Consider the following 144179-nt stretch of genomic DNA (forward strand, 5'->3'; position numbering starts at 1 on the left):
ATGAAATAATGAGTGCGGGTAAAAGGAAGACCGAGAAAGGTAATGTGGGATACCGGGAAAGTGAGTGAGAGTGGCAAATGACAGACCGGATGGAGAGGGGAAAGACGAAATGATGACTCAAAGTGAGAAACAGCCTACCTACACACTTCAGCCTGCACAACTATCAACCCCTGACTCCCTTGTCCACGTACACCACACCACCACAAGTATCTGTTTCCGAACTGCAGCCAATGGATCCCCAACCAGCCCCAAGAAGCAGTCTCAAGTCTCTGGCTACCAGCATCATTTCAGCTCGAAGATTTATAAGACACATCCTCAATGACAGACTGATACAGTGTATCCCTCTTATAGACATCATTGTATCCCTGTTTGGCAGCCACCTTTCGCAGAGAAAAATAAACAGCGTTTGTCAATGTTCTGAGATTCTGTGAGCACTAGCAACTGTTACTTATGTAATTATTTGTTTACAGAGTTTTGTAAAGTGCTCGTATATCATGTTTGGGCCACTTCAAAGTGCTCGAGCATTGAGCAGTCTCTACCACGTGTTACAAAGTCATCCTATTATGACGTGCGGTGATATATTACCAGGTTACAAGAAATGGGACAACGTTATATAATCAAAAGGAGGGGCAGAATGTGTGGAGTTTTAGTTTGTACTGCAGGTGGCCGATAAGAGTCCAGTTGGAGAGGAGTTTGTTTTACTTCGAACATTTTCCATCTCTGTAGTTAGGACGTCGTGGTGAACCTCACTCCTACTTCGAGTGTTTGTTAGCAGAAGTAATGATAGAAGACTTTCTGTACTTTTTCTGTTGTAACGCTTAGAAGTCATTGCTTGAAGAAGTGAAATTCTTTATAAATTCTCCATATTGTTCTTAAAATTTTTTTCCATTAGGTCGACCCATTAATACTCCTGGAAGGCCTCTACGCAATAATCACTTGCCTTAACAGAGCATGTCTTAACGTTGGTCCTTGGCCTCTTCCAGTTGATCTCTATATAGTAGTTGGTTGCTGAACAGTGCCTCTGAATGGGTGGACCTTATGACACTACTAAGTGTGCTCATTGGACCTCTCGTTTGCAAATCAAAGGCAGTTTCTAGCCCCCTGTTCAACCCCAAACACGGCACATATCTGGTTGCGCGACTATTCTGACAGTCTCCACAAGAACCCTGGATTATACATGGTGACATTTGACACCCATTGGGAACATCACATAATCAGATTCATGCACCTCAGCAGACCTGTTCCGTGTAGGCCAAAGCACAAATAACATCTTTACAAATTAAGCACACCAAAGTGCGCCCTCGAACCTGATGCGAATTATAATGCTCCATGCCTTCGCCAAGACTATAAAACGCTACATATGTAGTACGAGTAAGAAGCGCAATACAAATACCAACACAATGTAATTCTGCCAGTTTACTTCAATATTCGTAATTGTATTTATATAGCGCTTACTACCTCTGACGAGGCGTTGGTTGTATTGCAGCATTTATATAGCACTTTATACTGTTAATGGGGGTTGAAAGTGCTCCTCTTGACATATGTGCTGTTAATTTAGGAGTAGTGAAAGCAGCTTTAATGTATATTTAAATAAGTCCTTGCATTTGAAGTTTTGTCTATATGTTTCAAAACTTAAACCTTCTATTCTCAATTCTGTTTCTGCCTTGATATGCAAATACCGGTCACGCAGGTAAAGCACTTCCAAGTGCCTGTCGTGTGCTAAAAAAACAACGTATATCACAAGCAGCCTAAATGAGATCCAGGAAAAGCCTCTCGTGTAAAACACAAACGTTGTTTTAACGCGGTTTGAAAACACACACAGCTCCATTTCATCGAGCTATGATCTGGAGCGAGCGTTGGTGGGTTTATGGCAGTTTTAAATTAATATTTCACTAGGTGCAATTGCTAAATGTTTGCCCCTGCAAAGGTTAACGTCAGTGCACACAAAGTAGGAAGGAATGGTTCCCCCAGGAGGGTTGGGGGAGGAGGAAAGGCCCGCCCACGGCCCTGGCGCAGCCTGGTGGCTTGATATACACCCGCCCCGAGTACGAGGTCTGCTGACACCGCCTTCCCGCAGAGCAGAAGCAAGTCCCCGGGCCGCTGCTGTGCTCCAGGTGAGAACCGGGCCTCGGGAATTGGACTCCCTTTTCCCCGTCATCCCTGCGGCCCGCGCGCCCCCAAAAATCCCCGGACTTTCCTGATAACCCCGCCGGTGGGGGGCGCGATGTCGCGGCTGCCGTAACATACCGAGGCCGCGCCCATGATTAATCAAAAAATAGAACAAACTTTCTTCAAGTTATGGATGTCGCTTTTAAGTATAAACGATAGGTACGCGGTAAATAGCCGGTCAGCGTTGATGTTATTGCTGTCTTGCTTGTTTTCTCATTTTTTTATTTTCTATAAAAAACAAAAGCTTGCTGGGGGGCGCTGAAACCAGGAAGTCTTTTCAGCGGTCTTCTCCCAGAGCGATGTGTTTAGTTTAAAACAGAATCGAACCAAAACATAATGTGGGATTTTTTTTTTCGATTGTAAGTGTAATTGTTTATTTTTTCCAACATACCTCTAAATCAAAGTAGCATGAGTGAGACCACATTAAATATGGTTGATTGGAAGTTTATCATTCCAAGCGCTCTCGGTGTCCAGGTTCTTGCTTGAGTAGAACATCCAGTCCGGGTTTTGTTTTAGTATTCAGGTGCATGCATTCCTCCGAATCTCATTACAAAATTACGACTTCAAGTCTCACATTGTTAAAAAAAAAAAAAAAAAAAAAAAATCCGAGCTGGCTCAATTGCTCATGCGTTGGCCTGGGAACTTTAGAGTAGTGCATTCATAAAGGCACGAAGTTTGCCGTTTTTGCAAATAGAAGTGATAAAAACAATAATGTGTGCAAGGTTCTTTGTGGGGCTGCCCTTTCCCCCTCCACCCCCCCCCCCCAAAAAAAAGACAGGAAGTTATATTGTGTGCTAAGCTAGATGGTAATATTAGGCGTGTGTACTTTCTGCTTTTGAAGAGTGTTTTTTATTTTTTTATAATTTTTTTTTTTTTTTTGCCTTATAGGTACGTCTTAATCGTTTATATGCGTTGTGTATTTTAATTGTTTTTTTTAGGGGCGTTAATCTGGGTTTTTTCGGGAGGTACAACTGAGATTTTCTTAAAAAAACACCGGAGACGTATTTCTGTATTGCCTGTAAGCCTTTACTTGTCAGCAGCATCCGTGTGATCAGAATCGTTTTACTTTGTATGAGTGCAGTGGTGGCTAACAGGTTTAGGTAACATGAGCGCGTTTGTGTAGTGGAGATTAGCAAAGACACATACTTAGAAAAAGGATGCATTTTATGTCACGTGACACTGACTTTCCAATGCTGTTGTGAATTCTTGTAGAGGGGATCTGATTGAATGTCTGGTGTTCAAGTTTAGGGTGACCAGGGGTCCAGGATTTGCCCGGACAGGTCCGGTTTTTTATTAAGAGGTATGATACTGGCTTTAAAAATGTATGTATTTATGCTCTTAGTGCCTCTTCTGTGGTGATGAGCGCTGTCATTCTGTACGCTCGTTTGAAGTACAATTGTAGTTCTCTCTCCCCCCCACCCCCCTTTTTTGTGTTTGAAACGTCCCTTTTTTTAGCCTTAAAATTCTGGTCACCCTAGTTAAAGTGCGCTGCGCTCAAAAGGTGAAAAGCTAAAGGTGAAAAGCTGTATGTGGGGCGCAGTGGTTTAGGATTTACAGTGCTTTAAATGGAAGAAATAGAAGTGCAGGTACTCTGTGTCAGAGTACCTGCTTGTTTCTGAGAAATGCTGGTACTCTCCAATGAAAGTATTACGTTTTTTCTTGAGAAGTGCAAGTATTCTCTCTCTCAAAATAAAAAGTGCCGGTACTCAGTACCGGAGAGTACCGGCCCATTTAAAGCACTGACTAGAAGCCTGATGTAGTTGAAGTGTATATTACAAGTATGTGTCTCCTGCAGGGGTGTTCGTGGTGTACTTTGATGCACAACCGTTTGCTGCTTTAAAAAGGAATGTCAGAAATATGCATAAGGCCTGTGTTTTTTTTTTTTTTTTTTTTTTGGCAAGAAGCTAGGTTTGCGTTGGTATGCTGTCGTGGTGTGGTATGCGTGGGTGAACTGTAAAGAGTTCTGAAATTAAAGATGTTTGATAGAGCAGTCAGCACAGACAGTTTCTTATTCTGCTGAATACTAATGAATTAATTTGCGTTTTAGCCGCTTAAATGGTGAATGTTTTCAGAGTTTGCGTCTCTTCACTAATTGGAAGTGACTACTGTAGTTGTGTTGATGATTATAATGGCATTACTATGGATAGAAAGAGTCGCACCCTGAATTTCTGGCTGAGGTGGCGCGTTTCAGTTAGTTGGGGTTGGAAGGGGTGGGTAAGGACTGTGACCAGGATGGGTCATGCATTTCGAGGAAAAGCATAAGATACCTAGAATTGCAACCTTTGTAATAACTACCCTTGGCAGTGAAATGTCAGAGTTGGCCATGCATGGATTTGAAGGTCTGACCTGCACGTTAAACTCACCCCGACAAAAAGCACATTGTTAGCCTACTGACATAGTTTTCCAGTTGTTTCAGGACTGTGATTTTCATTCAAGAGTAAGTGGAAACGTATTGTGCACCCAGTGAAACGTTAGTGTTCATTAACACCCAATGTCACAGCAAGGCCTAGAAGCGCAGACTGTGTACACACGTTTACCTATACTTATTTTTTATAGTCCTTACCTGGAGGGTTTTATAACTGCAAACTTGAAATGGCAGACAAAACTTTTAGTGTAGGTTAGGTCTGTTGAGTCAGCATCCCCTACATGCCTCTGTGGGGGCACTTTTCACTATTTTGAATCCTGACAAGGCTGACCTAGCATTTAATTCTTAGGAGGCCCATAAAATGAGTTTCGTTGAATTGGTTAATTAACCCCTTATTTTTGAGGGGCCAGATACTATTTAACTTATGATGAGAACTATGATCGTGGTCAGTATTTAAATTATTATTGTTCATTTTCTATTAACCTACTTCGGACTTTAAGGTAGTCTGCACCTAAGGTATTATTAGATGTTTAGTGGCGTTCACGCAAAAATACGTTACAGGTGAGCTGTACCATAAAGTGCATTCCTGCCTGTGCTGGCAAGGTATGAGGAAACTAAAATCAACTGGTAGAGATGGCAAGTGAAAAAGGGTCCTGAATTTTCTCGTCCAAAGTCAAACGATCTCCATCCGGACAGAGCAGTGTGCTGGGAGATTGAGTGGGTGACCATGGAGACAGCCTGAGATGATGTTGGGGCAACAAGGAGGAGACCAGTGAGAGACCAGGGTTTGCCTGAGTTCACTTGGCTGATGGTCCAGGTGAGCTTAGGCAACCCCTTGGGTGTAAGTTCCTGAACAGTGGGGCTTGAGCCTAAATGGAAGTCCAGAGGACCATAGAGATGACTGAAGAAGACCCTTGTTTGCACTATGAAAGGCATTGTACAACAAACCTAACAGCAGTGGTTCCATACCATTGAGGAGTGGAAACTTGGACTGGAACTGTTCGCCCAACCCTTTTCCCAATATCGTTGGCATACATGTAATAAGTTGGAACATGCCAAAAGATAAGTGTTCAGATTATTTTGTTCACTGAAGGTCTACGATGTGGGATGGGTGTATCTCAGAGATAGGTTAGATAAATGCAGTTTGTCTATGACAGTTAATTTTCTATCGTTTTATTTATGTATTTTTTTGGGTCCTTTTAATGAATGACTCGCAGTTATTAGTGTCAAAAAGAGTGACTGAGAAGTCTCTCGGGCAGCAAGTGTCTAGAGGAGGTGAGGTTGGATATTGTTGGACTCAGTCAGCTACTTGCAAATGGAATTGAAAGCCAGAACTCTAGGTCTACTACCTGCCGCCTGTCCTGAATCGCGTAGAGTAGGAAACATATTCTCATCCCACCCAAAAGTCTTGAGGCCAATAAAGCTTGTCCAGTAGGACCAAAATAACCAGTAGGGGCCAAGGGAAGCCTCAATTTTAGCTTCTCTTTTGAAAAAAAAAAAACTCGCTTTCCACCTCAAAGCTTTTCCCCACCCCCAAACAAACCTGAGTGACAAGTGGAGATGGGTGCACGTCATAGATCGCAGGTTTAAATACTAGAAAGTGTTAATTTATGTTCTGGTTACTTTTGCACTCTGACGTCTGTAGTTATGTTTTTATAACTAGAGCTGCAAGTACCAGAATCCAAAGAAAATCAGGGCAAGATGAGGTACTCCTCTCTCCTGTAGCGTAAAATAACTACAAATGATTCTTTTACTGTAGTGGAGGTTTGACTGTATTTCATGTGTTCAAATAATTGTCTGTTATTTGTAGGCCTCGCTTCCCACACCTTTTTTTTTTTTTTTTTAGCTTCCTGTTTTTGAAAGACCTTCTGTGGACTATATCAAAATGTTAGTGGTCTTGGAGTCTGCCCATGGCCCTATCCATACACTCGCTTGTCCCTGCCATTGTTCATAGCCTCCTTACCATATTTGATTGGCTGCCTTACATCTTTCCACTACTCACGTTTAGGGACTACTTTTATTATTTTTAGTTAAGCACTCTGAGAGTGCATGTATTTTCTTACTCTAGCGTGCTGCTTACCCCTGTTGCTCCTCTACCTCGCATGATCCTCGAAGGAAATTGTTTGTTTTTATCTTACTTTTTAGGAGGGCCTGGCAGCTGTCATACGCTCTCCTATTCGAAAAGCACTTTTGTGCAAATAAAATGACATTTTGTTTTTAATTTAGTGATCTAATGGGTGCCCACCACTTTAGATGGTTGGATTAAAAAAAGTGTTGCCGCATTATTCCGTAAGTATGTGCATAGGTCATCGCAGACTGGTGCCTAGAAAATGGCACAGTTGGTAGAGGCGGCAACGCCCCTTTTTTTTCCTTCTTTTTCTGATGCTGCACAACAGAGGCAAAAGATATTGAAAAAGGTAAACATGAGACCTATTGGGTTTGCCAATACATGTCGCCTATAGTAGCGCTCGTATGCAATCGTGGTCCATTGGGTGTTTCTAGTACAACGGAGCTTGACGGTTGAGGTGAAGGATTTCCCTGAAGCAAGGCTGAGAATCATAATACAGGTGTAACTGGCCTTACCTCCACTGCACCGGCCTGGTGGAGATAAGGCCGCAGGCAGGCTCCTTAGTGAAAGGCGGTGGTGTTGGGAGGAGGTGTGGAAGACATAACTGGGCTCTGGAGAATACCTGGAATTGTCATCTCCCGGAAATAATGGCATTATCTAGATAAGTGAGTAACCTGTAGGAAGGAGAGGAGGCTATCCGATGTCATAATCCTGGCTGATAGAGGTAGTTTGCAGTCATGATGGACTGTGCTATAAGTAGGGTCAGGTTACTGTCATGTTACAGAAGCTGTGAGAGGCCCTGTTTGTAGGCGCGAGTTTCTTTTTTTACTGTGGCTGACCTCCGACAGCCAGAGAGGTATTTATAAAAATGGGATGGTCAGATGGCTGACATTTTAAAGATGTGGCGATGAGTGGTTGGTGTCCTTTCCTATCTATTGTGGTATTTTACTGCACAGACTAGGGAAGGCTACGTTACTTACCGTTCACAGACCTTGGCTATTCATTACTTTAACCACATAGAATATTGATTAAATCGATGGAATTGTGCCCTTGAGAGCACTAAACTAACCCACATAATAACCAACCACTGGTTTAATCACTAACCTTAGATTCAGCAGCAACTTCGCACCCGCCAAAAACACTTGCTTCGGTTGGGATAGTAAGCGCTATATAAATGCCAATTACAACAGAATACAATTGCAGACGGTCGAGCCTTCGTGCTGGTATGTGTGTGCACATTGCGTGAGAGTACAACCTCCCAGCCTTCTGAAGCGAGAGCTCTGCCTCCAGTCTAATCCTGTGTAAACTAAGGGGTGGTTCTGGTGTGTACGCTCTGCATGCTGTCTCTGCACCCCTCGGTTGTGGCCTATCTTCCTCCGCTTTGGTGTTGTGCGCGGCTTGTACTCCTAGCACAGCTGCACTTCAACCTCCAAGGCCCCGTCGCCCACCACGCGGCTGGTTCTCCCGGGCTTTTATTCTACATCCTGCCGTGGGTGGGCCTGGCTTCCGGGGCGCGGTCTCTCCGCTTCGTATGATCGTCGCCTTCCCCCTTGGCTTATTGAATTTGTGTAAAGTTAGTCCGTGGTCACGAGTTCAGGCCAGCATTGTTCAGAGTTTAAATAAATGTTTATGTTCTGTAAAGTATACTAGCCTGTACACAGTTCAGCAACGGAACAATAAAGGGGCCCTGTCAAAAATCACATAGAAACGAAGGCTAGTCTAAGGCCGGAAAAGCAGGTTTCTGCGTTCAGGCGGGCTTGGCCTCCCTGTGAGTTACACGACTTTAATTCTGCAATTCACCGGGCAGGGCGGCTGCTGCAGAGATGGGCGTGTTAACACATAAGCACTGTTTTAAATCGCCTTAAGGCTGACGTCACCTTTTACCTTTAAGTGTTAAAATGAATGACTAATAATCACGTTCACTATTTAAGGAGCCAAGAAACGATAGCCTCTAGTGCAGAAGAATTCAAATATTTTTTCAAGTGCACTATTTCACTACTACTTTAATTCTGGAGCTATGCATATGAATGATAAGTAATATTAAAATTCACCTAGGATCTGCGGGGGAGCAACATTTTAACTGAACATTGGATTGTGCCCAGAAATTGGCAGTGCGGAGATTACAAATGTTTGGCTTTTCACAATTGTGAGAAGATATTTTATTTAAACCCTTGAACAATTAATCTAGCAGTTAAATATAGACCATGAATGAAGCCTCTCAATTGAAGTTAGGGTGGGGGTTGAATCTTTTCTCCACCACTGCTGAAGAATATAGGCATACTGTACTATAGCGACCCCATGTCCTTTCCTACTGCAGCTTCTCTGCTTAGCTTGGCACAAATCTATCAGCAAAACTAGCTTGGAACAGCAGTAAAAGTGATAGCTGGAAATGTTCAAAACAAGTTAAACCAACAGTAATTAATCTCATATCCTATTCCACAAATTTATGGAGCCGTTCCAGGGAAGGAGCACGATAAACAAACCGGTTACTCTCCCTGTGCTGCTGCGCCGGGTCCCTTCAAAATGGCCATCCCACACACATTTCAGGTTAGTTGGGCCTGTTCGATGAAAACCAGTTCCAGTCCTAGTGGCATCGATTGATCCACTTCTGTACAGAATTCCGGAGTCCTTGTCACTCTAGGGTGGGTTTAAACTGGTAACTCAAGTGAATGGTTGTCTAGTCTTGTGCAATCTATGCTCCCCTTTTATTTTAAATAGTTGTGTGTGTGGTGTTGGCTAAGTGAATTTAGGGAAAGTGCCCCCAATTCCTTGGCGAGAGAATACTAACCTTTGACATAGCCTGAGAAGCGGTGTGCTTACTGTACTGTGAATTTCAGTTAAACGGGAGGACCTATCAACACCCCTACAAGGGGAGGGATAGGATAAGCATCAAGTTTAACTGCCTGAATGTTTGTGTAGGATCTGAATTCCATATGAGTAGCTATTCCTGGAGCACATTGTTGCAGTTCTCCAAAGTGTTAGTGTTCCTTCTTCCGCCATAGTGTCCCCATATTCCCTGTACTGTATCAACCAGAGTACAGGGCCAAGCAGTAGAAACCGCCACAGGATGTGGTGCCACGGCTCTCCCCTCCAGAGAGTAACAGTAGCAGGTTTCAAAACAAGTGCATTTCTGTACTGGATACAAATTTCAGGATGGGCCTTCTGTTTGGCTGTACATCTATTATTTTATGGTATATGAAGTCAAGCTTTTCGTTTAGGATGCACATGTGTGGTTCGAACTGCCTTTTTAAGCTCCCTGGGTCCTATGTGGTGTGCTGTAAAAGTCCTTGTGGTAAGTTTCTCTTAATGATGTGTTTTAGTAGTGGTGCAGCTCTTTTTGAGTGTTGGGTTTCTGTGCCATCCACTCCAGCATTTGTGTTGTCTTTGGGAAAGAGATGCTTGATCCATGTCTCTCAGCAGGAAGTGGTCCACGCACTTCTGGAGGTGACCAACATTGTGGATTGGTCAGCAGGTGGCAATTCGTGCCCTTGCTGGTTCAGTGGATGTGGCGGACTAACTTTGGGGAGGAGTGGCATTCAATGTCCATACCTTGGTATAGCAAAGATAATGGTTTCATCTGTTAAGGCGAAAGTCTCCTCAAGTAGCTATCTGAAGCTGTAAACTCCATCATGAGAGCAATGGGAGATGGCAAAAGCCCCAAATGGGGCAGTTAGATTATTTAACGATCTTCCCTCTGGCATCGTGAAGCTCTAAGAGGGAGAAGATGATCAGTTTGGGAATTTCTGTCAGAAAAGTGAGACTTTTTAACACTTACATTTGATCCACAATCAGCTCCCTCTCTCTGACCTTATTTTCTATGTCTAATATGTCATGTCACCTCCTTTTTCCAGTCTCAAAACTCTTGTTATCCTAGCACTCAAATCTGTGGGCTGATAGCTTAACTACAGTCTTCTTTTTACTTCTTTCATTGAACTTTATATTTATTTTATCCAAAGAAAGCCAAATGTTTCTGATCTAGTAGCAGAAATGTTGCTATTTAGTAAGCATGGTTTTGATCCTCTTTACCCAGTATTTTTGGTGTTTTTAGAAGAAAGCTTCTTTCTATGAATTGAGTTGGTCCGTTTTTGTTTTGTGTGTGTGTGTGTAAGGGACCCCGAGTGTGAATCAAATGGTGGAACAGAACTTTTGAACTGAAAAGTAAATTGCTTTGAATCATTTGATTCAAGCGTACATTGGTAAGAATTTTAATTTAACCATTACTTCCAAGGAATCCCAACTGCCCACAGACCTAAGGGTCGATCTGACCCTTGTTGGTCCAACGTGGATATGCTTGTACAGGATTTTTTCTTTTTGTTGCAGAAATGATGACCAATCGGCATCAACTGCGTTTAAAATACTTGATTTACTATGTATTTCTTCCCTGGCTCCCTCTCCCTTTTTCATAAAATGCATGTCGGGTGCTTGCTTTCTTCCCTTCCTTTCTTTTCTTGTTAGTTTTATGTAGCGTGGACTCGACCAAAGGTATCGGAGCCCTTTACATGTGCCCTAGTTACATTCCCTTCCCTTCTCCCATTTTTGGTGCGCCCCTCCTCCCCATCCTTTTACACTTCCACCCTTTATAACCTCTACCTCCAGGGCATCCAGCCCACATGTTCAGGATAAGGCCGCCTTCCTGTGACAGCTTCCATATTGAGGCCTGGAAGAGCCTGAGGTCCGCGGTTCCTCGGTAGTACCTACTCCTGTGGGGGATGCTTTATCACTGCATCTGGAAATATCCGATTATTGTGGTGCCTGCGGTTTTCTCTGGGTTGTGCCATCACCGCTTCTGGGGGCACCTCACCGAACTATATACTGTGGAGTACGATGATTCACTTGAGTTGCAACATCGCTGCTAAAAAGGAAGGCTCAACACATCCTCATTTGTATGAGATGAATACTGCATGAGGCGCTCAATATTCTTCTCACACACCTATAAACTTTGGAACGCATATCAGCAGTACCAGGTTCCATGTGTACTACTGGGAAATGGTCGTAAATTCCCAAAAGTTGTACATTTACAAACATGCAGAGGAGACCATCTGTGGATGTAGGAAATTGTATGCGAATTGGGCGCTGTGTGTTTTGCTTCGTCAATATTTGCGTAAGGCTTGGACTTTTACTATTTTCTTTAATTTTTTTCAGAGCCTCATACCATCTATTTTATGGCCTAAAAGGACACCCTTTTAAGATTTGGACTCTGCAACGCAGGTCATGGCTAGTTATCCTTTTGGGTTTGACCTTGGTCTGTGTGATCAGCTTAGAGTGTTCTGATTCTTTGGAGTGATCCCAAAGGCCTCCACCCTTTTTACACTCACCTGCGTGAGTGATTGTTGGCTTCATGTATGGATTTAGAGTAAGAATGAAAAAAATCTGTTCTCACTAGTAAAATGTTAGGTAATTGTTTAACTGTTAAAAAGTTCACTCTACTCTATATGTAAGTAGAGGAAGCCCTGAAGGGTGAAACACTAAATAAAGTAACAAAGAAAACATGGGTTTGGAAAACAAGTATAGGCACTTAAAAAACAAAAAAAACTACCTCTATTTCCAATCCACCCAAGGAACCATAGTGCATGTAAGAGAGTCAGCAAGAAAAATTACAGGAAATCGGAAAATATTTAACCGACTAAAACAATGACGAGTCCATTGAGGTACAATACACACAAAGTCTGGGGTCGACACTAGAGGTGGGTGACGAATTCTGCTCCGCAGGCAGAGTTCACGGAGTTCCAAATAACTCGGCAAAGTTACACGGAGCAGAGGTTTATTTTATTTTTATTTTTTTTCTCTCACTCGGCAACATTAAGTTGGCAAGCGAGAGAAATCGCTAAGTTGGCAAGCGAGATTTGTGAACGCGAGCGGTCACAGTAAGCCACGACTGCTCGCAATGAGAAGTCTGCCGCTCGCATTGAGGAAGCTGCCGCTCAAGTAGAAAATCTACTCGAGTGGCAAAAATAAGTTAATGCCCTCTGGCGCTCTGCGTGATGCCATTTGCACTGAGTTTGCTGAAAATCAGTGCGAACAGCGCACCTTACCCAAACTCTTCCGCTCGTGGAACTCAGAGTGGAGTTTTTTTTTCAGCACTTCGCAGACTTCCACATAGCAGACTCCGTACAGGCCTTGTCAGTACCTTGTCACTACTTATTCAACCTACTTTGCCCCCAAAAGCCTGTCCCACCTCTTTCGTAGACCACCAAAGGCTTAGGGCCCCTAAAAATACATTTCTGTTTTTAAGCTTTTTCCTGGTTATTTTCAGTAAATGTTAAATGTCCCGAGGTATGGTAAGACGAACCGACCTCTTCAAATGAGGGAAAGTAGGGATGGTCATGCGTGTCCGTTCCTAATGGAGCAGTCTGGTCGGACTGGGCTATAGGATAGTCTGCCGTTCTGGAAGGGCTCATCTGTGTGTGGGCCATTTTTGGCTGTTTTGTAGGGCTACTTTATGGTCATGGTCTGGTGGGCCAATTTCGAATGTTGATTTCTAAGAGACAGTGCCTGCAGCTAGCACAAAATCATGCTGTCTCCTGTAACTTGCAGAATACATATACAGCATCTGTGCACAAGATCAACACCGCACTAAGGCCTTCGCCCAATACTAGCCTCTATTGTTTTTCTTTATAATAACAAAAAAAATCACAATTTGCAATGAAAAATGTAGGAATTGGTGATTTATTTTTTTATTTTATTTTTTTTCTTCTCCATATGGGAGTACAAAATTGAGGTGATGATAGTTATGAAAAGAAGATTTTAACACTGCGAATTTGTTATTTCTTTGTTTCTTATGCTTATATGGCATCCAGAGGTGTTAAAAATAACACTCTCCTGGGGTGAATCATCTTTCGTTGTGCTGCTCTTATACATAGAATTTGTTTCCACAATGCTAAAATCACAATTTTGACAAGAAACCTGATTTTTCAACATGGTTGGAAACTCTATATATAGCAGTAGGGGAAGTAACATGGGGGCACAAGTGGGGTAAAGCAACATAGAGGGCATGGGTGAGGGGAGGAAGCACGGATACTGCGAGTGGAAGAAAAGCTAACTGGTGATAGAAAGCAATGTGGAGCTCTAGAGGGGAAGAACACAGGAGCAAGAGGCACACAAAGTACGAGGGGGTAGAGCAGTACACAAGGGAGACAACTGGAAAACACATGCTCTCTTGTGGAGCGCTTAAAAAGAAAAATGTATTGCTTGGAATGAGACCAGTGGTAGGACACAAGTAATACATCTCTCCTTCTGGGAAGGGGCAAACACAAGAAAAGGAAGAAAAGCCTACCTAAGCTGATGATTAAGAAGCAAACAATTGAGTGACCATAAAGCCAACCAATGGTGGGCCCGCTCTAAGACAACGTAAGCTAACAATACGTCATGCAACAGATAGTGCATGGACTGTCCAGTAGCGAGGCCAAAAAGCATGAGCCTGGATGGAGCACAGAGTAGCATAGCCTTGTGGTGAAGTGGAAGATGGCAGCAAAATTGACAGTGACTAGCTGAGGGGTCAGTGGCACTCCAGCAAACAGGCAAAAGGAGACCCCGAAAAGGCCATTCAAGGCCCTAATCTTTCGCCCTAATTCCTACCATTTATAAGAACATCCACTACATCTAACCGTCGCATCCCAGAAGGGATTGTTTGCTAGTGGCTAAAAGAAATGTCCACAAAAAAAGGGCCAGTGTAAATCTCTGTGTACCCAATGTCGGTGCGCCCAAGAGTCCACCTCTCTATTCGGAACGACCATCCATTCCTCATTCTTTGTTGGGAGTCTTCACCAACCATACACACAGTCTTGGCCTAAAGTGTCTTGTCCTTTTTTTTTTTTTTTTTTTTTTTTTTAGCTTTCTTGATATGGACTTCACTTTACATCGAATCCATTCTCACCATACAGGTTTGATGTAGTTACCATGATTGATGTGTTTAATGCAAAGCAGTGTAATCACTGCCGGTATTTTTTTCCATACAGTCACTCCACCATGGAAAAGAGTGAGTCTCGTTGGCTAACCCTTTCAGTGCCCTGTTGCCTTAAACATAGGTTTACTCAATATATTTGCTAGTATTTCCTCTTCAGATAGACTTCAGATTTTAATATTTTATGGTATGTTGACTGCTTTCTGGCTTTCAGGTCTGTCTTCACAGCGCAGCCATTGATACCTATAACTTATGTATTTCTTTCACCTCGTTTTATTGGTTGATTTTTATCTCAAAAGTACAATTCTTAAGCTCATAAATGCATTATTCGCAGAAAGTGATAGGTGGTGTTTTTAATGTTTTATTTTTTTTCTGCAGGTTTGCGTTTTTTTAATTTATTTTATTTATATATATATATATATATTTCTGACTAAAGAGTAACTTTGGAGGCCCCAGCATTTCTTTTTCCATCATCTGCATATAGATAAAACTATTTGTCCAAGGAAAATTATTTTTACGTACCGTATACAATTTGTGTTTGTCTACTGAACCTTAAGTAAGCATTTGTTTTACTTTAAAAAGCATTTAAAAAACAGATTTTTCAGGAACCTCGTCATTTTGTAAAGATTTACCTACAGGATCCTATCTTTCGTCTCGTTTATTGCACTAGGTAAAGCATGCACAAAGTCTTTTAGTGCATGAACACTATCATCGAAGCTGCAGTGAGACTGTTTACACAGATTCTGTTTTTCCTTGAAGAGTGACTGTGAAATCATGAATTATAACCACAATCTCATCTGCTTAATGCTGTAGGGATCGGAGCCTATGGTGATTCTCCTGATGTTATAATATTGACAGTTTATATTGCGCAAGCTGATTGCCTTGGCCCTTGCATTTTGTTTTGCTTAACTTCTTGGAATGTGTTTTGTCCACCATTTGGATAGATGAAAGGGGGCGAGGACCCTAGTGGAATGTAAGCCATTGAGCTGCAGCTCAGACTCTGATTTCTGCATCAAATGCCTTAACCCACAGAGATTTCCCCCATGGTTCCCTGGGCTGGTGAAATGGTTTTGCTAACTCGATGGGTTTTATGGTAATGTTTGTTTCTGTTGTCTGTATGATGGTTTCATTTGTGTAAATGTGTCTTCCGTGAGTGTAAAAGGTCGCGCTGGCTAATTTCCATCATGGTGGGACAGATGATGCCTAACGCCTGCTCGCTCCAGTTCTGAGATCTCACGCCACCTGTTCCTAATGTTATCCTGAACCCCCTAATGTAATAAAAATGGAGGGCAGTGGAACAGTGCCCGCCGCTGTCTGCTCAGTGGCTCTTGTTTTACTCTAATCAATGACATAAATGATCATTTAAATACGGCCTACCACAAACGCAATTTGCTTCTGTGAGTACATATGTGTTTTTGTAATTCCCAAACTTCCTGGTACTTGTTTAATCGATTTTGAAACTAAGAAAGTAACAGAGTGAGGATTTGCACATGTGAATTGTTAGAGCAATTCTAGAATGTAGGTGCATTAACCAGCCGACCTGCCTTGCGGCCTGCTCCGGCCTTGGTCCTACTTGGGTAAAGCGCCTCCCAACATGGGGGAGCGTGGCCCATTAGGGGACGGGGCCTCCGAGGCCGGACGCTCCCCTTACGCACCGGTGGTTCGGGACTGGCCGACGACTTCCGCCCTCATGCCTCGCGAGACGTGGGAGAGTAAGTCTAAAAAGAGGGATCGTAGCGGCTGCGTTGGCCGCTAGCCGGTTCCAGCAACCGCGTGCCTGTGGGGGGGCTATTTAAGAGCGCCCCCCCCCCAGAAGGTTCGTCCATCTTTTCCCGGACGCAGTGGCTGGAGCATATGGGGGCCCGCAGTTGACCCACACACCCTCTCCTTAATTTAGGTTGCGAAGAAAGGTTGAGCGATAAGTGAGGTATTAAAGTGACCAGAAACAACAGGGGGGTCCCCAAGGTTGGAGCCCAGGGAGGACACCAGGGATAGGATCCAGAATTTCTGAGCCAACTTGCGGATGTACACACCAGATCAAGGGGCAAGGGAGCACAGATCGCTGGGGGGCAATGGGATTCCAGCTCTTGGCCGCCCCGTTACACCCCAAGTATGATTGGTGTTTGGAGGGGGGGGGGGCAAACCCTGAGCGTGAGGACAAGGAATGGTTTAGTCAGGGTAACCACCCTTCCTAAGGATACAGGTGAGATATGGGTCACTTGTATGGTCCAATGGTGGTTCAGGATAGGAAGGGATCCTGTCAGAAAAGATTTATGGTCACAAGTTTAGCATCTCATGACGTGTAAATATTTGTGTAACGTTTTATTGAAAAATGATTTATGACTTTATGCATTGGGAATACTGAAATGTGTTAATAAAAACTTCTTCCAACAAGCAAGATTGTCGGTCAGCATCTAGCTGGTGAGGGGGGTGTGGGCTGTCTGGAAGCTTCCGGATCCTAAAGACTTTGACCTGCGCTTGTGCCTCTGCGTGCGCGTGGCTGTGCTCGTGAATGTTGTTGATCGAATGCTTCTCCATACAGAAGTACTGTATACGTATTGCAATACTTTATACTCCCTTTTTGGAACTTTACCTCTTATCTTTGATTTATATGTTTGGAATGCCAAAAAAGATGGCTGCCTTGTAATAAAAAAGGTCTGCCACTTGTCAGCGAGTGACTGTTGATAATTACTTTTAACCACCATGATGTCCGTCCCGCACTGCTTCTGACCTCCTGAGGAAAGATCCCTGGTTGAACGTAACATGTCATTGCTGCTATGAAGCAGTGTTACTTATATTATAGACCTGTGCGTCTGCTTATGTTATTGATGGACTTATATCAGGAACTTATAACAGGATTTCTAAGCTTTGCACTGATGAGAGGGGAACTGTGGTTAGAAGAGGACACATTGGCCATTCCATTGGGGGGTCTCTAGAGCAGATGGAGTAGGGATTCTAGTCCCTGAGCTGGGAATGGCCTTTTGGATAAGCGCAAGTAACATTGTACCCTACAGAAAAGGAGTTCTGCTAAGTGAACGATTTTCTGAGTGTGATATGCACCAAAGCGCCGGTAACCTGGTAAGACATACAAGGGTGTCATTCTCTGCAGTGGAGTTGGGAAATTGTGCAGATTCGCTCCTGCGATGGAAGGCCGTGTCTGTAGTCTGTCTGTAAGACCATGTACTAAGAGGACTCTTTGTATGTTTTGCAATATATGTTAAACCGTGATTAAAAAATAATTTACTGAGAGACCTTTTGACCTTGTCCCTGGTGTGATGGTGTAACTGTAGGGGATAAAGAATGCAGTCTGAGGTTGGTGGGTGCATCTGTGGAGAATGGGGCTCCCTGAACCTCCAGATGAGCTTGATTTGGCCTGGTGACAGTGGGAGGTTTGTTGACGACCATAGATCCACCTCGTCTGAATATGCAGCACAGAGCTGTCCATTGAGAAAAGGTCATCCTTGGGTGCACTATCCACAAAGGATGTAATTAAGGATGGAGAATAGCACTTTCTATCTCCAGGCAAAAGGTGGGTGATAGTGGTGTCCCTTTCTGACTTGTGGGTGTCAAAGGTGCTAGGCGATGGTGCAGTATGGGCTAGATGGGGCAATCCGAGAGCTGGATCTGGGGATTCCAACCGCTAAACATAGCTCAGGGGTGGTTTATGTCCTGAGCCTTCCTACCCACCCAAGAGAGGGAGAACCTGAAATATTGAGAATGGCATGCTATTTCTCAATGTTTGTGCCCAGAGGTTTCTGGGTCCAGTAATTAACAGAATTAAAAGCGTAGGAATTGGGTTCTTAATTATTCCGCTGCGGTGGGACTCCAGTCAGTGGGCCAGGGAGACTGGCAATGAGCAAGGTTATACCAAAGTGTGAGATTCCCTCCAAAGTAGTGGGACTTATTTTGTCTGTCTTGCTTTGCAGTGGTCTTGTTTGACATCTGTCCATCTCTGTAACAGGAGGGGGATTCTGGTAAAATGCAAAAATACTTATCGTAAAATGCAAATTGTAAAAGCAAAGCAGCAGCTGTTATTACATACACTGTGTTGTTGCCACAGAAAGGTCCTTGTTGTGCTAATGATGCCGGTGTCTAGGTAAATGTGGTGTACTTTGTGTTTATGGCCCCTAACACATGTTTTTTCTTTCCGTTTACATTGCAGATCTATTTGAATAACTCATCCGAAGTTTACCATTAACCCTACACCATGGCAACGGTAAGTCAGGGCGCGCCCCCATGCCAGGGGGATACCGGATCACCGTTGGGTAGTAAATATTGAGAGTCCATGTATTGTTTGCAGATGATAAGAGACTGTTCGATTCAGCACCCTGTAACCTGGCACTTGTCTCTTATGTATTCTGATAACGTGTATCTGAAACTGATCAAAGCATCTAATAAAGTTTAATGACCACCACTTCCTCATAAATGTTGTAAAAAAGGAAAAGGACAAAAAAGTTTCCTCTCAACAAAAAAAGCTGAAGGTGCTCTGTACTAGTAACTAGAAAAAACACCCCCCCCCCCCTCTGGAAACTCCGCAGCTTGAGATGCAACCCAACGAGATAATATTTGGTGAACTCACAGCAGAGTAGGTTAAAATAAAGAACAGGACATACCTCTTTGAATGGCACCACTACCTATTGACATAGTCTTAGATAGTAAACCTTGTATTAAACTTTGGAGTCCCGAAGACTCAAGTACAGTCTCGGAACAGCATGGGGCAAACACAGTGAGAGTTTACTCAGCATCCAAAAGCGTTTTGCTTTTTTTACATGCCTCTGCTTAAACTGATCCTTTGTATATCACTCTTACTACTGGTAATGTGGCCACTTTGTAAGTACTCTCAGTAGTGTGTGAAAAGGGAACTTTAGGATACAGAGGTGTAGTGTAGTCAGGTGGGGACCTTAGCATTGTAATTCCGGTCTCCTTCTTTCACAGCCTATGTAGGCAGCTGCACCATTTTTCCTCCATGTGGTTCGGCCCCTCTCACTTTGGCAAAATCTGGATGCACCAGGAGAATTTGAAGAAAATGTGTTGGGTTTCTAAAAATCTGGTTCCACAGCAGAGATCTAAAAACAATAAGAGTCTAATGTTTCCAGTCAATTCAAGGTGTTCCTGGACCTTGGAATGGTTTTCATAGATTGCGCAAGCTGGGCTTCAACCATTTTTCTAGTTTACGTAGCCATTCATTTATTAATTTGGTTCTTTTTTTTTCAAATAGAGGCAATTAAGACAATTGACCAAGGTTTATCTAAAACACATTTTGCAACAAAGATACAACTTGAAAACTCCCCTACACTTTACTTCTGCCTTCATGCCCCCAAATATGCACAGAATAAATGGAGCCCTAATTTTAATACTGATAGTGAAAAGATTGACCTTTGTACCTAATCGTTTTCAGGAATTAATGCCTGGACTTTCTAGAAGTTCAAAACCTAACCAAGTTGCTGACTGGGATTAATGTGTATTTCTAACCTGCCTCCTGACATTGTGCTTAAAACGTTCTGTAACCTACCCTCTCTGCCCCCTCACAAACTGTCTTCTTCTCCACTCCATTCGTCCCACTCCTTTCCTAATTCTTTGAAATCATAGCATGACCATACTAATTGAATCTGTACCACAAGAGTGGAGGCCTGCTGGCCCTTTAGTTAAAGTTCCAAGATTATCTATGAACCCTGGTGTCATGATCCTAAGTGCATCTATGGATGTTGTGCATGATAAGATTGCTTCACACCAAACGGGTGAGTGAACCTAAGTGGCCCTGGCTTGTGGGCTCCATTTTGGAAGTACCTGACCTTTTCATGTGCACAAAATAATAATGATGTTACTTTCCCAGATGGTGGAAGTGAATTGCTGACTTTTGTGAGTCTGGAGGGATGGGACCCAGACATAGGAGTGGGTAAAAGGAAATGGGCTTCCCTGTAGAAATGTTGTTAGGTCCTTTGATGCAGAGGGTTGCTGATTAGCCTTCCTAAGCTGCCATGAGGTGGATGGTATGGATGAATGAGGACACTGAAGTTTCTGTTATAAGAGTCTAAAAGGCCCTTTAGAAAGTCTTCAGCATTTTGTGTCTTCCTAATTTTGGTCAGCTGTGGCTGTGATACGCATATTCAGGCTGCTTTCACCTCTTTTTGTTCCTCTGTGGGTGCTTCAGCCTGGAGACCACCCTGCTGTGAGGAACAGCACTCTAGCTAAAGGCTAAAACTGGAGGACCCATGAAAGGAGGATCAACTCAAACTGGTTCTGAAAGTGCAGACGGGGAGTACACACTGTCTGTCTGCCATCCCCCTGTATAAAAGTCAGGCTTTAGACCACTTTGTGTACTCTCTGACCAAGGAGAGGGTGTTCCAGAATAAAACCCATAGGACACTTGTGCATCCAGATCTGATGTCTGTCTGACAGCCAGATTCCCAGAGATGAGGGAACATAACTTGGAGTCTGAGCTTAAGGAGGATCTGCCTCGAAGAAGGGCAATGGGGTGAGTGATCATCCCTGCAGGAGGAGCTGGTGTGGGCAAGAACTGCTGACCCTGGTGCTGTGGATCCATCCAGCAGTGACTTGTAAGAAGTATGACCGTTGTGGTTCCAACTCTGTGCTGGTTAGAGGCTGAAGCGGAGGATTCTCTGTACTAGACTAAATTCCCCTTTTGACCCTGCCATTGCAGCTGTGGCATTATCCCTGGTGTGCCCGGGTGGTCTGTGGTGCTGAAAACAGGGATGTAGTTTTAGCTATGGCATTCCTTTAGTGACTGAAGTAGTCTTGGCACTTACCCTTATGCCCTGGAGCACTCTGTGCTGCTGAAGAGGAGACCAGTGAAACTGTGGCATTCGCCCAAGTCTGCCTGATGAATGAGACACTGGCTGGCCTCTGTTTTTGTAAAGTGTGTACCCGGGCATACCTCGCCACTACAAGTGGAATCTTACTTGCCAGTATGTGCAAAAGCAACTGAGTGACTGCCCATGGTACTGTCCTCAGTAGCACCTCAAAGCTACCCAGTCACCAAGCCTGGGCCTGTACCTGGAAGGGGACTGCATCAATGCCTCATCCCAGGGAGGCCCAAGCGACTGACCCCAAGACTTACCCTTCTGGATGGAGGAAGTCAACCGGGGACCAAGGGGCCTGTCTATTACTGACTCCGGCCTCCTAGAAAAGGGCCGCTGTCTGACAGGCGCATACGCCTTCTCTCTCCAAGACAGTGTTGCGTCAGCATGCACCTGCCCACCAGGAGTGTAGTAACCAGCTAACCTGACCATATCTATCTCATTTTCTCCCAACCAAAGGAGGACCTTAGTCTTAAGATTGAGGAGGATGCAAGGACTACCGTAGCCCCAAAACAAGAGTGCAAGACTATTACTATTACAGTGACGAAGAGAACTGCACTTGCACTATTACCCACACCACAGTTCCCTAGGGTAAGGAAGGATGATGGATGGGGGCACAGTGAGATATGGGACAGTTTTACGTGGCGGTACGAGCCTCCCACCTGGATCCAGGCTATTTGATGGAAGACAGCACATTACAGTGTAAAATTCAATGCTATACAAAAGTTTTAAAGAGAAGCACTGGGCTGGACAATCGCATTATTGTGCTTCTGGGTGTCTTTGTGTCTGCACTCTAACCTCCCAGAGAAGTCTACGGCTGCTCACCATTGCTACTACTGAGAATCCAGTGCTGAAAGGATTGTATTTAGCTCAGTTTGCAGGAAGTAGTAGTACGGACCCCAGGACATCTGAGGCAAACGACCCCAGCCCTGATGGCTGCGGCCTAGCAGCTCCATGATAAACGTACTTAATTTTAAATCTCGATCAATACATGTTTGCGTTTTATTCAAGTTTCTGATTTTTAAATGGGACCACTTGTTAGACATTACGTAGTCATGCCATCTAAAGGGTGTCACAAGCTATCCCTGCCACCCAAGTAATGCTGTCCTTCTGTCACCCGAACAGTGTTAAATATTTGGAGTCATTGTAATTATTATGGGAAAGGGAGTCCTAATCTCTGTTTCCTTCTGTTTAAGGCTGGAACCAAAGGCACAATCAAGCCCTATGCTGCCTTCAATGCAGGAGATGATGTGCAGAAGTTGCGGAGCGCCATGAAGGGCGCCGGTAAGTACAGTAGTAGTCACAATTTGGCATGGATAAGTGCCAAATTTGCCTGCAGAGTGAAATTGGTTTACAATAACCACCCAGATTCGTTATGTGGGTGAATAAAGAAAAAAAAAGGTGGATTTTTGAGGTTCTGACAGTTCCTTTCGTTCTGTTTGGCAAAACGAGAGCCAGGGAGAACCACAGAAGTGGTCTGCACTACGCAGGAACTGAGAAGTTGGTGTGGTTCATGTGATTCTCACTAGACCTCATTACTCTCGTGAGAACTGCACGAGCCACGCGAATACACGACACGTGAGTTTCTCGTGTGTCTTGGGGAGGGCATTGGGTTAGCCAGAGCAGGTTTTGAAGAATTCTGTCGGAATTCGCTGCTGCATACCACGGGAGAAATATTTCGTCCAGTTCTTGTGTTGTCATATTTAGTCTTTTATCATCTTCCACAGCCATATCTATAGCACAAATTTTGACCTTTTTTCGTTTTAATAGTTTATTTTTGCATTAAAACGATCTTGTATGAATTTCCATTCTACAAAATTGTTGATTAAGGAGGGAGGGTTTGGATGCAAAGAAAATGGTTTTGTTTAAATGCACTTAATGTGAAAGATTTTTAAGGGCAAAAGCATTCAATTCCATACCTTAACTATGATGAAAAGGTATTCTTTAATTTCTAAATCAGTCCTTACAAAACAACTTAATCTAAATAATCAATTTGTACTAGTTCTTTCTATTTGAATATGCGTTACCTTCAGCACAGGGACGTCGCGAACTCCCCGCTTTAGCAGCTACGGCGGGGGTGGGGTTTTTCATGGGCCTCTTTTGTCTGCACCTCAGCAGAGGATTACAGGGTCAGTACAGAACAAGCAGGAGCAAAGAAACACAACAGCTGGGTAAATAGAACAAAGAAAGAAGGAATATTGGAAGGAAGGGTAAAAAGAAGGAAAGCTTAATGAGTGAGTGGATGAAGGATGTGGCTAATGAGTGGGCGAAAGGAAGAGAGAATGGATAGGTGGTTAGACAGGTGAGAGGGTGGCAGAGTGGATGGATGTACTGCACTGGTGAAAGGATGGCCAAGTAAAGGGATGGGTGGATGGACGTATTGATAGGTCTTTGCACAGGTGAAAGGCTGGCAGAGTAGAGGAATTGATGGATAGTGGAGGATAGGTGAAAGGATGGCAGAATAAAGAGATAGATGGAATGGTGAACGGATCGGTGGGAGTGAATGGATAGGTAGATGCACAGGCGAAATGATGGCAGAGTAAAGGGATGGAGGGATGGATGGATAGGTGAAATTACAGTAAATGGATGAGTGTGAAAAGATGAGTGGGTGGATGATTGGATGGATGGCAGAGCGGGTGAACGGCAGAGTGGGTGGATGGATGGATGATGGCAGAGTGGATGGAAGGAAAATTGATAGATGGCATATTGAATGGGTGTATGAATGAATGGTTGGAATAGGAAAGGGTTGATGGATGAATGGATGGATGATAGAGTGTAAAGGTGAAGCACGTGGATGGAAGGGTGAAAGAATGAAACAATAAATGCATGTATGGAAAAGCAAAGGAAGCTGTTCTACGGAGGGTTAAAAGTGGGGGCTACTTATTTTTCTGGTTGCTGCCTTGCTTCAGCACTTTGAAGACAGTGAGATGAGTTTCTGCTCAAAGTCTGAATGTGGCGAAGAGTGTATGCTGGTGTCCCCTCTTGCTAAATATTGGAATTAGTATAGTCTGCGATTGTTGTGTTTTTTTTTGTTTTGTTTTTTATTATTATTATTATTATTTTTAATTTATAACATCTTTTTATTGGGTACACAATAGTTTGCCAGAAAAAAAACAATACCACATCCATCACTGAGTAATATTAACAAGCCTGTCCTCACTACATATTGAGCACCGTTCCTGACAGATACTATATCAGCGTCACCTTTCTAAGTCCATTCAGCGCACATCCCCTGTAGTGTTACATTGGGTATTAGACTTTGAAGACATTATCAGGGGGCAGAGCATGGACCACCTGTGTAGACCTTCCACTTGCCCCAGGTCTTCCCCCATTTGCTAAGGGAACTTCTGGATTCATAAACCCCCTTCTCCGCCACCATACATCAGTCTGTGTCCCGTTTCCAGTCTTGGAGTAGTGGGGCAGATAGCGCGTCCCAAGTATGGGTTATGCATCGTTTCACAATCCTTAGGCCCAGGGTAACCCAGATCTGGTCCATTCAGCCCAGGTCAGTGGCCTCCCACACATTTAAAAGACACCACCTGAGTGAAGCAGACAAGTCACAACCAGAAATGCTGTTAATGCAACCCACCACCGTCTCCAAAATGCCTGAATCACTGGACGATCCCTTATAATGTGAAAGAAGGAACTCTTGTGTCCACACTGTCGACGACAAGTTGGATTCCTGTCTCCTACCTATTTTGGCCATGATGTGACAGGAGAGGTATGCTCTGTGTAGCATTTAGTGTTGCACTAGTCTGAATCTTGCTCAGATCGCTACCTCCTTATGGGAGACTAGGGCTTTCAGTCAGTCCTCATTTGTCAGTTCGCCCAGGTCTGCCTCCCTACTCTGTGATTGTTTGACTCTCTGAGACACTTTTGCAAATTGCTGCAATTTACTTGGAAGTCAAGCAATATCCTCAAAATGGCTGTCGTCTATATTAAGCTGTGAACAAGCCAGCTTATTAATGCACTAAAAGAGTGCTCTTTCGCATTCTTATATTTTCTGCTGTTCAGTGGGTGGAAGAAACAACTTCCAGAGCAAATCATTCATTTTGGCAAATTATTTTTGTTTTGTTTGTCATAAAACATAATTCCAGTCAAGCATTTTCGACATAAATATGGCGGACATTTTATGTCCGGTTACTTCTGAAAGAAAAATTAGCAAACTCCCTGATGTCGAACCAGGTGGCGGGAATCTTAGTTGGATTTAAGAGTTAAGATGGCGTACACTATGCGTAAAATGTATTCAGGTTTGAGAAGAAGTTAATCCAAAGTCAGGCAAACCTTCATAGTGGAAGGACGGAAATGTTGCCTGCTTAGCATTTTGCTGTTGACTCATATCACAAGTTAGTTTACATAATACCGGAGGATTGAAGATATGGGTTGGGTGGAAGCATAACGGTGCTGGGAAGAAGGGATTTGAGGGGGCGGGAGGGGGTGCAAATGTCTTCTTCCTGAAGTTAAGGTACTGTTGGACAATTGCAAATGTAAAAAGCAGTGAAAATCATTTATTTTGTCTTCCAGTTCTGTTTTTTTTTTTAGACCTTGGGGTTTGTTCTTCCTTGCATAACATCTGTGTTTTTTTTTTTTTTTTTTTTTTTTTTTTTTTTAGGTAATCCTTTAGCTTGTTGCGTTTCAGAAACATCATGTGCCCGAGGCAGCTGTACAGCAGCATGCGGTGCTGAATAAATACAACTGCCTTAACTCTCTAAGCTCTGCCTTGCCACCAGAACATCACAAACCACTATAAAACCTCTTTAGCTGAATTTTCTTTCAGGGCTGTTACTTCCTCTTATTTTTACTTGTGAATAGAATGCTTCTTTCATTCTGTAGCTCGACTGTCAGTACAGAAATGGGAACCATAGGCAAATCTGGCCATCACACCCCAATAGCATCAGTTAGACACAAATCTCTTGGCCATACATCATATTCATATGACAAAAAGCAACCCCAGAGTCCTGTGCATTTTGTGATAGGGGAACCACAGGAATCTGGACACTACTTTAGCAAACTCATGGCCTGATTTAGGTCTTGGCAGAGGTGGGTGACTGCATCACAAACTCCATCATATTACAATACCATTATCTGCTATGGGGATCGTAATACGACAGACAAGATAGCCATCCTTCGTTAAGATCTAAATCAGGCCCAAAGTCGTTTGTACCATTAGACTGGATATTATACACGTTTGTTGGCTATAGCCTCTCCCATATGGATTTGGGTGTTCACATCCTATCTTCTTTAAATTGTTTAGTAGAATATGGAGGTAACTTCACATTCATATACCCCATCCAGTCTCTTAGTTTACTGCAGTAAAATTAACTTTGATGTGAAGCTGCCACCCAACCTGTTCTTCCACTCTGCAGGAATGCCCCAAGGGATCAACTTTAATATATTGGTCTACTTATTTTTCCTGGCTTCTGTGAGGAAGCCTTAGGTTGAAACATGGCACCTGGGATGGTGTGTGAGGGCTTACTTAACATTTTTTGGAATGCTCACCATTTAATGACACACAGGACATACAGTTATTCTTCCCACCCCAAAGACGAAAATGTCCACTGTTGGGTACACCAATGACTAGTTGGGTTTCGCTTTTGTATTTGCGAGACTGTGTTGGCCGCCGCAAATCCCAATACCCTGATCCTTCTAGTCCCCTCCCCCCCAATCTCCGTTCGGAGGGTCTGTTTTCTTGTTATTCTGTGTGCCCAGGATCCACCAAACAGTATGCTCCTTTGAAGCCTAACCTTGGCCATGGGTAAAGCCTGTGGAAGAGGGTAGGAAAGGGCAATGTGTGATTACCAGTCCTGGCCTAAAGGTAAAGGCAGTATCACAACTTTAATTAGAAAAAAGAAGACTTTAAACTTGGAGCATCCAAGTTGGCGTTTTTCCCGTTTAATGAGCGAGCTTGTTCCGTTCTTTGAAGCCCGTATCTGCTGCCATTTCTAATCCTCATACGGGCTGCCCTCGCTCTTCTGTGTGTTAATTGGCAAACCCCTGAACACTGATTTTTGATCGAGCAAATGCCTTCCTTGGGTATGAGATGAGCCCAGAAAGGAACCACCCCTGTTGTTGAACCCCTGACCAAGATCGTGTTTGTTTTCATTTCACATTCTTTTGCGTACACAAAAAATGCACAGGCTTTTATGTATAAAACATGGAGGAAGTGGGGTGGTTCTCTTGGTTCGGATGGTGCATTCTGATTGAAATGATTCTGCATTCTCAGATGCTGGCCTTCAGTGTTTAAAGTTGTTCCATCTTTCCTCCCAGGCACCAATGAAGACGTCATCATCGACATTATTACGAACCGCACGATCGCTCAGCGCCAGGAAATCAAAATAGCCTATAAGACCACTGTTGGCAAGGTAGGTGATATTCAGCACAGTGGCACAACGCAGACTGATTTGGGGGTGGGGGAGCCTCTTCAAAGCTTCAAAGTTTGAGGTGTCCATGAGAATCCAAGTATTTATGTTCAAATACCCCCATTCATCCCTGCTGTCCCTTTTCCTGGTTTTTCTGGGCTTGGGCTGCGTGAAGTGATAAGGAGCCCTTGCACCATGAGTGGTGGGAAGGATCATGTCCCTAACTGAAGCATTTTTGTTGTAGTTTTCAAATACATGGAGGCTTCTGTGCAGCCGGCTTCAACAGATCTCTCACCCTAAATAGGGGCACCCCGTCTAAGTTGTTGTCCACTTTAGTCAGTCTGATAGCACACAATCCACAGACCGCATTCACTGGAGGATCCAGAGGGGTTTCAGTTTGCTGTGCACACTAAGGCAAATATCTCCCTTTCCCTTAGCATTTGCTAACCCTACCAATTACAGCTGCTGTTTAGTTTTTTTCCTTTAAACAAAACCCTGAACTAAGGGCCAGATGTATCATTCTTCACAACAGCAATTACCTAATTGCGATTTTTAGCGAATCGCAATTAGGTAATCGTTATTGGAATGTATGACACTCCAGGAGTTTCATACTGCGATTCGTAAGGGCTCGCAAATGGCCCTACCTCATTAATATTCATGAGGTAGGTCGCAATTTGCAAGCCATTGCAAATGGCTAGAATCGCAGGAATGGTGGTCTGCTGGGCTCAGCAGACCACCAGGTCTGTGATTGCTTTTCAATAAAGGATTTTTTTTTTTTTTTTTTAAAGCTGCCTGCTTTCCTTAAAGGAAAACGGGATGCTTTAAAAAAAAAAAAAGTGTGTGCGTGTGTATGTATATATATATCTATATATATATTTAATTTTTTAAGAGCAGGCAGGACTGTCTGCTCTTAAAAAAACGTTTTTGCATGCATTCACAAAGGGTTACCACCAATTTAAAATTGGTGTTAACTGCAATTTGTTTTGCGACCGCATTCACGGTCACAAAACAATCATACATACCTCTGCGATTCGGTATTAAGAAAGGGACGCCCCTTCCCAATACCGAATCGGTATGTAGTCGCAAATCCAATTTGCGATACAGTACCAGGTAACCAAATTGGACTGGTGACATGCCATAATGCATTTTTGCGATCGCATCGCAAAAATGTTTGATACATCTGGCCCTAAAACTCGAGTCTGTTGATTGAGTAGCCTCCCATGAAACCAGCAGACCATCTCTCACAGTTGTCTCTAACCAAAATAGTAGGGCTCGACATAACTTTGTGGCTTTTCTCGACATAGCGTGGAGTGAAGGTCTTTCAAAGCTAGCATTGTGTTTGTCTGCGTGTTTCTATCTCGTATGTGTTTTCTCAATCTAACAATAAGGACATATTTTTAATTGGCCTCGCATTGAACGAGTGTGCGTTTCTCGACCTAGCAGTAATTAATGTGTTACTGGACCAAGCACAGAGGGCGCGTTTTCTCGACCTAGCAGGGCGAGTTTGTGTTTTTTCTCGACATAAGAGTGAGTATGCGTATTTCCCGACCCCGCATTGTGTCTTCTCGACCTAGCGCCGACTGTTTTTCAGTGTAGCAGCTTGCCTGTTTGTTTCTCGACCTATCATTGCGTGTGTTTTCATATACTTAACAAATGGATTGAAAGCCGGGTTTCGAGGGACTTGCACTGTTCGGTGACTCACTGTGAGTAACCCTTGGGCTGGCTTCCCAGGATGTTGCAATGCTGCACGGTATGAAACATTTAGGGTGTGGCCGCTCTTGGCACTCCAGTCAGCACACACAGCTTTTTTCTGTACGAGGCAGCTTTAGCCGTTAACTTGATGACTGGAGAGAGGGAAGTCGTGAGTTTGCCACGTCCTTAAATAATAATGAGAAAAAAAACACATCCCTGACTCGGGTTTTCTGGTGTTCGAAGGGCTAGTGTTGTGTAAACCCTAAAAGTTTGCTGTGTCGCGTTCACGGCCTGGTAGACCCTGGATTGCGCTACGGTCTGCACGCGCTGCAATTACAGAGTAGATTACAGAGTAGACGCGCGTGCGCATACGTACTATTCAGCAGTGGCCACGACCAGGCGCTCTTTCCTTTGTCTCCTCGTGCCTGAATGGTTCGACGCTGCATGGTAGAGGCCGGGTGGCACTCTACAGGCTTCACAGACCACTCGACATCGAGGCTTTCTGAGCTTTAAACCATTTCAGTATTGCGGCAGCAGTGACTTTTAAAGTACTCAGTCACTTTTTGCTATTTCTTTGCACAGTAAATGTTCAGTGTGTCCAACTTGATGATGCTGGGGTGAATTGGCCTTGACTTAGAAGGCCAAACCAGGTGTTGTCGGTAAGGACTTACCCTACTGCCCCACCGTAACAGGTATGTGGTGGTTGGTAATAGCCCCTCTCACAGTTGGAACTTCAGAATCAAAGAATAAGCTGTGATAGGAACACATTCATTCCGAAAGAATGCTGTCGTTAAATGATTGCAAGTAAATGTAATGTAGTTTCAGCTTTTGTTTTAACCAACCCGATACATTCCCCACTCATATATTTTCAACAATCACGGACTTATTTCGCCCCGTTTGCGTGTGCGTTTTTTTTTTTTTTTTTTATGACGTACAAATCCTGCTTACATAGAAGGTCAGATATTCCTTCTTGGTGTCGAGGACGCTGGTTCAATTGCCCGGAAGCTCTTCTTTGACATCCAGTCTTTGGGTAGGAAATGGAAACTGGTGTCGTCAGGTAATGCCGATCATACCTTCAACTTGACCACGGAAGAACGCAGGAGCGTTTGACCTTGTTGCTTGTCTTTGGTAGTAGTGGAACTGAGGCTATCGCTAAGGAGAGAGAGCAGCCTATCTTAAAAAGGGGGTTACCAAGCAAGAGTCAGGCTAAATAGACAAACGGTATCTCATAGACTCGCTTATTTAGGAGTTCAGTGAGTCTAAAAGATTGTTTGCCATGAATAATTTGACAATTAGTTGTTGACACTTCTCTTGTAGCCCTTCTGGTGCTAACTACATCGTAGATGACAATATTTTAGACAGTAATACAACAGTAATGTATTGCTGTGTTGTTAAACTGATAAAGATGAGTTCATAAACTAAAGACGGACTCTAACTCAACCAGTGTATTGAATTATACGTGGCATCTTATATTTTGGCAAAATTATAACAGTAATGCAAAATAAATATTCTCTATAAATTCTAATTATTTGTTCGTTTTGGGACATCGGTCGCCAGGACCATTGGAATTGTGCAATTCTATGGCTTTCTTTGTATAATTATGGCTTTACCTCGTTTACCAGATAATCCATCACCTGGTGCATAATGTGTAGGTTAAAAAAATATATATTCTAGTTCAACCGGATGAAGAGTTCAGGAAAAAGTGCCACATATGGTGATGTGCTGGTGCCTGCCATGTGTAAAAATTGACTCTAATTAAAACAATTTAGAGGATCGAGACGTAGAATCTAAACTGTCTGAGTCTTCATAAGACTAAGTCCAGTGGCAATAAATGAAACCTCCACAAGGTAACAATTCAAGTAAAAACCATAAAGGTTTGTTCAAAATTAAGGTCATTACAAACGGCAAAAAGTTGTTAGTTAATTTATGGCCAATCGGCAGTCCTAATCAGTCAAAATCAAATTATGCAAGAGAATTAACTTAAGGTCACTCTCTAAAGCCAATATCATCCATAATTAAACTATACTTCATCAAGAGGACTAGTATAAACGTTTTCTAACTTGCTCTTGGATGCAAATTCTAAATATAAATCAAATGACAGACTAGTGCAGTTTGCTCAATTAAAAAGAAAAAGCAAGTGTAAATCAAATAACACACATACGTAGACTCGACACAATTAAGAAAGTAGGAAATGTCAACCACATCTCTCAAACCATCCTCTTTTAGGGTTTTAGGCAGAAAAGCCACACGCTCAGTAGGGTCTGACATGATATAATAGAGCTGGATTAACAAAGACAACATTATGTTACCTAACCACTTTTCCAATACACGACAAACATCCATTAAGGTACATCTAATAAACTCCTACTTTGCTGAATGTTTAAGAGGTGTGTGTAGTGAATGAAGGAGGTTTCACCACATTTATGTAATACAGAATGCAGAGAAACATATGCATGTGGCGAATGCTGGTTCACATAAAATCAAAGCGCGCTTTCTTTTTAAATCCATGTCAGCGCAAGCTAGTTGCGGCCTGGTCATGCTAGGTTAAACAGATCTAAATTAAGCATCAATTTCTAATTATTAAAAACGCTTCTACATAAACTTATTGGTCAACTTTTACTTGTGGACTGCTGTATTGAGGTTTCAAAGTGGCAACATAAGTTAGTGAAGACTGAAAAAGAATGTTTAAAAACAACGCTGAAAAGCTTGCCTTTTATTGCTACTTGCATAATTCAACTGTTCCTGCTAATCACTAATGCTTAATGTACACAATTACATGCAGAACATTACTATTGACTACTATTTTGGCCATCTAACACTATACCCTGTCTTCAAGATAAGATATTTCAACTTTATTAATGTAAATTCCCAGCCTGTGTAAAATTATTGTAGTGTCCGCAGCGAGGTCAGTGTTGTGGCTGAAGGAAGATAAGTAAATCGTGTCATTGATTAGTTCAGCTTTTCCGCCATGTGCAGCAACATCATGGCCAACGGTTGTGCTCTGGTATCTGCACTTAACCTTAAGTCCCCCATCTAGAAAATACGAAATAAACGATGGGGTAGCATTGCAGCTGCCTATGTGGAGTACTGGTAGGGCTTCTTTATGATACAGTAACATCGTCATCTTCCGGGTGTGTTGACCCCAGTCCTATTTCTGCACTCTTTTTTTTTTTTTTTTTTTTTTTTTTTTTACACTTTAACAGGAATTGGAGGATGACATAAAGTCTGAGCTGACCGGAAAGTTTGAGCAGGTGATTGTGGGTTTGCTGATGTCAGTCACGCAATATGACGTCCAGGAACTGAAGGCTGCAATGAAGGTTGGTTGCTGTTTCCTGTTCTACTCCATAATCCTTCTTTCCATGTCTTTCCAGTAGCCCTTTGTCTGCATTGTGAAAGTTGCCCATCTGCAAAGGAAAAGGAATTCTCAGGTTAAGGACATTTGTGTTTTTGGTCTCGTGACATTCATGGATTAGAGATTAGGGACCCCGGGCTTGCCTGTGCCATTTTGCATATTGAATTTTGGTACCCCACATGCTAGCGGCTCTTTTGAACACTTCTAAATCAAGGAAATGCATGTTATCGTTATATTACTTTATTTTATTTTTAACATTTTCCTTTGCATGGAGGCTTTACACTGCAGTGCCCTTAAAGCAGTATTCCCAAATATAACTGTCAACCCATTAGACTGAATGGGGGTCCTCCATGAGCTGCAGAGACTTCAGGGGTTTGTGTTACACCCCAGATATACTATTGAGTAGTAACTGTCCTGCGGCAGTGCACTCTAATATGTCCTTTGAAAATGCATTTCATGTGCCACCTTGGAGTAAAGTTTAGGAATATTTCACAGGCACAGTAGTTTGGAGTGATACTCTGCGTACACTAATCTGTGAAGAATTGTTGTATACTGACTCATTTGTGAGTTGTCTTTCTCTGTTCTGAGCTTTATGCCCAAAAAGAGGTGTGCTGAAGCAATGTGTAGCATGAGAACAGAATTGCACTTGGATGGCATTGCCACTGTCGTCTTTTCCTCTGGTTTCAGAGGCTTTACTAATGAGGGTTCCATGCTGCCAACATTAATGGCATCCACGGAACACAAGACACTTTTGTATTGGATCTCTGGTGCGTTTTCATATGATTTTTGAAGCCCTGTGAAATCAATTTTACTTGTAGGTCCTGGGACGAAAAGTCAGTCTGGACCGCGAGGCTGCTATGAGCATTAAGAAAGGTCCTAGAAAGTAAGCCAGAGCATAGGCAAACTCTGGGTCAGCAGTAACAAGTTTTATTTTGGGTGGTCAGTCCCTTGGCTGAGGAAGGGCCAACAAAGATGTTCTTTATGTGTAGTGGTGCATGACCACATATGCATAGGGTACCATGGAAGCTACTGTGGTGCAACCGTCTAGGGAGAACATGCCTACAGTGCAGGAGGCAGAGGGTCTGGGAAGAATGTGCTACCAGTACGTGGTTGCTTTTGTTTTAGAGGCTAGTTTGCTAGTGTCTAAATAAGTATATTTTTCTATTTACCAGAGCTCCTGATATCTCCTTGTGTTGTGGGATGAATTTCTGGGGAATTAACTTGGGACTCCAGTGTATTTTTCCCTGTGCAAAAGACCTGTCTTGTTAGGAACCCTGGTTTGAGGGAGAGATTGGAAAATCATTACTGATGTCTTATATTGCCCTGTGAAAAGTTCCCATACAACTAAGAGTTCACATCAGAGCTCCTTGCAGATCTTTGTAATGCATCCTGGATGAATCTGCTACACTGGCATCTGTTGAAACTTGTGCTGTAGTGTCCCATGTGGAGGTGGCATACATATATGCAATATTAGCAAGACGACACAAGATGAGACTTGGTAATCACCAAGAGGTTTGGGGGCTGAGGTTTCCTGGAAAGGAGGAACCCTTGTAGAAGGTGTAACTTAGGTGAATCTCTCTTGCCAAGGTTTGGATGGATCGTTGCCTCTAAGTAAGTCTAGGGTGGTAAGCGCCCCCCATTTACCAACTACAATGAACACTGCCATTGTAAAGTGGATACCTAGGTAAGCTCATGGCCTGCAGAGATCTGTGTGAATCCTCCAGGTCTTTAACCCGAGTCCAGAAGGGATCAGCTCAGCTTTTTATAATTTGGCTTCCATAAGCTTCTAGAATTCCAATGTAACCTCTTAGTAACTCCATCGGAAATTACCATGTGCTCGATCTGCAGAAAACAGGAGTTGGTGCTTGCCCTCACACTGAAGGGCTTCTTAGAATAGATCCTGGTACAGCACAATATCTGAAATCACTAGGCTAGGAAAGGGAGACCCCATCCCCCCCTCATCCAGGGCTAGACCGCTCACCCTTTCTGAAGCACTATAATGTTGGGTAATCCAGGGACTGCCTCTGTGGTGCCTTGACGCTCTTCACCTTTCCCTTTCGTTACTGTGCAGGCACCATGCATTGGATGAACAGGATATATATACTCTGTTACAGTAGTTGTTGATAACAATTGCTTCTCATGTTTTTTTCCCCACGCCTTCCCCTTTAGGGTGCCGGGACAGACGAGGGATGCCTGACCGAGATTCTGGCTTCTCGTTCCCCTGAGGAAATCCATCGTATCAACGTGGCTTACAAACACAGTATGTACTGCAGCAGGGATGCATCTTACTCCCTAGTAATCAAAGGATTCTGGGGCCTTGTGATGCTGTTTTCTGCACTGCGCCAGCGCGCAAGGGTCTGTATGCTTGCCTTTTGGTGTCTTGAATGCACACATTAGCTTGCAATGGCAAAATATCTCTATAGCTTTTAGTAAACGCAGATCTCGGAAACACAGGCAATTACTACCCCGCGTTTCCGAGCTCTGCTGTCGGCACAAATGCTCCGAGATACTTCAAGTTAATGTATGTTCTCAAGATTCCAATAAAAGCTCTTAAACCTCCTTCTGCATTGACGCAGCACAGAAAACTGCATCATGATATGGCCTCTGATCTTTAGAAGTAACCGTGCGAGATCCATGCTAGATTTACCAAGATTTTAGAGTTTATCAAATGGAGGAAATTCACTTAGATACAACCTAAGCTACGAGAGTGCAGACAAACACGGGCCAGGGCCTAAATGTAGTGCTTAGAGGGATTGTTGATAGTAGTTCTCTCTTAACAAGATAGCTCAGTCGGTTGAATGCACTCTGCATTGTTACACATACCTCACACCTGCTGATCACTGGCTAATCTTGCACCACTCTCATTCCTTCCCTGGTGGGGCAGACGAGTACTGACCAGTCTCGTCACTGTCGCATGTTCAGCTCCAGCATATGATTTGTTGCTCAAAGATTGCAACGCACTAGGGAAGGTGTTTTTCTGCCTAAATGGCAGTCGTTATGTTAACTTCGCCATGCTGCCCTGCAGCCCTGAGGTGTTAAATCTCTTCCCCATCAGCTCACCACATGCAGTCCTGCACCCCGTGGACGTCAATTCACCAAAATGCCAGGGGTAGCGGAAGTGACATCCAATGCTAACACATACGCACAAATTCACGTACACACACTCACCCGCACGCACACAACGTACATTAAAAACATTTTTACTTACCTTTGTTGCCACGGGAGGACATATTCACATCTTTATTATACAAATAGTGAATACTGTTTTATTATTCACTATTAGTGTAATAAAAAAATGCCAGAAAACAAAGAGCGGAGCCCCAGCTCAGCTGGCACTGAATTTGCCACCTCTGGAGCCAGGGGTCGCAAAGGCAGTGCCATGGGTTGCAAAGGACACGACGGCTGTGACCCCTAAATGACCTCCATGCTGCACCCATCACACTGTCTGTTTCGTTTGTGTAATCTCAAACTCCATACCAGACGGGCCTTTTGCTCCACTGGGCATTTCCCCAGTGGGCTGGAGCCCGGACATTTCCCCAGTGGGATGGAGCCCAGGGCAGCCGGTTTTGAAAGCCCAGGGCCCCTCCTGGAGTCCCTGTCACTTTTTCCAGCTCCTCCAGAGTTAATTGAGGCAGGCACAGGGAGGCTTCAGGAGAAAGATAGGGAGGAAGTGGAAAGGTAGCGACCACAGAGGGAGAGAACAGAAGGACATATAGAATGGATGGAAAGGGAGCAAGAGCACAAGGCGATGAAGGAGATGAAGGAAGCAGGGCTGGTTTGAGCATTTTCGCTCAAGTTTGTATTTTTTGGTTCGCAAGTCTGGCCCTGCTCAAGCTGTTTGATGTCAGAAATTACTAGCAGGGCGGAACTAGCTATTGTATTGTATTGTATTGTAATAGTATTTATATAGCGCTTATTACCCCTATGAGGCGCTGAAGCGCTTTTCAGCGAGTAGCACGCTACTCCGGAACCCAACAAGAATTAGTGGTACTCTGGCTTTTTCCCCGTAAGCCGCAGGCTAGGGGGCTGCATTGAGATCAGGATAGAGGGCCATGGCCCAACCATGCACCCAAGACCACATTTAACTCGTGGCCTCCTGCACCGCGAGGCTGGTTTGCACATTGTTTTGCTTGGGCTGGTTTTAGTTTATTGGTGAATAGTTCAGCCGCTACATATTTATCATTCTGTTTTTCTGCTCGTAGTTTAGTGTTTCACATTATAAATGCATGATCTACATGGCAGAGGAGAAAAACTGGACTGGCTAAGCTGCTTCCATCAAAATGAGGCAGCTCGAGATCTCTGGATCTCGCTTACTCCAGTGTGGCACTATAGCCTGCCCTGGGTCCGCTGCTGTGTTTATTACTGAGCTCAGTTCAAGAGATCGCATATGGACACCAATGCATTCATTTGTATTTCCATTTTCTTTGTAGAATACGGCAAGAGTCTGGAGGATGATATTTGCTCCGACACCTCCCACATGTTCCAAAGGGTTCTGGTGTCCTTGTCAGCAGTAAGTTCATCTACGTCTCCTATGGCTGTTACTTTGTAGATACATGCAGGTAATGGTGGGGGCGGGGGTGCAGTGAGGTGGTCTGCTTTCTTGCTTTAAAAAAAACTGCTGCTACAGAAAGTATAACTTTATTTGAAATAGTTTCATATACAGGGAGTGCAGAATTATTAGGCAAGTTGTATTTTTGAGGATTAATTTTATTATTGAACAACAACCATGTTCTCAATGAACCCAAAAAACTCATTAATATCAAAGCTGAATATTTTTGGAAGTAGTTTTTAGTTTGTTTTTAGTTTTAGCTATGTTAGGGGGATATCTGTGTGTGCAGGTGACTATTACTGTGCATAATTATTAGGCAACTTAACAAAAAAAAATATATACCCAATTCAATTATTTATTATTACCAGTGAAACCAATATAACATCTCAACATTCACAAATATACATTTCTGACATTCAAAAACAAAACAAAAACAAATCAGTGACCAATATAGCCACCTTTCTTTGCAAGGACACTCAAAAGCCTGCCATCCATGGATTCTGTCAGTGTTTTGATCTGTTCACCATCAACATTGCGTGCAGCAGCAACCACAGCCTCCCAGACACTGTTCAGAGAGGTGTACTGTTTTCCCTCCTTGTAAATCTCACATTTGATGATGGACCACAGGTTCTCAATGGGGTTCAGATCAGGTGAACAAGGAGGCCATGTCATTAGATTTCCTTCTTTTATACCCTTTCTTGCCAGCCACGCTGTGGAGTACTTGGACGCGTGTGATGGAGCATTGTCCTGCATTAAAACCATGTTTTTCTTGAAGGATGCAGACTTCTTCCTGTACCACTGCTTGAAGAAGGTGTCTTCCAGGAACTGGCAGTAGGACTGGGAGTTGAGCTTGACTCCATCCTCAACCCGAAAAGGCCCCACAAGCTCATCTTTGATGATACCAGCCCAAACCAGTACTCCACCTTGCTGGCGTCTGAGTCGGACTGGAGCTCTCTGCCCTTTACCAATCCAGCCACGGGCCCATCCATCTGGCCCATCAAGACTCACTCTCATTTCATCAGTCCATAAAACCTTAGAAAAATCAGTCTTGAGATATTTCTTGGCCCAGTCTTGACGTTTCAGCTTGTGTGTCTTGTTCAGTGGTGGTCGTCTTTCAGCCTTTCTTACCTTGGCCATGTCTCTGAGTATTGCACACCTTGTGCTTTTGGGCACTCCAGTGATGTTGCAGCTCTGAAATATGGCCAAACTGGTGGCAAGTGGCATCGTGGCAGCTGCACGCTTGACTTTTCTCAGTTCATGGGCAGTTATTTTGCGCCTTGGTTTTTCCACACGCTTCTTGCGACCCTGTTGACTATTTTGAATGAAACGCTTGATTGTTCGATGATCACGCTTCAGAAGCTTTGCAATTTTAAGAGTGCTGCATCCCTCTGCAAGATATCTCACTATTTTTGACTTTTCTGAGCCTGTCAAGTCCTTCTTTTGACCCATTTTGCCAAAGGAAAGGAAGTTGCCTAATAATTATGCACACCTGATATAGGGTGTTGATGTCATTAGACCACACCCCTTCTCATTACAGAGATGCACATCACCTAATATGCTTAATTGGTAGTAGGCTTTCGAGCCTATACTGCTTGGAGTAAGACAACATGCATAAAGAGGATGATGTGGTCAAAATACTCATTTGCCTAATAATTCTGCACTCCCTGTATTTGTTTTTGGCAGCTGACAGAATTTGCAGGGTTTTTTTTCCAAAACTTTTTTGCTTTCCGCTTTCCATAGTGCTAACGCCGGCCCGTTCACGTCAGTGTGTGTGGTACCCAAGGGGGTGCTCAGATTCCTTGTCTCCCTGGGCAGACCCGTTTGTGTGGGATGTGCCCTGTGCTAATATGGCACTGTAATATTAAAACTGGAAGGGAAAAACACCACTGTGGATCCCAGTCTAGGACCACTTTTTTTATTCATCTTGTTCTGCAGGAGTATTGTAGAGGTGCTGCAGTGTGTGAGGGCTCTGGAGACCCTACTTATGGTATCCAGAGAGTCTAGGAGGAGAGGGCACCTCACTTCTACACAGCACTTATTGGTGCCCATGAATTTAAAGGGCGAGGAGGACGGTATAGTCAGATTTTGTCAGCTAACGGTTTGAACATGCAGTCCCTCCACGCAAGAATTGCCACATGAGGAAACATTTATCATAATGATATCATATAATTTACATTTTCCGTCTAGCATAGTTGAGTTACTCTTCCAATGTTTTTATTTTTTCTTGTCTGTCAAACATGCTGGTTTTTCTATCTACTTCTAACTGCTCAGTGAAGTCCAACGTACCCGAGTAGATGATGACTTTCACTGAACCAGGAACTTGTAATATATACTTACGTGCTATTTAGGAAAACTTTGAGGCAATTGTAAAACTCCACTAGAAATACATTTTGGCCTGCAGAGATGGTGTGCCAACTGTCCTTCCATAACCACAGGATCCTGATCCCACTTTGCCTATATTGTGTAATCCTCTCCTGGAGACCTAATTTTGACGTGCCCCAGTTCTGTTGGCTGTCAAACTGGAGATACTTGGCAAAAGATAAATGATGGGCTGAATCATTAAATCGACAAAGAGCCCCGAGTAGTTGGACTTCGGCCTATGCTATTAACAACGTTGCCACCTGCAATATGTATGCCACTGCTAGCCATGGCACACATTATGTCTAGAAATGGCGTCCTAAACCCCGGTATCCATATTCTCGCCAATGCAGTGGTGCTGATACAAACCATTTAGATCCCTGACTGGTCCCAAGATGGCAAGAACAATGACACTTTAAGGGCAGGACACCACTTGACTTGATAAGCTAGCTCGGTTGATCAGTGCAGGCACTCAATAACTTAGAGTGCCAGGTTGAATTCCTCAAGCAGGACCGAGCCAGCTTTCCAGACGTGAATTCAGTATTTGCATATGGGATGTGAGGATAGAGTTGCGTGGTGAAGGACACTTCACATTACATTTTATGGTTGTATTTTCTCTTTCATCGTGAACGTTGAGTGTGAAGAAGTGTGTTGTGTTGAGGTTTTTTTAAACTGGAAAAAATGTAAGTAGCATACCAGTTAAAGAATAGTAAGATAGTTAAATAATAGTAAGATATTTAAAGTGCATGTAGATTTGGGTGCGGTTTTAGTTCTGTACATGGTTTATAGTTTTATGCTAAAGAAGATGGGAGCTGCCTAATGGGCATTTGTTAGACTGCAAGTGGCTCTAAACTATTCCCCAACTGTGGATTGTTCCTGCAACCCAAGTACAATGTGGTGTTACCCCTTCCCATGGGTTCCTGTTTGGCACACTGGTTGTGGTTATGCCGTGTCCACTCAGTCCTCACACAGGGATCTGGGGTGGAGCCACCCACACACTGCTGATCATATCTGTTTTCCCCACAGGGCGGAAGAGACACCAGCTCCAACGTGGACGACTCGCTGGCCAAGAAGGATGCCCAGGTCTGTATCTCTGAATGGATCCTCTGCCCTGGACATTTCAGCTTCTGTCTTGTGCGCCCCGCCCTCCTTGTACTAGTTCACGTGACAGTCCTGTTTCCGTTGTACAGTCTGTGTCATCAGTTTCCCCTCCCTTTGTGTTCATGCTCTTCAGCAGCAGCTTGTTTGAGCTCATGGCGAGGTTTTGGCTTCCTGCCCGTTGAGTGTGCGCATATCACGCCCTCCCTTGCTGCACCTTTATCTTGGCTGGAAACTATGCTAGAGTTCAGGCAGCACATTGTTCCAAAGAAGACCTCTTTGGTTCAGGCTGTGGCGGGAGGGGGCGGAGGGAAGGGCTTCCCTCCAAGGTTTAAAAAAAAAAAATCGCTCCATATCTTTGTAGTCTTAAGTTATACTTCATATAGGACTTGAAAACGGAGCAGAGTGAGCTGATGCAAAACAGAGATGATTCATCTGAGAGAACTTGAGGGCTGGGGCCTGAGCCGAATAAGGCTGAAATGCATCAGAGGTGGCTTTTGTGTCTCTGCAGACGGGGTATGTCCTAGCTGTTCCTGCAGGATTGCTTCATTGGGGTGGAGTGTCAAGACGGGTTTGCATCTGTCTGTCCATCTGTAATGGCACATTTAAGCTAAAAAGAAATGGAATGGACTCTGCAGTGACTCATATTTGAATAGGTGTGCCATCATGACTCGGATCACTTCCCATGTGTGTGCACATCCCTAATCCATTCCGTGAGGTTGGTAGCTGGTTGCCTAATTTGGAAGAGTTACCTAGTGGGCCACCTTCAATGGGCTTCTTAAAATTACTTAATATGGTATCAGCTGTCTCTCACTTTCTGTCTGCCTGTGCCAAAAATCCAGGTTTAATTTTTGATCTTTTACATAAATTCACTACCTACATTTCCCCTGTCACCCACACTTGCCCCTCTAAGTTTTTTAGTGTTCACATATTTATCCCTTTCTCACTTTTCATTCTCTGCCCTTTCCTGCCTTAGTTACTCTCTCTGCCCTTTCCTTTCCTGCCTTAGTTTACTCTCTTCTTCTTAATAGTGTTCCTGCTTACGCTCTGACTCCCCTACCGTCTTTTTAATTGTGCAGCCCATCTCCCCTTCAAACACCCTTACTGCTCTCATCACCCCTTCAGCTGTGTCACTGTGATGGCTGACGTTTCCTTATTACTCCAAAACCCTGTTTTGTTTTCAGTGCACCGTATTCCGCCATGGAACCTTCGTCCTGTTTCTCAACTACACAACCTTGCTATATCACTGAATTACTTACTACCTTTCATAGGGCTGCTATTGTTTGGGGGCATGTTATTTGTGATTGTGTGTCTCCCCCTATCCTTGCCATGTGAGGTACATCAGATTAGTATCACAGGAATTTTCTTCTTTGAGTCATATGTTTTGTCCTTGGCCATAGTCCACGGCTTCAGATTGGGGAAAAATAGTAAATCCCCTAGGCCTCCTCTCCATTCTTAATTATTCTGCTACAATCACAGATATCATAGGGCCACCATGTGCCTAACGGCAGAAACAAAGCGTCCCTCACATCTAGCATCACTTTATGGATTTCGTTTTAAACAGTTTTTGTCTGTCCCTTCATGTCACCTAGGCCTTTCCCGAGCACTGGAAACTAAATGTATTGACTAGGGATTAACATTGACGTCCAAATGAACTAAGAATCATGAACTGGAAGTCTCCACAAGTCTGGAAATTGAACAAAACTGGGGCCATTTTTCGTTCTAGTTTGTCACGTGGGCTGCATTAAGGACTGAAGTTTAGTCTGGATCTCCCTCAACGGCTACAGGGATGCACTGGAATGAGGACACCTAACCTTTTCTTGTAATGGGCTGCTGTTTCTGCCCGCCTTGCTCGATGTATTTCCCTCTGACATTCTTCACTTCCGCCTGCTACACCTCTTGTTTCAGGGGGTCATGGCAGCCCAGCAGACAACATATAACTCCTTAAAACCTGGGGTTCTGAGCTGACATGCTGTTCACGGACAATGGCTGAAGCCCCTTTCCCTAGTAGTAGAAAAAGGGCTGTATTGAGGGGTTAAGATGGAAAGCAATCCCTGAGATACAGCCAGTGTTCAACTTGTAAAATGAATAAATAAGTGCACAGTCCCAAATGTTTTTCTAGGAGCCGATGATGCTGCATACTAACCTTGTTTAGTCTTGATTCAGTTTTGTGCATTTCTCCCAACCTCTACCCGTCTGACCCTTTTGTCTCACTCTTGCATGTTGTTTTTCATCCTGGCTTTCTCCCTTACGTCACTCTTTCTTGTCTCTTCTTTTCCTCCTTCCTTTTCCACTTTTCTCTCTCTTGCTCAAAGTTTGATGATCAAAAATAAGTCCAGTCACCAAAAATGAGGGTCAATGCTCTTTACCTGCAACCACCGGCAAAAATGTAACACTCTTTAATTCCAAATCTCATTTCCAGCACAGAGGAAATCAGTTCTCCCACGCACCCTAATGCTTCCTAATTGCACTCTTATTGTCCCAAGTAACAAAAGATTTTAACAACCTTTCATTTTCTCAGCATGCACACAGTAGCAAGTCTAAATACTCACACCAGCCACTGCGCATGTTGTCGCTGTTTGCCTAACCCAGCACAATAAGCATCTGGGAAGTGCGGAACGCCCTCACAAAAAAAGGGGGATTCGACTTAAACAATATTAAAAAAAACTACATTTTCAGTGAAAGTGACCCAAAATGTACCATGTTGCGTTTCATCAGCTGCACCACATATTGAGCCCTTAAGTGCACTTGAAAGCTGAGAAAATTGTTATTTTATGCTGGCGTTTCATAGGAGCACAACATGTATAACACTGTGTTATCAGCCGACAATGGCATAAGTGTGTGCTGTTTCCCAGCTGGCTGCTAGGATGGATGCAGTCATTTAGGGCCTAATTTAATTAATCACAATTATCTTGTTCTGTACAATCCTGCTCTTATCCAGGTCATATCTGCCCTCCCGCCCAGGAAGTGGAGCCTAATGCCACTTGGGGCACAAAGCATCTTTGGTCTAGTATTTGATACACTGCCAGAGGAGCCAGCAACCTAAAAACTCTACATATACTGCCAACAGTTCACTCAAGATTTTTATACACACATTAATGGCCTGGGTACCTAACCAGCATATGCTAACAATACCTTCTCTGCCAGCTGTGGAACCCAGGCAACCTATATTAACGCACCCCTGGGCTGCCTATTAGCTGTCGCTGAAATTTGCTTCCTCCATCCCTGTCTCAGTTGACAGTAGTTCCACACAGGAGACCAATCACTTTGCATCCATACTAGCTAGGGCATTCTGTGGGGGTACGTGTACACTACACTTTCTCACCAGCAAAGGGAAGCTAGCACCACTCTTTAATTGCTCCTAAAATGAGGGTGTTCCAGATCCATGCCAAATGGGTCACTTCACTGGCGTAGGAGAACACTAAGGGCCAGATGTATGAAATTTTCTTGCACTCGGAAACTGTGCGAATCGCAAAATTTGGTCGTTTGCGAGTGCAAAAAAGTGGTCTGCGATGCATGAAAGGCATTCGCAGGCCACAAATAAGAAATCGCTAACATTGCGATTTCTTGCGTTGCAACCTGGTTTTGCGAATCGCAATTTGCGATTCGCAAAATCTACATCGCAGGTCAATGCTGCAAAAAATCGCAAATTGCAATTTTTCACAGAATGGCATTTTGCACATGCAAAAAAACATGAAATGAAACCAGGTAGTAACCTGGTGCAAAATTTAAAAATGCATTTTTAAATTGAACATGTAAAGCACACATGCCCTTTTGGCATGGGTGCACCTTGCATGTCCCCCAAAAATTTTTGGGGTACAGCAGAGGGGGCCTTAGGCCCCCAGCACCCTGGGCTTTTGTATTTCCGAAATTGCGATTTCTGGTTCAGAAATTGCAATTTTGGAAATGCAAAAAATTTGCAGATATGGGCCAATAAGCCCATAGCTGCGAATGGGGCCGGTATCGCAATTTGCAATTCGGTAATAGCATTTGCAATTTTTAAGAAATCGCTATTACCGAATCGCAAATGTGATACATGGCACTTTGCGAGTCGGAAATAGCGATTTCTTAAAAATCGCCATTTCTGACTCGCAAAGGGCCGTGATGATACATCTGGCCCCTAATTCTCTTCACGCAACAAACCTAATTTGCATGTTAATGTTAGCATGTAGCACAACCCTGCAAACCTCCGTGCCAGTTCATGACCTCTAAAAACCGAAAAATAATGTTGCTGAGGTTGTGTGGGCACAGCATAGATGGCACCAAACTACCACTATTTTGGGGGGATAACCACTAGAGGTGACTGATTTTCTGATCCTTTTGGCAAGAGAATTCCAGGCTTACCTTATGTGTAGCAGAGTTTTTGTGGCCTAGTGGGTTTGTACTTCCTTGTGCAGAGACTGATTGATGGATATTTCTTTTTTTCCAGGATCTGTACGAAGCAGGCGAGAAGAAGTGGGGGACAGATGAGGTGAAGTTTCTCAGCATCCTCTGCACAAGAAACAGAAAGCACCTGCTGAAGGGTGAGGACTAGATATTGCCATGGGGGCCAGGGACCAGGCATTTTTTTTTTTTTTTTTTTTTTTTTTTTTTACCTGCTTCAATTCGTCACATGAAGTTCGGTAGGGTGCCTCGCAAACAATTGCATGCATGTCTCAATTAGGAGACCCGTGTGCTGCTCCTCCCCTCAAGTAGTTGCCTTCACTACACTTTCACCTGCCCTCCCCTGCTTTGTTGGTCTCTTACCCTCCGTGGGTCTTTAAATTAAATGTTCTCATTTTAATTTGTCTGGGGAGCCTGGTGGGTGCCATTAGCTGTTGGGCTACTCCATATTGCAAAAAGAGGTTTTGTGAGACCTGGTAATCGCCCCTGACCACTCCTGGTTCTTTCCCCATCCATGCACCCATCTTTTCTTGTGTTGCTACCTCACCGCTTGTGGCCTTTAAATAATCTAAGCTTTGTTTATTTATAGCTCCGAGTGGTTTCCTCCATCTTGAATCAGTAATAAAAAAAATAAAAAAAAGTCACCTGCACCATTCCATAGGAACGTACATGTGTGGCATCAAGCATGTGCCCATCTGTGCAATGACACAAAATCCAGCAGCGGTTGCTTCGTGGTTTATTTATTTATTCATTTTGACACATTCACAAAGTCAATAGGTAAAAAATGCAGGATATATTGAATTTGCTAATGCTTGTTTATTTTAGTCATCTTTGTGTATTTAAATTGCGTCTTCGTATCACAGTAATTGAAAGCCACTAGTGCCTTTTATTGCATTAGTAAGAATCATATTTTCCTTTTGATGTGCTTGGAAAGTAGAAAGGTTTCTGTACCTTTTCTGATACCATTAGACGCCAGGGATCACTCAAGCTACTCTATTAAATATATGCCAGGGTTAGGTTTTTTTTTTAATGCATGTGTATGACCATTATGAAAAGACTGCAGCATATTTGCTTTATATTTTTGTGGCATATGCCTGCAATAAAAAAAAGTAATCTGTTGCACCAGCACTCTACGCTTTACCAATGCTTGTTCCCTAAATAAATGGGTCACTGGGTGTATACACAGGGCGTTTTTTCACTTTGCTTTCCAGCTATGAACCAATTAAACACGGGGTTGGAAACGGTCATAGAAGACCCGCATTAAGAAGCAGTCACAAATAACTGGACAGAAGCCGGAGTTAGCATGTACCATACAAAGTTATACATGTGTCTCTGCAACCCGTCCCAGTCTTATTTATAGACAAAATATTCAGCTCCAAGAAAGGTTCATTCATCAGCTATATTGTAACTGATGTGGTCTGGTGCAGCGAGGTGGGGTCTGTCGGCAATCATCTGCTTTGACGTACTTGCCAACCCCACGGATTTCAGGAGTAGGCTACGTTTTTGCGCCGGTCCCACCACCTAGCTTCAAAGCGAGACTTGATTTCACAGACACTTTTTGGGAATTGTGAGAATTTGGAGAACATCTCAAATCCCAAATTTCCAACCTATTTATTGTCTCTAGCATAGACTATAATAAACTGTCGCTCGAAATAGATCTTTAACTTCCGGTGATGACATCTTAAGACCGAAGGTCATATGTATATGCAGTGACTTCATCATTATGCTACTAATTCGTGTTCAGACCTGAAAATTCCTACCTCTAATAATATCTGCTTAGCCTGGTGAGAAATGCACCTCAATAGAGTGTCTTCGGTTTCCTGTCTTCCTTATCTCCGCTTTCACTCGCCCCACACCTTCTGCTTCAGAAATGAAAGCACCATGTGGCATAGCTTTTTTCGTAATAGCTGCCTATTGGTTTCCCCGTTGTGAACCTCGGTGCATTTCATTGTTAGATAATTGGACGCCGAGCCCATGAGCGAACACCAGAGGGCAGTACCTATCCGTGATTCTTTCTTTTTTAGACTGGGTTACCGCTTTAGACCACGGTTGGTTGTGAATATTGCTCCGCACACTATTTTGAACTTGCAGGATAGAGACACCCTTTATTTTGCCGCGGCTTTTACAGGGCGCAGTGTGAATGCTGTAATAGACCGAGCCAGCGTCTGGCCTGGACTCCCGGGGGAGGGGTCCAGAGCTCGAGGTTGTTGTCCATCGCAACATTTGGAATTACATTTTGGGGAGATGAGGTGCCGTAATGACACAGAGCTGCTGACTGAATCGAGTAACCAGGGAGTCTCGGCGTCGGCTCAGCATTCTAGTGTTTGTCTATACCCGTGCCGTTAAAAAAAAAAAATGTAACTTTGTGCAGTGGTGGAACTGGTGTCTATGTAAGGCGAGCCAATAAGTTTGGGTCTAGTTCGCGCTATATAAAATGGCGAAAAAGGGTAAATCTTGCTACAAACGTGAATTAAAAATAGTATAATACTTTTTAAAATGAAAAAAAGTTAAGTAAACGTTCGCTTCTAGTTAATACATTCGAGTATATTAGTGTAGTCAATTAGATGTATTAAACATAATAGTTTAGTGTTAAAAAATAAACTTAAACATTCAAAAAATACCTCTTTGATAGCTTTGTGGCAACGTTATCAGGGTGGTTTGTAATACGCACGGTATTTTCGCCATCCTTCGGTGCTGTTTAACTCGAAGAAACATAGGTTAAAACTTCTGAGCTACCTTTTTTTTTTTTTTTTTTACTCCAAGAGAATTTGCCACACGTTCTACTTAAACTGGTCGCTCAAGGAAATGAAGCAAAAAAAAGTTGCAGAGGATCACATAATTTGGTCAAGTGACGAGGCATAAATTTGAGCCCAGGCTTCCTAGTTACACGTTTGTCCTATAAACAGACGTCTGTCTACATATCACATTGTTAATGGAACATAAAATGAAAGCCAGGACACTTGGATAATATCGCTGACTTCCCTTGTGGGCTGCTTTTGGAATATGTCTCGTTTTTGTCCAACACCTCAGTGACAAGGGTGTCTTCCACTGTGAGCACAAAAGATGAATATTCATATTTCTTCTGATGGAGTACAGTGGTTGTTCTTTATTATCTTAACTTCGCTTGACATTGCAAACATAATCATGAAACACGTGTAGGCTTGTGGTGTCAAGAAATGTTCTTGTCCTGCCAGTATTTTGGCGCAGGTCCGCGCTGGTCAAGGATCGGGGCTTAGCAACATATGTGGGTCGAGCCAAGACTGGCTTTGCCACCTCTAATAATAACCCATGCAAATAGTTTGCTTGAGGAGAGTAGAACACAATCGACGAAATGTCTCCTTTTTGGCCTAATTTGATCAGTGACCGGATGAAGTGGACAACTCGATCTGTCCCCAACCCTCTAAAAATCAGTGTCAAAAGATAAAACCGGTATTCATAAGAATCTACCTGTGGAAACCTGAACTCAGGATAGCACTTTGTGTAAAACTCTGCTCACTTTACCCAACCTGTGTTTATCTTTCCTGTTTCATAGATACTGTAATAGTAACAGGGCAGTTACCTTACCTTTTACCATGCATGTCAGCTGTTTTAGTTTTTGAGCCCCAGAGTTAAATGTTTTGTTGACCAGAAGAAATGTTGCAGTCTGGTTCTTGGGATATGATTCTGGCTTTAGCAAGCATTTTTTTGGGACAAAAAAACTCATAACCTGGTGGCAGAGACACTAGCAATAAACGGGCACATCATTTTAGTAGTCGCAGGTAATGAGAGGAATATATAACCTCATTCAAGAATGTACAAAATCAGGGACATAACAGCACTGCCCCCAAACATGAGACAAAAATAAATATTTGCCTGCTTCAAAGCTATCAAGAGTAGCACTCAGTATATCCGTGAAGTTCTAATCTTGTAAGACCCACACATAAGCATATAGCGAAATTAAGTTTTTAAGAGTTCGCATTGTAATCACACAGGAATCCAATGTGAAGAGAAAAAAAATCTCTATTAATAAATTCCTTCATATTCATAAGAACATTGTCCAATTAGTTTTATAGTAGCCAACCCGTTTCATTTGTGAGAACTTCTCCAGGGTTTTAATTCTTGTGTAATTCACATTTCCCCACAAGTCATCCATTTCTGGGCTGACGGTCAAGTATGTTCCTATGATATGGAATGCAGCACACCAATAAATAATCAGCTTTTACTGAGAATTTTCTTGGCTCAGTGGATGAGACCTACTGCTCCCAAGATGACAGCCTGGTTCAGGAGCCATGCCTCTAGCTAAGACCATTCTTTGAGCTCCAGAAAGCCTCCTGTATCAGAAAAACAAAATCTTTATATTACTCCTTTCTTAAATGCTACTGAAATGGAAAATCCATTAAAAATGTTTTCTAAGTTTAAAAACCAACTCCTCCTCCTCTCCACTTGCAAAACGTCACACTACGGCCTGACTTTAAATAGGTTGCTTGGTAGGAGAAGTAACCAACTTGGCGTGAGCGCAGCCTCCTTGTGAGTTTAGCCATACCTTTTGCCCATATATACTAAAAGAAATGTAATGAAAGTATTGCATTTCACCCTATGCTGTAACCAATATAGATAAAAAGGTATAATCTATATCTATAGATTTAAATCAAACTCACTTTCCGGAAATCCACTCTTCAGTAATGAATTGCACTACGCTAGTGTTTTGAGGTTGGGGCCTGGGCTTGCAAAGTTAATCTGTGACTCCTCATTCACTCCATGGTTTCAACTACTGTCCTGTCTACCTGTACCAGTCTTGTCAATCTCACCCAGGCACACAAGGAATCCTGGTGTTTGTTCATCTAGGACACTCATCTCGTGTCTATTTTATTCAGGGCAGGACTAGACCGCGTTGTCAGGTTAGGTGTAACAGTAGGGGTGAGGAGTCCGCTTTCCAGGTAGCAGGGATGGTTCCCCAGTGCAATATTGAATTATTACGTTGAACTGGGGGTAAATGCTGAAAATTAAGACCAAAGGTAATCCAGGCAGTAACTTTGTGGCAGATCTGGAGTCAACTACGTTGTTGGGAAGACCTTTATAAAGGGGATTGCACTAGGGCAATCTGGAATTCAGATGCTACCAGAGCTGGATGTTCAACCGAGAACAGGCGACCAAGTAAGCAAAATGTATTTGTATGGACCCATCAGATCTTTACTACTCGTAAAACCTGCTAAGACATGGCCATGTCCTAAAAACAGACCTCAATTTTTATTTAATTACTTATTTTGTTCAATTTTGAGGCTGGTTAGAAACAGTCACAAATGACACTTGGGAGAGTGGAAACGTTTGCAACAGAGTTATATTTGGTCTGAAGACAGTGAGCTCAGTTTTTGCTTTAAGTTTGAATCAAGTGGTGTTCAGTCAGCATTTGATGGCCAGCAGGCATTCAACCAGAATCCTGTTATTGTTAATGCTTTTAATAATTTACAGTTAAATGTAAATTTGGGTATAGTCTAGGTGGGGTGTATGTTTCCACATTAATCCTAGACAGCCATGGGGGAGGCGGAGGTTATTTAATATCAAAGAGTTGGGGAGATGAAAGAGCCTTGAGAGAATGTACTGTCAAGTTCGGTGCATTTGCTGAAATAAGAGCCTGATTTTAAATGCTGGCGAAGATGGCTAAGGGAGGCAGCAAACCAGGCAACGGTGCAAGAGGGAACATTTCATACTATTGTCACCCTGTTTTAAAAAGCTAGATGACCCATGGTGCCTATGGGATAAAATACTGCCGGGAGGACTAGAAGGGTTGTGGGGTCTTCATTCACCATGCTTCACAATATAATTTCATAGGCACACGAAAGTGACATCACCCCAAAGTTCAGACAGAAGTTGCACCAAAGTGTTGAAAGCCTCGACTGCTCCTGAAAAAATATTTGTGTTGGACAACTTCAGGTTTCTCCATAATCTTAGCTAGGACCGGTGGTCCTTTAAAGGGCTTTCGATGCCAGCAGACGTTGGGAATCTATTTTGGATTTACTAAGTAAAGACAGAAGTATTCCATCTTTGAGGGGTCTTGGGAAACACGCTGTTCAGTGAATCATGTATTCGTCTGCACCTGGATTAAGAGAGTAAAGTGCTTTACCCGCTTAGAGTAGGCGTGCTAGAAAGTGAGCAATTGGCAAGTTGATGGTTTTAAGCATTCCTAGTACTTTGAAGGCGGAGTTTACTGACACCAGTGATCACTGAATAGCTGCTTGATTAGGTAAGGATATATGTAAATCATCTAGGGGTACACCCAAGGCACCCTAATACGTCTGGGCGTGGGTTCATTTAGTAAAAAAATAGCAGGAAATCAGGAAAAGAAAGGGCCTAACCTTCGGGACAAGTAAGTGAAGCCGCTAAGCCAGTGGAAAAGAGCACAGGGCTACCTCCTGAGAGACCACATCTCATCTACATCATTTAGGCCAGGTTTCGGATGCGTAAACCGCCCAAGGGGTGTGAAGGCAATAAATTCTGTGGGGAGAGCTCAGTCTTCCCATAAGTCTCATGAGACTGCCATACTCTTTGAAGTATGTAGAGCTCCTATTTGGAGAAGTGTCTGTACCCACGTCAGACTGAATTCTTGCAAGTTGCAGCAGACTTATCGTGCTTGTAGATATACCAGGCATATTTTTGTGATTTGGGATTGTCAAAGTCATTGGAAATACACATGTGGAGCTCTGTCAAAACGATGCATGGCGGACCTATGGGTAAAAAGACCCCTCCTCCCGAGGATCACATGGGAACAGATTGCACCAGGGCGGCTATATTTAAATACCATCCACCTGCTAAACACTACGTGTCAAACCACCATTGCTCAAACCTAGCCCTATGAGAACTTTGGAATTGTTCTCACACATAGACAATCGAAGATTTGCCTATGTGTCAAAATTAAGTCTGACAACATGTGGGAATGTCCCTAGAATTGGAATCATTTGAAATAACTTCAGGGACAAAGTAGGCCAGGTGAAAAGTGGCATAGTTTGCTGCTCCATTAGGCAACAACTCTTGAAACTGTTTTCTACGGGCTGGGTGTCTGAAACCACTCTGTGAAAATGTGGGACCTTTCCCGGTTGCGTACTAAGAAAAAAGTCATGTCAGAGCAAGGGGTTTTACATACACATATATGTTGTCTATCGCCACTGTGCACCAATAATTACAAATAGTCATAAAAGGTCCATTCTATAGCATTGGTTACTTCTTATAAAATAAGTTCTTGTTTTAGAGTGACAAAAAACAGCAAAAAACTATACATGACTTCAGTTCGATCGCAGTCCATCAGTGAACAGTATCAGTATATAAGGTCACACATTATCATATTCTCAATAAAAAGCATGCGTGAGTAGATGCGCTTGTACAAAAACTAATCGTTGCGAACTATTGATGTGATCTAATGTTGCTAGATCTATCCCGGGTATTGAGAACACCAGGACACTGTTATTGCGACATCTTGTATGATAATATTTATATCCTGCCAGACTCATTCATGTAATGGTTCATATCATAGTTTAGACAAAACTCCTGTGTGATTCCTTTGTCAGGACCGGGTTAAGCAACAGCCCACTTCATAAAGAATTATTACAGATCAGCCAGATTTGGACATGCCCTTAAACATACTACTCTGTTCACTGTTGGCATTGATTTAAACTTTTGTAAGTGTTTTTTTCGGTAAAAAATAGTTTGTTTAAATCTTTTTCTGGTGGACACACACCTGAAAGAACCATGTCTGTTTGTTAATGGATTGGACATGGGTGTTGATTTAGGGAAAGAGAATCTGGCTGGTTCACCACAATGTTATGTGAATAACTCTTGGAACTGAAATTATAATTCTTTCAATGTACCTTTCTAAAATATGGTTTCTGTGTTTTTTGTTTTTGTTTTTTTGGGCTGCAGTTTTTGAGGAGTACAAAAAGATTTCCAAAAAAGACATCGAGGCCAGTATAAAATCAGAGATGTCTGGAAACCTGGAAGATTCTCTTCTCGCGGTTGGTGAGTCTGCCGAAGATTTCCTATGAAATAGTCTGGGAAGCATTTATGGGTTAGTTTTTGGTGAATTTAGATGACCAGAAGTGAGCAAGTTGTTTCAGGAAAAACTGCAGAAAGTTGGATGGTCAGCCATATAAATATTGTAACGCAAAACAAATCATAAAATCAACTCTGTCCCTCAGTGCCAATTCTATAGACCTGCTTGTGTAACAGATCCACTCAGAACTCTTTCTATCCGAGGTAAATGTATCACTTACTGTAGGGCTCATAGAAATGTGAAGTTTGGTACTTGGTTAAATCGACCACAGAAGGTTGAAACTGAGTCGGCCTAATTGGATTCAAATCTTAAACTTGATTCATTATTCTATTGGCAGACTGATTTCGAGCCAAGTCTCGCTACCATACCAGTGTCTTAAGTACCAGATTGTCTGAGATCCTGGACTACATTGTTCCTTATTTCCACATTGTTTCACTCTAATTTCTACAGGATGAGATTTAGGAATGTGAAGAACAGTTCTGGGAGCAATTATGATTGGCATCCAGTGATTGTTTTTGTTTTTGTTTTTGTTTTTTGTGTTTTGTTGTTGTTGCTGTAGGTAATGTTTAATTTTTTTATGTCTTTTTTTCTCTCTCACAGTGAAGTGCATTAAAAACCGTCCTGCCTATTTTGCTGAGAGGCTGTACAAGTCCATGAAGGTAAAGCTTTTTAGATATCTAATTTTCAGTATTTTTCATGGGTGGGGAAATGAAGGGGGTGGAGCAGTTGCAGTCACTGTTTGCAGTATTTGTTTACTGCAGCATTTCCACCAAAATGCCCTTGATGATGAAAGGCCAGGTGGGCTTGTATTTTGAGAAACTAGACGTTCAGCCAACAGGCCATAGCCTCCACAAGGCCGGCAGGGACCGTTGCATGCCCTGCATTCACCCAAGTTGCAACAAATTCTGACCCAGCTCCACCGGTCTTTCAAAGGTATTCTTAAAATTTGATTCTCCCTGTTGTCCTTTTAGAAGCCGCAGGTGCTTCCAATTCCACATGAGGTCAGTTAGTTCCTGTATTTGTTTCTAAAGTTCCTACATGTCGTATTTTTTTAATGAATGTGTGTGTGTGTTCTAGGTTCACATGCTACGTACTAGTCTGCCATCTAGTGGCCTGGGTAAGAACCACATCTTGAATTTTTTTGGGTGTGTCTACCTCATGTGGACGCTATATGACTCATGATGGCGACCTCAAACCTGCAATGCCCTACCACATATACTATTTTTACAAAGTGGTTCAGAAGCACAGTCACAGTTGAAACCACTGTTCAAAACCTCAAACGATATTAAGTGTGACCATTTTCAGCTCCGAGAAGAAGAAAGAAGCCAGAGAAAATAATGAGGCATGTAGAATCGTGGGACAAACTAGAGTTTTGGCTCTTCTGATACAAGGGACTTCGCACGTAAGGACCCCACATCATACAGAAAGGCATTGGAGATTTTTTATTTTTTTTTGTACAAATTTTTGTTGTCCGGTATCGGTGGTCTGATGCGTTAAATTGTGTTCCTTGAGGCATGTCGCCATTCCTCAGTGTTAGGCTTGGCTAATTTAAGTAAAAAAACGTAAAAGCTGAGAAAGAAAAATGTTGAGTGTTTAATGCTGTGATGTCCGGTACCGGTTTCAGTGATGCTTACGTTTCAGATCCAGCATTGCTGTCCCTGAGGATGGAACCACAGATTTAGAGGTTTCTGAATTGGCAAAAGTGTACACATTTTCATAATCTAATGAGGAAGTGCTAGACCATGAGCCCAAATTTCTGTCACATCTGGAAGTTATTTTAGCTCTAAAAAAACAGAGTCTACAAAGTTGACAATATCTTCAATATAAAAAAAAAAGGGTTCCCTAAAAAAAATAAAGATATAGAAGCGGGACAGGCACTACATACGCAAAAAGGAAAACAACCCACCTTCAAAATAGTTCCACAATAGTGGAATCCCTCCACGTTATAAATAGAAGCAAGTCGAGCATTAGTCATAGTGTTCAAATATTGTCTTTTTGTGTGCTTTTATTCTTGATTGTACTTAACAGTATCACTCACCATAGATTTATTAAACCGTAGGACCTAAATTCCGTTTCGAATGCACACCTGTGAGGTGGTCGGCTTTTAACGTGCCTCTGAAAACTAGAAAAATGTGACGGTTCTGTATTTTTCAAGACCGACCGTGTAAAGGGTGCGGTGGATCGCTGGGGGCAAACAGAAGCGTCAAAAGACCGCATCGGCGAGTGAGAATGGACATCTCATCTCCATGAAAAAAAATATTCGGCGTCCTATTAAAATTGAAGGTCATTCAGAGACCATAGATCATATTATGAGGGCAGGCTAGGTTTATTCGGCACTAGGTTATGTAATTTACCGCAGCTGTTGTCGGGCTGCCGGTCTCTGATTGATTTAAATTCCCTAGTACTCCCTTTTAGCAATTGACTTTCTAAAGGTGGATGAATTGAGCAAACAAGGATAGGTCCAGGAGGCTGATTCACTTGTACCTAGCAGATGCAGTCCACCTCCTTTTATGTAGATAAGTATTTTATCTCTCACATACCCAGAAGAGTGACCCCAGAGGCTGCTAATAGACTCGGAGTAAGTTTGTGAGAAGAGTGGTGACTCCGGATGTCAAATTTCTGGCTCTTCTTTATTTTTCCCACCTGAAACGCTATACATGACACCTGTAGTGGTTTGGGAGACCAGTACTCCTCTACGTTGGTGAAGAAGATTGTCTTGGGTGGATGCATCTTTGAATTTTTGGGTGGCTCTACAGTGCTTGGACGGACGAGGGGGGAAACTATCCAGCCATAAGATCCTCGTATCATGGGAGTGTCGTCCTGCTGCCACTCCTGAGAAGGGTTAGGCTAGCTCGGGTAGAATGTGTAATGGCTCCAGTCTGGAGGGCAATATCACAAGTCAATAACTATGACGAACATGAGAGGGCGAGGGGTGGGTTTTCCTCTGACGTGTAAAGGCTGCTACCTCAAAGGGAATGGACCGACTACATTTCCTCAACCTACCAGGCTCATTTGTTTCAAAGGAGAGGGTACTGGGAATGGTCCTGAAAGCCGGCACCTGGCAGGACTTCACCAGCTTGCTAAATGGAGACGACCATCTGTTTACATCACACAATAAGCATTGGCAAAGCCAATAGCCCTCGCCTATGAGAGCTATTGGCTTTGGCAATGTTCTGTAGCCAACCTGTATGGCAATATGGATGCTTTGCAGTGTAACTAAAAATAATCTTAAAAAGCTCTGAGACATCCAGTGCTAATGCAATTTTTAAAATATGTTCATTAGCAAAGGATGCATCATAGTCCTTTTATTGTATTATTATTTTAAGTGTGCTGCACAGCAGCCAAGCTGCTATACAGCATGGCTACAAGTATTTGCCAAATAACTGCAATGCCCATACTCTAAAACATAAACAGAGGGGCACTGGCAGAGCCAATAGTCTCAAATTCTAGACTTATTGGCTTTGCAAATGCTTATTGGAGTTCAGCACAACACCCTTATGATTCGTGAGCAAATCTGTTAATTGTGTGAAAAAGAAATAGACGTGTGGCAAAAAATCTTATCCCATAAAGGATGCATTTGCCCCCATGCCATAGTGAAAATACATTTGAAAGCAGATAACATCTGCTTCAGAATAAATCTCAATTAAAAAAAAAAAAGACAAGCCCTGGCAAAGCCAGTAGGTCTCTTCTGTGCAAGAGCAATTGGCTATGCCATTGTGTTTTAGCCTTGTTGTACACCTGCATGGCTGATGTTCAGCATGGCTAAAAATTAGTGGCATAGAGGAGAGTGGCATGGAGTGTTGTAGAGTGGCATGGCGAAGAGTGGAGTAGTGTTGTGGAGTGGCAGAGTGTGTCATGTATTGAAGTGGCATAGTGTAGAGTTGCATAGAGTGGCATACACAGGAGTAGCATGGAGTAGAGAGGACTGGTGTACAGTGCCTTGGAATACAATGTTGCAGAGGATAGTGGCATAGAGTGCAGTGGCATTGAATTCTGCGGCATACAGTGCAGTGTTGTAGAATGCAGTGGCATAGATTACACTGGTGTAGAGTGGAGTGACAGAGTGGTGCAGCGTAGAGTTGAGAGATGCAGAGGGCAGTGTAGTCAAGTGGCATAGGGCATAGTGGCATAGAGTGCAATAGCATAGAGTGGTGCAGAGTAGAGTACAGTGCATTGGTGTAGAGTGGAGTAGCATAGAGTGGAGTGGTGTAAAGTGGCAGAGAGTGCAGTATTGCAGAGCAGAGTGGCAGAGTGCAGTGGGGAGGAGTGAAGTAGAGTGGTGCAGATAGCAGGGACGTTGAGATCAGTGATGCAGTGTACAGTGCAGTTGTGGAAAGTGCATTGGCGTAGAGTGCAGTGGAGGGGTGCAGAGCGGAGTAGAGTGCAGTGGCCTAGAGTAGATTGTTTCAGAGTTAGGTGAAGTGGCATAGAGCAGAGCGGTGCAGGGTAGAGTGTGGTTGCGTAGAGTGGCATGGATTGCAATGGCAAAGTGGTGTAGAGTAGATTAGAGTGGCAAATAGTGGATTGGCATAGAGTGTGGGGACGTTGAGTTTTACAGAGTAAAGTGCATTGATGTAGAGCGCAGTGGCGTAGAGTGGAGTTGTGCAGAGAAAATTGGTGTGCACTAGACTGGAGTAGTGTGGAGTGCAGTGACAAAGTACTCTGTGACAACTTACTCTTTGCCTCTCTACACCACTGCAGAGTGGTACAAGGTAGAATTGAGGCGTAGTGTGAAGTGGCATAGAGTGGAGTGGTGCAGAGTGTAGTGCATGGAGTGGTGTATAGTGGAGTGGCATGGAGTGGAGTATTCATAGTGTAATAGCACACTGCCATTACAGAGAACACATTGTCAGTTGAAATGACCATTGCATTTGCAGAGACATACAGTTTTTCTCATAAATCTATACAGTGCACAGACTAAGATGTATGAAAATTGCACCATGTAGGGTAATGATTTGTTTTGATCTGAACAAAGTATTTTTGTTTCCAACACACTTCAGAAATAACAAAATGTGCTTCACTTGTGTTCCTATTTCTGATATATTTTGAAATACTTAACCAGTTCATTTAAATGTTTCCTGTGCTAGAACACACTTTCCTTCTCTCGTTATCCAGCAAGATTGTCACTTAAATCCTCTCTTTGAAGTCAGAGAAAGAAAGATGCCCTCAGAGGAGAGGGCCTGACATTTGACCTTGATCTTTGAATGCACAACCCATAGACAAAAGATCAGAACAACATTTTTTTAGGCATGCTTACAGAAAGGGACCACTCTGAAGGATACTGTAAATATGGTTTTGGCAAGGGAAGGACCAAACTCAAGCAGGACAGCCTTAAACATATAAAGCCAGCAAATGGAAAGCAAGAAAATGTGAGTTACAAACCACAAAGCTAATGGCAAGCAATGGGCATTTGTATGTCAACTTTCAGAAAGTCCCTAAGATGTCTTTAGCAAACCGGACCGCTGCGCCGACTGTTAAACTGTGACCTAAAACATTTTCTTTGAAGTAGATGTGGCAAAGTAAACATAGCTTCAAATGGTAAAAGGTTCAACAAGGACAACGATGAAGACGAAAAAATAAAAGTAGTGCCTCAGTCACTGCATGCTTAGCGTAAGGGCATCAATAAAGCTGTAGCAACCATTATTTGGTCAATGCCCCAGCCAAAAGAAGAGGAAGTTAAGTAAGCATGCGCTAGAAGGCAGCAAATAAAAGTCAAATGGAGCCAGGAAATGTTAAGCAATTTCTTCAAGCTTCAAGCCCATTGTATACAATAGCTCGCACAAGCGAGAGGGCATGCAGCAACTAAAAATGAAGTTCACTAGATTCCAGTGCCCCTCAGCCCCGAGTGGAAACTCATACATATTTGATAATCCATTCAAACAACCTCATGCACGTCCCAGATATGATGAAGGCAAAATACCACAGTTTAGGAGTATGAACACACTTTAAATGGGGAAGCATGTATGTGTTATAACCCTGCCTCTTAAAAGTACAGGTAGGAAGGCCAGAACCCCCGACTAGAGATTATGCTGCCCAACATTATCAGTAGTACATTGCTTGGGTAAAGAGAGAAGTATCCGCTCTGCTCTCAAACCCTGCCGAATGGTAGATGGGGGAGGGGGAGATCCTCACGCACAGGTACCACCTGTGCGATGCTTCATCATCAGATCTTCGCCCGCTACACCTAATGTGAGCAGGCTGTGCTAAAGTTGGTCTCCCTGCCCTGAATGTTCCGGGAGGACCAAGTTTAGGTAATAGCAGGGTGTGGATTCTTGAAGAATGTGTGACTACAGAGCCTGCCCTTCCTCAGAGACCCTATGGAGAATTGATTATTAACAGGGCAGTGTATACGGAACAAAATTAGTGGAATTCCCCCACTGGTTTGTAAAAGCATGCTTAAACAAATGTGATTCTGTACATAAATCTCTCGGTAAATTTTACCAGTAAGTGACAGACATAAGGGAGAAATACCAGTAATCAGAAGGGCACAATATCGGCTGAAGCATGTCTACCTAAGGTTCAGGCATCATAACATACCCCTGGGAGCCACCACTGTAGTTTGTTTTTAACTTCGCTGTAGATACTCTGAATAAAGTTATCACATTGAGGCATCTACAGGCAATTTTAAATATTTTGGATCCCCTGGTACTCAAGTGCTCCGCTTACAAACTATGTTGAGCCTGCCCGCTTACATTAGGTGTAGCACGCGAGGGTCCGATGGTGAAGCATGTCTCGGGTGGTACCTGTGGGTAAGGACCCTTCCAAAATAATTGAAGTGAAGTGATTTTTCAGGGTCCCCCAACTACCATTCGGCAGGGGTTGAGAACAGGGTGGATTTGTCCTTTCATTGTGTTGAGATTTGAGACTGTGAAGCTGAGGGTTTGCAAGAATATTTGCTTCTCTCTCCCTCTTGGTGTATATAAAGAGACAAGTAGCCCCTCAGACAGAAGAGTGCGCTTTGGGTATCCCCTCAAAATCGGAGTCCACCACTGAAGACTCTGCGTTTTCCTCCAGTGAGCTTGACAATCATGTAAGCCCAATGGACCAGAGGGCTGTCCAGAGTACATACAAGGGCAGAGTGACCCAGAGTCACAAAACTATGACCCCGATTTATACTTTTTTTGCACCGCATTAGTGTCATTCTTTGACGCAAAAGCAGCGCAAACTTAAAAAATACAATTGTGTTTTGTAAGTTTGCACTTCTATTGTATAAGGCCCTATATGTCTGACTTTTTTCCATACACCTAATCAACTAGAAAGAAAGTTGTTAAACTTGCTGGTATTGTAACTGTATCATTGTTTGACCTATGCAAGAAAGCTGTCTGGTCATTTTTTCACAAATTAATTAAACACTATTGTGTGAATATTCAAGTAAGCTGCTTTGGTGAGGCATACAATAATAACCTACCTGTTTAATACTACTCTGACTTCAACCAGTGCCATAGGCGAACACTGCCTTGCAATTGATGCGCAACACCCCCTGCATCGCCTTTCGATTGTGCCCAGATGAAAAGTCTAGAAGTGCAAAGCAGTAACAATCAGGTCCTGTGCCTTGAACAAAGTTTATGCTCTTTGAGCAATGGAGGCAAATTCACTGCGCTAGACCTTTTCGGCACTACCAATAGCTGGTTTGTGTTTTTCTAAACTGGGACAGTTTAAGTTCTCTCAATCTAGTGCTGTTTTTTAGACTGTTCCCACTTATGGACTGGACATGGTTGCACATAAGCTTAATTTTTTTTAGAGGAGAGTCCTTTGAAGTATATTTGTAGTGAGATTTAGACATGTGCCCACCTAACTATTGTACCTGATCTGAACTATAGAGGTCTTACTGCTAAAATTGGGACTGGGTGTCCCACTGAAAGGGATCAGTAGAAAATGAAAGCGGAGACGATTCTTACTCAAATGGGACTTGTAGCTGCAACGACAAAAAAAAGACAATTCCTTCACGTTTCCTTTCCAGTTGATCATAAAGCAGAGGCACCTTTTCTTAAAGCCAGTTTTGTGTGCATCAGTACTAAGCACAGCAAAAGCAGCTTTACAGTCGCCTTGAAGCCCCCGACTGTTGTGGTTTTTTTCTCAGAGCAGTTGCTTTTCTCTGACCTGCTGGTCAGGGGTGTACATCTAGTGGAAGAAAACTTTTATGGACGAGTGAAACCCACACAAATGTTGTATGCAAAGGTCAAATTTGAATGATGGAGTTAAGTAAAAGCCCAGCATATGTTAGAGACAGGTACATCAGTTGCAATTAGATGATTATCATGGGCCGGGATTATTTGAAAGGCCTAGAGTAGCCCTGAGAAATCAAGCTTCAATAGAGAATTGAGATGAGCTGGTGAGCAATACCCTTTGCTGATGCACTTATCAGCATGACACGATGGACGCCTAAAGATAGATTTTTTTTTAATGTAGTGGCTGATGTTGCTTTGAAAGTTGGAACATCCGTTGGCACTCTGGAAACATGGTGCTTTTCGGCGCTCATTTTGCCGTTTTAGGGTGCTGCATTTCCTGGTATGTTTCCTCCCAGCAGTGGGTATCCTTTTTCACAGTATCTTTGCCATCAGTTAGGTGCCTTCCTCATACCACCTTTGAGGGTGATCATGGTGGGGAGATCTGGAGTGAAGTGGTAAGGTGAAAGAGGTGACTACACAGAAGACTGGCTTTGGTCCTCTCGGCTCACTGAAAGACAAATTGTGGTAGCGGTCTTATGGTTGAAAACCTCATTTGGCAGCAGCTCACACTTTTACCCAGCATAAGACATTTGTGTTTTGGTGCATGTTTCTAATAGGCTCTTCCATAGACTTGAAAATCTATGGTGGATGGATGACGTCAAAGCATGACCAATCCTTTGTTACAATGTGTTTTGGAGCTTTTTAAATCTCGTTTTACGACTGGACTCTTTCAACAGTGGGGAGAGATGGAAGTAGTACTAGTCCTGCAAGTAATTCTCTCCCTCCTTCTCCCCACCCCCCCTTCCCCAAGTGATAAGTCTGGTTGAACTTCCGAGCTTGAAAGAACTTTGCGTTCTCTTCCAGACTCATTCTCCCTTTCTTTTGACTTCCTCATCTCTATCCTACCTAGGCTCCCCCACGTTTCACAGCCTGTTGGTAGAGACCCTGAAGCTGCAGAAGTTGAGAACCTCGAAGCCTGTTCATGCTCCAGAATTGTCCAAGTATCATTTTCTCTGTGTTCTGGGAAAGTCTGCACACCATCCCAGACTTTCTCCTCCTCTGCATGTTTCTCCTCAAAAAATGGTTTAAAATGGGGATCTTGGTGCAGACCCTATATGCTATACAGACCAGATTTGACTTTGTGCCACAACCCACAATAATATCTATTTGTACATCCTCCTGTGCGATTTGCACCGAAGATATACTTAATATCCTCACTAATCTACATTGGATAGATAAATCTAGTACTTTTCGTGCTTTCCTGGAATAACATTTTTTTTTCATGGATTCTCCTGGAGTCTCTAATAAAATGGTATCAGATATCATGAATCCTGATCTTACTTCCCGAGTGCATTCTGAAACCCTTTGATAATTTGAATCTCCCTAAACAGCCTGGACATCCTGAGTGCCCTTAGCTTCTGCTTGAATTGGACAAAATTTCACTTCATCCAAGACTTCAGCATATATGTTGATCAACCTGTGCTCTCATGACCCTCCGACCCCTGTGGTGAAATTACTTGTATCCTTTGTTCCTGGAGTGATGTCATATGGGTTCCTTTCCTGACAGGAAGGGTCAAGGCAACTTATGTTGCTTTAGAGAGCCTCTTTCTGTTGGTGTTAGTGCCATATACAGTATGGTTACTTGGGAATCTCATAAATTGGCAAGATCAAGGGTACAAAGGGGGTGGAGTCATGAGTGATTAAGTCTGATGGTCAACTTACTTTGTTTTTAAACCACCACAAAGAAATTGGCAACAATGGCATATGTAATAGCACATGGCTTTCTTCACTGGCAGGAAACCGATTGCATTTTAAAATAGCTTCTGGTTCAAGGCACCAGCAGTACAGATCTTTGTGTACCCAGATCTTTACAGGGTATAATAACAATATAACTCTGGTCATTAATGTACTTACTGGAGAAATCTGTGTACAGTCTAGACACAGGTTTGACTCCTCATAGAATAGCGCTAATGCGCTTACTACAAATCACTATGTGTAACATCCAGGTCAGAGAATCGTATTTTATGTAGATCGGTCTATGAGTTACGGCTTGTGCTACAGAGATCCTTGTGTTACCCACAGGTCACAAGTTATAATGTTTGTGAAATATAGCTCAGTGATTTATGAATAAGCACAATTCAGCTGTATGTAAACTGCAAGGCATATTTGTGGGACCTTAATATTAGTTTCTCACTTCTTTGCAGTTCTAAAGTTGCTTAAAGGGGTTACTTTGTTTAGTAATAAACACTTACTAGTAAGCGCTATATAAATGGTTGGAGATTAGCTACTGGCACAGAGATCTGTATCCTTAACATGCATGCACAGCACTTGCACACATAGCTTGGAAAAGCTCTTGTGAAGTGACAAGATGAATGCCTTTGTTTCTTCAATGGCAGTGACATTTAAATATTGAGCTCCGGGATAAGATGCAACAAAAGGAGAGCGGATGGCTTTGTTTACAGTGGCATGATAGGCAAAAAACGATGGACTGGAATGCAGCCCATGTTATTCAGTGGCGGATATGAATTCAAGCGTTCCGTCCATCTCCTTGTGATTGTTGCAGGCCCTTTAATGCATTTGTGTTCAGCTCATCTGGAACTGAAAATGGGAGGCCTCTCTCAGCCCCTGGAGGTTGCTGCTTTTGAAGGCAAAGCTGTGTAGGCGCTGCTGACTTTGTCTACGTGTCTGCAAATTGCAATGGGACACTTTCAGCACTTTTCACTAAGGCCGGCCCGGTAATCGCTTCTAGAAAAAAACTCACACTTAGCTTAGCATGTTGTAGTGTACTATAACTTGTTGCCTGCCCCCCCCAGTCTATCTACTGAAATAATTGTTGTTCACTTGGGGGATGCAAAATTTACAAAGAATAATGCTATGTAAATAAATTGCGATGTTTGTACAGTAAGCCTAACACCCAGAAGCACACCCAACAAGTCAGTGTACACAAATATAGGTAAACAAATAACTGAAATTATCAAGCCCTAAAGTTTGTTCCTTGATTTAATCAATAACAAATCAGAAGTGACGCTAGACAGACTGATATAAACTATGCATAGTGTAAGGAAATGCCTCCTTAGCATGGTTACCCCCTGACTTTTTGCCTTTGCTGATGCTATGTTTTGAATTGAAAGTGTGCTGAGGCCTGCTAACCAGGCCCCAGCACCAGTGTTCTTTCCCTAACCTGTACTTTTGATTCCACAATTGGCACACCCTGGCACCCAGATAAGTCCCTTGTAACTGGTACCTCTGGTACCAAGGGCCCTGATGCCAGGGAAGGTCTCTAAGGGCTGCAGCATGTATTATGCCACCCTAGAGACCCCTCACCCAGCACAGACACACTGCTTACCAGCTTGTGTGTGCTAGTGAGAACAAAATGAGTAAGTCGACATGGCACTCCCCTCAGGGTGCCATGCCAGCCTCTCACTGCCTATGCAGTATAGGTAAGACACCCCTCTAGCAGGCCTTACAGCCCTAAGGCAGGGTGCACTATACCATGGGTGAGGGTACCAGTGCATGAGCACTGTGCCCCTACAGTGTCTAAGCTAAACCTTAGACATTGTAAGTGCAGGGTAGCCATAAGAGTATATGGTCTGGGAGTGTGTTTTACACGAACTCCACAGCACCATAATGGCTACACTGAAAACTGGGAAGTTTGGTATCAAACTTCTCAGCACAATAAATGCACACTGATGCCAGTGTACATTTTATTGTAAAATACACCACAGAGGGCACCTTAGAGGTGCCCCCTGAAACTTAACCGACTATCTGTGTAGGCTGACTGGTTCCAGCAGCCTGCCACACTAGAGACATGTTGCTGGCCTCATGGGGAGAGTGCCTTTGTCACTCTGAGGCCAGTAACAAAGCCTGCACTGGGTGGAGATGCTAACACCTCCCCCAGGCAGGAGCTGTAACACCTGGCGGTGAGCCTCAAAGGCTCACCCCTTTGTCACAGCACCGCAGGACACTCCAGCTAGTGGAGTTGCCCGCCCCCTCCGGCCCCGGCCCCCACTTTTGGCGGCAAGGCCGGAGAAAATAATGAGAATAACAAGGAGTCGTCACTGGCCAGTCAGGACAGCCCCTAAGGTGTCCTGAGCTGAGGTGACTCTAACTTTTAGAAATCCTCCATCTTGCAGATGGAGGATTCCCCCAATAGGATTAGGGATGTGACCCTCTCCCCTTGGCAGAAGGCACAAAGAGGGTGTACTCACCCTCAGGGCTAGTAGCCATTGGCTACTAACCCCCCAGACCTAAACACGCCCTTAAATTTAGTATTTAAGGGCTTCCCTGAACCTAAAGATTTAGATTCCTGCAACAACAACAAGAAGGACTGCCTAGCTGAAAACCCCTGCAGAGGAAGACCAGAAGACAACAACTGCCTTGGCTCCAGAAACTCACCGGCCTGTCTCCTGCCTTCCAAAGAACTCTGCTCCAGCTACGCCTTCCAAAGGGACCAGCGACCTCTGAATCCTCTGAGGACTGCCCTGCTTAGACGACGACAAGAACCTCCCGAGGACAGCGGACCTGCTCCAAAAAGACTGCAACTTTATCCAAAGGAGCAGCTTTAAAGAACCCTGCAATCTCCCCGCAAGAAGCGTGAGACTTGCAACACTGCACCCGGCGACCCCGACTCGGCTGGTGGAGAACCAACACCTCAGGGAGGACCCCCGGACTACTCTACGACTGTGAGTACCAAAACCTGTCCCCTCTGAGCCCCCACAGCGCCGCCTGCAGAGGGAATCCCGAGGCTTCCCCTGACCGCGACTCTCTGAAACCTAAGTCCCGACGCCTGGAAAGGACCCTGCACCCGCAGCCCCCAGGACCTGAAGGACCGGACTTTCACTGCAGAAGTGACCCCCAGGAGTCCCTCTCCCTTGCCCAAGTGGAGGTTTCCCCGAGGAACCCCCCCCTTGCCTGCCTGCAGCGCTGAAGAGATCCCTTGATCTCTCATTGACTTCCATTGCGAACCCGACGCTTGTTCTAACACTGCACCCGGCCGCCCCCGCGCCGCTGAGGGTGAAATTTCTGTGTGGGCTTGTGTCCCCCCCGGTGCCCTACAAAACCCCCCTGGTCTACCCTCCGAAGACGCGGGTACTTACCTGCTGGCAGACTGGAACCGGGGCACCCCCTTCTCTCCATTGAAGCCTATGCGTTTTGGGCACCACTTTGAACTCTGCACCTGACCGGCCCTGAGCTGCTGGTGTGGTAACTTTGGGGTTGCTCTGAACCCCCAACGGTGGGCTACCTTGGACCAAGAACTGAACCCTGTAAGTGTCGTACTTACCTGGTAAAACTAACACAAACTTACCTCCCCCAGGAACTGTGAAAATTGCACTGTGTCCACTTTTAAAATAGCTATTTGTGAATAACTTGAAAAGTATACATGCAATTGAAATGATTCAAAGTTCCTAATGTACTTACCTGCAATACCTTTCAAACAAGATATTACATGTTAAATTTGAACCTGTGGTTCTTAAAATAAACTAAGAAAATATATTTTTCTATAACAAAACCTATTGACTGGATTTGTCTCTGAGTGTGTGTACCTCATTTATTGTCTATGTGTATGTACAACAAATGCTTAACACTACTCCTTGGATAAGCCTACTGCTCGACCACACTACCACAAAATAGAGCATTAGTATTATCTCTTTTTACCACTATTTTACCTCTAAGGGGAACCCTTGGACTCTGTGCATGCTATTGATTACTTTGAAATAGCACATACAGAGCCAACTTCCTACATTGGTGGATCAGCGGTGGGGTACAAGACTTTGCATTTGCTGGACTACTCAGCCAATACCTGATCACACGACAAATTCCAAAATTGTCATTAGAAATTGATTTTTGCAATTTGAAAAGTTTTTTCTAAATTCTTAAAAGTCCTGCTAGGGCCTTGTGTTAGTCCCCGTTAGCATTTTCTTTTAGAGTTTAAAAGTTTGGTAAAAGTTTGAATTAGATTCTAGAACCAGTTTTAGTTTCTTAAAAAGTATTCCAACTTTTAGAAGCATAATGTCTAATACAGATGTGAATGTGGTGGAACTCGACACCACACCTTACCTCCATCTACAGATGAGAGAGCTAAGGTCACTCTGTAAACTAAAGAAAATAGCAATGGGCTCCAGACCTTCCAAACTACAGCTCCAGGAGCTGTTGGCAGAGTTTGAAAGAGCCAACCCCTCTGAGGATGGCAACACAGAGGATGATGATAGTGACTTGGAGGGTGATTCCCCCCCACCAGTCCTATCTAGGGAGAACAGGGCTTCTCAAGCCCTGACTCCACAAATAATAGTCAGAGATGCTGGTTCCCTCACAGGAGGGACCAACAACTCTGAAATTACTGAGGATAACTCCAGTGAAGAGGACATCCAGTTAGCCAGGATGGCCAAAAGATTGGCTTTGGAAAGACAGATCCTAGCCATAGAAAGGGAAAGACAAGAGATGGGCCTAGGACCCATCAATGGTGGCAGCAACATAACTAGGGTCAGAGATTCTCCTGACATGTTGAAAATCCCCAAAGGGATTGTAACTAAATATGAAGATGGTGATGACATCACCAAATGGTTCACAGCTTTTGAGAGGGCTTGTGAAACCAGAAAAGTGAACAAATCTCACTGGGGTGCTCTCCTTTGGGAAATGTTCACAGGAAAGTGTAGGGATAGACTCCTCACACTCTCTAAAAAAGATGCAGAATCTTATGACCTCATGAAGGGTACCCTGATTGAGGGCTTTGGATTCTCCACTGAGGAGTATAGGATTAGATTCAGGGGGGCTCAAAAATCCTCGAGCCAGACCTGGGTTGACTTTGTAGACTACTCAGTAAAAACACTAGATGGTTGGATTCAAGGAAATGGTGTAAATGATTATGATGGGCTGTACAATTTATTTGTGAAAGAACACCTATTAAGTAATTGTTTCAATGATAAACTGCATCAGCATCTGGTGGACCTAGGACCAATTTCTCCCCAAGAATTGGGAAAGAAGGCGGACCATTGGGTCAAGACTAGGGTGTCCAAAACTTCCACAGGGGGTGACCAAAAGAAAGGGGTCACAAAACCTCCCCAGGGGAAAGGTGGTGAGACAGCCAAAAATAAAAATAGTAAAGAGTCTTCTACAGGCCCCCAAAAACCTGCACAGGAGGGTGGGCCCAGAGCCTCTTCACAAAACAATCCTGGGTACAAGGGTAAAAACTTTGATCCCAAAAAGGCCTGGTGTCGAAACTGTAGTCAGTCTGGACACCAAACTGGAGACAAGGCCTGTCCCAAGAAAGATACCACTTCTAACTCCCATCCAGCTAAAACTGGAATGGCCAGTCTCCAAGTGGGATCAACAGTGTGCCCAGAGCAAATCAGGTGTCACACTGAAGCTACATTAGTCTCTGAGGGTGGGGTGGATTTAGCCACACTGGCTGCCTGGCCCCCTAACATGCAAAAATACAGGCAGCAGCTCTTAATTAATGGGACAAGTGTAGAAGGCCTGAGGGATACAGGTGCCAGTGTCACTATGGTGACCGAGAAACTGGTTTCCCCTGGCCAATACCTGACTGGACAAACTTATCCAGTCACCAACGCTGACAATCAGACTAAAGTACATCCCATGGCTATGGTAACTTTAGAGTGGGGAGGGGTCAATGGCCTGAAACAGGTGGTGGTCTCCTCAAATATCCCAGTAGACTGTTTGCTTGGAAATGACCTGGAGTCCTCAGCATGGGCTGAGGTAGAACTGAAAACCCATGCAGCCATGCTGGGTATCCCTGAACTGGTGTGTGTCAAGACTAGGGCACAGTGCAAGGCACAGGGTGAAAATGTAGAACTGGAGTCTGGAAAAATGGCCCAGCCTACCAAGAGACAAGGAAAGTCAGCTGGGAAACCAGTTGCAACACAACACCAAAAAGAGAACCTCTCTTCTCAGGAAGAAGTTCTGCCCTCTGAGGGAACTGAGCCTATGGAGCTGGAACCTTATCAGGTTGAGCTCTTGGGCCCAGGGGGACCCTCAAGGGAAGAGTTGTGTAAGGGACAAGAAACCTGTCCCTCTCTTGAAGGCCTTAGGCAGCAAGCTGCTGAAGAGTCCAAAGGCAAGAAAAATGGAACACATAGGGTCTATTGGGAAGATGGACTCCTGTACACTGAGGTAAGAGATCCCAAACCTGGTGCCACTAGGAGAGTGGTAGTGCCTCAGGGTTTCAGAGAGTTTATTCTGACCTTCGCCCATGATATTCCCCTTGCTGGGCATTTGGGACAAACCAAGACGTGGGAGAGGTTAGTCAACCACTTCTACTGGCCCAATATGTCCCAGAAGGTTAAGGAGTTTTGCCTCTCCTGCCCCACCTGTCAATCCAGTGGTAAGACAGGTGGGCATCCAAAGGCCCCCCTCATTCCACTTCCAGTGGTGGGGGTCCCCTTTGAAAGAGTGGGTGTGGACATAGTTGGTCCACTAGAACCTCCCACAGCCTCAGGAAATATGTACATCCTAGTAGTAGTGGATCATGCTACTAGGTATCCTGAAGCTATTCCCCTTAGGTCGACTACTGCCCCTGCAGTAGCCAAGGCCCTCATTGGTATCTTTACCAGAGTGGGTTTCCCTAAGGAGGTGGTTTCTGACAGAGGTACCAACTTCATGTCAGCTTACCTAAAACACATGTGGAATGAGTGTGGAGTGACTTATAAATTCACTACACCATATCATCCACAAACTAATGGCCTTGTTGAGAGATTCAACAAGACATTAAAGGGCATGATCATGGGGCTCCCAGAAAAACTCAAAAGGAGATGGGATGTCCTCCTGCCATGTCTGCTTTTCGCTTACAGAGAGGTGCCTCAGAAGGGAGTAGGATTCTCACCCTTTGAACTTCTGTTTGGCCACCCTGTAAGGGGACCACTTGCTCTTGTTAAAGAAGGCTGGGAGAGACCTCTTCATGAACCTAAACAGTACATAGTGGACTATGTACTTGGCCTTCGCTCCAGGATGGCAGAGTACATGGAAAAGGCAAGTAAAAACCTTGAGGCCAGCCAACAACTCCAGAAGTTGTGGTATGACCAAAAGGCTGCACTGGTTGAATTTCAACCAGGGCAGAAAGTCTGGGTTCTGGAGCCTGTGGCTCCCAGGGCACTCCAGGACAAATGGAGTGGCCCTTACCCAGTACTAGAAAGGAAGAGTCAGGTCACCTACCTGGTGGACCTGGGCACAAGCAGGAGCCCCAAGAGGGTGATCCATGTGAACCGCCTTAAGCTCTTCCATGACAGGGCTGATGTAAATCTGTTGATGGTAACAGATGAGGACCAGGAAGCTGAGAGTGAACCTCTCCCTGATCTCCTCTCATCAGACCCTAAAGATGGCTCAGTAGATGGAGTGATCTACTCAGACACCCTCTCTAGCCAACAGCAGTCTGACTGCAGGAAGGTCCTGCAGCAGTTTGCTGAACTCTTTTCCCTAACCCCTGGTCAGACACACCTGTGTACCCATGATGTGGACACAGGAGACAGCATGCCTGTCAAAAACAAAATATTTAGACAGTCTGACCAAGTTAAGGAAAGCATCAAGGTGGAAGTCCACAAGATGCTGGAATTGGGAGTAATTGAGTACTCTGACAGCCCCTGGGCTAGCCCAGTGGTCTTAGTCCCCAAACCTCACACCAAAGAAGGAAAGAGAGAGATGAGGTTTTGTGTGGACTACAGAGGTCTCAACTCTGTCACCAAGACAGATGCTCATCCCATTCCTAGAGCTGATGAGCTAATAGACAAATTAGGGGCTGCCAAATTCTTAAGTACCTTTGACTTAACAGCAGGGTACTGGCAAATCAAAATGGCCCCTGGAGCAAAAGAAAAGACAGCATTCTCAACACCTGATGGGCATTATCAGTTCACTGTTATGCCCTTTGGTTTAAAGAATGCCCCTGCCACCTTCCAAAGGTTGGTGAATCAAGTCCTTGCTGGGCTGGAATCCTTTAGTGCAGCTTATCTTGATGATATTGCTGTCTTCAGCTCCACCTGGCAGGATCACCTGGTCCACCTGAAGAAGGTTTTGAAGGCTCTGCAATCTGCAGGCCTCTCTATCAAGGCATCCAAATGCCAGATAGGGCAGGGAACTGTGGTTTACTTGGGACACCTTGTAGGTGGAGGCCAAGTTCTGCCACTCCAGCCTAAGATCCAGACTATTCTGGACTGGGCAGCTCCAAAAACCCAGACTCAAGTCAGGGCATTCCTTGGCTTGACTGGGTACTATAGGAGGTTTGTGAAGGGATATGGATCCATTGTGACAGCCCTCACGGAACTCACCTCCAAGAAAATGCCCAAGAAAGTAAACTGGACTGTAGAATGCCAACAGGCCTTTGACACCCTGAAGCAAGCTATGTGCACAGCACCAGTTCTAAAAGCTCCAGATTACTCCAAGCAATTCATTGTGCAAACAGATGCCTCTGAACATGGGATAGGGGCAGTTTTGTCCCAAACAAATGATGATGGCCTTGACCAGCCTGTTGCTTTCATTAGCAGGAGGTTACTCCCCAGGGAGCAGCGTTGGAGTGCCATTGAGAGGGAGGCCTTTGCTGTGGTTTGGTCCCTGAAGAAGCTGAGACCATACCTCTTTGGTACTCACTTCCTAGTTCAGACTGGCCACAGACCTCTCAGATGGCTGATGCAAATGAAAGGTGAAAATCCAAAACTGTTGAGGTGGTCCATCTCCCTACAGGGAATGGACTTTGTAGTGGAACACAGACCTGGGACTGCCCATGCCAATGCAGATGGCCTTTCCAGGTTCTTCCACTTACAAAATGAAGACTCTCTTGGGAAAGGTTAGTCTCATCCTCTTTCGTTTGGGGGGGGGTTGTGTAAGGAAATGCCTCCTTGGCATGGTTACCCCCTGACTTTTTGCCTTTGCTGATGCTATGTTTTGAATTGAAAGTGTGCTGAGGCCTGCTAACCAGGCCCCAGCACCAGTGTTCTTTCCCTAACCTGTACTTTTGATTCCACAATTGGCACACCCTGGCACCCAGATAAGTCCCTTGTAACTGGTACCTCTGGTACCAAGGGCCCTGATGCCAGGGAAGGTCTCTAAGGGCTGCAGCATGTATTATGCCACCCTAGAGACCCCTCACCCAGCACAGACACACTGCTTACCAGCTTGTGTGTGCTAGTGAGAACAAAATGAGTAAGTCGACATGGCACTCCCCTCAGGGTGCCATGCCAGCCTCTCACTGCCTATGCAGTATAGGTAAGATACCCCTCTAGCAGGCCTTACAGCCCTAAGGCAGGGTGCACTATACCATGGGTGAGGGTACCAGTGCATGAGCACTGTGCCCCTACAGTGTCTAAGCTAAACCTTAGACATTGTAAGTGCAGGGTAGCCATAAGAGTATATGGTCTGGGAGTCTGTTTTACACGAACTCCACAGCACCATAATGGCTACACTGAAAACTGGGAAGTTTGGTATCAAACTTCTCAGCACAATAAATGCACACTGATGCCAGTGTACATTTTATTGTAAAATACACCACAGAGGGCACCTTAGAGGTGCCCCCTGAAACTTAACCGACTATCTGTGTAGGCTGACTGGTTCCAGCAGCCTGCCACACTAGAGACATGTTGCTGGCTTCATGGGGGAGAGTGACTTTGTCACTCTGAGGCCAGTAACAAAGCCTGCACTGGGTGGAGATGCTAACACCTCCCCCAGGAAGGAGCTGTAACACCTGGCGGTGAGCCTCAAAGGCTCACCCCTTTGTCACAGCACCGCAGGACACTCCAGCTAGTGGAGTTGCCCGCCCCCTCCGGCCCCGGCCCCCACTTTTGGCGGCAAGGCCGGAGAAAATAATGAGAATAACAAGGAGGAGTCACTGGCCAGTCAGGACAGCCCCTAAGGTGTCCTGAGCTGAGGTGACTCTAACTTTTAGAAATCCTCCATCTTGCAGATGGAGGATTCCCCCAATAGGATTAGGGATGTGACCCCCTCCCCTTGGGAGGAGGCACAAAGAGGGTGTACTCACCCTCAGGGCTAGTAGCCATTGGCTACTAACCCCCCAGACCTAAACACGCCCTTAAATTTAGTATTTAAGGGCTTCCCTGAACCTAAAGATTTAGATTCCTGCAACAACAAGAAGGACTGCCTAGCTGAAAACCCCTGCAGAGGAAGACCAGAAGACAACAACTGCCTTGGCTCCAGAAACTCACCGGCCTGTCTCCTGCCTTCCAAAGAACTCTGCTCCAGCGACGCCTTCCAAAGGGACCAGCGACCTCTGAATCCTCTGAGGTCTGCCCTGCTTCGACGACGACAAGAACCTCCCGAGGACAGCGGACCTGCTCCAAAAAGACTGCAACTTTATCCAAAGGAGCAGCTTTAAAGAACCCTGCAATCTCCCCGCAAGAAGCGTGAGACTTGCAACACTGCACCCGGCGACCCCGACTCGGCTGGTGGAGAACCAACACCTCAGGGAGGACCCCCGGACTACTCTACGACTGTGAGTACCAAAACCTGTCCCCCCTGAGCCCCCACAGCGCCGCCTGCAGAGGGAATCCCGAGGCTTCCCCTGACCGCGACTCTCTGAAACCTAAGTCCCGACGCCTGGAAAGGACCCTGCACCCGCAGCCCCCAGGACCTGAAGGACCGGACTTTCACTGCAGAAGTGACCCCAGGAGTCCCTCTTCCTTGCCCAAGTGGAGGTTTCCCCGAGGAAGCCCCCCCTTGCCTGCCTGCAGCGCTGAAGAGATCCCTTGATCTCTCATTGACTTCCATTGCGAACCCGACGCTTGTTCTAACACTGCACCCGGCCGCCCCCGCGCCGCTGAGGGTGAAATTTCTGTGTGGGCTTGTGTCCCCCCCCGGTGCCCTACAAAACCCCCCTGGTCTGCCCTCCGAAGACGCGGGTACTTACCTGCTGGCAGACTGGAACCGGGGCACCCCCTTCTCTCCATTGAAGCCTATGCGTTTTGGGCACCACTTTGAACTCTGCACCTGACCGGCCCTGAGCTGCTGGTGTGGTAACTTTGGGGTTGCTCTGAACCCCCAACGGTGGGCTACCTTGGACCAAGAACTGAACCCTGTAAGTGTCGTACTTACCTGGTAAAACTAACACAAACTTACCTCCCCCAGGAACTGTGAAAATTGCACTGTGTCCACTTTTAAAATAGCTATTTGTGAATAACTTGAAAAGTATACATGCAATTGAAATGATTCAAAGTTCCCAATGTACTTACCTGCAATACCTTTCAAACAAGATATTACATGTTAAATTTGAACCTGTGGTTCTTAAAATAAACTAAGAAAATATATTTTTCTATAACAAAACCTATTGACTGGATTTGTCTCTGAGTGTGTGTACCTCATTTATTGTCTGTGTATGTACAACAAATGCTTAACACTACTCCTTGGATAAGCCTACTGCTCGACCACACTACCACAAAATAGAGCATTAGTATTATCTCTTTTTACCACTATTTTACCTCTAAGGGGAACCCTTGGACTCTGTGCATGCTATTCCTTACTTTGAAATAGCACATACAGAGCCAACTTCCTACACATAGTAATAGGCTGCTGCTTGTGCAACAAAAGACAAGGTAATTGGATCTGACAGCAGATCAACAGTTTTTAGATCCAAGGTCAAACATATCAACACTTGAGCAATCAGTTTAGCAGTTCGTATTACAATAGTACATGTGTACTTTTCAGCCCCAAGTTGAACTTGACCAGGGCCATCATCAGGACAGTGTTGCAAAAACAAATCTGTATTTTTATAACTTATAAAGTAGAATTGTAGGGAAGAAATACTGCCATCTGCAATGAACAACCACGGAACGTGTATCGGGAGAAATCCTAACAGAACATACTAACACGAGAGAGCTGCATTGGGCTCTAGATAGAGGCATCCAAGGAATCACGGAACCTCCAAATATCTGTATTTTTACCCCACCACATATTAAATATCCAAGGAAGGGCAAATTGCACTGGGACACATTCAGCACATTCTCTAAGGCCAGCCCGGATCGGTACTTGCTTCTAGTAGCACTGATGTGGTTTTTAGGACTAGGTGAGGTAACCAATTTGGCTTAGCCTGTTGTAGTGTACTATAGCTTGGCGCCTCCCCAATCTAGTGATGGATTAATTATAATACCCACCCCAAACGCTACTCAGTCACAGTAAAGTGATTGTTCTGTCTCGAGAGATGCCGGCTCTCCTCTTAGTATTAAACTGCTTGGCCTATGGTCTTACAGCTTGCGACCCAGAAATGGCTCTTCTGGTGCTCTTCAATCTTGGTGTGCCGCGATTACATCTTGACATGCTCTGCTGGTGCACATTGACCTGCTGCAGACACGATAGCTTAGCACAGGCTCTTCCACTGATCCTGCTCGGTCATTCTCTCACCTGCACGCTATCTCTTCCCCTCTTACACGCTCTCCTGTCTGTTTCTCCGACCACCCCAATGGCAAATTCTCTGGACTGCGGCAAACCCAGCTTTACCAACCCTGGGCCTACGCACCAGTGGGAAAACCTATGTCATTCATCATTTGATATGCCCCCCCTGTGGTTCCAATGCTGCGCCCACTTACCCCTTTAGCAGTGAACCCCATATCTAACTTTTACTACTCCCTGTATTGAGAATAGAATGATTGAGTAAAGCATGCCTTCTGTGCCAGTGGACATGTGGATGGTAACAGAAGGGCACAGAGAGAATGTGGTAGCTTCTTATATAGTTGTCTGTAACGTTTGTTCCAAAGATGTGGATTTTTCAAAGTATGAAACAGAAAAAGCATGTTTGTGCTGTCTTTTCTTAATTGTCACAGGCTAAATTATTAGTAAAAAAAGAAATGCGCGCTGTGCAATAAATATTAGTAAATAGCATAAGTGCACACTTTGGTTCACACATTTCCTTTGTGTTTGACAGGGACTTGGCACTGATGACGACACACTGATCCGGGTGATGGTTTCTCGCTGTGAAATTGATATGCTGGAAATCCGGTCTGAGTTCAAGAAGATGTATGGGAAGTCTCTGCACTCGTTCATCAAGGTGAGGCAGCAGCTCCACTGACATACGACATTGCACACCAGCGGGCAGGCTTTATCTCAGTCTGGGTATGGCCAATGGGGAGTCTTCTATACATTATTGCTCTCAGAGTGTTAGAGCTATGGAAGAGTTGTGCATGCCAGGCCACTAATTTGCCCTGGTCTAACATGTTTCCAAGAGACCTTGGTCCAATGCCATTGGAAGGCCGAAAGACCTTCCTTGCCTCTGCCTATTAAAGATATGGGCATGATCTCTGTATCACTTTGGCCTATATTCAAACCACATCGGCCTGAAGGGAAATAAATGTCTCAGTTTCATATAAACCGATCTGTTTTCCAGGATTACGCCTGTTTGTTTCCCAGTTAACAGCCCCCCCCCCTTCTTTTGTTTGCATGCTACACATAAACATTTGCCTTGAACTTAAATATTCCAGTACCAAAGCCGAAATAATATGACCTCACAGAATTTTGTGAGGGGAATAATTTGCAATTCAAGTCATATCTTCATATCTTCATGTGCTTGGAACTCTTCATTAAGGTTTCTGCTTCTGTGGGGCAAAAACATTGGAAGGACAGAGCACACTCCCAACCGTTGGTACCACCACAATGAATGTCTGCTTCCTGTTTTCTGTTTTTGGGGGTGATGATTCACGCCAATAAGAGTTTTGTGGACCACCGTGTTGTCTAATTCAGTGAAGATAAAATAATTTATCTGCGGGCATCCTCTGTTGCTTATTGTCTGGCTTTGCTGTAGGTCGATTTACTTGACTTTAATGAGCCCAGTTCTTCCTTGTTGCAGTTCCTACTAGTGGGAAAGGAAGCCTCCACCTGGGACAAGGCCTGTCTTATCATTTATTCTGCTGTAGGTTGCTCCGCCTGCTTCGTCTAGAAGTGTCTCTTCCCCTGATCTACCTTTTCCTACAAGAAATGTTTTAAGTCCCATGGGAAGGGGAGATGCAGGACTCCAATGAGCTAGGCTTTGTGTTCGATGTTACCTGTAAGTAATGAAACAATTACCACCACGTCCCTTTTCTTAATCAAAGTCCTTAACTGGTGTGCATTGTAGCCATACCGGCAACAAAGGGTGGTCCCAGAAAGGGAGCATGAGTGCATCACCAGTAAGGGAAACCATCCAGAAGGTGTGAAGTCAGCACCCTCTGCTGAGCAGTTCCTCTGCCAAAATTAGCAGAACACTCTGAGAAGCCGGAAAATCAACAACAAACCATCCCTTAAGGATTCCAGAACTTTGAAAGGCTCACACAGGTGGATATTAAGGCCGCAGAAGTACCGCCATTAAGAGAAACCTGCTCAGCGGCTTTCCTAAGAGGCTGAGTTTGGCAGGCACCAGAGTTCTGGGTTTGCTTTAATTCCAGAGAGCATTTCAGCTGTTGGTGGTACTACTATTCATTCTCAAGGCCACCAGTGCAGCTGAATGATTGTCGTCATCTTGAATGTGGACAGCAAAAGTGGAGTATGGCAACAACCTTGGAAGCGCACTTTCACTAGATGAGTCTGCATCTTGCGCAAGACCTGCTGACTCATTCCGATCCTTCCTGCAATCAGAGCATCTTAGTATCCTGCCTTCAAGCTACTTTGGATTGAGACCGGCAAAAACCTGGGAGAAGGCCATTAGTCGTGTCCACAAAGTAATTCAGCCATAGCCTCCCATTGACGTACTATTCAAAGAAATACTGAGGATGAAGACAAAAAAAAATATTCTGATGCTGGAAAAACCTTTCTCAACTGATATTCTTGCCCTTTGTCAACCACTGGTGGATAGGTTGCTGACAGAGTAGAAATGCTTCTCTGCTCTTAACTCAAGGTCGTTGACTAACTCTGCCAGAGTGTTGGATCATGTTCTGCACTCCACTGAAGCACCCCTTTGTCAATTGATGTTGGCTTTTGTCACATGATTGCCTGCCGAGATATATTTTACAGACTGACAACTGTGAGATGCAAAACTATTAATGGTCTAGAAAACTGATGAAACTCAGTTTGAGGGGTGATGAGACAACAACCAAATCCCTGCGGTGACCAAAAGTGAGCTCGGCTTGATGTCCCAACCTTTTGAGACTTGCATCTGTGTTGATTACCACAAGCAAGGAGGGTGCCTGGTCGAAAAAACCTTTCCTACATTGAACCACCGTCCAAATGTATCTGTACGAGGTCCAGGGGCTCCATGGTGGTCTGAAAAACGAATCAGATGGTCTGATATTTATGGTGCTGTGGGTCAGAAGTTCATTTTATGCTTAACTAACTTTTATTTTAATTTTTGCTACTACCAGCATTAGTTTCTGCTTGCACGCCCAGGCGCATGGCTTACGCATCACATTTGTCTTCTTGCTTACGCCACTAGCTGGGTATGTTTTTACGCTACTGGAGATGGCTGCTTGAAAGCTTTGGCATTGGCAAACAAACCTTGGTGAGTGAAAGGAATTCAGTATGAAATCCCTGTCAGGTGTACTACTTTAACATAAGGTACAGCAGACCTCCTTTCTCATCCTCCTTCCATTTTCACATATTCTTTCTTCTCTCATTGTGATTCTACATCTGATAGGATGGGTCATCTCCCACTTATTGAGATTGACTTGTATTGTCCACCTGAGGCTGCTTCACAAGTGGCAGAAGAGAATTTAGATGTGAGGAAGGTGTAAAGGACTAAGCCCGGGAGGGCAAAGAGAAACAATTATCTTAGAACTGCAGGCCTCGTATTGTTGCAAGGAGATGGACAGTGGTATCCAAACGGCATTTCCCAGTGCATTTTTAATATTAATATTGTTTCCCTGTTGCTTTCAAATTCATTGAAGATAACTCTATCCACTCCAGACCCTTGAGATTTGTTGTAGGCTCAGATCCTTGCTTAAAAAGAATCGCAAAACAGTGGCCTCTGATACTGCATAATCACCAGATAAGCAGTGTGGAAAGAACCAATTAACAGCAGTAGTGCTTACAAACGGGCCTGTCTCCTCTATAAGTACACCTGATAGCACTGTCCTTTGGGCTCATGTATTTTTTGTCTTTTTTTTTTTTGTTTTTTTGGGCAGTTTGCACGTTTTTTTTATTTTTTATTTATCAAATCTGATAAAAATGGGTTCTGTAGCATGGATCCACTCTCTCCGATTTAGGCAAGCTCAGTCCTCCAATTGCTTGACCTGGCTGCCATGACAAAGTCAGGCAAAAGGAGGAGCATCAAGAACAGTCACTCTAGGACCTTGTTTCCCATATTCCCCGTAACTACAAAGCATTCCCACACTAGACGCATGTATGACTCAGATGAGACAAGGGAGCGGTTTTAGTCCTCGCCAGTCTCCTGCCTACTGAGAGAATGTAAGAGGTGTTGCTGTCCGGACTTTGAAAATGATCCCAAGTTACTTCTTATCCCACAATGTGTTGTTTTCCTTGTTAGTCTGGTCATGAAATGTGAAGGCCTACATATGACAGTGTGAAGGAAGTGGATAAATATACAGTTGCCCTGCATTGTAGATCCGTGCCCATCTACACCACACAGCCCCACCCCTTCCTTGTAGAGTCGTTTGCCATCTCCTGCAGAAGGAGTTGCTTCCTTACCCTCCTTGTGTAGTGGAGTAAAGCTAGACTGCCTCTCAGACCATAAGGTCTGCCCACCCCTGCAGAAGAGATTTTTAAAACGCTCCTGTTTTTTAATCATCCCGTTTAGCCTCGCAACAGGTCGTGTGTCTTGTCCTTGCATGCACCACAAAATTGGATGCTGGAGGGAAAAAGCCTCTTGTCATAAACCGAGGCAGATAGGCAACTTGTAGATGACCAGCCACTTTTCAAAGGCTGCCATCACCAAGATCTCTGAATACTCTACCTGGTGGTCAGTTTAGAAGAACATAGCCACCGTATTTGCTTGGGAAAACAGAGTTTAATGCCACTCCAAGGCTCTGTCTGAAGATGGAGAAGTTCCAGAATCAGGAGGCCAAGCAAGGGAGTGTACTTTCAGGCACCAGTTGGGGGACTTGCACTCTCATTAATGTGGACTGTGAAGAGTGATTTGGTGGCAGTAGTATTGGAAGGAAACACTTGTAAAATGTCTAGCTGGTGTGATAGGCTAGCGTGAAAGCCATCAGGTGACATGACCTATTTATAAGACTTTAATCTATATATATATATATCACTTAGGGCTTGATTTAGATTTTGGCGGAGGGGTTACTCCATCACAACGGTGACAAATATCCCAGCTGCTGAAATCTAAATTCCATTGTTTCCAATGGGATTTAGATTTCGGCAAACTGGATATCCGTCACCATTGTGATGGAGTAACCCCTCCGCCAAAATCTAATTCCACTTCTTAAATTCTATCAGATTATTGAATTGAAAATAGTTAATCACCCTGTATAAAAACCACTTAAGTGACTAGGCCAAGATAAAAGCCTCTGACCTCCAGTTCACTCAGATTGTGGCAGCAGATGTGTGAACCTTCTGAGAGATCTTAAACATCACATAATGGTGGCAGGGTTCTTTTTCTTCTCTATGTACAACCTATTGCCTTCTCTTTCTTGCAGGGAGACACTTCAGGAGATTACAGGAAGGTTCTGCTGAAGCTCTGCGGTGGGGAAGACTAAAGGCTCTGCAGTCGGCATAAAAAAATCCATTGTCCCAAAGACATTTTTGTATTTGTATAAAAGCCACGGCGGCCTCCAGAAGCAGGGCTTTTAGTACTCTTAGCTACTCATTTTGGAACGCTTCGGTGGTGCTTTTCTTCTTTTCAGTTTTTACACAACACATGCAGCGGCTTTGAAATTATGCTGGCAGGTGTCCTACGGTTCCTAATTCCATAAAAATATATTTAGAAACTGGTTTGTGGATCTTGTCTTTTATATTCTTGGTCTTGCGTTTGACTGACTGTTACATAATTATGTTATGTACGAGAAGCTGTATTTTATTTCAGAAGTGACTTGGTCTGGGAGGTTTTAGAGAGTGGCCTGTAAGTCACTTGTTTGTCGGACCATAGCAGCCCTGTGATCACTGTGCCCTCGGACAACTTTTTCATTCAGTTGCAGAAGCCATTTTGAAGTGGCCCCTGAATTGACTTCTTTTAAATCACTGAACATTCTCACCAGGGTTTCTCTAAGGCATGCACTTCAGATTGTTTTTGACAAAATTTGGTGATTGTTCCACAGAACATGCACTTTCTGTAAACAAATATAAACAGCAAAGAAAATGTCTTAGAATGAACACCACAGTGCAGACACTAGCTAAGTGTACTATGTTCACAAGAATTAACAGAAAGGAACTAACAGAGCTGTTGAACTGCCAGATTATTGGAAAACATCAACAATGGGTTTATCACACTTCTTTATCCATTATTGCTTAACGCTGGGTCCTATCACACAATAACATTTGGGCGCCAAAATGTTATCAACATATCATCTGACAGGAACATTTTGCCCTGTCGTTTATGAAAATGTTGTTCACCTGGAGTTAATAATAAACCTGACATACAGTCCTTTGTACACTAATAAGTGATGGGTGAATGCCAGATGGAAACCTTTTGATCTCTGTGGCGTTTTCCATTCTTTCCATGAATTGCCTCCAATTTTATGCTATTTGTGCTCCATTTTGTTTTCTATGCGGTCAAAGTTACTCTGGATTAGAGCCTTGAAGGCACCTGAATGAAGTTCATGGCTCAAGGGCTCTGCCTTCTACGATGGGAGTTTCACATTTGGGCAGGAGAGAAGCTTCAAGCGTCCATCTCATATGGAGGGAATAATACAACTCTTTTGGGAAAGGTGTTAGAGGAGTGAGGAGCCCTAATGAAAGTGTTATCCTATTGTGTACTAGTATTTACCTGGTTATTTTCTTAGCACAAGCCAGTGGGCCTGTGATGTTTCAGATTCCACCATCAGATAAACCATCCTTCTCAGTTGCTGTCCCATCTTTTGTGAGAAAATATTCTCTTCTGATTTGTGATCAATTGTTTGGATTGTGTGAACAGAGGATTGTGTGTGTGTGTGGTTTTTTTTTTGTGTGTGCGTGTGTGTTTTCTGAAACTCTTACACTGCTCTGGTGAAATCCTGGCCTCAGTCTTCTCGGGTGGCACCTAGCACGGGCATCAGGTCTGCACCTTTATTTCTCTCCAGCAGATGGGGACATTCTTGTTTGGTGAAAAAGATTCTGGTGCTGTTCTGAGCCACAAGAAAAGTGCTTGAGAAGAGCTGCCGTACCACGTAGAAGAATAATGATTCTAATATGATTTAGAGAGAGAGACACTAATGTGAACTAAAATGATTCCCAGCTAACCAGAGATGTATATGTATCACTGAAGTGTTCTATGATTTGACCAACCATGCATGTTTTTTACCAGCTGGAAAACTAATATGATTGTGGGAACAAAAGTGATCTTACATGGCTTTGGGAGCTGCATGTCTATACTATGGTACTTTTGAGACTGTCCTAAGTTTTTCTTCCATTGACATGGACAACGTGCGAGTTCCCTTGCAGTACTGTTTATCAGAAGAATTAGAAGATATAGCATTTAGTGGGCAGTGTTTTTAATTAAGGGTTACCACCCTCTTTTACTAGCTGTTCCCCCCCCAGTGCCATATTAGTAAGATCCCCTGCATATCCTTAAGTATGGAAAGTGTGTGTAGTACGCATATGTTACATTACTGATTAACTAGTAGTATCCTTAGGCCAATCATGTGTATGGCTATGTAAGATTATGTTCGATGGCATCTGTCGCTGTAGATACACATGTTCTGCAATAGCTCGCCATCTGGTGTTGGGTCGGAGTGTTACAAGTTGTTTTTCTTCGAAGAAGTGTTTTCGAGTCACGGGACCGAGTGACTCCTCCTTCTGTGCTCATTGCGCATGGGCGTCGACTCCATCTTCGATTGTTTTCTTTCCGCCATCGGGTTCGGACGTGTTCCTGTCGCTCCGAGTTTCGGAACGGAAAGATAGCTGAAAACGGAAGATTTTCGACAGTATCGTTGCGATCCGGTTCGAGATAAACACATACGACGACGCATTGAACATCGAAGCGCTTCGGTGCCCTTCGGGGTAGATTTCGGCACACCGTTGGGGCCTAGTCGGCCCGACCGCGTGGAGAACAACGCCGATGGAACGGACCCCGTTTCGATTCTGCCCTGAATGCCACAACAAATATCATTATACGGACCAACACTCGGTCTGTAACCTGTGCCTGTCACCCGAGCACAGCGAAGAATCCTGTGAGGCCTGTCGGGCGTTCCGGTCCCGAAAAACTCTGCGCGACCGTCGAGCGAGAAGACTGCAGATGGCGTCCACGCCAAAGGAGCATCGACAGTTCGAGACAGAAGAGGAACAGGAGGAATCCTTTTCCATCCAGGATTCAGACTCCGACGAACTCGACAATACAAAAACTGTGAGTAAGACGTCGAGATCAGAACTTAAAAAAGGCAAAAAGGCCCAGGGGACGCCACTGCCATGGCTCAACCCAAATTCCCGGTGACCAACAATCGGCACCGAAAAAGGCCCATTCAGTGTCGAGATCGTCCGACTCCGGTCGAGACACCGGCACGCAGCCTCCTCGGGACCGAGAGAGTGCTAAAGAGAAGCATCGACACCGAGAGTTCGGTGTCGACACGGATCGACGCCGAGACAGTGGCGCCGAAGACCATAGAGGCCAAGATTTTTCGGCACAAAAGAAGAGGAAGGTTACCTTGGAGCCGAAAAGACAAACAACAGGGTTTTCAGAGCCGAAAAAAGCACCAACAGACCCAGTTTCAGGCTCCTATACTGAAGAACATTCTATGTCTTCACAAATGAAAAAACACAGATTCGAACAGGAACTGCAATCCACTGAAGTGGATCACACGCAAAAGCGTATCTTTATTCAGCAGGGGACAGGGAAGATCAGTACCCTTCCACCTGTCAAAAGAAGGAGAACACTTCAGTTTATAGCACTAGAGGCTCCTCAGCAACAAACAGCAAAGAAGGTAACACCTCCTCCCTCGCCTCCACCTGTAACTCCGGCTTCGCCAACTTACACCCCGTCACATTCGCCAGCTCACACCGCCATGAGCCACGATGACCAAGATCAAGACGCGTGGGACTTGTACGATGCACCAGTGTCTGATAACAGCCCAGACACATACCCAACTAGGCCATCACCACCTGAGGACAGCACAGCCTATTCACAAGTGGTGGCTAGAGCAGCACAGTTCCATAATGTGGAACTACACTCTGAACAAGTAGAGGATGACTTTTTATTTAACACCCTCTCCTCCACCCACAGCTCCTACCAAAGCCTGCCTATGCTCCCAGGCATGCTACGCCATGCAAAGGAGATCTTCAAGGAGCCAGTTAAAAGTAGGGCAGTAACGCCTAGAGTGGACAAAAAGTATAAGGCGCCTCCTACGGACCCTGTATTCATCACCTCTCAGCTGCCACCAGATTCTGTGGTGGTAGGGGCTGCCGGAAAACGGGCAAATTCACACACTTCTGGGGATGCACCTCCCCCAGATAAAGAAAGCAGAAAGTTTGATGCAGCCGGGAAGAGGGTCGCTGTCCAAGCAGCAAACCAGTGGCGCATCGCAAACTCACAAGCGCTGCTAGCGCGATACGACAGAGCCCACTGGGATGAGATGCAGCATCTCATTGAACATCTCCCAAAAGATCTACAAAAAAGAGCAAAACAGGTTGTTGAGGAGGGTCAAAACATTTCCAACAATCAAATACGCTCCTCTATGGATGCAGCAGACACAGCCGCAAGGACCATTAATACGTCGGTTACCATCCGTAGGCACGCATGGCTCAGAACGTCTGGATTCAAGCCAGAAATTCAGCAGGCAGTACTTAACATGCCAGTAAACGAAAAACTTCTGTTCGGTCCGGAGGTCGACACAGCCATAGAAAAGCTCAAAAAGGACACTGACACTGCCAAGGCCATGGGCGCACTCTACTCCCCGCAGAGCAGAGGATCTTATACCACCTTCCGCAAAACACCTTTTAGAGGAGGGTTTCGGGGTCAGGCCACACAAGCTAGTACCTCACAGTCCGCACCGTCCACCTACCAGGGACAGTACAGGGGAGGCTTTCGGGGCCAGTATAGAGGAGGCCAATTCCCTAGAAATAGAGGAAGATTTCAAAGCCCCAAAACCACTACCAACAAGCAGTGACTCACACGTCACTCACCCCCCCCCACACAACACCAGTGGGGGGAAGGATAGGTCAATATTACGAAGCATGGGAGGAAATAACTACAGACACATGGGTCCTAGCAATTATCCAACATGGTTATTGCATAGACTTCCTGCAGTTCCCTCCAGACATACCACCAAAATCACAAAATTTATCAAAACACCATTCACAGCTTCTAGAGATAGAAGTTCAAGCACTACTGCAAAAAAATGCAATAGAATTAGTACCAAGCACACAAATAAACACAGGAGTTTATTCTCTGTACTTCTTGATACCAAAAAAGGACAAAACACTGAGACCAATTCTAGACCTCAGAGTAGTAAACACATTCATCAAATCAGACCATTTTCACATGGTCACACTACAAGAAGTGTTACCATTGCTCAAAAAACACAACTACATGACAACCCTAGACCTCAAAGACGCTTATTTCCATATACCAATACATCAATCACACAGAAAATATCTAAGGTTTGTATTCAAAGGAATACATTACCAATTCAAAGTATTGCCTTTTGGTTTAACAACCGCTCCCAGAGTATTCACAAAATGCCTAGCAGTAGTCGCTGCACACATCAGAAGGCAGCAAATACATGTATTCCCGTATCTAGACGACTGGCTAATCAAAACCAGTTCGCTCACACAATGCTCAAACCACACAAATCAAGTCATACAAACCCTCTACAAACTAGGGTTCACCGTCAACTTTGCAAAATCCAACATTCAGCCAAGCAAAGTACAGCAATATCTAGGAGCCATAATAGACACGACAAAAGGAGTAGCAACGCCGACTCCACAAAGAATTCACAATTTCAACAGAGTCATTCAACACATGTCTCCAAATCAAACAATACAAGCAAGAACAATACTACAGCTCCTAGGCATGATTTCCTCATGCATAGCCATTGTCCCAAACGCAAGACTGCACATGAGGCCCTTACAACAGTGCCTAGCCTCACAGTGGTCTCAAGCACAGGGTCACCTTTCTAGATCTGGTGTTAATAGACCGCCAAACTTACCTCTCGCTTCTATGGTGGAACAGTATAAATTTAAACAAAGGGCGGCCTTTCCAAGACCCAGTGCCACAGTACGTAATAACAACAGATGCTTCCATGACAGGGTGGGGAGCACATCTCAATCAACACAACATAAGAGGACAATGGAACATACATCAAACAAAACTGCATATAAATCATCTAGAATTATTAGCAGTTTTTCAAGCACTAAAAGCTTTCCAACCAATCATAACCCACAAATACATCCTTGTCAAAACAGACAACATGACAACGATGTATTATCTAAACAAACAAGGAGGAACACATTCAACGCAGTTAAGCTTATTAGCTCAAAACATATGGAAGTGGGCAATCCACCATCAAATTCGCCTAATAGCACAGTTTATTCCAGGGATCCAGAATCAACTGGCAGACAATCTCTCTCGAGATCACCAGCAAGTCCACGAATGGGAAATCCACCCACAAATTCTGAACACCTACTTCACACTCTGGGGAACACCTCAAATAGACTTATTTGCAACAAAAGAGAACGCAAAATGCCAAAACTTCGCGTCCAGATACCCACACAAGCAATCCCAAGGCAATGCCCTATGGATGAACTGGTCAGGAATATTTGCTTACGCTTTTCCTCCTCTCCCTCTCCTTCCTTATCTAGTAAACAAATTGAGTCAAAACAAACTCAAACTCATTTTAATAGCACCAACGTGGGCAAGACAACCCTGGTACACAACACTGCTAGATCTCTCTGTAGTACCCCACATCAAACTGCCCAACAAACCAGATCTGTTAACGCAACACAACCAACAGATCAGACACCCAGATCCAGCATCGCTGAATCTAGCAATCTGGCTCCTGAAATCCTAGAATTCGGACACTTACAACTTAGCCAAGAGTGTATGGAAGTCATAAAGCAGGCCAGAAGGCCATCCACTAGACACTGCTACGCAAGTAAGTGGAAAAGATTTGTTTGTTACTGCCATCATAATCAGATACAACCACTACACGCAACTCCAAAACATATAGTAAATTACTTGCTCCATTTACAAAAAGCAAAGCTAGCCTTCTCTTCTATTAAAATACACCTTGCAGCAATATCTGCATACCTGCAGACTACCTATTCAACTTCCTTGTATAGGATACCAGTCATCAAAGCATTCATAGAAGGTCTTAAAAGAATTATACCACCAAGAACACCACCTGTTCCTTCATGGAACCTAAACGTGGTCCTAACAAGACTCATGGGCCCACCTTTCGAACCCATGCACTCTTGCGGAATACAATTCCTAACCGGAAAGTTGCCTTTCTCATCGCCATTACATCTCTAAGAAGAGTAAGTGAAATTCAAGCGTTCACAACACAAGAACCTTTTATACAAATACATAAAAATAAGGTCGTCCTACGACCTAATCCAAAATTTTTACCAAAAGTTATTTCACCGTTCCATCTAAATCAAACGGTAGAACTACCAGTTTTTTTCCCACAGCCAGATTCTGTGGCTGAAAGAGCACTACATACATTAGATGTCAAAAGAGCATTAATGTACTACATTGACAGAACAAAGAACATCAGAAAGACTAAACAGCTATTTATTGCATTCCAAAAACCTCATGCAGGTAACCCAATATCAAAACAAGGTATAGCCAGATGGATAGTTAAATGCATCCAAATCTGCTACCTTAAAGCAAAAAGACAACTGCCCATTACTCCCAGGGCACATTCAACAAGGAAAAAAGGTGCTTCAATGGCCTTTTTAGGAAACATCCCAATGCATGAAATATGTAAGGCAGCCACATGGTCTACGCCTCACACATTCACCAAACACTACTGTATAGATGTGCTATCCGCACAACAAGCTACAGTAGGTCAAGCTGTATTAAGAACTCTATTTCAGACAACTTCTACTCCTACAGGCTAAACCACCGCTTATGGGGAAATAACTGCTTACTAGTCTATGCAGAACATGTGTATCTACAGCGACAGATGCCATCGAACTGAAAATGTCACTTACCCAGTGTACATCTGTTCGTGGCATCAGTCGCTGAGATTCACATGTGCCCACCCACCTCCCCGGGAGCCTGTAGCAGTTCAGAAGTTACCTTCAATTTTGTACATTTGTACATTTGTATATATATTATTTAAACCTTTAATAGGTACATACTTACACATTTCATTGCGCGGGCACTATTACTATAGTACAACTCCTACCTCACCCTCTGCGGGGAAAACAATCGAAGATGGAGTCGACGCCCATGCGCAATGAGCACAGAAGGAGGAGTCACTCGGTCCCGTGACTCGAAAACACTTCTTCGAAGAAAAACAACTTGTAACACTCCGACCCAACACCAGATGGCGAGCTATTGCAGAACATGTGAATCTCAGCGACTGATGCCACGAACAGATGTACACTGGGTAAGTGACATTTTCATTCCCTGTTGAGTGTTTATGGTGGAAGTGCACCCATCTTGCAGTGCAACGAGATTGCCATCCTTTCCCATAGTTCAAAATATACCTTCCCCTGTGATAGTTAAATAAGCTGTCTCCTTTGTAAATGTTCCACCTTTACCTGTAACTGACCATACTAAGAACCCATGAAAACCATGAATTAAGGATATATATGCACACATCGCAGATTGGAGTGAAAGGTCAAGAAGCCTGAGCCAACCACAGTTCTGCTTAGTTCAACTTCAAGTTATTCACCCAAAGTTGGATTAAAAGTTGAAATCTGCGTGAAGGCACCTATCGGAAACATAGGATCTCTGCACCCCAGCTGCCATGTAAGGAGCATTAAGACCACACACCACTCCACTTAGTTGTGGTATACAGACACTTTCATATTATTATCATTGAGGGTGCATGAATCATGACCTATTCAGGGACATTAGGTGGTCCGTAGCATGGAAATTCAAGCTGCTTAACTTTCAAACCTCTGTAGTGTGTGGATTGGTTCTGTTGTTGGGCCTGCATAAGTGACATCACACTAGCCTTTTGACCACAGCATTGATATGGGGCTCCGAATCAAACAAGTATTCTTTGCTCCACCCGTGCAAGAGCTTGTAAACCAGAAGGCCCAATTAAGAGGTTGTTACCCTGAACTAGCACTCCTCACGTTAACAAGGTCTGCGATGAGGAAGACACTGGATGGAACGGGAATCTGATAATTGTGAAATGTGAAGCTAGTGTGATAGCCTATTAGGATAAAGGTGCAGTAGAGACCTCTGTACTACTTTTATTTCACTAGTGTGAATGTCAGAAGTCTATCTTCCTATATCCTCAATTGTATAGATGGGAGTCTGCCACACAACCTAATGTTACTTATTTTTTAAACTTAAAACTCGGAGGCACTCCGGGGCATGGCCACTGCCCGAAGTTGGTGGTTGCTCTTTACTGAGGTCCTCATGAAGCCCCAGTAAAATATGCGATAGTCCTGTATATGCTACCAATGTTTGGCTCCAGAGAGCCATCGATGACGCCTGGTGACCCCTCCGACTTTCTAGGAGTTTAGATGATGCTGTGGTGAGTGCAACCTGGCAGATTAACATTCCTGCCCGGGCCAATGAGACACTGGAATGCGGCTGAGGGGATGAAAGGCAGTGACAGGAGATCGGCGGGTCCTTGGTGGTCATAAGCGGGGAGCCACATTGGGGTGACAGAGCACATACAAGAGGCAGCTGGCAGGCCACAGAAGCTAGCCGAATAGTGGTCCAGGGTCAGCAGAAGATGGGAGAAGTAGTACTACTGCCTGTGGCTTCAAGGGACCTGCCCTGAGCGGGAAGAAGTGATTGGCAGAGGGAGTTAGCTGTCCTAGTGTCAGCTCCTAATAAGACTAAGGTCCCAAGTCTACCTTCTTTCAGTATTCAGAAAGCTTCTGCCTTAAATAAACATACATAGCTCAGAGGATATAATTTTCCTAGCTCATTCTCTCTATTATTCAATGCAAAATCTCTCTCTCTGTGTGTATATATATATATATATATATATATATATGCTCGATGGCATGTGTAGCTGCAGATACACATGCTGTGCATTATCCTGCCATCTAGTGTTGGGCTCGGAGTGTTACAAGTTGTTTTTCTTCGAAGAAGTCTTTTCGAGTCATGAGACTGAGGGACTCCTCCCTTTCGGCTCCATTGCGCATGGGCGTCGACTCCATCTTAGATTGTTTTCTTTCCGCCATCGGGTTCGGACGTGTTCCTCTTCGCTCCGTATTTCGAATCGGGAAAGTTAGCTAGTTATCGGAAAATTTGACGGTATTGTTCGCGCTCGGTACCGGTTTAGTGTTAGCACATCGACACCGAAAAAAAGAAGCGCTCCGGCGGCCCTTCGGGGCTTCCACTCTTCAGCGGGGCCGGGTCGGCCCGACCGTGTCCACCTCCAAACCTCATGCACCGGACCCCCTTCCGTTTCTGCCCGAATTGCCACGCAAAGTATCCTTATACAGGCCAACACTTGGTCTGTAATTTGTGTCTATCACCGGAACACAGGGGGAGGATACCTGCGAGGCCTGTCGGGCATTTTGATCAAAGAAAACACTACGCGATCGAAGAGCTAGAAGACTCCAGATGGCGTTGACACCGGCCGAACAGATCGACGTCGAGGAAGAGGAGAGATTCTCCATTCAAGACTCGGACGGGTCCGAAAGTGAGCAGCCGAAGGCGCAGCAACAAACTGTGAGTAAATCAGCCCCGGTGAAGACTCACTCGAAAATTATAAAGGCAAAGGGGATGCCATCGCAAACAGGCCATGGCTTAACCCAAAAACACGGTGACCAAACATCGGCACCGAAAAATGCCTCCCAGCAGCCGAAGACATCCGACTCCGGTCGAGATACCGGCTCCGAACCATCTCGGCACCGAGAGTTCGAAACTCCCAAACTCAAAAAGGTTTCCTCGGAGCCGAAAAAGACCGTACCGAAACCTTCGGTGCCGAAACATGCAGCCTCGGAGCCGAAAACAGGCTCCTATACAGAAGAGCACGGCCTTTCCAGCCAAATGCAAGGGCACAGATTTGAGCAGGCACTAGGCATGGGAGAGCCACACCCCCAATGCAGTCGCCAACACACACGGGGATGACACAAGATGACCCGGATGCATGGGACTTATATGATGCACCGGTCTCAGACATTAGTCCCGATTGCTACCCGGCAAGGCCGTCACCACCTGAGGACAGCACTGCATATATGCAGGTGGTATCAAGGACAGCTACTTTCCATAATGTAGCAATGCATGCAGAGCCCAAAGAAGACGACTTTTTATTTAACACCTTGGCATCCACTCACAGCTCTTACCAAAGTTTGCCAATGCTTCCAGGCATGTTAAAACACGCCGAACAAGTGTTCCAGGACCCAGTAAAAGGCAGAGCCATCACGCCTAGGGTGGAGAAGAAATATTAACCTCCCCCAACGGATCCTGTGTTTATAACACAGCAACTAACACCAGATTCGGTGGTAGTGGGAGTAGCAATAAAGAGGGCAAACCCCCAATCCTCAGGAGACGCACCACCGCCCGACAAGGAAAGTCGGAAATTCGATGCAGCAGGCAAAAGGGTAGCAGCACAGGCAGCCAATCAATGGCGGATTGCCAATTCTCAGTCTCTACTGGCTCGCTACGACAGGGCACACTGGGACGAGATGCAACATATCATTCAGCACTTGCCCAAGGAATACCAAAAACGTGCCCAACAGGTTGTTGAGGAAGGACAAACGATTTCAAACAACCAAATAAGGTCTGCGATGGACTCGGCAGACACAGCAGCAAGGACAGTGAACACTGCGGTAACCATTCGTAGGCACGCATGGTTACGGACCTCGGGTTTTAAAACCGAAATCCAGCAAGCTGTGCTAAATATGCCGTTCAACCAAGAACAGTTGTTTGGGCTGGAGGTGGATACGGCAATCGAAAAGCTCAAAAAGGACACGGACACGGCCAAAGCCATGGGCGCGCTCTACTCCCCACAGAACAGAGTCACTTTTAGAAAGCCGCAATTTAGAGGGGGGTTTCGTTCCCAAACCACAGATCCTTCCACCTCACAAGTCAGACCCACATATCCGGGCCAGTACCAAAGAGGACGTTTTCGAGGAACATACAGGGGTGGACAATTCCCAAAGGCAAGAGGGAAATTCCAGAGCACAAAAACCCCTCAAACCAAACAGTGACTTCAATGTCACAAACCCCCACCACTCAACACCAGTGGGGGGGGAGACTTACCGCATACTACCACAACTGGGAAAACATAACTATAGACGCATGGGTCCTAGCCATTATCCAACATGGTTATTGCATAGAATTCCTACAATTGCCACCAGATGTGCCCCCAAGAGCACACAATATGTCCAAACAACACTTAGACCTGTTACAACTAGAAGTCCAAGCATTGTTACAAAAACCAGCAATAGAACTAGTACCCAACCATCAAAACGGAACAGGTGTCTACTCCCTGTATTTCCTAATTCCAAAGAAGGACAAAACGCTGAGACCCATATTAGACCTCAGAACACTAAATCTTTACATCAAATCAGATCACTTTCACATGGTAACACTTCAAGGCGTGATTCCCTTGCTCAAAAAACAAGACTACATGTCAACGTTAGATCTCAAGGAAGCATATTTCCACATACCCATACATCCTTCCCACAGGAAATACTTAAGGTTTGTAATTCAAGGCGTGCATTACCAATTCAAGGTGTTACCATTTGGGATAACAGCCCCAAGAGTATTCACAAAATGCCTTTCAGTAGTAGCCGCTCAAATCAGGAGACAGCACATGCACGTATTCCCTTACTTGGACGATTGGTTAATAAAAACCAGCACTCCGCAACAGTGTCTTCTACACACACAATACGTGATAGAAACTGTACACAAACTAGGGTTCTCTATAAATTACCAAAAATCACATCTACAACCATCCCAAATACAATACTTGGGAGCAACACTCAATACACAAAAGGCAATTGCCACTCCAAGTCCACAAAGGGTACAGGTGTTCTGCAATACAATATTAAACATACAGCCAAACCAACACTACCAAGTGAGGTTTGTAATGAAACTTCTAGGTATGATGTCTTCATGCATAGCCATCGTCCCAAATGCAAGACTACACATGTGGCCCTTGCAACAGTGTCTAGCAACACAATGGACACAGGAACAGGGTCAACTCCAAGATCTAGTGTTGATAGACCGCCAAACACACCTCTAGCTTCAATGGTGGAACCCTATAAATTTAAACCAAGGGCGGCCATTCCAAGACCCAGTGCCTTAATTTGTGATCACAACAGATGCTTCCATGATGGGGTGGGGAGCACACCTCAGCCAGCACAATATACAGGGACAATGGAACATGCAACAAAAACAACTGCACATAAATCACTTAGAACTGTTGGCAGTGTTTCTAGCATTTCAACCACTGGTAGCCCACAAACAGATTCTTGTCAAAACAGACAACATGACAACAATGTATTACCTCAACAAACAGGGAGGGACACACTCCTCACAACTGTGTCTCTTAGCACAAAAAATTTGGCTTTGGGCAATTCACAATCACATTTGCCTAATAGCACAAAACATCCCAGGTATTCAAAACCAGTTGGCCGACAATCTCAGTCGAGCTCACCAACAAACACACGAATGGGAAATTCATCCCCAGGTCCTACAAACTTACTTTCTACGCTGTGGAACACCACATATAGACCTATTCGCAGCAAAAGAAAATGCAAAATGCCAAAACTTTGCGTCCAGGTATCCACACACTCTGTCCAAGGGCAATGCGTTATGGATGAGTTGGTCAGGGATATTTGCTTACGCTTTTCCCCCTCTCCTTCCTTATCTGGTAAACAAATTGAGTCAAAACAGACTCAAACTAATACTCATAGCACCAACCTGGGCTCTCCAACCGTGGTACACAACACTGCTGGACCTGTCAGTAGTACCTCATATCAAACTACCAAACAGACCAGATCTGTTAACTCAACACAAACAACAGATAAGACATCCGAATCCAGCATCGCTCAATCTAGCAATCTGGCTCCTGAAGTCTTAGAATTTGGACATTTAGACCTTACACAAGACTGTATGGAGGTCATTAAACAAGCTAGAAAACCTACTACAAGACATTGTTATGCAAACAAATGGAAAAGATTTGTTTATTATTGCCATAATAATCAAATCCAACCACTACATGCTTCTGCAAAGAACATTGTAAGCTACTTATTACACTTACAAAAAATCTAAACTAGCATTCTCTTCTATTAAAATACATCTCACAGCAATATCTGCCGATTACACATTCAACATCACTTTTTAGAATCCCAGTCATCAAAGCATTTATGGAGGGATTAAAAAGAATCATACCCCCGAGAACACCACCAGTCCCCTCATGGAATCTCAATATTGTGTTAACACGGCTCATGGAACCACCATTTGAACCCATGCACTCTTGTGAGATGCAATACTTAACTTGGAAAGTAGCTTTCCTGATAGCTATCACATCTCTTAGAAGAGTAAGTGAAATACAAGCATTTACTATGCAAGAACCCTTTATACAGATACATAAACATAAAGTAGTTCTCCGTACAAATCCCAAATTCTTACTAAAAGTTATATCACCATTCCACCTAAACCAAACAGTGGAACTCCCAGTCTTTTTTCCACAACCAGGCTCAGTAGCCGAAAGAGCCTTACATACGTTAGACATTAAAAGAGCACTAATGTATTACATTGATAGAACAAAACAGTTTCGCAAAACAAAACAATTGTTTGTAGCCTTCCAAAAACCTCATGCGGGAAATCCAATATCCAAACAAGGCATTGCCAGATGGATAGTGAAATGTATTCAGACCTGCTATGGCAAAGCAAAAAGAGATCTACCTATTACACCAAAGGCGCACTCCACTAGAAAAAAAGGCGCCACAATGGCTTTTCTAGGGAATATACCCATGACAGAAATCTGTAAGGCAGCCACATGGTCTACGCCTCATACATTCACAAAACATTACTGTGTAGATGTGTTAACAACACAACAAGCCACAGTTGGACAGGCTGTATTACGAACATTATTTCAAACAACTTCAACTCCTACAGGCTAAGCCACTGCTTTTTGAAGAGATTACTGCTTACTAGTCTATATACAGCATGTGTATCTGCAGCTACACATGCCATCGAACGGAAAATGTCACTTACCCAGTGTACATCTGTTCGTGGCATGAGACGCTGCAGATTCACATGCGCCCTCCCACCTCCCCGGGAGCCTGTAGCCGTTATAAGTTGGATGAAAACTGTAAAACTTGTAAATTTGTAAATAAATACTTTTTAAAACACATTATGTACATACATACTTACTCCATTGCATGGGCACAATTATTATATTCACAACTCCTACCTCACCCTCTGCGGGGAAAACAATCTAAGATGGAGTCGACGCCCATGCGCAATGGAGCCGAAAGGGAGGAGTCCCTCGGTCTCGTGACTCAAAGACTTCTTCGAAGAAAAACAACTTGAAACACTCTGAGCCCAACACTAGATGGCAGGATAATGCACAGCATGTGAATCTGCAGCGTCTCATGCCAAGAACAGATGTACACTGGGTAAGTGACATTTTCCATATATTTATACCTTAATATTCAGTTTTGTTCAAAGGTACAACCCTACTCATAGTGTTACAATGGAAACATAATTACAATCCTTAAACACAATTGCATTCCTCTTATTTACACCCACACACACCACATACACTTCTTCCTCCCTTCTCCTACATACAGCCAGTAGTTAAAAACATCCTTTCCACATCATTACTGGTCTTAAAGATACTTCCAAAAAACTTCTTGCATCATGATATTCATGATATAAATGTACATTCAATCGCGTTAATTACAAATACAGTTTGCCACAGATATTGAGAAAAATAGTAAATCACTTAAACATGAACCAAATTGTGTGAAAAGGAAGTAATAAAGTGAAATTGCCTAAACAAAAATGAATCGCAGTGTGAAAATTAGGAAACAGATTAGATCCATGCAACATCCTCTGAGCTGTGTATGTGTATTTAAGAAAAACGTTTCCAGAATATTGAAAGAAGGTAGACTGGGGTCCTTAAACTTATTGGTAGTTTTGCCCTGTCTCAGTAACTAACCATATTGAAACAGAGGGTCCCGTGGATTAATAAAAATACTGGTGTCGGCTCCTACCAGAAGGAGGAGGTTCAGCAGTGCCTGATTCCTTGACAATGGGAGAGCTGTTGATCCACCGCTAGTGGCACCCTTACCCTGATCTGGCTGGGCGGCTGAGCAGTGCGGGTTGGTTCCAAAGGGAAGCAGCTACCCTAGAGAGCGCAACAATGAGCAAGACTTGATCAGCCAAGGCAGAAGGCGTACCATTTCTTAATCCTGGTTCTGGAGGCGAGGGGGCTGGTTGGTTCTCGCTTCCCCTTGTATCTTCCTCTTGCACCCCGGTTGAAAGATGATGCATGGACCGGAATAGCTTTTATAAATGTGATTCCACATTCGAACAGCAAAGTGGGACCTCCGTCTCCTTTTTGGGTGGGCATACTGGGTGGGACTCTAACAATGAGTCTCTGATCCCTGACCCACAGTGGGAGAAACCACAGTGGGTGAAAAGTAGTTGGCACTGACACCCCGCCACTGATGTAGTGCTGAGAGGACATTTAGTTGGTTACAAGAATCTTAGACTGTGCCTGTTCGCATGAGTGGGGTGCTGCTAATCCACGAAGCCCACCACTCCCCACCCCCAGCTCCCCCCTCCACCAGCCATCCCCCCCCCACCCCTCATTTCGGTCGCCAGCCGGGACCTGGAGCCGCCCCCCTAAAAAAAAAAAAAAATGCAGATAATCAAACAGGCTCACCAGCCTACAAAGGGGATGATTGACGCTTTACCAAACCCCAGGCTACCCTCAACAAACAAGAGCCCAGCGTGGCCCAGGCAATCCCGCAGGGTGCATCCCTGAGCCAGACAGCGTCGATACTGCAGGAGATCCAATCACATCTTCCTCTTGAGGGCAAAATAGGTGAGATGAGTGTGAACATTATCTTGCTCCAACAAGATCTTAGTTACACTGTGGGCAGTGGACATGGTGACGGAGGCAGAAGGTCGCATTTCAGAAATGGAAGACTCTATCTGTACATTACAGAATAAGATTGTGTCCCTTCAGCAAATGGTCCAGCAACTGGAGGCCTGAGTACTGTTGAGTAGTGCTCCATACAGAATAAGCTCTGAATTTTCTGGCTACCGGATGGTACGAAATAGTCCTCCCCAACGCAGTTCATAACATGCTGGCTGATCTGGTAACAACTCTTCTTCAGGGACCCAGGATGTTTCATTGTGGGAAGAGCACACAGGGCACTGGTTCCACGCCCACCGCAGAGACCTGGTAGGGTCTGTGATTGTGCAAATCTTCAAATTTGCAGATAGAGATGTGAAGCTGTGGACAGCTTGGCGGAGACACTGTCTTCAAAGTAGACTTGCAAAGGTCATGCTTTTTCCAAACCATATGTTGAAGGTTTAACAACAATGTTGCTCTTTCTTAGGGGTGAAACAGAAGCTGCACGCCATGCTGCTCGAATACATGTTTCTCCTCCCTGCTAAAAGACATCTACAATGACGGGTCTGTTTTTGACACCCCGAAAAGTGCTTGGGCTCGGGTGGAGGTAGGTCGGACCTTTGGTAGAGGAGTGTGTTGCCCATGGGTTCTGGTGATGGGGTAGGGGTAGAAGAAGGGGGTTCAGAGGTGATGAAGTCCAGAGATCCTGGAAATGACTGCCCCTCTGAATCAAAGGAACAAAAGGTGACCTTGATCTGAATAAATCTCATCCTTCAGCCCATGGCTGCTTTTGGGGAATTCGCAGGGCACCAATTTGCACAAGAATTAATGGAAGTATTCCTTTTTTTGACTCCTTGTTAGGTACATGATAACATGCTTGTCTACTTATGTTACTTGATCTATAGTGGGGTTTTGATGTTAAATTAGCTGCTCGTTGTCCCCGATTTAGGGCTTACAACATTGTTGGTATCAGTTCATTTGAGGTGTAAATTCCAACAGGATAGGTTAATTGTTTCATAGTCATGGGTGACAGATGATTGTGTACTTAAGTGTAGGGTCTGGGGTGTGCCTGACAGATGAGTGGCAAGGGTTTGTTTTCTTCCACATTTTTACAGGTAAGTATTGGACTAAATGTGCATGGTCAAGAGACATCCAACAGTGCCCATTGAATTAGCGATTGGACTTGCAGGGATGGAGGGGGGGAGGGTGTTGGAATTGGCCTCAATGGAAGGTAAATGCTTGGCAACTAAAATAAGGAAAATGAGAGAAATTTTCCAAGGATGACATTGACCACTTTCTCACCATAAATAAAGGTTTGGTCTTCTCTGAGGTCACCCTTTGGGAAACTATGAAGGCGATCATTGGAAGGTGAGGGGAAATCTTTTACAACCAAGGAAAAGAAAGAGAATCTGACAGACTGTTTGGCACTAGAACAAATGATGACAGAATTGGAAGGGGTTAACTTAAATTCTCCTAGTGAGCGTCACACGGATGTATAAAAGCTGCTTGGAAATCATTACAAGCTATGGCATAGTGTGAAAGCAGCTCTGCTCTGCTTCAAAGTATAGTACTTATAGGGCCGGGGCTAAATCTGAGAAACTAATTTATTGGTTGGCCAGTGGGGAGGCTGAGACCAGGTTTGTGACATATGTGAGGCACCTGAAAATGGGGGATGGTCTCTTCTGAGCAGGGAATTGTGAATGCGTTTGAGAAATACTACACACAATTACATACCAAGCGAGACCTCACACTACTCGCAGTGGACAAGCCAATTATACAAGCTGAGCACTCCACCTCCGAGTGCATGTGTGTTTGGCCGACCGTCTCGGGCTGGCCAAACACGCATGCGCACAGAGTTGCAGGGCTGGAGAGAGCCTGCACAGGCTCCCAGTCTGCTCTAAGCAGCGTCGGGATTGGCGCAGGGCAGGCTGGGATCCTGTGCCTGCGGATGGAGCGGTGCGCGGCAGAGGAGGTAAGTGTTTTTAAAAAAAAATATTTTATAACCCCAGTGGCTTCCCACTAGAATCCTTTGAGGCATGCATCTAGATTGATCCTATAGCTACTGGTGATGTTCAAGGAGGCCCAAAAATCGGCCATGCTGCCCGGGGATCGTAGGGGAGCCACAGTGGTGTTTCTTCACAAGGTGGGTAAACCACTGGCGGAATGTGCCTCCTTTAGGCCCATTTCATTGATCAAATCAGAATTGAAAATTCTAGGGAAATTCCTGGTTAATTAATTCGTGGGGTTGATTATATCCTTAGTGCATTGTGATCAAAGTGGGTTCATGTCTGGTAGGGGCACTAAACATTGCATAAGACATTTGCAGGTAGGCATTGGGGTATGCCGACTACTCTTCGAATGCAAAGGTGGTGTTCTCCATCGACTTGGAGAAAGTGTTCAATTTGATTGGGATGTTTTTCCTACACTGGTTGCGATCAAATTAACTTTGGCCATTGCTCGTGTTCCATATAATTCCCCGTAGGCAAAGGTGCAGGTAAATGTGGCCACATTTAACTCCTTTCAAATAGAGCATAGTACAAGGCAGGGCTGCTCCCTGCCCCTCCGTCTGTTCGCCGTAGCTATGGAGCCTTTAGCAAAGTGAGTTTGGGCTGATACCCCAGATCTGGGGCCCACAGGGTGAAAGAGACCAAGAAGATTCAAAAGCATTATATGCAGATCATATCCTGCTGTATCTCCAATACCCCACCACCATGATCCCACCTCTTATGTATATGTACAATGTGTTTGGGGAGGAATCTGAACTCCAAGTAAAACTGAGAGGAATTCCAACTAATGTGAGAGTCAGACAAACTACATTCTCTGGAATAAACAAACTACGTTCCAGTAAGCCCCGCTTTTAAATACTTGGTCATGTACATTTTTTTACACCCACAGAGATTCTAGGACCTGAATAGAGCACTCTCCTACATCGCTCGTGAAAACAACTGGGTAGATTGAGTACTTTTTCAATCTCCTTGCTGGGTAGAGGGGCACCATTTAAAATGATTGCACTACCTCAACTATTGTATATCCTTCAAAATTACAGTCATGCTCATCCCATACATTTCTTTGTGGCTCTGCATTGGTTGATCACGAACTATCTCTAGGTGGGCAAGGCACGTAAGGGCAGCCTTCAATAAGTGCATACAGTCACATTATGATGGCAGCTTGGGGTGCACAGACTTTCAAGTATACTATCAAGCAGCACAATTACAACTGCTAAACAATTGGCTCTTTGCTGACATAGCTGACCCAGTGATTAAGCTGGAGTTTGAGGTGGCAGGACTTCTATACCTCCTGCCCCAACAATATGGTATAAGGAATCCTGGGTCTTGTCCTCTGCTACAAAGATACCCATTGATTGTTGACATCAAGCCCTGAGGGATATCTAATCGCTTGGCAGCGAAACCGGGGAGATTCTGGCATAGCATGGCATATCTGGTGTGGGAGATGTGTGTGGGTCCTCGTGTCAAAACGTTTAGCCAATTGTGAGATGAATTTAGACTACAAAAGTCCCAACTCTTCAAATTCTTCCAAATTACACATGCCCTTGAAACTTCTAAAACCAACTTGTGGCCATCCTGAAGCACATTACCCTTGAAGGAAATCAAGTATTGAAGAAGATGGTCCCAGACAGACTCCATGTTATCCAATTCAATTACTTCCATGGAATTTACTTTATTCCAAAACATCCCAACAAGATAGGTAGAGGTCATTCCTCCGTATGTCCCTGCTGTTATCATGATGTAAGGGACCTTCTTTCATATGATAGAATGCCCAACCCTCCAATAATACTGGTATAGGATACATATCGCTCTGACTCAAGTGGTCAGGGGCCAGGTTCTATGTACTCCCAAGATGGCATTGCCGATGGTTAATGTCCAAATGGGACTGGAGCTGGGCAAAAGTTGGTTGCAGTGGGTTTAATGATCTCAAAATGAGAAAATTGCCTGTTCTTGGCTATACCATTGCCCCCCCCACCCTGATGCACGACTGGTATAGAGCTATGAACCTTTGTGCCACAGTGAAAGAGATAATTTATAAAGCCTGGGGCTGCGTCCAGACAGAAGGCAAATTATGGGGAATGTGGTTGAAGAGGCTCCATTGAGTGCAGCTCCGTAGCTCAAGGGGTGGTGAACCCGTGACCACCAAGTGGAAGGACGATGACCAGCATGCATAGGAATTGTGGTAATTGGTTCTGATGATTTGTACGGTTATGTGCTGTTTATTTTTTGTGCTATTGTTTTCTTTAAATGCAAATAAAAAGTTTTTTGTTTAAAAAAAAAAAAAAAAGAAAGGCGAATAGGCCAAGCTAAAAGCCTGATACCTCCGAATCATTCAGAAGTTGCAGCAGCAGTTGCATTAACCGGCTAAGACATCTTAAACAGGGCAAGAGGGTGACAGGATATTTTTTTGTTATCTACATACGTTTTGCTTTCTGTTTTTTTCAGGAGGAATGTTCTGGAGATTACAAAAATGTTGTGCTGAAGCTCTGCGGAGGGGACGACTAAATGCTTTGCAGCTGGCTTGTCAGAATCCATTGCCATATAGAAGTCTTTTTTTGTATACGTAAATATCATGATGGCCTAAAGAAACATAACTTTTAATGCTATTGGTTTCCAAATCTATAGGGCAAAAAGGGGTACGTATCTTGTCATTCTTCCACAGCACATCTAGCCGGCTAGTAGTTACATAAGCTGGTGTCTTTTGGTCAGCAATCTTATAAAATTTAACAAACTTGTTTCTGAATCTTATTTTGTGTTTTGTTATGGCTTTTATATTTTGATTAAATAAGTATGTTTCTGACTATTAACTAGTTGTGCTATCCCCAAGTCAAAATTAGCATTCACCATTTTGTTTTCTATTTCTAGGTCATACTGTCCTGTTCGAATAATTATTGATGGCCTATGGGGATGCAGGAGCTAAAGATGCTTATTGGGCAATTGCCAACCTCCTATGAACTCTGCCTTATCCATACCTATTTTTAGAACTAGTTTTAGCCAAGATCTTTTGATGTTACTAAAATTATATAGAAGCTTTCAGTCCGCCCTCTTCGTTCATTGTTCTTTCACATTTTTCTTTCTCACACTACAGAATACACTATGCAGCAGTGGGCGAGCCCACATCGGCCGTTGCCTAACTTCACAGTGATAGACAGCACTCTGCTCTTCAACGGAGCACATCCACACACAAAGTAGTTCTCTTCAGTGAAATAGACTACAATTTGCAAAGGCCCAGCAGCCCCCCAACGATAAAGCTGTACAAAAACATATCAAAACAAAACCTGCATTCTCCAAGCCAAAAAGCTGGCAGCCATCACCAGAACGTTTTTTGTCTTTGTTTGGTTTTTGGAAGCTGCTGCCAAGTTAAAAGTTTAGTTTTCATTTGCCTGGTCTTCCCCAACCTCCCCCAACACACAAACCCCTTTTTGTCTTTCTCGATTGGTTTGGTCTCTGAATGGCCTTAGCTTCTAATCACTAAACGTTTTGCCACTGTCTGTTCTGAAACCTAACTCAGTTTGGAACAACTGCCCTTCATTGGTAACAAAACCTCACATCTTGCTAATGTTTTCTGAATAAATACCTTTTTTAATGTTACTCTTGGGTCTGACGTTCAGCAGAATAAATTCCTTCCAGTACAGTCAATGGCAAGAGGACTCACACTTTGTGTGAGGTCCGTCAAAAGCAGTACACTGACCGTTATGTGACTGAGTGTAGACAGGGCAGAGATGACTTTCTATTATGATGGATCTATTTCTTTTCTTTCTAATTGCACTCAGCTTATTTAAAATTACAGAGCCTTGAAGGCAACTGAAGCACGAAGAAAGCTGTTGGTTGATTATTATTTTTTTCAGCACTCTTACTGGCTGTAGCCAAACGTTAGGTAGCCTGGAAGCAATTGATGAGGAGGGAAGTTTTAAAGATCTCTTTGGGATGGAAGGTGACCCTTTTGGGAATGGTTTAGAAATAAAGCTCGCGTAGCATCTTGTGGAGTACCATGTTTGGAGTATGTGTTGTTAACTCAGCACCCATTCCTGCTACCAACAGTTGACTCTAGAATATTACAGCTTGTTTTCATCTGTAGTCTTTGTTTTGACTTTGGAAATGATTCAATTGACTAATGACGTCTCACTGAAGCCAACACTGTTTGGGACACAAACTCAACTTAGATAGTTTTGTTTTGCCATCTGGTTCAAACATGTTTGCTCGTCCACTAAAGAGCTGTGCAAACAATGGAAATCTGTGCCAAAGGCAGTTGTGGAAGAGACTAGAGACCCTGCATTTACTAGAGAAGAAATGTTTGTGATGAATTTCTAGCCTAAGCCATTCAAGTAATTTCAGACTCACTCCAGCTAACGGTTCATGGCCTGGGAAGCACATCTGTTGAATTCTGTCAATCCTACAGCACCAATTTGACCTCAGACTAACCAAAGTTCTACAACCATTGTATCTAGAGACCACATTGAACTTAAGCGGTTTACATGTACAGCATGTTTGTGCAAGAAAACTATTAGGGTAATAAGGCATAGGGGCTGAGTACACGAAGCTGAAATGGCTGAAAGGGACTGTTAAGGCCATTGAAGGGAACGTCTGCAAGGAGTGAGAAAAAGGCACTGAAATGGCTATAAAACTTGTGCATAATGAAACATCTAGGGTAGTAGGTGTGGGTGAGGGGTATCTGAGACAGTCACCATTTGAAACTGAGTGATCCTGTCCTAGAGAATGTTACTGCTAGAAACCAAAATTGACTTGGATAGACTTAACACCTAGACCCCATACGAACAAAATGTTTTGACACAGTTGCCTTCTGAATAAATATGACAAATAAATACCTGGGATTGATGCAAATCTCAGCCACTGGCACTGAAAAAACGAATTTGAAAGGAGGACCGATTTCAACATGAAGCTAGACCTCAAAAGAAATTACGCTCTGGATCACTGCAAACATAGGACCAAGTCAAAGTGATGATTGATGCCTCAGAAGAAGTAGGGCCTCCAAAAGGGGCAGTAGCTCAATGAAAAACGTCAAACCTGATAAAAGGGTTGAACACAAAAGACTGTCCAGATCACTCCCAAAAAGAAGATAGACTACTTAAACCCAAGGCAACTCTTCGGGGTCACCAACTCTCAATGCACTTGTAGGAACCAGGCAGGATGTTAGACCAAGCAGGGCCCATATAGAACCTACACCTCAAAGTATTGTGGTGCAATCTCCACCCTCTTAAACACTAATTCTAATATGACGGGACCGACCACCAAAGAAGAAAATGACAGTTGTTGAGGATCTTCAAAAATTCCATATTGTGAAGAAATTAAAAACTAGAAAAGCAGTTTTCTACAGTTGATGATTGTTACAGTTATTTCTAGTGTATCAATTTGTGGGGACGGAGTTCCCTCCCTTTTGAGACTGTGGTCCGCCTGCCTGATATAAATGCGGGCAGACCATAGTTTGATGACGGTTGAGACAAGTCTGTTTCTGCCGTAGTCAAACTTCTCAGATGGCTGGCCAGAGTAAGGGCCACCAGAGGTTTGGCTAAATATCTGCTTACCTAATTTAGATTTGCAGACATATATAGAGGTTTTTCAATGCCTTTGACTGCTAGGAAAAATATGGCAGTAAGGGATATTGAAAAGTGCTCAGTGCCTGTAAATCAAATGCTACTAGTGGGCCTGCAGCACAGATTGTGCCACCCACATGAGTAGCCCTGTAAACATGTCTCAGATCTGCCACTGCAGTGTCTGTGTGTGCAGCTTTGCACTGCCAATTCGACCTGGCAGGTGTACCGACTTACCAGGCTTAAACCTTCCCTTTTTACTATATGTATTTCACCCCTATGGTAGGCCCTAGGTAGCCCCATGGATAGGGTGCAGTGTATTTAAAAGGTAGGACATGTACTGGTGTGTTTACATGTCCTTATAGTGAAATGCTGCCAAATTCGTTTTCATTATTGCAAGGCATATCTCTCCCATAGGTTGACATGGGGGCTGCCTTTAAATGTCTTTTAAGTGCAGTTTCCTATTGGATCAGATTGAGATGTGGAGTTTGGGGTCCCTGATCTCACAATTTAAAAATAATCTTGTGGTAGAGTTGTTTTTAAGATTGTTTGAAAACTCCACTTTTAGAAAGTGGGCATTTTCTTGCTTAACTATTCTGTGCCTCTGCCTGCCTGGGAAATCCACGTCTGGGTCAGACTGGCAGTTGGGCTGTTTGTGAATTCCCTCTACAGAGTGACACAAAGGGAGCTGAGGTGTATTCTGCATATCCTATTGAGTCTCCTGGGCTAGAGTGGGTAGGGAGGAGCTGGCATCTAAAAGGGCTGTGCCTTTCCTCACACATTGCAGTCTCCAACCCCTTGGAGTGTGTCTGGGGCCAGGCCTGGGCAATGCAGGATCTTGTGAACAACAGAGACTTCCCTTTGAAGTTTGCCTACTTCAAAGGCAGAAATTAGTATAAGTAGTGGACCCAAAACCCTAACCTCTGCCAAGGAGAAGAGCTTGATGCTTGAGGATGACCTGCCACTCTGCCTGTTGCTTTGCTGTGTTGGCCTGCTGCTGCAACTTCTGCCTGAAGAGGGATAGAACTGGAATTTGTTTTCTGAATACCTGCTTGTGAAGGTTCTACAAGGGCTTGGACTGAGCTTGCCCCCTGTTCTGAAGTCTCAGGGACATCAAAGACTTCATCTGCCAGCACCTGGGCTCTCTTGCTGAGACCTCTACACTGCCAAGTGGTGCCACATCCAGTCCCTGGGCCCTTGAAAAGGAGAAGCTGTGGAACCCAAGCTGAAAAATCCATGCACCAGAGCCAAGTGGCAGAAAAATAGACGCAGCACCTGCACCGTGGTTGAAAAATCTACGCATCGCCAGTAAAATCAACACATCACCAGCTCATTGCGGATTAATCCCTGCTGTGTGTCCAGATTTTCCACAAATTGTACCTGGGCATCAAAACCTTCAACATCACCGCACCAACTCGAGGCTGCTTGTCCAGAAATCGACGTATCTCTTCCCTGTGAGGAAAGAATCAATGCATCGCTTGCCCAGCTGAGAAAGAATCAACGCACAGCCTCACCTGCAAATAAAGAACACGCTCACCCGTGCAACTTTATTTTTGAACCATACCAGGTACTTTGTGCTAAAACAATTTATACATTGATTTCTATGAATTAAGACTCCTTTTACTTAGAAATTCATATCTTGGCTTGGTATGTTGGATTTTTGTCGTTTTGGTCTTGTTCGATTGAGATACATATTGGCTATTTTCTAAACTGGTGTGGAGTCCTTTTGTGGTATTTTTCACTGTGTTACTGTGTGTGTTTGTACAAATACTTCACACATTGCCTCTGAGATAAGCCTGACTGCTTATGCCAAGCTACCAAGGGGGTGTGCATGGGTTATCTGAGCTGTGTATCTCCGTTACCCTGACTAGAGTGAGGGTCACTACTTGTACAGGGTGCAAACTGGCTGCAAACTAGAGACCCCATTTCTAACACAGGGGAAAAGACATTAGTATACATCTTCATCAGGGTCCAATGAGGTGGTCTCTGAGCGGCTGCCATATATCCCTCAGCCTAGATGCTGGTGGTAGTAATGAAGCGTAAAGTTCACTTGTGGTGTTACAATATATCATATCCCTCAATCATGCAGCAATGGTTGAAGGTCTGTTACTTACTTATAATCTAACAGCCTGTGTTGGTGGTTATTGGACACCAGTTTAGTTTGCATACAACAGCAATAGCAAGTTATATCTGGGATTGTGTCCCAAGTTGTTCCCATTCAGTTCTATGATTTTTCCAAGCCAGCGGGGCGTAACTCTAGAAGGTGTGATAAATGTGGGACAACAGCTTACTACTATCTGGGGTAGATATTACCAATGTGAGTGGTTGGAAATCCTTGGGCTCCTCTGGGTATGTAGACAGGTTATGGCGTAGCATGCTGTGTAAGTGGTGAAAAACATAACTGTCCATACGTGTCAGGTCTCTCCACCTCCATCAATGCAGGACTGGGTTTTAAGGTGCCATTGAGGAACAGGCCACCCAGTACACTCAGCTGGTGTGAAGCAAGCAAATGTTGTACCAATCGCCCCTAAGGGAGCAGGAGCCATGGATTGTTCAAGAGGTATGTGCAGAGAGTAGATGTACCCCCATCCCAGATTGCTCCATAGCTTGGACCAAGCTCAGCATTTGGTGGAGAGGGTCTGTGTTTTGTTGGTAGGGTCTTTTGGAATTCCCTGAGAGAGGAAGGAGGACATGGGGAGATGGGGTGCTTAAGCCCTCTGGTTTAAGGTATGGTAGCCTAGTGTCTGGCTGATACCAAAAATAGGTGTAGTGGGATTGTGCCACTAAATAACATAGGTAGAGATAAGGAACCCCGAATCTGCCATGTTCATAGGGGAGTATCAATGTTTCATAACAAATGCGGGGTCGGTGGCCGGCCCAAATAAGTCATGTTAAGAGGCCCTGCAAGGCGGCAAAAATGTATTGGTTAAAGCAGTGGGGCTATTCATGAAAAAATATAAAAACTGGGGACAACCACCATTTTATTGATGGCGATGCATCACAATATGACTAGCGGAAGCTTAATCCACCGTTCCACTTGGATGGTGAACTTGTCAATAGCCGGGCCATGATTACAGAGGATAACTTCGGATTTATCGTTATGTAAAAATATACCCAAATATTTGGGAGAACTGGCGCACTGTGCAGGGGATATTCAAGATCAAATGTTTCAGTGGCCTCCCTCAGTGTAAAGAGCTCTGACTTGTTCTAGTTAATCAGCAAACCTGAAAAGATGCAAAGTGTATCACCTCACGGATGAGTGGGGAAAATTGACCGGTAGGTCACAGACAAACAATAATATATCATCCACATAGAGTGAGGCTAGCAATGGGTCATGACGGAATTGGAGGCCCCTGTTGAGATGTTCCTGCAGGTGTCTAACAGGGGGGTTCCATGGCACTTATAATCAAAAGAGGAAAAAGCAGGAAGCCCTGTCCTCAATCCCTAGTGATTGGAAAAGTGTCTGAGAATGCGCCATTCACCTGAATGCGCACCAAGGTGTCCTTGTAAAGTAGCATAATGAGGTTTCTAGATTCCTGGGCTATCTCCAGTTTGATCAGGGTTGCATGTAGGAATGACCACTACAGCTAGTCAAATGATTTTTCAGCATCCAGTGGGGCAACCAGAGTTCGGTTGGTGGGCAATATCTGTTTCAGCACTGTAAAAATGGTAGGAAGATTGACTGAGGTGAAGCAATGCGAGAAAAATCCAGATAGCATGTGGGACATTAAACAATAAATTAACAGGGAAAGGCTGGTGGCTATAACGTTACCCAATATTTTAGTGTCATTGTTAAGGAGTGGTTTGTAGGAGGTGCACAGGTGGGCTGGCTTGCAAGGTTTAACCAATAGGGTGATGACAGCCTCAAGTAGAGATGGGGAGAGTGCGCCTGCCTCTAGTGATTCAGTGTAGACCACCAAGAGGTGCGGGGCTAAGATAGATTTGTACACTTTGTAAAAGTTTCCAGTAAAGCCATCCAAACCTGGGTCCTTGGAACCACAAAGAGCATTGATAGATTGTATTAGGTCCTCACATGTAATAGGGGCAGCCAGAAACTTCTCTTGTCCAGGCTCAAGCCACACCATGGCAACTTTTACTAATTACTCAGCCAATGCGGGTGCGTTCTTGCCCACTCACGATGTGTACAGCTGTCGATAATAGAATGTAAATGTGGCAACACTCGTGGCATTGTCAATGGCATTTGTGTCATCGGCAGTCAGGAGGTTTGTTACATAGGTGGCATGACAGGGGAGGCACAAGAGCTGAGCCAGAGTGCTACTAGGTCCCTCTCCTTTGCCATACCTGCGCGCTTTTGCATATTTGCCCAGGTACGCCACCTCGTGTTCAGCCTGTCATGGAATTCTTGCAGGAGTGTGGATTGGTTATATAGGTGAGGCAGATGTGACTATTTTGTCTAGATTCCATAGCTGTCCCTCCACCCTAGCCAAATCTTTCCTTTTGCTGCGGATTACACTAACATGTTTTGCATTACATACACGAATGCTGAACATTGTCAAACACTCACCCCCAGTCACAGATCTGGGTTTAATCCATTGTTCTTTTGCTCACCATGCCACCCCAGTTTGGACCCAGCCATATGCAAATCAATCTTGACCCTGTTCCTCATGGGAACAGTCCAGCCCGAACTGCCAAGCCAGGTCCTCACTGGACCGGAAACAAGCATCCTGGGACCGGTTTCGGGGTTTCACCCCTCATCAGCCAGGCTAGCTTGAATCCAGTGGCATGGGAAGCACGAGACCCACGTCTGGGCATACCCTTCCCACTTAGGGCGACAAAGCAAAAACAGCAAGTGATGGACGGAATGCTGAACATTGTCAAACACTCACCCCCAGTCACAGATCTGGGTTTAATCCATCATTCTTTTGCTCACCATGCCACCCCAGTTTGGACCCAGCCATATGCAAATCAGTCTTGACCCTGTTCCTCATGGGAACAGTCCAGCCCGAACTGCCAAGCCAGGTCCTCACTGGACCGGAAACAAGCATCCTGGGACCGGTTTCGGGGTTTCACCCCTCATCAGCCAGGCTAGCTTGAATCCAGTGGCATGGAAAGCACGGGACCCACGTCTGGGCATACCCTTCCCACTAATGCTGAACATTGTCAAACACTCACCCCCAGTCACAGATCTGGGTTTAATCCATCGTTCTTTTGCTCACCATGCCACCCCAGTTTGGACCCAGTCATATGCAAATCAGTCTTGACCCTGTTCCTCATGGGAACAGTCCAGCCCGAACTGCCAAGCCAGGTCCTCACTGGACCGGAAACAAGCATCCTGGGACCGGTTTCGGGGTTTCACCCCTCATCAGCCAGGCTAGCTTGAATCCAGTGGCATGGGAAGCACGGGACCCACGTCGGGGCATACCCTTCCCACTTAGGGCAACAAAGCAAAAAACAACAAGTGATGGACGGAATGCTGGACATTGTCAAACACTCACCCCCAATCACAGATCTGGGTTTAATCCATCATTCTTTTGCTCACCATGCCACCCCAGTTTGGACCCAGCCATATGCAAATCAGTCTTGACCCTGTTCCTCATGGGAACAGTCCAGCCCGAACTGCCAAGCCAGGTCCTCACTGGACCGGAAACAAGCATCCTGGGACCTGTTTCGGGGTTTCACCCCTCATCAGCCAGGCTAGCTTGAATCCAGTGGCATGGGAAGCACAGGACCCACGTCTGGGCATACCTTTCCCACTTAGGGCGACAAAGCAAAAACAACAAGTGATGGACGGAATGCTGAACATTGTCAAACACTCACCCCCAGTCACAGATCCGGGTTTAATCCATCGTTCTTTTGCTCACCATGCCACCCCAGTTTGGATCCAGCCATATGCAAATCAGTCTTGACCCTGTTCCTCATGGGAACAGTCCAGCCCGAACTGCCAAGCCAGGTCCTCACTGGACCGGAAACAAGCATCCTGGGACCGGTTTCGGGGTTTCACCCCTCATCAGCCAGGCTAGCTTGGCCTGGCAGTTCGGGCTGGACTGTTCCCATGAGGAACAGGGTCAAGACTGATTTGCATATGGCTGGGTCCAAACTGGGGTGGCATGGTGAGCAAAAGAACGATGGATTAAACCCAGCTCTGTGACTGGGGGTGAGTGTTTGCATTGTCAGCACTCCGTCCTTCATCCTTTTGTGTTGTTAAAGTTGCCCTAAGTGGGAAGGGTATGCCCAGACGTGAGTCCCTTGCTCACTGTGCCACTGGAATCAAGCCAGCCTGGCTGATGAGGGGTGAAACTCCGAAACCGGTCCCAGGATGCTTGTTTCCGGTCCAGGGAGGACCTGGCCTGGTAGTTCCGGCTGGACTGTTCCCATGAGGAACAGGGTCAAGAGTGATTTGCATATGGCTGGGTCCAAACTGGGGTGGCATGGTGAGCAAAAGAACGATGGATTGAACCCAGATCTGTGACTGGGGGTGAGTGTTTGCATTGTCAGCACTCCGTCCATCATTCTTTTGTGTTATTAAAGTTGCCCTAAGTGGGAAGGGAATGCCCAGACGTGGGTCCCTTGCTCACTGTGCCACTGGAATCAAGCTAGCCTGGCTGATGAGGGGTGAAACCCCAAAACCGGTCCCAGGATGCTTGTTTCCGGTCCAGGGAGGACCTGGCCTGGCAGTTCGGGCTGGACTGTTCCCATGAGGAACAGGGTCAAGACTGATTTGCATATGGCTGGGTCCAAACTGGGGTGGCGTGGTGAGCCAAAGAACGATGGATTAAACCCAGATCTGTGACTGGGGGTGAGTGTTTGCATTGTCAGCACTCCGTCCATCATCCTTTTGTGTTGTTTGTGTTTCATCTGTAACAGTATTGGCTGTAAAGAATGTATTTATGGCATTATATTCCCGACCGGAAAACCTCATCAAGGAGTGCAGTTTCAGGAAAGCGCCGTCACCTAATGGAGTGGCTGGAACATGAAACGAAAAACGCTACTATAACTGGGGCATGCTCAGAAAGTGTATCAGGTTGATGTGTGATATCAGTGAGTCACAGAAGGGCTCCACAAGAAACATACCAGTGATTTATGCGGGTCCAAGCATTGTGTGGGGTAGAGTGGAAAGTGTGGGTTGTGAGAGCACCAGGCATCATGTCAGTGAGCGCCTGCAGTGATCTAGGTTTCATGACTGTTGGAGAACCAGCTGTGTCCAGTAGGTGGTAGCATATGAAATTAAAGTCACCTTCTATGAATATATAGTCAGCTTGAGTGCGACCCATTAATGCAGACAGTTTGTGGTAGAATTCTGGAGAGTCAGTATTGGGCCCATAGACATTCACAAGGAGTACTGTCCTACCCATCAATATTCTGACACCAGCAAGTACCTACCCCCATAGTCAGCAACACAATCCCGGCAAACAAAGGGATGCTTTTTTTACTGTTCCAAGTCATACATGGGAGTTCAGGTCCATATCAGTCCATGCCAATCAGTCTAGGCTCAATATCGTGCAGGAATGTGCGGATATGTTGTCGGAAAGTCATTTAGCATAACAATGGTGTCGCAACAAAAAACAAACATAGCAATAAAAATACAACCCCCGCCTCCCACCACCCACACCAGAAGAGTAACTCTCCAGCGAATCCCAACAACCCCAAAACTGATAACGTAAACAAACATTTCGGTATACACCTCAGGGGAGTGACATCGCTTTGGGGATCATCGCCTAACTGTACAGTGGGTACATACAAATAATAAAGCTGAGCAAAATCAGGCAAAAATCCCACCAATTGCGCACAAAGGAACAAAGGTATAGTGATGGAACCATATATGGCAATACTGGGTAAAGACAATCAGGACAGTGCCTACAGTGCAGAGTCATTCAAGGTGGCATGCCGTGTTGAGATCCTGAGAGGGCAGCAGATGGGGACCCACAATGAAGGGAGGGTCCAGGCGAATTTGTGTCTAGCTAGTGCTGTTTGCAGAACTGAAGAACATTAGCAGGAGTTGAAATAAGTGATGCTGTCCATTCATTTCTACTCTCAAGTGGGCTGATTATAACATGCTGTATTTGAGGCCTTGTTTCTGTAGAGTTCGATTCACATCTGTGAACTTGCATTGCGCTTCTTGAACTGCCTATGTAAAGTCTATAAAAAAGGATAGTGTCATGCCCTGATACTGAAGCTGCCCTTTCTTGCAGGCCAGTTTGCAGTGCTGTGTCTCAGTCTCAAATAATTAGTAGCCAGGCAATATTGTGGTGTGGGGAGGGTGGGAGGGGGACGACACCCGGTATAGGACAAGGTCCAAATGTTCTATGGGATTTTCCACAACAAAGGTCTCGGTGAAGGCAGGCCTACCAAACAATTCCACCAGTAAGTTCTCCACGAAAATGTCAGTGCGCCCCGTATTGGTGGTTTCTGCTATCCGTGCAATGCAGAGGTTGTTGCTGTGTGAACGAGCATCCAGATCTTTGTTCTTGGCAACCGCAATTTTGAACATGCGCTCTACCTTCTCAAGGCACTTCAGGGTATCCACGTTGCCATCCTTCACTGAGATTCTACATTCTGTGCCCTTGAGACATGTGGCGTACGGTTATGGCTCTGTCATGTTTGATGGAGCCCTCTGGCAAAGTTACAATGCTTTGGCAGGAACTGTCTTGATTGCTGTTCCTATGAATGTTTGAAATGTGTGCCAGGCTGGTCGACATTTCAAAACTTGGCAAGCGGCACCTCCCTCGGATCACCTGTGTAACGTACTCCGTCACCCTAGCAGATCCATCCTCCAAAAAATAACTCTTTCCTAGTTTCTAGTTTTCCATCTGAGAAAATAGGGATTACATTTTCCTGTACTCAATAGAAATTCACCTGTCTCAGTCACCATGTGATTTAATCCCACACCCTTGGCTCTGCTGCAGAGGAGCGTTTCACTCTGATAGAGAAAGTTTGCATCACAGTTCAAACATCAGTCATAAAAGAGAGCTAAATCACACAAGGCAAAACAATGATTATAATCTCATCTATACTATCGGATGCAGTCACTAAAGGAAACAAACCTAATTCTGCAGCCTTTTATGTACCCTAGGTGCAATGGGTCACAAGCCAGGTAAGTTCAGATATTCAAATTGAATATGATTTGACATTAAGAACACAGTAATTCCTCCAGTATGAACAGGCAAGTCCACAGACACCCCTCAGTAAAACGTTCAACTGAATACCATAATGGTTTTCCAAAGATGGATGAGTACAGCCTGCAGTAGGTACACAAATAAGTAGTAGGTAGTGACCAAGCTGTGAAATCTGTGGTAAAGTGCATAAAATAGTATTTAGTACCTGGATGCAAGCTTAGATTAACCTGGATATAAATTCAGTAATACAGTTATCACACAAAAAGACAGCCCAGCCTCGAGTCTTTCTGGTGTAGTACAACTACTTCCTGGGATATGATGGGCTCCCTAAAGTTACTCTAGCAATAATAAGTACCAAATGAGTGAGCTACATCTGAATCAGCACCATATAAAGCATTTGGGCTGCGCATGGTGGAGTTTCCACCTTTCTACGCATACTGTAAGAATACTATTGGTGCTCACTAATGTCAAAGTTACTTCAAAGTATGTACTGGAGTTCAAAATCTGGCAGTGGATAAAGCATCCAGCAATAATAAATCCACTTTACAATTCTCTGACCAAAGCAGTGAGCCCATTCCAAATGACGTTTGGCAATCAAATTGGACCTGGCTCTAAAGCAAACTGCTAACCTTGCGGCTTTCAGAAAACTTCTGAAAACATGGATGTTCACTCAATCTTAAGTGTTTATTTTGAAGAGGGGCAGGTTTATTTCAATGTTGTAAGTGGCACAATGCCTCTGGAAGTGGTTGTTTCGCTTACAAATACCAACTTCATTCATTAAGGGAATCACATTGAACCACTGAAACCAATAGCTACATTTAAATAATGGTAGGAGTCAACTTGTTGTAGTTGTTCTGTGTGGATGTGACCACAGAGCCAAGCGAAGGGTCGAATTTAACTTCTAATATATTAATGAAGGCACTTACTAAAGTGGGGGTATGTCTCACACCCTTATAGACTGAAATGGGGCAATAAAGAGAGCCAATAGTATGCTTAAAAAGCCTTCACCATGAGGGATTTAAGTAATGATCCACCCTGGATAAATAACTTTTATAGTGCACAGAAATCTTTGAATGAAATGCCAAGAAATTTATTGTTGAATTGTACATCCTAGGAAATGTTATTTGGTATGGAAATATATATTCTGGATCATGCAGTGGGGAGAATTCTTAAGGTCAATCACACAGAATTTGTAGCTAACCTATGTATATTCGATTGTGGTTCAAGCAGCTGCTCCTGCTTCTTTGTCTGCTACAAATGGATAAATATCCAAGGGCCCTCAACTAATGGCTGAAAAACTCGGAGAGTAAAATACTTCAAACCAGCACACAGATACCCTAGAATATTTTGCTTCACCCTTTAAAACAGAGAAGATGTGAAACAAGAACTATTGGCACTACAAGAAAGCCCTCATAGAAGTGACAAATACAGTGGTCTTGTGACCTTTCATGCAGTATAATCTGAAGATACACAGATGCTAAATCTAAAATTGTAAAGAACTTACCATTTGCTACTGCTGGCATTTCCACCAGGTTGAATAATTAGAATGTATCCACAATTACCTCTGAATTTAATCCACTAAAATCAGCTCACAATCTAATTTACCCACTTGCCGTACAAGCTACCACATCTGGGGCTAGCCACTACGGGTACAACAATTCCCTTTCTACACAGTCATTTCAACTCTATTTTGATTGCTTCTTGCACTTTCAATGTTATCTTCCTTACTTTAGAAACATAAGGGAATACATCATGCTTTAATTTAATCCTGTGAGAATAATTCTTAAAACAGCCTAATTTCTCACTATGTACACTATGAAATGGTTTATAAAGGTTTGTACACCCACTTTTAACCTGGTGTATATATATGTGGATACCAACATTAGGATCTAAGAAATTACCAAAATCTTCTGATGAAACCAGTCTATAATTGTATCTCCTTTAACAGATACATATTTTGTTTCTGTCAAACGTCCTCTAAATTCAATGAGCGCTAAAAAATATCCCAGCTTTCTGTTTACTTGACACCTATATCCTCCAGGTATGATATCCATCTGCTTCGATTGACTTTCCTCTTAAATTGTTTTTGTACACTAATAAAGAAATGATGCATATCTTTGAGTTTGAATCAAACATCATTTCCACTGAAAAACCTTTAGTCTGATATACATCTTGCAGGTTTTCACAATTCTTCCCATCACCTTGCAGCACTACTCCCTCACGCACTTCTTTCACATTTTCCTTCATTTTCCCACTATTTTTACAACATTTTGAAAATGGCCTTTCCTTCCACATTTGTTACAGATTACTTTGACTGCTGGGCATTCTATCCAATTAGTATTATGTCAAGCTAATCCAAAATTAAAACAATTACCCCTAAGTTGAAGACCTGTTTTGACGCTAGGTTTGGATCCAATCATGCACACCTCTACCTTCTTCTCAAATCCTCAAAACACCTTAACATACGTTCAGCATGCTTTGATGTGCTTTTAGCATGACTTAATGCTGGGTCATCTTTCATCCAAAGTTCCTCTCTGGTCTTATCCAATTTTTAAAGCAAAACAAACTAATCCCTAATATTATTTTCCTGAGAGCAGTCCTGTATTCTTCAACAGTCTTGTCATCACTTTGAATGGTCTTTCCAAAATGAAATCTTCCCAAAATTGTGCTGACTTTTGGAAAGTAGTATACATCCATTTTTTAAGACTAGTTCAAATTCATGAAGATCATGCGTTTCCTGCCTGCAGATTCTAAAGAATGTGTCAAGGGAGCTAGCGTCCTTTCTGCACTTAGAGTTGCACTACACTCATGCATAGTTTAAAATGTTTTTTTTCTACTTGTTCCATTGCATTGTTGGTTCCCCGGGATGTGATAAAAAAAGGTGAGGAAATACATTCTGCATGGCTGATTCAAGTTTAAACTTGAATGTGAGTAGTACAGAAACCTTCAATACGACAAGGAAGGTTACATAGGTATGAGAGCTCACCTTCTACCTCATGCTCACCAGTACAATAGATCTAATTGCAAAGTAATCATCGCAACAGGAATGGATCTCTGTCTCATAATTAGCAACATTTTCTAGACATCGTTTGGATGAAAATGTAGGTAAGAAGTGTAGTGTCATGAGACTAGGTGAGCTAGGATCCTCACAGTTCTGGATGGACCTGGAAGAGAGATTGTGTAACCTACTGGAAGGTGTCAGAGTGTGGCTGTTAACGTTTATGATGTAATCAGTCATTCAGTGTGTGATTGTATGCAGAGGAATAAAGATCTAATCAATAGCTGCATGTGTGGCGTGTTCTTGGCATGATCCCGGGCTGGGGAGGACACTACAACTGTCGACGAATAAGAAGATACGTGCCCCAAAGACACAAGGCAGTATTTGTATTTGCAGCGACCCAGCAGACTGCTTGCATGCTTGCAGCTCAATCAGAAGCAGGTCGAGTTGGTGCGTGTGGAATCAAAGCGCTATCATTGGTACAAGCAAAACACTAAAGGTGGTGACAACCAGGTACAATGCAGAAAGCTAAACGAGACAGTGATCAAGTACGAGGGAAAGAATCATTACTTACCATCAAGAAGGAGGGTGACAATTTACAACCTCTGCATGGCCAAGACAACACAAGCGCAAGCAAGTGGCCTGTGCTTGCAGAAATTGCAGTTGCCATTGGTGAGCGGCTGCCGCCACCTGAACAGCATATACTCTCAGCAGCAGTAGAAAAGGGCCAAAGTACAGTGCAGCTGTGTTTCTGAAACCTCCGCCACCAGTAAAGACCACCAAGAAACAGAATATTGGTGCCTGATGGAATGCGTGGACTGAGATGTTCGATAACTTCATAGATTCCCTAGAAGAAGCAGATGATAAGAAAATCATTAAGTATTTAAAGAACCTTTCCAACAATGGAGTAAAAGAAGTCTTAAAGAAAATCTTGCAGACTGATGCGATATCATACCATCAGATCAAAGAAGTGTTGAATACCAAATTCAATTCGATGCTGAATGTCGATTATGAAAGGTACATTTTCAATCAGGCAAGATAGCAAGATGGTAAAATGATGGATGAGTTTGTTGAAAGACTCGACGTGCTCATCAAACACTGTAAGTTCAGTGAAATTAACGATAAAGAAGCCATATGGCTGAGAGTCATTGATGTCTGTCTGTCAGACTCTTTCAAAAGACACATGTTGAGAGACGCTCAGTCTAGATAAACTGCTCTCATGGCCGCAGGAGCTGATGAAAGAGTGTAATGACAAGCTGCTGATATGGAAACTGGTCCAGCAAAAAATGAGTCAGTGCTGGTCGTGAAGAGCAAGTACAATCGCCAAGCAGATGCTTGCAAGTCGATGTCTTTAAAGAAAGAAAAGGTGTGTTTTCAATGTGGGTTTCCAGATCCCCATGAAGATGTGTCCAACCATCAGACAAATGTGTAAATGCTTTCTGAAAAGAAAAACACTTTGTTATGGTTTGCAGGGCGGAAGAGAAAACAAATGTGGCACAACGTAAAGAGAAATGGATGCCAAAAAGTTCCAGAAGCATTCTTGCCACACCCACAAGGCCAAAAAGCAACTTCAGTTACAACAAGTAGAACCCAGACGAAGTCGATCGTCATCCAGCTCATACTGCACAGGCTCATCAACGTCATCATCAAGCACCAGTTAGGAAGATAGATGTGCGATGATGATGTCGACCACAGGCACATGTGGTATTGGCTTTGTGCAGGAAAAAACAAATGACAAAGATAAATCACAAAACAGAACATCCAAGTTTCTTTGGACACTGCCCCAAGATCACAATAAAAGTTAACAGTTGCCCCATAACCTTCATCATAGACAGTGGTGTGTCGATTAACATCATGTCAGATGAGAAGTTTAATAGTCTGTCTCCTGTGCCATGCCTAAACCTTTCAAACACAAGGATGTACATGTGGGCTGCTTCTAACCTGTTGCAGAGTCAAGGATATTTCACAGTGGCCATGAAATATAAAAGAGTGTCCTTACAAGTGCCAATTCAGGTATTTCCAGGAATTTCATCCAGTATATGCCTGCTCACCATTGTCAATGCTGCTGGCATGGGGCTGATAACTCTCAACTACATAGTGCACACTCAGTCCAAAATTGTAAGTCATTTCCCATCATTATTCCATGGCCTTCGAAGAAACAAAACAATGAAAATATGACTTCACATTAATGGGGACATTTGCCTTGTTGTCAAGCAACAAAAGGGCGCACCCCTGTGGCCTCAAGCCAATAGTGTTGTTGAACCATTCATTTGCTCCTTCAAGAAAGTAATTCAGCGAGCGGCAAGGGGTTGGAAATTGAACTGAAGCAAGGACTGTGTCAATTCCCTGTGCTTTTGCCTCAACTCTTCACTCCACAACTGGTGAGAGTCCTGCCACCTTATTTTTTTAAACAGGTATTTGGACCAAATTACCACAGTGGATCGACCCTTGAACGCTGACAGAGTTCGAAACCTAGACACTTCTCAAAAGTGTAAGATAATGTATGCCGATCAGAGTCGATGACCTCAGAAAACAGTCCTTGGTGAAAGTGACTGAGTCCTAGTGAAACAGAAAGAAAAGGTGAAAAGAGACACTCCATTTGATGTCGAATCTCTGATGGTGGTGATGTGCAAAGGACACATGGTGACGGCCCAGTGTCCCTCAAAACACATCACCCGAAACACATCATATTTCAGGCACCTAACTCAATGTTCGTCAGCTCCTGCAGTCCTCGAGGATTGCCTGACAGTCGCGATCAAGCATCAGAATCTACACCATTGGTGCTCGACTAGAATGCATCTTCACCACCTTATACCACTCGGTCTAGTTGACATATGCACACACCTCGACAACACATTGAAGAGATCTCATATAACTATTGCTTGTACTTTTTCATTTAACAATGGGGAGATGTAGTGTCATGAGACTAGGTGCGCTAGGACCCTCACAGTTCTGGGCGGACATGGGAGAGAGATTGCGTAACCTGCAGAGAGGTGTCAGGATGTGGTCTTTAATGGTTCTGATGTAATTGGTGATTCAGTGTGTGATTGTATGCAAAGGAATAAAAACATCTAATCAAGAGCTCCATGTGTGGCATGGTCTTTGCATGCTCCTAGCCTGGGGAGGACATTACAGAAGGTTACTTTAATATCTAAGCCGTAAAATTAATGTTTCTCCATTTCTATTGTGAATGTAACAGAAAGAGCAATTTAAGTTTACAAAATAATCTAGCAATTGTCTCTTCCCTCGATGTACCCTGCAATAGGTGTCTATTTTAACACAAGAGATACCCCAGCTTGGCACACCTGACCTAAGCTAGGATAGCAGTTTGTATAAGCGACAAGGAGTGAAATGTGTTGCAAATGCTGCCTGTGCTGCATCAAAGCATGAATCAACAACTGCCATGGCCTCGGATACAGGCAAAGTATGATATAAAATGCGGCGCAACCACTGCATCTTCTGAGGCGGAGCACCAATCACCAGCTGCTCCAACCTCAGAGAGAGGCAGCACATGCTCATAACACACAGGGTGCATCACTACCCCAGCATGCTTTTCTCTTTTGATGGAACACAAGTAATGCATTTCATGATATGGCATCAGTTACCTCCACCCATGTTCTTTCATTAAGGTATTTTTTCCCAACTCTCTATTACTGACACAAAAGTACACTAAACTAACATTTCATGTGAATGCTCCTGTAAGGAAAAGACACACAAGCAGAAATGGAAAACAGTTCCTCACATTGAAAGAAATACAGGCCTAATTACGTCAACTTAGAGTAGTATTCACAAATGCTCATTTAATTTGTGCTAATTGTGTTCACATTTAATTTAAAAAAAAATAAATGTCAGTTACATGATCTCAAATAGATTTCAAGTTACAATTGGAAGAAAGGCAATAGGTTTTTGAATACATGAATATAAATGCGACTGAGAACTATGGGGGTGATTCTAACTTCGGCGGGCAGCGGAGGCCGCCCGCCAAAGTTCCCCCACCAAAATACCGCTCCGCGGTCGAAAGACCGCTGAGGGTATTTTGGGATTTGCCCTGGGCTGGCGGGCGGCCTCCAAAAGGCCGCCCGCCAGCCCAGGGCAAATCAACCTTCCCACGAGGACGCCGGCTCAGAATTGAGCCGGCGTAGTGGGAAGGTGCGACGGGTGCAGTGGCACCCGTCGCGTATTTCAGTGTCTGCATAGCAGACACTGAAATACTTTGTGGGGCCCTCTTACGGGGGCCCCTGCAGTGCCCATGCCATTGGCATGGGCACTGCAGGGGCCCCCAGGGGCCCCGCGGCACCCCCTACCACCATCCTCCCGCCAGGAACAGGATGGCGGTAGGGGGTGTCAGAATCCCCATGGCGGCGCAGCGCGCTCCGCCGCCATGGAGGATTCTGCAGGGCAGCGGGAAACCGGCGGGAGACCGCCGGTTTCCCGCATCTGACCGCGGCCGAACCGCCGCGGTCAGAATGCCCTGCGGGGCACCGCCGGTCTGTCGGCGGTGCTCCCGCCGACCCTGGCCCCGGCGGTCTCAGACCGCCGGGGTCAGAATGACCCCCTATATTCTTACATTGAACTGTAAACCAGTGGACACGTCTACAGAAATTCCTCTTCTTTCTAAGGCAAATGCACTTCATTAATGCAAGGTTGATTTCTAATTCACTTCAAATTATTATATTGTATTTAATGAGGTTAAGGCACACAATGTATGTGAATCCCTAGCTCTACAGTGAATGCAGTTCTTTACTGAATTAGAGTGCAACACGTTACATTAATAACGTTAGAACACACATTGTATGAAATGTTTTGTGTACATATAGGTTGAAGTCGTGACATCACAGGTGGAGCCAAAATTTACACTGCACCAATACACCCTCTAACGGTGAATCAAGTCATCACATTAGATTGTAATCCCTCATCCAATAGACCATTCAAAACCTCAGAGGTTTATCCAGAAAGGATTGTCTGGATCAATCAATCAATCAATCAGGGATTTGTAAAGCGCACTACTCACCCGGAAGGTCTCAATGCGCTGGGTGGGGGGGGGGGTAGGGAGGAGAAGCTACTGGTCGAACAGCCAGGTCTTAAGGTGTTTCCTGAAAGATAGAAGGTCATCGGTCAGGCGGAGGTGGAGTGGTAGGGAGTTCCAGGTCTTTGCCGCGAGGTAGGAGAATGATCTTCCTCCGGTGGTCGTGCGGCGGATGCGAAGAACGTAGGCGAGGGCCTGGTTGGCGGAGCGAAGGTTGGGGGTCGGGGTGTGAAAGGTGAGTCTGTCGTTGAGGTATGTCGGACCCGTGTTGTGGAGGGCCTTGTGTGTGTGGATGAGGATCTTGAAAGTGATCCTCTTTGATACTGGTAGCCAATGTAGGTCTCTGAGATGGGGGGAAATGTGGTCGCAGCGTGGAATGTCCAGAATGAGATGTGCGGATGAGTTCTGGATTCTTTGCAGTTTTATCTGGAGTTTGTTTGTTATTCCTGCATATAGGGTGTAGGAAGTTGGCTCTGTATGCACTATTTCAAAGTAAGGAATAGTATGCACAGAGTCCAAGGGTTCCCCTTAGAGGTAAGATAGTGGTAAAAAGAGATAATACTAATGCTCTATTTTGTGGTAGTGTGGTCGAGCAGTAGGCTTATCAAAGGAGTAGTGTTAAGCATTTGTTGTAGATACATACAGGCAATAAATGAGGAACACACACTCAGAGACAATTCCAGGCCAATAGGTTTTTGTATAGAAAAACATATTTTCTTAGTTTATTTTAAGAACCACAGGTTCAAATTCTACATGTAATACTTTGCATGAAAGGTATTGCAGGTAAGTACTTTAGGAACTATCACAATAGCATATATACTTTTCAAATAAAACACATATAGCTATTTTAAAACTAGACAGTGCAATTTTCAAAGTTCCTAGGGGAGGTAAGTAATTGTTAGTTCTTGCAGGTAAGTAAACCACCTACGGGGTTCAGATTTGGGTCCAAGGTAGCCCACCGTCGGGGGTTCAGAGCAACCCCAAAGTTACCACACCAGCAGCTCAGGGCCGGTCAGGTGCAGAGTTCAAAGTGGTGCCCAAAACGCATAGGCTTCAATGGAGAAGGGGGTGCCCCGGTTCCAGTCTGCCAGCAGGTAAGTACCCGCGTCTTCGGAGGGCAGATCAGGGGGGTTTTGTAGGGCACCGGGGGGGACACAAGTTAGCACAGAAAGTACACCCTCAGCAGCACGGGGGCGGCCGGGTGCAGTGTGCAAACACACGTCAGGTTTGTAATTGAAATCAATGGGAGACCAAGGGGTCTCTTCAGCGATGCAGGCAGGCAAGGGGGGGGGCTCCTCGGAGTAGCCACCACCTGGGCAAGGGAGAGGGCCTCCTGGGGGTCACTCCTGCACTGGAGTTCCGATCCTTCAGGTCCTGGGGGCTGCGGGTGCAGGGTCTTTTCCAGGCGTCGGGATCTGAGAGTCAGGCAGTCGCGGTCAGGGGAAGCCTCGGGATTCCCTCTGCAGGCGTCGCTGTGGGGGATCAGGGGGGGCAACTCTGGCTACTCACAGTCTCGTAGTCGCCGGGAAGTCCTCCCTGAAGTGTTGTTTCTCCACAAGTCGAGCCGGGGGCGTCGGGTGCAGAGTAGCAAGTCTTACGCTTCCGGCGGGAAACGCAGTTGTCTTGAAGTTGCTTCTTTGGAAACAAAGTTGCAGTCTTGGGTGAACAGAGCCGCTGTCCTCGGGAGTTTCTTTGTCCTTCTAGAGCAGGGCAGTCCTCTGAGGATTCAGAGGTCGCTGGTCCTGGGGAAAGCGTCGCTGGAGCAGTGTCTTTTAGAAGTGCGGAGACAGGCCGGTAGAGCTGGGGCCAAAGCAGTTGGTGTCTCTGTCTTCTCTGCAGGGTTTTTCAGCTTAGCAGTCCTCTTCTTCTTAGGTTGCAGGAATCTGAGTTCCTAGGTTCAGGGGAGCCCTTAAATACTAAATTTAAGGGCGTGTTTAGGTCTGGGGGTTAGTAGCCAATGGCTACTAGCCCTGAGGGTGGGTACACCCTCTTTGTGCCTCCTCCCAAGGGGAGGGGGTCACATTCCTATCCCTATTGGGGGAATCCTCCATCTGCAAGATGGAGGATTTCTAAAAGTTAGAGTCACCTCAACTCAGGACACCTTAGGGGCTGTCCTGACTGGCCAGTGACTCCTCCTTGTTATTCTCATTATTTCCTCTGGCCTTGCCGCCAAAAGTGGGGCCGTGGCCAGAGGGGGCGGGCAAATCCACTAGCTGGAGTGCCCTGTGGTGCTGGAACAAAGGGGGTGAGCCATTGAGGCTCACCGCCAGGTGTTACAGCTCCTGCCTGGGGTAGGTGATAGCATCTCCACCCAGTGCAGGCTTTGTTACTAGCCACAGAGTGACAAAGGAACTCTCCCCATGTGGCCAGCAACATGTCTCGAGTGTGGCAGGCTGCTAAAACCAGTCAGCCTACACAGGTAGTTTGTTAAGGTTTCAGGGGGCACCTCTAAGGTGCCCTCTGGGGTGTAGTTTACAATAAAATGTACACTGGCATCAGTGTGCATTTATTGTGCTGAGAAGTTTGATACCAAACTTCCCAGTTTTCAGTGTAGCCATTATGGTGCTGTGGAGTTCGTGTTTGACAGACTCCCAGACCATATACTCTTATGGCTACCCTGCACTTACAATGTCTAAGGTTTTGCTTAGACACTGTAGGGGCACAGTGCTCATGCACTGGTGCCCTCACCTGTGGTATAGTGCACCCTGCCTTAGGGCTGTAAGGCCTGCTATAGGGGTGACTTATCTATACTGCATAGGCAGTGTGAGGTTGGCATGGCATCCTGAGGGGAGTGCCATGTCGACTTACTCGTTTTGTCCTCACCAGCACACACAAGCTGGCAAGCAGTGTGTCTGTGCTGAGTGAGGGGTCCCCAGGGTGGCATAAGATATGCTGCAGCCCTTAGAGACCTTCCCTGGCACCAGGGCCCTTGGTACCAGGGGTACCAGTTACAAGGGACTTACCTGGATGCCAGGGTGTGCCAATTGTGTAAACAAAAGTAGAGGTTAGGGAAAGAACACTGGTGCTGGGGCCTGGTTAGCAGGCCTCAGCACACTTTCAAATCAAAACATAGCATCAGCAAAGGCAAAAAGTCAGGGGGTAACCATGCCAAGGAGGCATTTCCTTACACAGCCCCCCCCCCCAAACGAAAGAGGATGAGACTAACCTTTCCCAAGAGAGTCTTCATTTTCTAAGTGGAAGAACCTGGAAAGGCCATCTGCATTGGCATGGGCAGTCCCAGGTCTGTGTTCCACTATAAAGTCCATTCCCTGTAGGGAGATGGACCACCTCAACAGTTTTGGATTTTCACCTTTCATTTGCATCAGCCATCTGAGAGGTCTGTGGTCAGTTTGAACTACAAAGTGAGTACCAAAGAGGTATGGTCTCAGCTTCTTCAGGGACCAAACCACAGCAAAGGCCTCCCTCTCAATGGCACTCCAACACTGCTCCCTGGGGAGTAACATCCTGCTAATGAAAGCAACAGGCTGGTCAAGGCCATCTTCATTTGTTTGGGACAAAACTGCCCCTATCCCATGTTCAGAGGCATCTGTCTGCACAATGAACTGCTTGGAGTCATATGGAGCTTTTAGAACTGGTGCTGTGCACATTGCTTGTTTCAGGGTGTCAAAGGCCTGTTGGCATTCTACAGTCCAGTTTACTTTCTTGGGCATTTTCTTGGAGGTGAGTTCTGTGAGGGCTGTCACTATGGATCCATATCCCTTCACAAACCTCCTGTAATACCCAGTCAAGCCAAGGAATGCCCTGACTTGAGTCTGGGTTTTTGGAGCTGCCCAGTCCAGAATAGTCTGGATCTTAGGCTGGAGTGGCTGAACTTGGCCTCCACCTACAAGGTGTCCCAAGTAAACCACAGTTCCCTGCCCTATCTGGCATTTGGATGCCTTGATAGAGAGGCCTGCTGCTTGCAGAGCCTTGAAAACCTTCTTCAGGTGGACCAGGTGATCCTGCCAGCTGAAGCTAAAGACAGCAATATCATCAAGATAAGCTGCACTAAAGGACTCCAAACCAGCAAGGACTTGATTCACCAACCTTTGGAAGGTGGCAGGGGCATTCTTTAAACCAAAGGGCATAACAGTAAACTGATAATGCCCATCAGGTGTGGAGAATGCTGTCTTTTCTTTTGCTCCAGGTGCCATTTTGATTTGCCAGTACCCTGCTGTTAAGTCAAAGGTACTTAAGAATTTGGCAGCACCTAATTTATCAATCAGTTCATCAGCCCTAGGAATGGGATGGGCATCTGTCTTGGTGACAGAATTAAGTCCTCTGTAGTCCACACAAAACCTAATCTCTCTCTTTCCATCTTTGGTGTGAGATTTGGGGACTAAGACCACTGGGCTAGCCCAGGGGCTGTCAGAGTGCTCAATTACTCCCAATTCCAGCATCTTGTGGACTTCCACCTTGAGGCTTTCCTTAACTTGGTCAGACTGTCTGAAAATTTTGTTTTTGACAGGCATGCTGTCTCCTGTGTCCACATCAGGTGTGTCTGACCAGGGGTTAGGGAAAAGAGCTCAGCAAACTGTTGCAGGACCTTCTTGCAGTCAGATTGCTGTTGGCCAGAGAGGGTATCTGAATAGATCACTCCATCTACTGAACCATCTTTAGGGTTTGATGAGAGGAAATCAGGGAGAGGTTCACTCTCAGCTTCCTGATCCTCATCTGTTACCATCAACAGATTTACATCAGCCCTGTCATGGAAGAGCTTAAGGCGGTTCACATGGATCACCCTCTTGAGGCTCCTGCTAGTGCCTAGGTCCACCAGGTAGGTGACCTGACTCTTCTTCTCTAGCACTGGGTAAGGGCCACTCCATCTGTCCTGAAGTGCCCTGGGAGCCACAGGCTCCAAAGCCCAGACTTTCTGCCCTGGTTGAAATTCAACCATTGCAGCCTTTTGGTCATACCAAAACTTCTGGAGCTGTTGGCTGGCCTCAAGGTTTTTACTTGCCTTTTCCATGTACTCTGCCATCCTTGAACGAAGGCCAATTACATAGTCCACTATGTCTTGTTTAGGCTCATGAAGAGGTCTCTCCCAGCCTTCTTTCACAAGAGCTAGTGGTCCCCTTACAGGGTGGCCAAACAGAAGTTCAAAGGGTGAGAACCCTACTCCCTTCTGAGGCACCTCTCTGTACGCAAAAAGCAGACATGGCAAGAGGACATCCCATCTCCTTTTGAGTTTTTCTGGGAGCCCCATGATCATGCCTTTTAATGTCTTGTTGAATCTCTCAACAAGGCCATTAGTTTGTGGATGATAGGGTGTAGTGAATTTATAAGTCACTCCACACTCATTCCACATGTGTTTCAGGTATGCTGACATGAAGTTGGTACCTCGGTCAGACACCACCTCCTTAGGGAAGCCCACTCTGGTAAAGATACCAATGAGGGCCTTGGCTACTGCAGGGGCAGTAGTCGACCTAAGGGGAATAGCTTCAGGGTATCTAGTAGCATGATCCACTACTACTAGTATGTACATATTCCCTGAGGCTGTGGGAGGTTCAAGTGGACCCACTATGTCCACACCCACTCTTTCAAAGGGGACCCCCACCACTGGAAGTGGAATGAGGGGGGCCTTTGGATGTCCACCTGTCTTACCACTGGCTTGACAGGTGGTACAGGAGACACAAAACTCCTTAACTTTCTGGTACATGTTGGGCCAGTAGAAGTGGTTGACTAGTCTCTCCCACGTCTTGGTTTGTCCCAAATGCCCAGCAAGAGGAATATCATGGGCTAAGGTCAGTATGAACTCTCTGAACTCCTGAGGCACTACCACTCTCCTAGTGGCACCAGGTTTGGGATCTCTTGCCTCAGAGTACAGGAGTCCATCTTCCCAATAGACCCTATGTGTTCCAGTTTTCTTGCCATTGGACTCTTCAGCAGCTTGCTGCCTAAGGCCTTCAAGAGAGGGACAGGTTTCTTGCCCCTTACACAACTGCTCCCTTGAGGGTCCCCCTGGACCTAAGAGCTCAACCTGATAAGGTTCTAACTCCATAGGCTCAGTTCCCTCAGAGGGCAGAACTTCTTCCTGAGAAGAGAGGTTCTCTTTTTGTTGTTGTGTTGCAGCTGGTTTCCCAGTTGTCTTTCCTTTCCTCTTGGTAGGCTGGGCCCTTTTTCCAGACTCCAGCTCTACTTTTTCACCCTGAGCCTTGCACTGTGCCCTTGTCTTGACACACCAGTTCAAGGATACCCAGCATGGCTGCATGGGTTTTCAGTTCTACCTCAGCCCATGCTGAGGACTCCAGGTCATTTCCAACCAAACAGTCTACTGGGATATTTGAGGAGACCACCACCTGTTTCAGGCCATTGACCCCTCCCCACTCTAAAGTTACCATAGCCATGGGATGTACTTTAGTTTGATTGTCAGCATTGGTGACTGGATAAGTTTGTCCAGCCAGGTATTGACCAGGGGAAACCAGTTTCTCTGTCACCATGGTGACACTGGCACCTGTATTCCTCAGGCCTTCTACACTTGTCCCATTAATTAAGAGCTGCTGCCTGTATTTTTGCATGTTAGGAGGCCAGGCAGCCAGTGTGGCTAAATCCACCCCACCCTCAGAGACTAATGTAGCTTCAGTGTGACACCTGATTTGCTCTGGGCACACTGTTGATCCCACTTGGAGACTAGCCATTCCAGTGTTAGCTGGAGTGGAGTTAGAAGTGGTACTTTTCTTGGGACAGGCCTTGTCTCCAGTTTGGTGTCCAGGTTGATTACAGCTATGACACCAGGCCTTTTTGGGATCAAAGTTTTTACCCTTGTACCCAAAATTGTTTTGTGAAGAGGCTCTGGGCCCACCCTCCTGTGCAGGTTTTTGGGGGCCTGAAGAAGACTCTTTACTATTTTTGTTTTTGGCTGTCTCAACACTCTTCCCCTGGGGAGGCTTTGTGACCCCTTTCTTTTGGTCACCCCCTGTGGAAGTCTTGGTCACCCTAGTCTTGACCCAATGGTCCGCCTTCTTTCCCAATTCTTGGGGAGAAATTGGTCCTAGGTCTACCAGATGCTGATGCAGTTTATCATTTGAACAATTACTTAATAAGTGTTCTTTCACAAATAAATTGTACAGCCCATCATAATCATTAACACCACTGCCTTGAATCCAACCATCCAGTGTTTTCACTGAGTAGTCCACAAAATCAACCCAGGTCTGGCTCGAGGTTTTTTTGAGCCCCCCTGAATCTAATTCTATACTCCTCAGTGGAGAATCCAAAGCCCTCAATCAGGGTTCCCTTCATGAGGTCATAAGATTCTGCATCTTTTCCAGAGAGTGTGAGGAGTCTATCCCTACACTTTCCAGTGAACATTTCCCAAAGGAGAGCACCCCAGTGAGATCTGTTAACTTTTCTGGTTACACAAGCCCTATCAAAAGCTGTGAACCATTTGGTGATGTCATCACCATCTTCATATTTAGTTACAACCCCTTTAGGGATTTTCAACATGTCAGGAGAATCTCTGACCCTATTTATGTTGCTGCCACCATTAATGGGACCTAGGCCCATCTCTTGTCTTTCCCTTTCTATGGCTAGGATCTGCCTTTCCAAAGCCAATCTTTTGGCCATCCTGGCTAACTGGATGTCCTCTTCACTGAGGCTATCCTCAGTGATTTCAGAGGTGCTGGCCCCTCCTGTGAGGGAAGCAGCATCTCTGACTATCACAGTTGGAATCAGGGATTGAGGGTCCCTGGGTTCCCTAGTTAGGACAGGAAGGTGGGAATTCTCCTCCATGTCACTAACATCATCCTCTGGGTTGTCATCCTCAGAGGGGTTGGCTTTTTCAAACTCTGCCAAAAGCTCCTGGAGCTGTTGTTTGGAGGGTCTTAAGCCAATTGTGCTTTTCTTTATTTTACAGAGTGACCTTAGCTCCCTCATCTTAAGATGGAGGTAAGGTGTGAGGTCGAGTTCCTCCACATTCATCTCTGCACTAGACATTATGTTTCTAAAAGTTGGAATACTTTTTAAGAATCTAAAACTAGTTCTAGAATCTAATTCAAACTTTCACAAAACTTTTAAACTCTAAAAGAAATGCTAAACAGGGACTAACACAAGGCCCTAGCAGGACTTTTAAGAATTTAGAAAAATAGCTCAAATTGCAAAAATCTATTTCTAATGACAATTTTTGGAATTTGTCGTGTGATCAGGTATTGGCTGAGTAGTCCAGCAAATGCAAAGTCTTGTACCCCACCGCTGATCCACCAATGTAGGAAGTTGGCTCTGTATGCACTATTTCAAAGTAAGGAATAGTATGCACAGAGTCCAAGGGTTCCCCTTAGAGGTAAGATAGTGGCAAAAAGAAATAATACTAATGCTCTGTTTTGTGGTAGTGTGGTCGAGCAGTAGGCTTATCAAAGGAGTAGTGTTAAGCATTTGTTGTACATACACACAGACAATAAATGAGGAACACACACTCAGAGACAATTCCAGCCCAATAGGTTTTTGTATAGAAAAATATATTTTCTTAGTTTATTTTAAGAACCACAGGTTCAAATTCTACATGTAATACTTTGCATGAAAGGTATTGCAGGTAAGTACTTTAGGAACTTTGAATAATCACAATAGCATATATACTTTTCAAATAAAACACATATAGCTATTTTAAAACTAGACAGTGCAATTTTCAAAGTTCCTAGGGGAGGTAAGTAATTGTTAGTTCTTGCAGGTAAGTAAACCACCTACGGGGTTCAGATTTGGGTCCAAGGTAGCCCACCGTCGGGGGTTCAGAGCAACCCCAAAGTTACCACACCAGCAGCTCAGGGCCGGTCAGGTGCAGAGTTCAAAGTGGTGCCCAAAACGCATAGGCTTCAATGGAGAAGGGGGTGCCCAGGTTCCAGTCTGCCAGCAGGTAAGTACCCGCGTCTTCGTAGGGCAGACCAGGGGGGTTTTGTAGGGCACCGGGGGACACACAAGTTAGCACAGAGAGTACACCCTCAGCAGCACGGGGGCGGCCGGGTGCAGTGTGCAAACACACGTCGGGTTTGTAATTGAAATCAATGGGAGACCAAGGGGTCTCTTCAGCGATGCAGGCAGGCAAGGGGGGGGCTCCTCGGGGTAGCCACCACCTGGGCAAGGGAGAGGGCCTCCTGGGGGTTACTCCTGCACTGGAGTTCTGATCCTTCAGGTCCTGGGGGCTGCGGGTGCAGGGTCTTTTCCAGGCGTCGGGATCTGAGAGTCAGGCAGTCGCGGTCAGGGGAAGCCTCGGGATTCCCTCTGCAGGCGTTGCTGTGGGGGCTCAGGGGGGGCAACTCTGGCTACTCACAGTCTCGTAGTCGCCGGGGAGTCCTCCCTGAAGTGTTGTTTCTCCACAAGTTGAGCCGGGGGCGTCGGGTGCAGAGTAGCAAGTCTCACGCTTCCGGCGGGAAACGCAGTTGTCTTGAAGTTGCTTCTTTGGAAACAAAGTTGCAGTCTTGGATGAACAGAGCCGCTGTCCTCGAGAGTTTCTTGGTCCTTCTAGAGCAGGGCAGTCCTCTGAGGATTCAGAGGTCGCTGGTCCTGGGGAAAGCGTCGCTGGAGCAGTGTCTTTTAGAAGTGGGGAGACAGGCCGGTAGAGCTGGGGCCAAAGCAGTTGGTGTCTCTGTCTTCTCTGCAGGGTTTTTCAGCTTAGCAGTCCTCTTCTTCTTAGGTTGCAGGAATCTGAGTTCCTAGGTTCAGGGGAGCCCTTAAATACTAAATTTAAGGGCGTGTTTAGGTCTGGGGGGTTAGTAGCCAATGGCTACTAGCCCTGAGGGTGGGTACACCCTCTTTGTGCCTCCTCCCAAGGGGAGGGGGTCACATTCCTATCCCTATTCGGGGAATCCTCCATCTGCAAGATGGAGGATTTCTAAAAGTTAGAGTCACCTCAGCTCAGGACACTTTAGGGGCTGTCCTGACTGGCCAGTGACTCCTCCTTGTTATTCTCATTATTTCCTCCAGCCTTGCCGCCAAAAGTGGGGCCGTGGCCAGAGGGGGCGGGCAAATCCACTAGCTGGAGTGCCCTGTGGTGCTGGAACAAAGGGTGTGAGCCATTGAGGCTCACCGCCAGGTGTTACAGCTCCTGCCTGGGGGAGGTGATAGCATCTCCACCCAGTGCAGGCTTTGTTACTAGCCACAGAGTGACAAAGGCACTCTCCCCATGTGGCCAGCAACATGTCTCGAGTGTGGCAGGCTGCTAAAACCAGTCAGCCTACACGGGTAGTTTGTTAAGGTTTCAGGGGGCACCTCTAAGGTGCCCTCTGGGGTGTAGTTTACAATAAAATGTACACTGGCATCAGTGTGCATTTATTGTGCTGAGAAGTTTGATACCAAACTTCCCAGTTTTCAGTGTAGCCATTATGGTGCTGTGGAGTTCGTGTTTGACAGACTCCCAGACCATATACTCTTATGGCTACCCTGCACTTACAATGTCTAAGGTTTTGCTTAGACACTGTAGGGGCACAGTGCTCATGCACTGGTGCGCTCACCTATGGTATAGTGCATCCTGCCTTAGGGCTGTAAGGCCTGCTAGAGGGGTGACTTATCAATACTGCATAGGCAGTGTGAGGTTGGCATGGCACCCTGAGGGGAGTGCCATGTCGACTTACTTGTTTTGTCCTCACCAGCACACACAAGCTGGCAAGCAGTGTGTCTGTGCTGAGTGAGGGGTCCCCAGGGTGGCATAAGATATGCTGCAGCCCTTAGAGACCTTCCCTGGCATCAGGGCCCTTGGTACCAGGGGTACCAGTTACAAGGGACTTACCTGGATGCCAGGGTGTGCCAATTGTGTAAACAAAAGTACAGGTTAGGGAAAGAACACTGGTGCTGGGGCCTGGTTAGCAGGCCTCAGCACACTTTCAAATCAAAACATAGCATCAGCAAAGGCAAAAAGTCAGGGGGTAACCATGCCAAGGAGGCATTTCCTTACATAGGGCGTTTCCGTAATCCAATCGACTACTGGCCAAGGTGTGGGTAACGGTCTTCCTGGTTTCGATGGGAATCCACTTGAAGATTCTGCAGGGCAGGCGGAGGGTGTAGTAGCAGGAAGAGGAGATGGCAATGACCTGCTGAGTCATGCTGAGTGTGGAATCCAAGATGACGCCCAGTCTGCGTGTGTGGGTGGTGGGTGAGGGGGCGGATCCTAGGGAGGTGGGCCACCAGGAGTCGTTCCAGGCTGAGGGGTTGGTGCCGAAGATGAGTAATTCTGTTTTGTCTGTGTTTAGCCTTAGGTGGCTAGCTTCCATCCAGCTGGCTATGGTGTGGAGTCCATTGTGGAGGTTGTCCTTTGCAGTGGTGGGATCATTCGTGAGGGAGATCATGAGCTGAGTGTTGTCGGCGTAGGAGACTATGTTGATGTGGTGTGTTCGTGCGATGTTGCCGAGGGGGGCCATGTATACGTTGAAAAGTGTGGGGCTGAGTGAAGATCCTTGAGGGACTCCACAGGTGATATTGGAGGCTTCTGATAGGAACGGCGGGAGGCGAACACTTTGGGTCCTGTCCTTGAGAAATGACGAGATCCAGTCCAGGGCTTTGTCACGGATTCCAGCGTTGTGGAGGCGTGTGCGGAGAGTGTGATGGCATACTGTGTCGAAAGCTGCGGTGAGGTCCAGGAGAATGAGTGCTGCTGTTTCTCATTTGTCTAGCATGGTCCTGATGTCATGTGTTGCACCAATGAGTGCGGTCTCGGTGCTGTGGTTTTTGCGGAATCCGGATTGGGAGGTGTCAAGTGCCTTGTTGTCTTCCAGGAACCGGGATAGTTGATTATTCACGATTTTTTCGATGACCTCGGCTGGGTAGGGGAGGAGGGAGATCGGTCGGTAGTTCTTGGGGTTGTCAGGGTCTGCCTTAGGTTTCTTTAGCAGGGCGTTGATTTCTGCATGCTTCCATCTCTCTGGGAAGGTGGCTGATTCGATGGAGCTGTTGATGGTGTGGCAGAGATGGGGGGCGAAGATGGTGTTGGCTTTGTTGAAGATGTGGTGTGGACAGGGGTCCGATGGAGATCCAGAGTGGATGGTGGCCATGGTGTTCGCAGTGTCTTCTGTGTTGACCGGGGTCCAGGTGTGGAGAAGGTGGGTGTTTCTTGGAGAGTGGGATTCGAGGGTGCTCGTAGTTAGCTGGTAGGATTTGGAGTTGAAGCTGTTGTGGATTTCTTCTATCTTTCGACGGAAGTGGGATGCGAGTGAGTTGCAGAGCTCCTGTGATGGCGGGGGTTCATTGGAGCATGCCTTCGGGGTGGTTAGATCTTGGATGATGCTGAAGAGTTCTTTGGGGTTGTGAGCATTGGTGTTGATGCAGTTTTTGAAGTGGGTCCTTTTGGCGGTGCGTATCAATTGGTGATGTCTGCGTAGGGCCTCCTTGAAGATGCAGCGATTGGAGGTGTTGGGGTCACGGCGCCAGTTTTTTTCCGTTTTGCGGCAACGTCGTTTGGATTCCTGTAAATCTGGGGTGAACCAGCTTGCCTTGATTCTGTGCGCGGTTTTAGGGTGTTTTTTGAGCTGTGTGAGGGTGTTGGCAAAGTCTTCTAACCAGTGGTGCAGGTTGGTGTGGCGGCAGTGTTGGGGGTCTGAGGTCCCGGGGGGGGGGGTCTGGGCGAGGGTGGAGATCAGTTGGTCCGAGGATATTCTGCTCCAGTTGCGTCAGGGCGGCTGTGTGCAGTGGTGGTGAGTGACTGGTTTTTGGTAGAAAAAGTGGATGCATCGGTGGTCTGTCCAGTAGAGTTCGGTGGTGTGGCTGAAGGCCACGTGTTTGCTGGTTGTGAAGATAGGATCGAGAGTGTGGCCTGCGGAGTGGGTCGGTGAGGAGACAAGTTGCTTGAGGCAGAGGTTGGCGAGGTTATCGATAAGGTTGGTGGTGTTAGTATCTTTGTTATCTTCCAGGTGGAAGTTCAGGTCGCCTAGGAGGATGTAGTCTGTTGAGGCGAGGGCTTGGGAGCTGATGGTGTCAGTGATATTGTCACAGAACTGTGGTCTCGGGCGAGGGGGTCTGTAGACCAGTGTTCCTCTGGGTGTGTTGTTGGCGTTTACATAGATTGTGAAGTGGAGGTGCTCAGCGGACTTGATGATGTCGTCGGAGTTGGTGGAGATTCTTATGGTGTTTTTGTGGACTATGGCGATTCCTCCTCCTGGTTTGTTGTTGCGGTCTCTTCTGGTGATTTTGTAGTTATCCGGTATAGGTATTGCTATGACTGGTTCCGAGGCAGGGTTCATCTATGTTCCAGTGAGGAATGCGATGTCTGGCGAGTGAGTGGTCAGTAGGTCCCATAGTTCAATTGCATGTTTGTGGACGGAGCGGGTGTTCAGCAGGATGAAATTTAGGTGGCAGTCTGTTTTGGTGTGGTGTTCGGGGGTTGGCTTGCAGGTGAAATTGCAGGCACTGCAAGAGAAAGGTCCTCTGGTGCGCGTTGGCGTGACCTGGCAGCAGGTGGAGGAATGACCTGGGTTTACGGCGTGGAGTTCGTCAGCAGTGTCCTGTTTAGAGGTAGTGCGGGGGCATGTTGGCCAGGGGGACTGGCGCTAGGCGCAGTCTTGGCACGGACGGGCGCAGACGGGCTTGCCTTGTATTGTATGAAATGTTTGTATACATATAGGTAGAAGTTGTGACATCACAGGTGGAGCCACAATTTACACTGCACCAATACACCCTCTAATGGCGAATCAAGTCATCACATTAGATTGTAATCCCTCATCCAATAGACCATTCAAACCCTCAGAGGTTTATCCAGAAAGGATTGTCTGGATTGCTCCAGATGCTTCATGTCATCATAATATTGGCTTTGGCTAGTTTCAAGTTCAGTGTCTGTCCTACTCCTACTTACTCCTTTCTTCATCTGTACTCTCTTGTATAGAGTCCAAATACAATTAATCCACAAATAGTAATTATCAATAAAGGTCACAAGATGCTTCAACAATTTCATTTCCAAGATCCCAAACCATCTGCCCATTGCAGACAATCCATTTCCTGTTGCTTCCCATGCGCCTGTTACTTCTAGCTCCTTAATGTCTTTCTTCTGGTCAGTAATGTTCTTTATATAAGCCCTTACTTCTATCCATGATGTAAGTACAGTATTGCTGAACTTTTAACATCCGACAGCGACTGCCCTCCTTTGCAAGGAAAACATCTAATGCAAGTCTTTTTTGCAAAACCATTGATCTGATCACTACCATCTCATTATCTATAACTAAAAATGCTCCAGCAGTATTTGTAGACAGCTTATCAATTACAGTGGTTAGCTTTCTAATCTTGTGGCAATTCAGTATCACTTCTACAGAAGGAATAATTGCACCAAATTTGTCTCCCATAATTTCACTAGCACTAGCACCTCATTTTCTCCGTGCATGATCTCTCCCTGTGAAGTTATCAAGTTATCTCACATGATATATCTTTGGAAAAAGTAATCCCATATAGCACGTTCCATACCACCTCCTGGGTAATCGGTGATAAGCGTTTTTTTCCCACAGACAAAATAGATTCCAGGAATCTCAAAATCTTCACCATATAAATATAATCCCCAATTTTCTCTAAGTTCAAAGGTATGATCACATTCACTCCTCCCTGAAAAATATATATTTAATTCAGACCTTCTAGTGAATACACATAATCTCCCATTATGTTGCCAATACAATGCTACAGCTGCTACGTCTCCTGTTACCTTATGTTCAAGCTCCTCCTTAACCCACAGTAGTGTAGATATGTGATTTGCCACCATAGTCATTAAGTTTCTTCTTCTATCTTCTGAATCTATGAATTTCTTTTCTACATCCATCAGTATGCATTTGTGGTTCTGCCTATGTGAATAAGTTGTATCCAGTGTCATAGTAGGCTTACAGAAATCTCCAACTATTTCTAATGATTATGGACCAGATGTAGCAAAGGTTTTTACCCATTCTGTAAGTGTTGGTACATATGGCCCTTAGTATCAGGTTGCCGATTCAAGTGTTTCAGCAAAGGAATTTCTGAAAACACCAGGGGCCTGATGTAGATCTTGGGGGTTACGGTCCTGTGTCGACTTTTCAATTGAAAACCCGTCCGCTGCTGTGTTTAGATATTGGCTGTCAAATAGACAAAAGCCTGTATTCGAACCACTGTCTCCACCAAAAAACACCACCCGCGTTGATGGCCCACCGTGCAGATTTGGATGTGCCTTACTGCCAAGAAAAAAGTGGAGGTCCGATCTCCATGTCCAAGTTGGCACATTGGTGGAGGGAGGGGTGAAAACTCACCTTTTTTTCCCATCCCACCCCCGTCTTCAGCTGGACACAACTGTACAACACCTGCCGTCACTGCTGCCACCAACCAATGGAGACAACACGACCCCAAACCCCCATCACCAGACTCAAATGTCTTGACGCCACATTGCCATGGTATGTTGGGTGAGCACTGCACAGGAGGTCAGGACCACTGCAGGCATATACATGTCACAGTCATTTTTTTAAATTACTGTACCATGCATATGTGAGGTACACAATGGTGTCACACATGGCTGGGGACACAGTGGCACAACACTCATATCATGCACATACACAACTATCATTGTGGTATCATCATTCATTGCAAAATGAATGCGGGCACCACAATGATGGTAAGCTCACACTGGACATTGGTGTCCATGTGTGCACATTGAAAGGGGACCTGTACAGGTAGGTTTGTGCTATCCGTTGTGTATGTGAGTCTGTACGTGTATGTGTGTGTGTGTGTGTGTGTGTGTGTGTGTGTGGATTGGCTGTTTGAGGTGGAGGGGACTGGAGTGGCTTTTGTGGTTATGTCTGTATGTGTGTCACTTGCATGTGAGACCCATGTTGCTGTGTATGTTGTGTTGCCTTGTGACACATTCAGGTGAGTGTTGTTGTATGGCGGACATTGTCATGATGTGTGCAGTTGTGCCTGTGTGTGAGTGTTTGTGTAGCTGAGTGTGTAGTTGTGTTGGTTGTTGTGTCCTGTGTGGGTGCAGTGCCAGTGGTGTGTGTATGTTGTCATGGATGCATGTCAGCGTGTGTTTTTGGAATGTATGGGTTGTCTTATGTTTGAATGGCAATGGGTTATTGTGTGATTGTGGTGTGTTGTGTAGTGCAGGGGACACATAAGGCTAAGGGACAGTGTGTGTCACTTACCTCTCTTCCACAGCCCCTGCCATGGTACGTAGTTAAGTGGGTTCCACCGCCATATCCCTCTGTCAGCAATCCATCACCAGTCAATCCACTTGCAGAGCTGTAACATCTAAATACGGCATGAGGAACACTGTTCACATGATGATCTTTTTCGAGTCCGCCTTTGACACGGCTTGCTGGTAACACAGCCAAGATCTAAATCAGGCCCTAAGTCATTGCCCGCGTTTACAAACATTGGAAGGGACTGGACTTTCACAACTTATCAAGGTCGTAGCTCTGTTACTGTTCATGAGCATATCATACACTGCATATTTACATGTCTTACATTGGACTCTCAGTATGTCCAGGACATAGGATATTTGCCAGAATCTGTGCAATTTGGTTCATCCTTTTTACTTATGCCTTGAGGAAGTCTTATTGACGAAACACGTGTCGGCTGCATTTCCATTGGACTAACTGTCGCTCTGATTGGAAACATATTTCAGCGGATAAATAAAATCCTCATGATGCACCATATACCTGTGTTACGCACTGATTGGCAAGCACAGTAAAGATTGGACTTTTTGGACTTCTCGGTGTGCCCTGGTACATAATTTCTTCAGGCCCTAAGTCATAATTTGAATAATAATATTGGAGATGTCTTGTTCCATAAAATACACTCAGCAACAAACTACAGGATACACCATAAGTCAGAGGAATATGGTGACAGGTTATGCCTCCTGCAGTAGATGCAGGCAATTGCATACACTGGTACCAATCCCCAGCATCCATATTGTCAACATATTCATAAAGAAATTTGAATAGATAATAAGTGATAAATCCCTAGATGCACCTATGTGTAACTCTTTCTCATCAAATAAGGGTAAACTGTCATCAGTAGAAAATGGTGCTTTTGAGATACTTGTGGATCTAATTCTTTTTGCATTGGAGTGTGTAGGTAGAGTCAGTCCTGCAAGCAAGGCAATCAGTACTATAGTTACTGCAACTAGCACTCCTATACACAAGCATCAACGTTGACTAGTGTTGCTGTTTCTAGATTCCATGACTTTTCAGAATCTAGACCTGTTTAGTAAAAATACAGCAGCAGCAAAGTTCTCTTTTAACTTCCACTTGTGCAAAAGCATCAAACAGTTTCCATGCAACAAAGTTCAAAGGTTGTTTACAAAATCTTCATGAGTCTTCCTTAGCCCTACTCTGTGTTCTTCTAAAGTTCAACCCTACTTTGTCTCTGCAGACTCGGACCTTGGTGCTCTTCGTTATTCCCTACAAAGTCTGTTTGAATGTCTCTAATAAATGTGCAGTTCAAATTCGCTAATATTCACATCCAGGATAAAATGTCTCAGTGTGTCCCCCAAAAATGGTCCCAAAATGCTTGTTTATGGTCTATGGAGAACCTGGCCTAGCAGTTCGGGCTGGACTGCTCCCATCGGGAGCAGGGTCAAGACTGATTTGTATATGGCTGGTTCAAAACTGGGGTGGCATGGTGGGCAAATAAATTATGGATTTAGGCCCAGATCTGTGACGGGGTGAATGTTTGCCATTGTTCAGCATTCTGTCCATCCTGCACTATGCAATACTTGCTACTAGGCTTATGCAGCACCATAATTGGTGAAACACATGGACTTCCATTAACCTCCTTAAGTATCCCTTACTGATTCATTGATTCAATCACAGTAGTAATCCCTGCATTGGTTTCAGGGGTTACATTAGATTGTGGGTTTCTTGGGTATTCAGCATTTGAATTCACCGTTATTCAGATAGGTTCAACACCATTAATAAGACCTATGTCCTTCCCTGAAAAGCCCCTGGCTCCAGGTAGTACTGTGTCTCAGGTCAGAAGGTAGATCATCACTTGTCAGCATGGGGTAGAGCCTGACATCTGGGGTTTGATTCACAATTTTGAAAGCAACATCCTCCTGAGATTCTATGCCTCTTGGGATACAATAGATAGAACAGTGAAGTTTACATAAAAGGTCATGTCCAAGCAGACTCACAGGACTTGAATCAGACAACAAAAATGGGTGATTCTCCTCACAAGGCCCTATTTTAACAGGTACAACTACTTTAAGAGGGCTAGTCAATTGTTTATTTGCAACTCCTACAATTTGGATTCTTTTTCCAGAGAGGGGTAGGTTGGGAACCTCTGCTATTCTCACAGTAGAGCGGGTAGCACAAGTGTTGATCAAGAATGACACAGGGTGGCCATCTACCTTACCATCTATGATTGGACCACTCTGGCCTACCTCTAAGGATGACCCAAGTATGCAATCCTTCTCCCCTCTCAGGCCCCATCATTGTGACTGATTGGAATTGTAATCCTCATCTGTTGGTATCATAGAGTACTGTTGAGACATTCCCAGATTCACAAGGGGATTTCCATTCACATTAGGGACCTGATTCACGTCAGATCAAGGAACATTTTCCTTTTGTTGGGGCATCGGAGCTTGTGGAACCTGCTTTGATGAAAGTAGGGGCATGTTAATAATTTGCGTTCTCTGTATATGCTGTGTTGGAACAAGATTATTACCCTGGGTCTGTACAAAGCCACCATTCTGTACCTGGTTCTCATTTGCCATATTATTAGGATTAAAACAAAATTCCTGTTTCCAATGCTCCATTCTGCCGCAAACATGACAAGGATTAGTCTCTTTCAGAGTAGCAACATCAATCCATGTGCTGGCATCTATTAGGACACCACAATCTCTGTTCTGTTGTTGAAATCCATTACCTCCTTGCATCATCAGAACTCCCTACTGATACACTCCTTTATAGCACCAACATTGCCAACAAACTGTGAATGCTGACTCCATTGTGCAGCTTTCAGCTGCAGCAAGAACAACATTTTCTTTAGTTTCTTCTGTTTCATCTCCAACTCATCACTGCAATATTTTGCTTATCTCAGAATTTCATCAGTTGACTTGCTCTGCCAACACATCAAATGCTGCTGAATCATTGTGCCAATTTCAGGTTTCAGTCTATGCACAAACCTGAACACAAAATGTCCCATGTCTTTAGTGTCAGTAGTCTCCGTGCCACTGTACTGTTTAAAAGCCTGTAGCAATCTCTCACAATTGCTCATGTTATGACTATATTGATTCCCTGGACATTTGAGTCATTCTGTTGATCTTAACCCAATCAATGTCTTTATGAGACACCTTTGATTTCAAGAACTTAGTCACTTGATGACACTTCTGCATCACTACTGGAGATGGAGCTTTCATCTCTGGATGTTTCACTGGTTCTTTTTCAGGCCATTCCACAGTTATTTTGCCTTCAACCCATAGATCACTTGGAGCGACAGTCTGAAATAAGGTATTCAAATCTACCCATAAGACCTTCGAAAGTTTCACAAATCAATCGATCTGCCTGTACCACTCCACTGGGTTTTCCCTCAAGTTTGTCAAATCATTTGTGAATGACGCAAGATAACTGCTGCTCCAGGGTACACAAACGTAGCCTCCACCAAGAACTTCCCTCTTTGGGAGCACTTGGATATCTTCCTCCTCCTCCTGTGCTCCAGCTGGAGGCAGATGTAACCATACTTTCTTTGGTTCCTTCTTTTTTACCCATCTTCCTTCCCATCTATTTAATTCATTCCATTTTTTAATATAGCCAATTAATTCCCTGATCTGTAATATCTTTCCTGACAGTCTCATGTTAGAGGTGTCTCAATTGTTAAAGCTTAGGCAATAGCTTCTCTGTAACGCTTTGGATTTATTCAAACCAACTTCATATTTCCAATCTAATTTTTGCTAATCTCTCATGAGCCTATCCTGCATGTCTAGTGCTGTCTTCACATATGAACAATAGCTCATCCTGTTGGTAGGTGTCTAATTGAGACACGTCAAGAGTTCCACATATCATTTCATTTAATTCTAACTTTTTCTCTGGGGTTTAAAATGTCTTCCCACATGATCCCAAACCTTCAGCCTGATTTGGAATGTCTACACCCTTGAGCCAATCATCTAATTCCTGGGCACTAAGACCTGGTTGTTCTGCGGGTAATTACTATCTCTCCTCGAGAAGTACTCAGAGTTACGGTATCTGGTGTATTCACAATGGGCATGGCAGAACTTGGTGAATTGAAATGTATGCCTGTCCTAAGGGTACTGCGGTTGGAGTTTGGAACACTAATGGGTTTAGGTATGAAGAAGGGTAGGGATCCCTGAGGAACCCTTGCATTCATGAAAAATGCCTTTTGACTCATTGTTGGATTGGTACTTGTGATGAGTGTGGTATTCTTTGATATTAGGACTGAAGGTAGTCTTCTCATTGTCGAACTCCTAAAATAATTTCTTGGCAGCCCTGTTTCTGTGGGAACAGTGTATGTGTAGTTTTCCCTGCCATTCCCAGTCCATACAAGGGAACTACAGGACCAATTGTGGCAGGAACAGTCAGTGCATCTGGGGTAGCTAAGGCAGTTAAACTCTGAGGAACTGTCATCCCCAAACTCTCCCCTGTCTCATTAAAAGCGTATCTACTGCTGCTTTCGGTACATCAGAATTTTAATTCCCAATTACATTTCTTGTTCTCCCTAGTTTGGTTGTATGATATGGAGGTGGATGATTTAACAATAGCTCCCTTAGGAAATCCTCATCCCGGTCACTAATACTGTTCTCATCTCTATTCTCAATGTCTGCTACCTCTTCCTTCCTTTACTTTTCATTTTGTTTTCCCCTCTTCCTCACTAGTCAAGGAAGGACATAATCTAGTTCCCTCAATTACATCTGTTCTCCTTGTCTTTTGTTGTTCATCCCATTGAGCATCTGCACAAGTATGTATTGCTGTCTTGACCTTTCCCTTATGTTTCTGATGAGCTATATGTTCCCAAGCATTAAGTGCTTCACATTGTGCAGGTCTAGTGGACGGTTTCATGTTATACAATATCCTTCTCAAATGTTGAATGATTCTCAAATTATGTGTTCCATAGCGTGGAAATACCAGTGCGCCCTCTTTCTCTGTGATCTTATGCCATTTTTCAAGCCAAGTGCACGCATGAAAACCTACATTTATTGTCATATATTGAACTGGCGTACCTTCTGGAGGTGCCTCTTCTCCCACTCTAACAGGTATAGTCAGATCTCCCTCTATCAAGCTTCGCAGTGCTTCCAAAAATTTAATTTTTCAATCAAATTGCAGTTTTCACAATGACCTTTCTGTTTATACCCATGAAACGATTCTTCGCCCACAATCCTCTGTTCGGCATCCATAACCAACACCAGCGTGTCTCTCTATGACATAGTCCACCAATACCAGTACAGCTTTACACCAAATGACCAATACCAGTGTAGCACTCAATGACGTCAACCTAACTCCTTGCCCCAGCTCACCCTCCTTTACAATTTTCCTCTCTCTCTCTCTCTCTCTCTCTCTCTCTCTCTCTTTCTGTCTTTCCCTCTCTCTCTCTCTCTAACTGTTTATGCGCAAAAAGCAAAAAAACAAATGTAAACTTTGTCTGCTCCTCTAAAGGGTTCAGGATAGTCAGTCACTCAACAAATGGTCAGAAATAACACTTTCCTCCCTACTCTCATACACTCAAATGACACCTTGACCAGCGGGATCTCACTCAGATTGATAAAGTTCCTGCCTCTGCACTGAGACTCACTATACCAACCTTACCTCACAATCACACAACTATGCTTTTATCAAATATCTGGGATCTTAGGCAACAACAGACCCGCTAACCACTTTAACTTCTCTGCATTATGTGCCAGATTCAGGCAACAACTTAAAATGTCTCAGAAAAACAATTCACAATCCCCCCAAAAGACTGCAAGCTAAACATAAGGAATTGCAACACGCAACCCTATTAATACTCACACTTCTACCATTACAACTCGTTCCTGAACCAGTGGAACTCCATTAATCATCCAACCGAGCCATGGGCTTAGAATTTTGGACTGGGTTTGGGAAATTTCTTAATAGGACACCCTAACTCCCTTGCTTCCTTGACAGAAACCATTTGATATTGCTACCAAATTGATGAT

General features: G+C 44.6%; 1 protein-coding gene across 2 annotated transcripts; it reads left to right on the plus strand.

Moving 5' to 3' along the window:
- The first annotated feature begins 1981 nt into the window (after window positions 1-1981).
- On the plus strand, window positions 1982-102228 carry ANXA4 (annexin A4). 2 transcript variants are annotated; one of them, XM_069214202.1, is made up of 13 exons: window positions 1982-2114; window positions 18665-18718; window positions 22517-22604; window positions 27588-27682; window positions 32575-32688; window positions 34893-34983; window positions 37154-37233; window positions 40657-40713; window positions 45158-45251; window positions 53002-53097; window positions 53732-53790; window positions 76166-76288; window positions 101939-102228. In XM_069214202.1, exons 2-13 carry the CDS (start codon window positions 18710-18712, stop codon window positions 101996-101998), a joined length of 966 nt encoding a protein of 321 aa, XP_069070303.1. In that variant the 5' UTR covers window positions 1982-2114; window positions 18665-18709; the 3' UTR covers window positions 101999-102228. The 2 variants fall into 2 exon arrangements, with proteins under 2 accessions (XP_069070303.1, XP_069070302.1); XM_069214201.1 differs by lacking the exon at window positions 101939-102228 and adding an exon at window positions 80811-81105.
- Window positions 102229-144179: the final 41951 nt, after the last annotated feature.

The sequence above is a fragment of the Pleurodeles waltl genome, chromosome 11 (assembly GCF_031143425.1).
Source record: "Pleurodeles waltl isolate 20211129_DDA chromosome 11, aPleWal1.hap1.20221129, whole genome shotgun sequence".
NCBI lineage: Eukaryota > Metazoa > Chordata > Amphibia > Caudata > Salamandridae > Pleurodeles > Pleurodeles waltl.

Bases quoted from the DNA above. Each gene is read 5' to 3' on its own strand.
- ANXA4 (XM_069214202.1), top strand. The intron at 45,252-53,001 runs GTGAGGACTAGA...TTTGGGCTGCAG, and splicing joins CAGAAAGCACCTGCTGAAGG to TTTTTGAGGAGTACAAAAAG. The intron at 53,791-76,165 runs GTAAAGCTTTTT...TGTGTTTGACAG, and splicing joins GGCTGTACAAGTCCATGAAG to GGACTTGGCACTGATGACGA.